General features: G+C 37.4%; 7 protein-coding genes, 1 long non-coding RNA gene, 2 other non-coding genes and 1 pseudogene across 12 annotated transcripts; 3 read left to right on the forward strand and 8 right to left on the reverse strand.

The window, feature by feature from the left end:
- Positions 1 to 17,630: 17,630 nt before the first annotated feature.
- Positions 17,631 to 19,510, reverse strand: LOC106430665. The gene is made up of 4 exons (XM_013871442.2): positions 18,731 to 19,510; positions 18,177 to 18,618; positions 17,809 to 18,035; positions 17,631 to 17,717 (listed from the first exon to the last, which is right to left on the reverse strand). The coding sequence occupies exons 1-4, from the start codon at positions 19,508 to 19,510 to the stop codon at positions 17,631 to 17,633; spliced, it is 1,536 nt and encodes a 511-aa protein (XP_013726896.2).
- Positions 19,511 to 34,934: 15,424 nt separating this feature from the next.
- Positions 34,935 to 38,884, forward strand: LOC106430680 (receptor-like kinase TMK2). Its single transcript, XM_013871451.3, has 2 exons — positions 34,935 to 37,174; positions 37,261 to 38,884. Exons 1-2 carry the CDS (start codon positions 34,990 to 34,992, stop codon positions 37,749 to 37,751), a joined length of 2,676 nt encoding a protein of 891 aa, XP_013726905.2. The 5' UTR covers positions 34,935 to 34,989; the 3' UTR covers positions 37,752 to 38,884.
- A 17,177-nt stretch (positions 38,885 to 56,061) lies between these two features.
- On the reverse strand, positions 56,062 to 56,140 carry LOC125590979 (annotated as a pseudogene).
- A 92-nt stretch (positions 56,141 to 56,232) lies between these two features.
- Positions 56,233 to 56,318, reverse strand: LOC125590978. Its single transcript, XR_007326973.1, has one exon. It is a non-coding gene; the product is annotated as a small nucleolar RNA Z159/U59 (small nucleolar RNA).
- Positions 56,319 to 62,706: 6,388 nt separating this feature from the next.
- Positions 62,707 to 66,379, reverse strand: LOC106430658 (microtubule-associated protein 70-2). 2 transcript variants are annotated; one of them, XM_048763673.1, is made up of 13 exons: positions 66,166 to 66,379; positions 65,827 to 66,080; positions 65,653 to 65,738; positions 65,422 to 65,487; positions 65,156 to 65,326; positions 64,918 to 65,094; positions 64,686 to 64,841; positions 64,454 to 64,600; positions 64,280 to 64,351; positions 63,476 to 64,006; positions 63,227 to 63,414; positions 63,050 to 63,110; positions 62,707 to 62,863 (listed from the first exon to the last, which is right to left on the reverse strand). In XM_048763673.1, the coding sequence occupies exons 2-12, from the start codon at positions 66,041 to 66,043 to the stop codon at positions 63,071 to 63,073; spliced, it is 1,851 nt and encodes a 616-aa protein (XP_048619630.1). In that variant the 5' UTR covers positions 66,044 to 66,080; positions 66,166 to 66,379; the 3' UTR covers positions 62,707 to 62,863; positions 63,050 to 63,070. The 2 variants fall into 2 exon arrangements, with proteins under 2 accessions (XP_048619630.1, XP_048619629.1); XM_048763672.1 differs by having other exon boundaries at positions 65,827 to 66,364.
- A 14,323-nt stretch (positions 66,380 to 80,702) lies between these two features.
- On the reverse strand, positions 80,703 to 87,338 carry LOC106430652 (anthranilate synthase beta subunit 2, chloroplastic-like). Its single transcript, XM_013871431.3, has 6 exons — positions 87,147 to 87,338; positions 81,773 to 81,961; positions 81,595 to 81,692; positions 81,374 to 81,473; positions 81,150 to 81,288; positions 80,703 to 81,055 (listed from the first exon to the last, which is right to left on the reverse strand). The coding sequence occupies exons 3-6, from the start codon at positions 81,635 to 81,637 to the stop codon at positions 80,951 to 80,953; spliced, it is 387 nt and encodes a 128-aa protein (XP_013726885.1). The 5' UTR covers positions 81,638 to 81,692; positions 81,773 to 81,961; positions 87,147 to 87,338; the 3' UTR covers positions 80,703 to 80,950.
- Positions 87,339 to 87,556: 218 nt separating this feature from the next.
- Positions 87,557 to 89,359, reverse strand: LOC106430651 (purple acid phosphatase 4). The gene is made up of 7 exons (XM_013871429.3): positions 89,093 to 89,359; positions 88,841 to 88,997; positions 88,641 to 88,748; positions 88,440 to 88,567; positions 88,227 to 88,355; positions 87,911 to 87,978; positions 87,557 to 87,820 (listed from the first exon to the last, which is right to left on the reverse strand). Exons 1-7 carry the CDS (start codon positions 89,342 to 89,344, stop codon positions 87,595 to 87,597), a joined length of 1,068 nt encoding a protein of 355 aa, XP_013726883.2. The 5' UTR covers positions 89,345 to 89,359; the 3' UTR covers positions 87,557 to 87,594.
- Positions 89,360 to 107,512: 18,153 nt separating this feature from the next.
- On the forward strand, positions 107,513 to 109,106 carry LOC106364753 (putative clathrin assembly protein At1g25240). Its single transcript, XM_013804271.3, has one exon. It carries the CDS (start codon positions 107,832 to 107,834, stop codon positions 108,975 to 108,977), a length of 1,146 nt encoding a protein of 381 aa, XP_013659725.2. The 5' UTR covers positions 107,513 to 107,831; the 3' UTR covers positions 108,978 to 109,106.
- Positions 109,107 to 109,409: 303 nt separating this feature from the next.
- On the reverse strand, positions 109,410 to 111,849 carry LOC106367482 (mRNA turnover protein 4 homolog). Of its 2 annotated transcripts, XM_013807267.3 has the most exons (9): positions 111,288 to 111,845; positions 111,011 to 111,096; positions 110,637 to 110,802; positions 110,454 to 110,544; positions 110,300 to 110,358; positions 110,152 to 110,212; positions 109,968 to 110,058; positions 109,820 to 109,896; positions 109,410 to 109,731 (listed from the first exon to the last, which is right to left on the reverse strand). In XM_013807267.3, the coding sequence occupies exons 2-9, from the start codon at positions 111,036 to 111,038 to the stop codon at positions 109,615 to 109,617; spliced, it is 690 nt and encodes a 229-aa protein (XP_013662721.1). In that variant the 5' UTR covers positions 111,039 to 111,096; positions 111,288 to 111,845; the 3' UTR covers positions 109,410 to 109,614. The 2 variants fall into 2 exon arrangements, with proteins under 2 accessions (XP_013662721.1, XP_022547513.1); XM_022691792.2 differs by having other exon boundaries at positions 109,820 to 109,866; positions 111,011 to 111,849.
- Positions 111,850 to 135,745: 23,896 nt separating this feature from the next.
- Positions 135,746 to 135,851, forward strand: LOC125590860. Its single transcript, XR_007326862.1, has one exon. It is a non-coding gene; the product is annotated as a small nucleolar RNA R71 (small nucleolar RNA).
- Positions 135,852 to 137,308: 1,457 nt separating this feature from the next.
- On the reverse strand, positions 137,309 to 143,239 carry LOC106424548. Its single transcript, XR_007326680.1, has 7 exons — positions 140,784 to 143,239; positions 140,489 to 140,701; positions 140,293 to 140,410; positions 140,050 to 140,204; positions 139,854 to 139,957; positions 139,617 to 139,787; positions 137,309 to 139,540 (listed from the first exon to the last, which is right to left on the reverse strand). It is a non-coding gene; the product is annotated as an uncharacterized LOC106424548 (long non-coding RNA).
- Between the last annotated feature and the right edge of the window lie 940 nt (positions 143,240 to 144,179).

Raw genomic sequence — 144,179 nt, forward strand, 5'->3', positions numbered from 1 at the left:
CCACGTGTCGGTTTTCTATCTCTAGCGATGCCGAAATGTTAGTTCTCCAGTGGTCGAAATTCAAACCCTGTTGGCTTTACCGTATTAGACTACTTCAGACTAAAATTTAATTTCAATACGAACTACTTTTGGGCATCTAAGAGCATAATTATCGTTGAAACCAGTGGCACGGTTTCTTACAAAACCTTTTTTGATTTTTTTTTGTCTGAAAAAAAAAGAAAAATTCAAAAATGAACCAATCGCGGACCGTCACGTGTCAGTGGATCCCGCGAACAGTGCAAGAAACACTCTAAAATCGGTTTTTATTTCATAACTTCTGTGACCGATTCTTATGATTTTTGTGGGGTCCACGCAATAATTTTTTTTTAGAACCCCACTAAAGTTCCTCGATAAGGGTGGCCTAACGCATCATTCATACGTACCCATCACATTTTGAAAGCTCCACTTTCTGAAGAATCTATTCTGCATTGACTGCCTGCTACCTTGCCTGACAACTAACCTATTGACGTAGCTCATGTGGAACGAAAGGTTGCGTGAGATAAACTATATATGCACTATATGATATAATCCACATCCACTAATCTTTAGCAAGATTATCTAACAGTCAAAGCTCATGCTTGGATATTTTTAATCCTACGAGGCTATCATATCACACAAGAAACTTACCCTAGAAAATCTTATAATGATCACATCAGGAGAAAAACATAATTTCAAGATCCATATAAACTAATTCGTAAGGATCATTTAAACCCGAACCCGTTCTAAATAACAAAAAGGTTTAAATAGCATGGCATTATAAAATTCTGAGAAATATTTCAAAATCTGAAATCAAAATGGTAGGGACGTGCCAATAAAAACGTATAGATTCAATTAATCTTGCTCAACACGTTAATAAATAAAACTAAATCAGCTGCTAATCGCTTATAGCTTTAGCTCTCATGAAGGCATGAACTAGTGAATATCATGAAAACGAAAATCAAAGCTTCGTTGGGGAAGCAATATAATTAGGAAGGATTCATATTAATCTATATTATAATAGTTGAGTTTTTGCTCACTTCTCAACGCGCCAGATCAATGTTTTGTGGACCCCACTTTTAAAAAATGTAAAAAAATGTCAAGTCCATAGCTCGAATTCGGTTTATTGAGATATAAACACCGACATTTATACCACTAAGCTAAATGATACTTTGTACATTGATGGCCGAACCTAATATATATTTGCGAAAGTCGGAAGCCCTTACTCCTTCGGCTTCCTCTGAGGGTCGGGCCTACAAGTGTGTTATGGGTTTCATTTTTAAATGAGATTCATCACGTTATATGAAAAAGAACTCAAGTTTGCAACAATTATAGTTTTTCCATATTGTAAACTGTTGTCGTTTAACATGAGTTTGAGTTCTTTTCATCATTGTCTCAAACAAGTCCGAGTTACAGAGTTGCGCCGTGTATCTGTTCATAATCTATTTTTTCACCAGTGAACTCTTCATGTCCCCATCTTAAATCGCTTGATCATAAATGTTCCTGATTTGTAGCCCCTCTGTAAACCCTATATATATGATTCTCATCTTTGATGAACCCAATCTGCATCTTCACAAAACTCATTGATTCCTCTTAGCTTTAACTATCTTCTAGAAAATGTTTCTCTCTGCCTCTCCAGTTCCTCAAACCGGCGTCCCGGCGTCCGTCACTCAACCTTCGAGTCTCTCCGTCTTGGTCATAGTAGTCAGAGCATAGCCTCTGCTTCCTCCGCTTCTGGGATTTCCTGAACTTTAAGAAATATATGGAGTTTGTGGGAATCACGGTTCTCTTCCTTGATGTAAAGGTAAGTTAATCTTCGATCTATCACACTTATTTGACATAATTGTTTTAATTTATTTCCTGATTCTTTGTTGAATAATATTATTTGCAGATTCCGTGATTCATGGGTTTACTCCCGTCGGACGTGCTAATCATTACATGCCATCTTTGAAAGTAGATTCTATATTGTGAAAGTTGATTGTTTTGAGGTTGCTAGGTGCTCAAGCATGTACAAAATAACTGATCATCCATTCCTCATTTGTTTCATCTCACTAACCATTATTGATGCAGTCATCACATGTGCTCCTGAGATCAATTTCCAGTCAAGATTAGACTGTTCGACAATCTCCAAGTGATTGCGAACACAAACCTAGAACTCCCATGTATATTATCATATTGCATCTGGGTTTATATTATGTTTTGATATCATAACTGATATTTAAACTCACAGATGTGGTTGGGCAAATCTGTTATGTCCAAGGCTCTGATCTCACCAAAGAAACAAATCGAGTCGTTATCTGTCTCCTCATTGATCCGTAAGAAACAATCAACACATAATTCCCTTTATATTATTGTCTATGTTGTGCTAACATCAATAATCAAAAATATTTCCTACCCAAGATTTGTGGTCGTATATTTATCACCCTTAATTATCAATCTAATTTTACACAAATATTTATTCTACAGCTTAAAAGAAACCACAATAACCCAAACAATCAAAACACCAAAAACTAGAATCCCAAAAAAGACGAATCATTAATGATCACCTCTCTTTTTGTCTAATCTTACAAATAAACTTCAAAACAAATATAGCAAACCAATCAATTCAACTAAAACTCAACGACACATACATTGAGCCAGTTAAACAAATACAAACTACACGACTAGCTATTTAACAATTTACAAACTTACTTTCGCAGATGCTTATGAAGAAGACGAAAACGACAACCAAGATCAGTGAAATTACCTTAACAAAGAAGCAGAGTAAGTTACAAACTCTGATAAATACAAATAACAATGATTTTTGTTTACATATTACCCATCAAATTAAAGAGAAACAAACACAGCCACACCAGAAAATACAAGAGACAATCCCAACAGACAAAAAGACGGCAACAACATCTCCACCTGCTCACTCCTCTTGTCTTATGAAAATAGCTTGCATGCTCAATGTCAACATGCCAATGATATTGTCTTCTTATGAGAAATACATATATTCGTTTAAAACCCATTAAGGCTCAAATACTAATTGTCACTCATTTTATAGTTATTTCTACAAGTCTTCATGTATTTGTTTTAAAGGTTCGATAAAAGCAACAAGTTTAAAAATTAAAAAAAACATATAACCAACATAATAAGAATAAAAAAAAATTATTACTTAATACACACAACTTACACAACTAGACTGGATAAAAAATATCCAGAAACAAAAGGTACTCTCAACAACCTTAATATGATTTATGTAATCTCAACAGTACAAGTAACAAATTAAAAAGACAAACAAACAATAAGTCTCAGTGACACAGCAAGCAACACTACAAACTATATCAATCACATTACTAACACAGTTTAGTCTTTCATGAGTGGAGAACAGTGCATACACAGTTCATCATCACAACTCTAACTCTATAACAATAAAAAACTTGAAAAACAATGATTAATCCAAAACGCAAAATTCACAGCTACAATAACCCTAACAAATATTGAGATGAAACAAGAACTCTGTCCACAACCCCGCGCTTGCGCGGAGGCAATGCCCCTAGTATTTTGAATAGGGTCCATTACAATGTTGAGCTAGGCCTGATTACAAGTTATATCGGAACCAAATCTAAACTAGTGTGGAATCATAAAAACTGACACTAACATGAGTGATAATCATGTCTCTATAACGGTTTTGTCTTTCTGGACTGGAATTAATGTGGGTATGTAATTGGTATAGTGGGCTTGCTTCTTATCGAATTTGTTATTTTCTTTTGGATCAAACAAAAGCAATACCTTAAGATGCATCCTCAGCACTATTCTTGTGACCAAGATGCAGTTAAGATTACATTAGGGAATCACACTCATGTGGTATATATTGTGATCGCAATACAGGTTTTGTGGAATTCTATTGATAAGTTCATCGAGAAGAATATACTTGAGAGACTGATTTTGTAGTAGACCAGCTGGATTTTGCACGTCCATTGACTCCACGATTCAGTTTTATTGATTGATGCATCTCTGAGATAATTAGTTTATTTCTTCCTTTGTAACCTCTCTCTCCAGCCTGTCACAATGTACTTCACTACCGTGGCAGTCCAGTCTTTCTTTATTAAAGGTTTTTTACCCAAAGGTCTAAATTCTACTATACTGGTTCTCATACCGAAGAAGGAAGAAGCTAAAATGATGAAAGACTATAGAAAAGTATCATGTTGCAATATTTTATACAAGGTAATATCAAAAATCCTTGCAAAGAGGCTAAAAACCATCTTGCCGAAGTGTATTACCTTGAATCAATATGCATTTGTTAAAGAACGTTTGTTAATGGAAAAGTTTATGTTAGCAACGAAGTAAGTGAAGGACTATCACAAAGAATATGTTTCTCTTACATGTGCTATGCAGATAGATATTTCGAAAGTATTCGACTCAGTACAATGGTCTTTTCTGTTGAACACTTTAAGGCAATCAATATCGCGGGATATTCATGGGTTCTTAACAACCTTTATGGTGCGGGCCCCACCAATTAATTAAGAAACATGTTATAAAAACCACCAAATAAGGATCGACTTTCAGTGGTTTCTTGAACTGTTTGCGGGCCCCACTGACACGTGGCGGCCCGCGATTGGTTCTCTTTTTTATTTTTATTTTTTATTTTTTTTAATTAGATAAAAAAAAAAAATTAAGAAACCCAAAGGGATTTTGAGGGTTAATCATGCTCTAAAAGGTCTTGGGTTCCTAGGGAAGTTCATCAACTGGATATCTCTCTGTATAACTTCAGCTTCTTTCTCAGTACAAGTGAACAGTGAATTGGCTGGGTATTTCCAGAGCAAAAGGGGATTAAGGCAGGACTACTTGTTATCTCCATACTTATTTGTCATATGTATGAATGTCTTATCCAAGATGTTCAATGAAGCAGCTATTAAAGGAAGGATATGATATCATCCAAGATGCAAAAATATTGATCTTACCCATATTTTATTTGCAAATGATTTGATGATTGCAGATGGAACCAAAAATTCCATAGAAGGGATCTTGAAGGTGTTTGAAGCTTTTGATAAGATGAGTCGGTTGAAGATTAGCATGGATAATTCGATATTGTTCACGGCTGGTATCACGATTCAAAGAAAAGAAAAAAATCTGAGATAGTTTCAGTTTGTGGCAGGATCTCTACCGGTACTTACTTAGGCCTTCCTTTGCCGACTAAGAATATGACTATCACATCACATATTATCTTCCTTTGATAGAAAAGATTAGGAAGTGGATAAGTTCTTTGACATGGAGATTCCTTTATTATGCGGGAAGATTACAGTTAATAAACTCGGTGATAATGAGTTTGACCAATTTTTGGATGGCTGCCTTTCGGCTCCCAAGTAGCTGCATCAAAAAGATTGAACGAATATGTTCTGCATTTCTTTGGTCTGGTACAGATCTTAATGGGAGGAAATAAGATAGCTTGAAAAGATATATGCAAAACGAAACAAGAAGGTGGTTCGAGAGTAAGGCCTTTGAAGGAAGTAAATTTAGTAAGCTACCTCAAGTTGATTTGGAGGATCATATCTTCTCACTCTCTATGGGTTAGTTGGATCAAAAAATGCCTTATCAGGAAAGGATTATCTGGACGGTGAAAGAGAATACACATAGCAATTCTTGGATGTGGAAGAAGGTATTGAAATGTTGAGAGTCTGCTAAAATTTTCTATAGAGTTGAGGTCAAAAATGGGAGAAAACATCCTTTTGGCTATGAAGTGTTGATGTAGCGGAAGCTTTATAAAATAGAACTAAACATCCGTTGATTCCGAGAATACCCGGAAAACTTGAATAATATAAAAATCTTATTTAGTCTAAGAATGTCTAAGATCAATGTCTTCTTAAATTCGTTGAGAACACCTATGTTCTAGCCGAAAACAAGGAATAAAGATAAATCTCTTAACTTTTATTAATTCATCAAAAACTGCATAAAACCATAGCCTCAAAGACTATATATAAGAAAACATAAAAACCCTAAAACATAAGAAATAATTATCTTAATAATAAACAAACTCTAAATAAAAAACTAATTAAATAAGATATTTATTCTAGATATACTCTCTGCATTATTCTCTCCGGGTTGGAAAGATTCGTCTTCGAATCTTAACGGTTGTTGGCTTCATCTTTTTTTCTTCTTCTTTTTCTATTGATAATATTTTCCAAATAAGAAAATAAGATTTTGTTCCACCTTAAACAAGATAATCAATATGGAAGTGAGTGATTCCATCTCCTCACTACGATGATGTGTGAAAGCTCGTATTGGATCATCTTTAACAAAAGCCCAGCTGGCTCCACAACTTCCAAAACGTGACTTGCCTTGCTTCAAATTGCTGCCGTCCATGAGAAAGAAAACATTCTGACGAATAACTTCATCGCTCAACTTGTCAACCTCTTGACAATAGAATTCACTGTCGTCGTATTGAATCCAACCGTCATCATCATAAAGATCGAAGATTGGATCACCAACAATATCTATGTAAACGATTTCTTCATTTTGAAGGAACAAATTTGCCATGATTCCAGCAGGGCCGGTCTCGAGCATAGGCGAGGGAAGCGACCGCTTAGAGCGTCATATTTTAAGCGAAACTTTTAGTTGTATATAGGGCATCAAAATATTTTTACATGAATAACAAAGGCATACAGTTTTAAGTGAGCTTAGGGCATCAAGAAAAAATTGAAAATATTGGACCGGCACTGGATTCCAGAATCGAGTTTTGATTAAGAAACCAAAAACACCAGCTCTGATACCACATGATGTTATCCATTGAGATCCATTGATTTTGAGAATACCCGGAAAACTAGAACAATACAAAGATCTTATTTAGTCTAAGAATGCCTATGATCAATGTCTTCTTACATTCGTTGAGAACATCTATCTTCTAGCCGAAAACACGGAATAAAGAGAAATCTCTTAATTTTTTTTTAATCAAATCATAATATACAATTCTAGGCATCAAAAGCCTATATATATAAAATCCAAATAACCTTAAAACTATTAAAAATCCTTAAGATAATTATAGCTAATTAAGATAAAAGCAGAATACATAATAATCTAGATAATTAATATATTTAGAGTATATCCAAATATTTCTCTACATCAAGTGTGGTCCTCTTTGGGTTGTTTGAAAGATATACTGAGGGATGGAGGTCATATTGATTTAGTAATTCCGGTTTAATGCAAATGTGGAGGCTAGTAAGAGTCACAGAAGAATGCATCATTGGGTTCTGATATTGAACAGAATGGAGATAGAAATTGAAAAAATAAAGCTAACTTGGTGCAGGAGGAGGATGTGTCAATGTGGAAGAATGAGAAGGGTCGGTATAAGAAAGTGTTTTCTACTCGAGGAACATGGCATACAATTAGAGAAAAGCATCAAATTTGTAATTTGCATCGAGCTGTTTGGTTTAAGTATGCTACACCGAAGTATTCCTTTATACTTTGGACAGAGATGCATGGGTGACTATCAACAGGCGACAGAATGAGAGGTTGGAATGTGAATGTTGATGCATCTTGTGTTCTATGCCAGGAACCTTTGGAGACTATGAGTCATCTGTTTTTTTAATGGTCTTACTCAGCACAAATCAGGGAAGCGCTAATGAAGGGAGTAATGAGAGACCAGTACACGGTTGAGTGGGAAAGCCTTATTAGGCTTGTTTCGGGAGATTCAAATTGGACGAATATTCGGCTATTCATTATGTGATATGTGTTTCAAGCTACAGTGCACACTATTTGGAGAGAACGAAACCTAAGAAGGCATGGCGAGTCTCCTTCTCTGAGTATGCTTTTAGTCAAGAGGATTGATAAAAAATGAGAAACAAGCTCACTATTATTCAGAAGAAAGGAGATAAGGAGTTCGAGGGAGGAATGGAAACTTGGTTTAGTACACGATCAAGTTGAATAAAGGTTTCATAGAAGTTGAAGGAAAATAGGAAAAGACAGATCTTTTTATTATACAAACTTTACATATGATGCACTTGTTGTGAAAATGTCATTTTTCTTTGAATTAAATTTAACATTCAATTATTAAAAAGAAAAATAATATGTTTATTTTATGAGTTTATCAACAATTAATTAATTTTTTCTACGGTTCGTGGATTCGTAATATACTATAAGTTGATTTTGTTAGTGAAACCATCATGGGCCAAACCATCAACATTCAAACATAAGTCCAAGACAAAGCCCAGCTCGTCTTCACTCGTCATTGGTTTTATTTTTAATATGTGTGAATACTCTAAACAAAATTTAATTCGCTAACATAAAGTATATGTTTTAGAATAAAGTTGTTTCAGAGATATATCTTTTTATGTTTCCGATGAAAAAATTATAAACTTCAAAAAGAAAAAAGAGTTTTAAATTACTATTGGTTAACAATTATGGAAAATGATAACTGTATAAAGTGATGCACTTACTATAGTAATTTAATGTGTTCTTAATATGATAACTGTATAAAATGATGCACTTGCTGTAGTAATTTAATATGTTCTTAATATATGTGAAACTTTAGAGAATATAGGTATTATTTATTAAAAAATACATGATGAAATAGTGTTATGTATAAAAATGAGCTTTCTTCAAATTGTTATTCATTTTCGAAGCGGATATTTAACCACCGGACTAAAGACACTTTATCGATAATTATATATTCTGTAAATTTTACTTGAATAATATAACAAAAAATTTTCTTTAAAAATTTTGCTGTAGAAAAAAATATGTAGACTTTTTGCTGTGGTTTTAAATTTTATTGCTGTAAAATTTTATGGAAAGCTTCAAAAAATTGCTCTGGATTTTTGGCTGTACAGAGCATTTGTACAGCTGTAGGTTATTTCAAGAGCTGTGATTTTGAATTTTTTATTAAAACTTGATTGCTGTGAATTTAGTGCCGTAAAAATAAATGGGGTTGTGGATAGCACCTACGGCCACTACCAATCACATACGTTGTCGTGGAAACAAAATTAGGATAAATTTCCACTATTTTTCTAATCACTGGGCGTAGTTGTTATTTTCCATACTTGTAGTAAACCATTTAAAAAAACTTAAAAGTATATGTGTCTTTCAATCTCTAACTGGCTCTCTCCATTTTTTCCATTGGCCAAAGGAAACAAATCTTATTATTTAGTAAAGATAGATAAGATATATAGAAATTAAATATAGGGTGGGAAACAAAACCGAACCGAATCGAGTCAAACCAAAACGAAACCGATCCAAACCAAACCAAAGTCTATTATCGAATAGTTTGGTTTAAGATTTTTCCAACCCGAACATACCAAACCAAAACCGATCCAAACCGAACAGACTCAAACCAAACCAAGAAACCAATGTGTTTTTGTTATTATTTGAATTAAACATACTAACAACATACAATATACTAAAATTCTAACACTAAAGTCACTATTAACTTTATTAACAATGTTCGGTTTTTAGTTTTCCATTTACTTTAGTTAGCTTTGGTTTGATTGTGTTCTTATAAAAAAACTGTGGGTTTTTAATATTTTATTTCAGTTCTATATTAGATTTAATTTACATAGTTTATTTTAAGAAGAATTATTAATGATTTTTTTTTTTAATTTTCTATTTACTTTAGTTAACTTTGATTTAATTATGTTTCTATAAAATTTTTAAGTTTTAAAATTTTCTTATTTCAATTTTATATTGGATTTAGTTTGCATAGTTTTTTTCATATTAACAAACATGACGATTTCATGACAATGTGTTTTAAAATATTTTTTATCTTTAAAAGAATTAAACTAAGAGAACCCGATTAAACCGAATCGAAGCACAAACCAAACTGAATACAAACCGAACCGAAACCGAACCGAAACCGATCCAAACCAAACTAATTATAGTTTACTTCAGTTGAAAAAATTCTAGAACAGAATTAACCAAACCAAACCGAACTGATAAAATAACCGAAGTGCTCACCGTACTAATCTCAGCACCTGTAGATGGTCAGTGATGATACGTACACAATTACTGGTTGTATTTTCGTTAATTTGATTTCCGTTTAGTGGGAAATTCCTTACTGATGTATGTTTTAAAGCTCTTTCCAATCTCCCAATAGTACCTTAGCGGTTATATTCCAGAAGAGCTTCCTAAATTCAGCAACTTGAAAACTTATATATTTTATAACCATCACTTGTACGGCGATATCTGCATTTTCGGCCAAATAAGTTACAATATCTCAATTTCCGATAAATGTTGGGATTTTTCTTCAAGAAACTGATTTGACTCTTCCAAATGCATTTATCTTTTCGGTCACTTAGTAAAAAGGTATTCCAAACTTTTGAAAATTAACGCACCAACTATCTTATAGAGCTGAACCAACGAACCGAGTGAATGAGCATAGAAAACATATTAGCCGTTAATGGCCAGAAGCATTCAAGCAGCACCGGTTCTGGCAGTGTGCCTAGAGTGCAAATGAACAAGATCCATAATTTCTTTTACACCTTTACTCTAGGTTTAAGGGTCCATTATTGTTAATCTGTACTCCATCTGATCCTAAATATATGATGTTTTAAAGAATTTTAATGTTTCAATATATAAGACTAGGGTCGACCTGTCCTACGGACGAGAAGTTATGACAAAACTATTTTATATGATTTTTTATTAATTTATGAAGCATTTAAAATCATTATAGAAAATGATATTATAGAAAACAAATAACAAAAAGAATTCTAAGATCGTATTATTATTTTCAATAAATATTTTTGGTTTGAATTAAGAGAATTTGTGTCCCATATACACCATCTTTCATCTATTTAGGAAAATAACTATATGTACTGTTCATCACAATTTATAAATCGTATTGCCATTTCGATCCCTAAGTCTATTTCCTACTTTGTATCTGACAACTTGATATATAAAGATTTGATGTCCCCTGCATGCGTAGACTAAAGAAAAACCGATACTACCAATACCTATGTTTTCGATGAAATATTCCATCCAAGCAAAGAAATTGCATGTATGAATTATTGTAACCGTTCTACAGACCAATCGACGGGATTAATTGCACCTTTTAAAAATTTCTTTTTAAGTTTCTGAATTCTCAATTTACCGGACAGAATTCAGTTTTCTTTACTCAAAGAATCATGGTTCGAGTTCGCCTGGTTGACTCACCCGTTTCTTCCGAGTCAGAAGATATGGTCGAGATGATCGAAGTTCCTGACCACATGTTCGCCGATGGTGAAGAACCAGTTGGCATACGAGTTCTTGCTTATCACCGCTCAAGTGGAATCCGGTCAATCCTAAGAGTTTTGTCCGACGACGAAATCCAGTTTATCAAAGATTCTACTTTTGGCAAATTTATCGATCTCGCAGATAAACCCGCATTATCCGGTAGGTTTGCTCGATATATTCTTTCAAGACAACTAAATGTAAACAAGAAACACCAAGTTTGGTTTCTTTTTGCTGGAAATCCGATTAGATTTTCTTTAAGGGAATTTGCTATTGTCACTGGCTTACCATGTGGAAAATTCCCAAAAAAATCACGGAAACACAAGAAAGAGCGAATGGCAGAAACTCAGTATTGGCCTACTCTGTTTGGTGGTACTGGCGTTGTTACCGTTTCGTCGGTGATTAGGATGTTACGAAAGAAAACAGTCGTCGACAAAGAAATTAGAATTAAGTATGCTCTTCTTGCTCTGGTCTCCTCTGTTTTGATGCCGACAAATTTGAAGTCTAAGATTCCAAAAGAGTATGTAGAGATGATTAAAGATTTGAACCAATTCTTTTTGTTTCCTTGGGGAAGACTTGCGTTTGATATGCTAATGACTAGCATCAAGGAAAGAGATGAAGTAGCGCTTTGTCAGAACACCTTCGCCCTTAAAGGTTTTGTACACGCTATGCAATTAGCAATGGTTGAGGCGGTGCCGGCTCTAACCGAGGTTGTGCAAGAAGCTGGTTCTTCTTCTTCCGAGTCAGAATCAGATAGGGAAGACGATGATCTTCATGAAAAGCATAATAAGCGACTGACATTGAGTCCAGGACATGCTAGGGATGTTGATCATAAATGCGAGGTACAATCAAATCTATCCGGATCATTCTTTATATATAGTAGTTTATAAAAGTTTACTAAATGTATATTTAAAAGTTGATGTTAATAATGGATTTAGGTACCTGTGAAATGTATCATCGAAGATGATTCTTCACATCCTGTGGATAATGAATATGAGGATTACTCCAACGAGGAAACCGATCCAAAGGTTGAAAACGTTTTGCGTTTACACTCTGAAAAACATGATTTCAACAATTCGATGTTCAAGAGAGGTTTAACCATGGCTGACGTTGAACGCATGGGTGGTAAGGGAAAGGGTAAGAAGAAAGAAACAAAGGATGGTAAGAAAGCAATGTCTCCTGAAACTGTCTCGGACTCGAAGGTTGTTACGCTTCTGTATGACAAAATGAAACCTGAAATTTCATGATTTCGTGAAACAACAAATAATCTAAATGCAACTGTTAAGGCTGCTACTCAGGAATTCGCCTCAATGGAGTCTCGGGTTGGAACGCTTGTAGAGAATAAGATCAAATCAATGATACAGTCCGTCATGGTTCCAATGTTAGAGCAAAAAACTGTTTCAGATGAAGGGAGATATCATCCAAAGTATTGAGACCATGATTAAGAATCAACATCAGGATCCCATTATCAATTCAAAATCCCAGCCATCATCGGTGTAAGACTTGAACAACTCTGACCCGACGTCCAACGATACCGAAAATGTAAGTTCTCTAAAACCATCTAAAAATAAATTTCATAGCCAATGTTTAATGTTCATTCATTGTGTTAGAGTGATATAAATTTCAGCAGTAATATTCGATGCTCCAACATTTGGTCGACAAATTAATACAAACATTAGTTCCGTTTCCGAATTTATGAGTTATATCCGACAAATGGTTGACGTATTGGTTAATATTGTAGTTATCCGGATACAGAATGCTTATTTTATTAATGCCGTTATTTCCGCGTTAAATATCTTGTAAAATATAGTTTCAACCAAGTGAGAACACATATGTTCGGGATGAACCACAACATTTTCCGGAGGGTGATATACACGTAAGCGTACCTTTTTGCATTACTAGTCCACTCTTTAAATTTGTTATATATTTCCTCGTATGAGTACTAAAATTTTCTAAATATTTGAAAATTTTCTATATTAATGCAACATGTTTGAGTAACAGGATTCTCCAACCAGAGGTTTGTCGTCAGATATATCTGGATTAACTCCATCTCCCATTGTCACATCTTTGGAAAATCAAATGGAACATTCTCCAGCATCAAAAACGGTAAAGTTTTGGGCCGCAGTTAATGATAGTAGACGTTTCAATTAGGTTATAATAATATAGCTTTGGATATTAACATAGTGCCTATTTTCCAGGTAGCTACCCAAAATGTCCGAACCGGAAGGTTAGAGGTAATTTTTTTTTGTTTCTTTGCTGTTAAACTTAATTTTATTCTAGACCGAATGGTTTTTCTTGACATTAAAACTTATATTATTTAGATGGCACTGAGGGATCCGTTCCCATTTATTGAAAATCCATCATTCTCGCTTGGTTTGTCTCAGGAAGAAAAACAGGATCACACTGACGGTAGATCCTCTCAAGAGCCAGAAACAGTCGAAGAAGACAATCAGGATAAGCTCCCACAACGTAGAAAGAGTTTGCGGCTACGAAACTCTCTGAATACAACTTTGCCTCCGTCAACTTCGGTAGACCAGGTACAAAATGTGAAATCCATAGTAGTTTTAAACTTTGTTAGTTTGGAGGTTAAATTATAACACTAGAACTAATCGTTTTAGATTTCTGAGATGGAATCGTTCCCTGTTATTGAGATTCCGTCGTTCTCCCTTGGTTTGTCCCAGGATGATAACAATGATGACCTGGTGAACGGGTTGGCTGCTGAACAAGTCGCAGTAGAAAAAGATAATCCTTTTGATTTACAAGAATGCAGGAGAGGCAAAAGACAAAAAAACAGTTACCCATGGCCTCGTTGATGTCTATGGCAAAGCTGATTCTTGGGAATATACTCAAAAGTATACCAAACTGGCCCAGAAGCTGAAATCCCATTTGTAAGTTGTTCGATTATCTTATTTCTATCCTGATATATTAAGATATATTTTGTGTCTATTAATCTATTAATATCTATACTAGTGTTATTCATCTTGGAGGGTGTCAAGTTTCAAACAAAGACATTATTGACATTGTCTAAAAGGCCAAGCCATACTCTTCAAAGGTAGTAGAATCTTCTTTGTTATCGTTAAAAATTGCTCCACCTATTAATTTAATTCTATGTAGGTGATGGATTACTCATGAAGCATCTTAGCTTGTCATATGCTAAGCAGTCTCTTACCGAAGAGGGCAAAAATCAGTATTTTTTTATTCCAAGTACGTTGCCTCTTTGTCTAGGAAGTACTCCAAATTCTCCAAAATACCGGCTAAGGAAACACATATGTTCACAAAGGGTCTGGTAGAAGTGTTTGGAGAGATGGTGGACCATCATCCTGATCACTATATTTTCTATTTTCCTTTTAATCTGGATAAGAAACACTGGGACGGCTTATGTGTGGATGCTTCCTCTTGGATCATTACAGTTTTTGATTGCAACACCTCGCTAAGGAGCGAAGCTTCGATGAATTTCGAACTTAAACCAATATCAGAGATGTTTCCTTACCTGATGAAACAAGTTGGGTTGCGAATTTCAAATTCTCAACTGATGCCAATGGTCGTTGAAAGAGAAAAAACCGTTCCGCAGAACATCATATCAGCTGATTCTTCGTTGACGCTTTTGCTAATGCAGACACATTCTCTCTCTGGAATCGAAACATGTCGTTGTATCGCACCCCATATCCTAGCTTCTGAGGCGCAAAGGGTCGCTGCTATGCTCTATGAGTACCACATGAAACTCTAGTATGTTGTTTATGCATTGAATTTGTAGAATTGTTAACATTAGACTTTGTTTTCCAAGTAAGGATTTTAGACGAATGCGATGTTTGAAAACTGACTATTTTGGTTTCCTAGAGTAAGGATTTAAGATAGTATGTCGTGTATGCATCAATCTAACATAATTAATTATTCGTATTCCGTATATGCAGATTATAGGTATGAATAAGTGAAACAGATTATGAAAGAAACACATTAAGTTTGTTTTTTCTTTCGGTTAAGCTGGATATTATCAAACGCTTCCGATATAGCGAATATTATCCGGATAATTAATCGATATCAACAAAGGATCATTGGAGCAAACTAAGGGATCGTCTATAATGATAACACACATCTTCGTTAATATGATTGATGTTTATTTGGATATAATTGGACTTTAATTTAACCAATTGTTAACTTAAAACTTCTTAGAAAAGTCAAATTTTGTGGCTTCATGTCTGATGATCATCAAACAACAAATTTCCCCTTTATTTTGACCGTTGTACTAACAGGTCTAATTGAAGAATTGATATCACCATAAGTGTCAACAATTCAAAATTAGTTGGCTTAAAGTTTGCTGATTGAAATTTACACAATTTAATACAATCTATGTTAACGAGATTAGGTATTCTGCACCTTATATAATCAACCGCCTCTCCAGCTTCAAAAATGATTATTAAATATTAGAGTGGTGAACATTATATTATCCTGAATCAATATAACTATTAATGGGAAATTTGTAAACATAAAGGTAATCGAGTATTGTATTTTGAATTCCAAGGTAAGATGTACTGGTATTACATCTTGGCAGAACCACATTCATCGACAATTGTAACTAGTTCGAAACGATTATATTACATATGAAAAAGATAAGTTTGGGACATACAGACACGACACAAAAGAGGAAGACAAACATAACAATCGAAAGAGAGGAAATCCTTAGATAAAGACATTATTCAGAAATTAAAACGGAACATTAGACCATACAACTTCAACTGATGTTATTTTTTATTGCTTCTGCCCACGAACATAGCCACCGATTGCTTTACTCTCCAGGAAGTGACGGAGATGATCCAGATGCATCTAAAATATTAAAAGTAAATTAACTATCTAGAATAATCATTTTAGAAAACTGTATGATTATTTATAACTAACCTTCTTTGGTTAACTTGCTTGATGACACACTTGATTCAGCAGCGTTTTCTTGTTGATTTTGCTTAGCGTTTGTAATTTCAAGATAGGCCCTGTAGATTGAAACCATCTCATGTTCGGTAAATATCTCTTTAAGAACATCCTTGCTGGCGACGAGTTCGCGATCATTGTAACCTACAAAAACATTGTACGCATTAAAACATTTTTTAAACTAAACCCTAGGAAAATTTTTCCCAAATTTGGTTACTAACCATTGAACACAAATGTTGCACCGCCGACGGTAAACATTGTCTTGTTGAGAAACTGGAAATGGCCAACATCTTCGTATCCAGATGAAATGCAAAGTTTGAGATCTGCAAACCATGAGCGGAGATGCATCATAGCTTCTACCTCGGAGGTTGTACTCACAGAAATAGGTGGCCTCCGAGTCTCATCTGGTTCAAGCATCCATTCTGGGGGGGTGGTAAGCCATCGCCAAGGGTGTTTCAGGCTTTAGTTTATAACGATATCGGATAATAGTTTCCAAATCTTCGAAAGTCTCATTCGGTTTGACCAACACCGTATACCCGAGATCGCTCGGCTTTCTCTGGAAAATCCAATAACCGTCGTCGTTAGGCTGCCATGCTCCGTGATATAAACTCACACGCAGAGGTGTCGACATCTTAAAAAGAGAGATTTTAGTTGTTGAGGTGTGTGAGGAAATAGTATTGAGTTTTCCTGGATATATAGGCAAAGAGATTAAACAAGTATGCAGATAAGATCAAAATTTTCCATATGTGCAAATATAATAAACATCTTAGTTGGCTACTCTAGTATAGATATCATGATAAGATTCGAATTCTAACGCATATGACAAAAATATTCCATCACATGCAAACGAAACAAAAGCATATGTTATTAGTCATACACGCGCATGACTTGGACAGACCTCCCTTGAGTAGTCTTATTATATGATTTACGTTTTTTCATATTGTCATATTAGGTTAGGCATTAAGGAACCTATAATCATGTTTACTTCCAAATACAAATTATTAATTCCTACACTATAGTTTATTTATTATTGACGGAGTCGTCACCAATTAAACTCGCTATAATTGTTTTATATATATTGGATTAGATAGATATCCTCGGATCATATACAAAATATTGCAATAATCTGATAATGTTGACAGCATACACAAACAAAATTTCATAACATCCAACGAGAGGTTTTAGTTGGGAATAGGAAATATGAATTACAAACGTATTAGACTTTAGGAGGCCCAAACAACCCCTCAACCATGTATAATATGTTACTATTCATAACCGGATATATATAACATTCCCTCGTTATGGATATATGAATTGCAAGACAAATAAAGAAAGGGATTTCATTAATTTATTTAACAACCGGTGTTCCATCACAACTTCAACTCTCACGCCATATAAGTAATCACATATTAGATATTAAACAGATAGTAGTTTTTGTCTTAACAAACTTAATTCTTTATCCTTCCTCTTTCCGTACAACTCCATCACCGGGAATATCCCTTTCTTATTAGTAAGACATCTTAAATGATAGGGGTTTTGCATGTTGCACAATTGTGACCACAACCTTTGCAATGACTACATACAGTTCGTCTTCTTGGTATCTTCATCTATTGAACAATACAAAATAAATAATTAATTCAATGAAAAACATATTAACCATCATATAATTAGACATTATAAACAATTTAAAGTACTTACACGAACTTGGCCACGAGATAGGAAAGGTTTCTTGAGTGGACGGCCAGGGGGACGCCTGCTAGACGGACGAAGCATATCTAACTCGGACAATTGACCAGTAAGTTCTATGATATCATCGGTATCAATCACTGGAGAGACACTACCCACATAGGCAGCAACCATTGCATTCTTGGTGTACTCTTCAGCTACCAATGAATCGACTTTTATCTTGGCTACGATGGCCGCTGCTATTGCATGTTGACAAGGAATTTCGAGGAGTTAAAACTCAAAACAACTACAAAATCGTTTGGAAATGTCGACGTGGAAAGAATACCCTTCCTTGTTCCGTACTTCATACTCCAAGTGTTTTATTTTCTTCACTTCAAAACCTGCCGAAGACTCGAAATTTGCGGCGAGAATTTCCATTACTTTCGGTGTGAATTTGTCTAAACTTGCTGAGATTGTTGAGCCCCTAGCAGAAAACCAAGACATTAGCTTTGCTCTAATAAATTCTACAAGGGCCAATATAGGGTATTCTCTGGCCTCACGAAGCACTGCATTCCATGATTCCGCAATGTTACTCGTCATAATATTGTAGCGACGTCCAGGGAAATGGGAACGCGCCCAATGCTCAAATCCTATTCCAATTATATAATCTGCACAAGAGGCATTGACATGTTTTATCTCATTGAAATTCTTGTAGAAGTCAGCCAACCTATATGCCTTTCCAGCCTTTGCAACCAAGAATCCTAGATTCTTATCCTTGTAATAAGTCCTGATATTTCTCTTTAAATGAAGGATGCATGCACAGTGTTTCGCTTCTGGATAAACCTGATGCATTATCCGGCTAAATTTTTGATTTCTGGATATAAAGATATTATCCTTAATACAACAATTTCCGGATATAAAAACAGTTATGTAATATTATAAAGCCTTTACTTACCTTGGCCAATCTGTAATAGATGAATGAATGTCTATCAGATACAAACACTATATTGTTTGTATTTGGAAAGAATGCTTGTAAATTTTTGAAGAACCACTCCCACGAGTTATCGTTTTCTTCGTCGACGATAGCAATGGCTAGTGGAAACATTTGGTAATTGCCGTCTTGGGCAGAAGCAGTTAGAAGACACCCAACATATTTTCCTCTCAAATGGGTTCCATCGACAACTACAACTTTTCTCATGTACTCAAATCCCATAATAGAGGCACCCATAGCTAGAAACATGTATTTAAACTTATTTCCTATGTTGTCCTTGTATTCAGATTCAATCTCGGCCAAGGTTCCAAGGTTTGCTTCTGCTAGTTTACGGAGGTAATCAGGAAGTAGACTGTAAGAGCCTCGTGAGTTTCCTTTGGCATATTCCAAATCAATTTCCCTTGAACGCCAAGCTTTCCAGTAGGATATACAGACATCATGGTCTCCTTGCATGACTTGACGTATCTCTCCAGGCTTTGGACCACCGCCACTACCATTGAAACGAGCTTTCATCATCTCTCCAACAACATGATGTGTAACTTGAGACTGATAACCGGATCTATCGTCCACAGAGCAGGTGTGAATGGGATCGAGTTTTCTTATCTCGTAGACGTCCGAGTCATTTAACTTTGTGGCGTATACCCTCCACTGACAGTTGGAGCTAAAACACCTTAAAACCATTCCATTTGGTGCTGATCTGATGTTACGAAACCGGAACTTCTTACTAATTGCATATAAGGCCATATGCAATTTAAATTCATTCCGGTTTGTAAATACCATTCCAACATAGAGTTCGTTGTGTTGGTTTGTTGTGACTTCTACATTAATTAGCACGTTCGGATATTAGGGAATTAATATTGCAAAAGCTCACAATATAGACTAATATATGTTACATTGAAGATTAGATTAAACATATCCGTTGATATAAAACATTAACAAAAAGTATTAAACATATCAGTTGACGTTTACACATTTGTGGGAACCGAAATTCGCACTGTCGATTTCCGTTTAAATTAGGAAACTAGGAAAACCCTAATTTTCCAGAGGTCCCGGATATCAGCTAATACCACACGCCAAGCAATCAGAACACGAGATAACAACGATAAAGTATAAGAAATCGTAAAAAGAGAGCAATGAGAAGTCTTATCCCGAATTTGCGTATGAGCGTTTACAACAAGGTATAAGCCAGGGCTCGAGAGCTGTCGGCGAGATTCCTAGTTCTAAAAACCCTAATACGGCTAAACCTAATTGAGTCACAGCTCGAAATAACAAAAACGGAAAGTTGCCTAATTGCTAAGTGCTAAGTTTGCTGTCCAAAAAGTCTCTCCCCATGCCTCTCGCCTAGGACTCCTTATATACTGGCTCCTAGGTTGGTTTACGCTTTTCCTCTTCTGCCCTTAAGCCGTCATAGCATAAAAATGGAGATATTCCATTTTTTTCCGATCTTCGTAATTATCTTCAAAATTTCGTATTTATCCGTGGAAACTTGACATTTATCTTTTCTTGCGAACCAAGCGTAAACCGTCATGCGGCTTACAGGCTGTTGGTCAAGAAATCGTAAATTGGGCCTCGAGTCATCTCTTAGGTCCCTTTGGGCCGTCTTCTGACTGGAAGCGTTTATTACGGCTTCTTTCGATAAAGAACGAACTTTCCGCGGTTTTTACCGTAAAGTTTGATCGATGACTTAGAATGGCGGGAAACATGAAATGGGTTCGCAATGGTCCTCGGGAGATAGCATCGAAGGGTAGACGAGAATGCATGGATTAATGTCGTATCGACGTTTCGGAAGATCTCGGTCGCTACGTAGCGACCGAGCGGAACGGACGCTTGGTCGCTACGTAGCGACCGAGCTTGGCTAGCGACCGAGCGGAACGGACACTTGGTCGCTACGTAGCGACCGAGCTTGGCTAGCAACCGAGCGGAACGGACGCTTGGTCGCTACGTAGCGACCGAGCTTGGCTCGAGCTCGGTCGCTACGTAGCAATCGGACAGCGTGCATGTGTGGTAGTTGCGTAATGACCGAGCTTGGTTCATCCGTGTTCTGATCGTCATACTCGGACCTATCCGTAGTCGGTCTGGGTATGTTTCCGATGGCTTATGTTTGATCTAAATAGAATTCAAACGAAGCTTTATCTCGGGAACATACGTTGCGGCGTTTTCTTAACCGAGCATGAGTTGCTGCGGGAAGAAATACTTTTATTCTGCGAGGATTTGGACGTTAACTTCGTCGTAACCGTTTTCGACCCCAACAGTTAAGCCCCCCCAGCTCGTTAGAATCGTGGATTTCTAGTGAGATTCTAACGCGCGGTATGGCGAGTTCGGACGAGATTGGTGTATTTGGGCGAAGTTCGTGTCCAAAAATCCGCAAGTAAATAGTAATTTCTCATGCTTATAAGAAGGGAGGTAACTTCTTCACAACCTTTACACTTACTCATTCCCATAGAGAGGTCTCTTGAAAAATCTTTTTTTTTTCTCTACCCTTTTCTTCCTTCATTCTTAAAAGGGAAATACGAAATGTCGAGTAAGAAAAGGAGTTCGAAGAAAGGGCCCTTGCCCGCGAACGTTCCTGAAGGGCTCCTTGTGCCAAAGATAGAACTCGTTCCTCATTCGGTAGACCCGGCCGAGAATGAGGCATGGTGGGTCGCGTGTTATGGTTCGATCACACCTCCAAAAGAGAAGTCGTTCCCGGTCATGATCCGTCGCCCGGTCGAGGAAGGTGCACCAAGTAGGAGTACTAGCGAATTCCTCGAGATCATGCAGTCGTTCTATCAGATTTCGGATGCGGTGGAGTTCCAGGTTCTTTGTCAAGGAGAGCGCGCTAGCAGTCCCCCAGAGGGTTACTTTACTTGTTACGAAGCATTCGTAGTGCGCTGTCGCCTGTGTTTCCCGATTCCCGAAATTATCGTCCGTGTGTTGGATCGTTTCGAGGGGGGGGATAAGCCAACTGAATCCCCTTGGCATTCAGCACCTCATTGGAGTCGATCCTGAGCTACGAGCATGGTCTCTCCCTTACCGTGGATCACTTTGAAGCGCTTCTTAGGTTACAGATCATCAAGGATACGGACAAGTATAGGCTGGTCCCTCGGAACTTCATGTCAGTGGTTAAAGGGTTTACTTCCAACTTCAACTCGTGGAAGAAATTTTTCTTCTTCGTTCGTACAGACGCTGCGTCTGTTGAAAAGAGTTGTATCCCATTGTTCCGGAGGTTGCCGAACGATCGTCCCTTCATCAATCCTCTTGCTCTGTTCCCTGAGGATATTATCGCGGTGAGGGATCTTCTCAGGAACGGTCCTTTTTTCTGGACTTCCTTTACGCTGAAGAGGGTTCGAAAGGCGTTAGAGGTTTGTGCATCCTAGTCCTGCTTTGGGCGGGGAAACAGGGAGTGACTCTGAGCCCGATGACCAAGGTCCCGATGCTGCTCCCACGGTTGCGACGGGGCTGAATTCTTCGAAGGGGAAAGATATCAACCTTGGTGATATAGAGTTTTCGGTGGACAATTTCATGCTTCCAGGATGGGATTCAGGCCTTGCTTTCGGCGATGGAAGCGGTACGAGCGAGGTCCCTATTCCGAACTTAGATGATTTCTTTGCTGGTCTTCCCTCGCGGTTCGATGCTCCTCCGGCTACGAACGAGTCGGGGAGGCCGAAAGTCATCGCGGAAGGATCTCGTATCATTAACGGGGTATAAGCTTTAAGGATTTTGACGATTGTTTCAAGTATATATATTTTTTTGCTTATAACGTGTTAATCGGTTTTGCAGGGCTTGAACTTGCTTGGATCGGCCATTGAGGCGAGCCATAGAGAAGCCATGATCTATCGCTTTAAAGCGGAGAAAGCGGAAAAGGATCTTGCTCGCAAGCGAGACGATATGTTGGCGCGAGATGCGCAACTCACTCGCGATCATACGAGGGCTGTTCGTAAGGCGGAACGGAAGGGAAGAGGGAGATTGTCGAGGTGATGAAGACTCGTGCCTCTCAATTCCAGGTCGAGTACAGGAACCTCAAGGATGCTTTCACCTCGCTAGGCGATTTCCGTGAGTGTCGCGGTTCAGTCAGGAGCCTTTGGAAGACGCGGGCGGACGATTACGTTTTCGAGAAGGAGATGGACTTAATGAGGGGTGGCATGAAGGATCATGCTCGCGCTAAGGCGCTCATTCCTCCGATCGACGGGAGGATTCAGGGATTTTGGGATCCCATCCCGGTTTCTCCTGATACCGTAGAGACCACGACCGAGTTTTCTGGTGATTGCGAGGAGCTGGATCATCCCGCGGATGCATTTGGAGCTTCGTTATCCGGGAACTTTTACTTTGAACCTTGAGAGGTAGAGTGAAAATATGGAGGGAGAAGGTTGTTTATTTATCCTGCGTTTGTTGCCGAGTATGGCTTTTATTTATCTTTTTCTGCCGAGTGTAGCTTTGATTTCCCACCGCTTTACGCGGTCTTTATATATGATGGGCGTTTTATTTCGAATTGTTTCGAGTAAATTTGAAGTAAATTTGAGTTGTCGTCTCATATTTAATTCCGTTGGGACGTTCAATCTGTCGGTTCGTTCGTGAATTTTCGTAAAAATTTCTTATTCTTAGAACTTTTGGGAACGTTGAGATATGAACGGAGATACATGGTTTAGGATCTCGTATCGTTTAGACATCATGTCTTGAGATGTCTGAGACCAATGCGATGGGTTTAGGGCAAGACCTAGGTTTACTCTCGGTTTTAAGGTTTGTGCGGTGACTAGCCGGATATCGATTTTCCTGTTGCGATTTCTACCTGATTTGTACCGATTTAAAGTCCGCGATAGGTTCTCGGCTTATATGACTTGTATGATATGAATCGAGCATCTTTCCAGAGACAATTTTTAAGCCAACTGGTGCTACACTAAAATTTCAGATTCTTTTGTAGCGCGCTTTCGTCTTTGTGTTGGACGTTCGAAGATCAAAAGAGTGATCAAGTTGTGTTTGTTTAAGACGGCTGATGCGTTCGTCGGGGCCAATCGACGAATGGGGTGTAAGGTTTTTATGGTCGTGGTCGGACAATTTGTTCGCATCGTCTTGAGTTTTAACTTGGCGATGCCTCGCGGTTGTTTCGAAGACTATACGAAATATTTTTGGTGCTGAAGAAAGATTATTTTCCGATTTTGGGGAGGATGCGGCCGCTGACAGAAGTCTTAACGTTCGTAGATTTTCTAGGCGTGTCCTGAGACTTTTGCGTTTAACTGAAGCGTAAGCGTTTTAATTAAAAATGAGCAATGCATATTGTAAAGAGAGATTTTTAAAAAAAAAATCTCTAAAAACTCGATTAAAATAACGCGTCTTTTCCTATGTGGGAGTATACGAGTATACGCACCCAATTCTCCCCCCCCCCTTTTAGAGAGGGTGATAGTTGAACTCGTCTTTTCGAGGATCAAGCCATCTCGTAGTTCTGTTTTATGCCGCGAGCATTTTTACTCGGCGGTTGTCGCCGTGCTAACCGCCCTGATCGTGATGACCGTGGCCGGGTCAGCGTTCTCTTCCGGATGTTCCGGTTGAGTTGTAGTGTCGGCTTCGGACTCGTGTTGAGTTTTGACGTCCGAAGCGTTTGCTTCAGCAGGCGATGTTAAATCGTCTTTCCTTGAAGTGTTTTTGGCCGAAGATTGATCTATCTTTGTGCGCTTGCAATTTACTGTTTCAGAAGTCGTCATTTGCCTTAACTTGTGCTCCGCGAGGAAGCACAGTCGCGACTGTTTCTGACATCCCCAGATAGCTGCGACTCCGTTTTGGGTCGCGAATTTGACACCTAAGTGGTATGTCGATGGAACGGCTTGCATGGCGTTGATCCATGGGGTTCCCATGATCACGTTGTAGATGGCAGGATGATTGACAACCGCGAATTCGATGATTTTCGTGATCTCCTTGGCCATGAGTGGCAGCTGGATTGACCCGAGGGTCATCGATACTTCTCCTGAAAAACCCGAGAGCGATTTTGGTGTTGGAGTTACTTCTCTGAGTTCAATGTTCATCCGATTGAGAGTGTCGCGGAGGATTACATTGACCGTGCTTCCCGTGTCAATGAGTACTCTTCTGACTTCCAGATCTCGTATGACGAGATCTATGACCAGCGGATCGCAGTGAGGTTGGTCGATCCCGCTGGCTTCCTCCTTTGTGAAGTTGATTGAGCAATTTTGATCATCTCGGGTAAAAGACCATGTAGGCCAGTTTGCGCTTGACTCCGCCTTCCGCTGGTAAGCCATGATGGCCGAAACCGTATCATTGCAGAATTGCGATCCTCCAATGATCATGTTGACTCTGCGACGATTGTTATCGTTCCCCTTGTCGTCCGGCCTTCTGCGGGCGATCGGTCTTTGGGGGGGCGATCGGTCTCAAGGATGAGATCTTTCACGTTGGTCACTTCCGAAAGCTTTCCAGCTAGTAGCTTCGCGGCCAGCCTTGCTCCCAAGACTTTGCAGTTAGTCGTGGAGTGTCCTCGGGACTGGTGGAACTCGCAGAAGGTTTTTTTGTCATATCCTTGATTGCGAGTCCACGTATTACCCGTGGTTCGGCCCTGGTCCGAACTGATCGCGTAATTGTGCGCTCCTTGGAGATCTTCCCCCTCGTGATGGACATACTTGTCGTTACGAGAGTTCTTCTTCTTAGTTTTTGGATCTACATATTTCGAGGATGGTCTTGCCGACTTATGTTTTTGCGATAAGACTTTCGTTTCTTCCTCGATTATGATGTAGTCCGTCGCCTTGTGGAGGGGGTCCTGGATCGTCCGCGGTTTGTCGAGGGTTATCCATTTTCTGAATTTCAACTTGTACTAGAGCGCCTTTTTGAGCGCATCAATGGCCACCTTGTCGCTTATCCCGCTGACCCTGGACATTACCAGCTTGAATCGGCTGATGAACTCGCGGAGGGGTTCGTCTTCCCTCTGGGACAGACTCCAGAGATCGACATCGAAAGTTTCTCTATCTATGAACATAGAGTATTGCTTGAGAAATTCCGATGCGAGCTGTCGGAAACTCCCGATAGAGTTTCGCTTAAGGCGTGCAAACCATTCGAGGGCTGCTCCTTCCAGATTCTCGACGAACAGGCGGCAGTAGCCGGCGTCTTTTTCGCCGTCCTTCAGTCTCGCTCTTCCCATCGTGATGTGGAAAGCCTGAAGGTGCGCTTTCGGATCGGTCGTACCATCATACTTCGGTACTTTGATTTTTCCCGGATCGGATACCCTCATATCTGAGATGCGAGTGGTGAAGGGGGTCTTCTGAGCCCCTTCCAGCAGCCTGTCGATCTCGGGTGCAGCGCTGGTAGCGTGATGGATTCGGGATTACACGGCTCTTACTTCTGCCGCAATCTTGGTGATATAGTCGCGAAGATCGCGGATATCCGACGTCTCGCCAGCAGACTTTCGAGCCTGTCGCCGTTTACTGCGAGTGAGCTCGGTTTGCTTTTCAGCCAGCTCTTCTTGTTCGTTCCAATAGAGGACTTCCTCCTCTTCCGTCATCGGTTTGTCGAACGGAGAGCTTTCCCGAGCAGATCAGCTTCTGGTCTTTCATGGATGTCTGTCGACGTCTTCATCAGTATCGCTGGAGACATCGCTAGGATCCAGGTCGACATGCTCGAATTCGTTATCCTCCGAATCTTTCGCGGGAGGCGGAGGACTTTCAGGGTTCCCCTTTTCGACGGGAGATTTTTCGCTAGGGTTTTGACCCAAAGGTTGTTCCCGCGCGGCTCCAGGCCTATCGAGTGGGATAGCGAAGTCGAGTCTCTTCCCGCAGATTTTAGTGGTTCCGCGGGGACGGATTGCTCTGGTCCTTGCCGTACAGGTTTCAACCTGTTTGGTCAAGGTGCTCACGAGCCTGTCCTGTTCTTCCGACCTTTTTTCGTAGGTGGCGAAAATCTTTTTAAACTCCTCGAGTGCCGCGGCGTTGGCTGGTGCGTTGGCCGTGGATACGTCCGCTGCGGGAGTGTAGGCTGGTGCGTTATCTGTGTCGTCAGTTGACATGTCTGGTTGACCGTGATGTGGTTGAGAGTTAGATTGATCCGTACCCCCCCCCTCCTTCTAGCGCCAAACTGTGGGAGCCGAAATTTGCACTGTCGATTTCCGTTTAAATTAGGAAACTAGGAAAACTCTTTTCCCAGAGGTCCCGGATATCTGCTAATACCACACGCCAAACAATCAGAACACGAGATAACAACGATAAAATATAAGAAATCGTAAAAAGAGAGCAAAGAGAAGTCTTATTCCGAATTTGTGTATGAGCGTTTACATCAAGGTATAAGCCTGGGCTCGAGAGCTGTCGGCGAGATTTCTAGTTCTAAAAACCCTAAGACGGCTAAACATAATTGAGTCGCAGCTCGAAATAACAAAAACGGAAAGTTGCCTAATTGCTCTAAGTGCTAAGTTTGTTGTCCAAAAAGTCTCTCCCCATGCCTCTCGCCTAGGACTCCTTATATACTGGCTCCTTGGTCGGTTTACGCTTTTCCTCTTCTGCCCTTAAGCCGTCATAGCGTAAAAATGGAGATGTTCTATTTTTTCCGATCTTCGTAATTATCTTCAAAATTTCGTATTTATCCGCGGAAACTTGACATTTATCTTTCCTTGCGAACCAAGCGTAAACCGTCATGCGGGTTACGGGCTATTGGTCAAGAAATCGTAAATTGGGCATCGAGTCATGTCTTAGGTCCCTTTGGGCCGTCTTCTGACTCGAAGCGTTTATTACGGCTTCTTTCGATAAAGAACGAACTTTCTGCGGGTTTTATCGTAAAGTTTGATCGATGACTTAGAATGGCGGGAAACAGGAAATGGGTTCGCTACGGTCTTCGGGAGATAGCATCGAAGGGTAGACGAGAATGCATGGATCAATATCGTATCGATGTTTCGGAAGAGCTCGGTCGCTACATAGCGACCGAGCTTGGCTCGAGCTCGGTCGCTACGTAGCGACCGAACAGCGTGCATGTGCGGTAGTTGCGTAATGACCGAGCTTGGTTCATCCGTGTTCTGATAGTCATACTCAGACCTATCCGTAGTCGGTCTGGGTATGTTTCCGATGGCTTATGTTTGATCTAAATAGAATTCGAACGAAGCTTTATCTCGGGAACATACGTTGCGACTTTTTTTGACCGAGCATGATTTGCTGCTGGAAGACATACTTGTATTCTGCGAGGATTTTGACGTTAACTTCGTCGTAACCGTTTTCAACCCCGACAACATTACCAAATATTGAAACTGATCACCCTTTTACAAACAAAAAAACAACCATCCCCGACACACGATAAACTTAGCCAAAACAACACTTCCTTCCCCGAAATCATTATAAAACTTAAACAATAGTAATATGTAACCTAGAACACACCACTGTCCATGGAGTCCTCTGATGAAGAATAATCAAGATTGATCACCAGATTATCATCTGCATTAGCCGGATTAGGAATAAGCCCCACGGTTGCTGAGATGGAAGGCTAATTATTAGTTGCGGGAATAAGATCGACGCTTGCGGAGTTCTGAAGCATAGTTTCGCCATTGTAGATCACGAGAGTATCGTCAAGAACACCTATATCATAAAATAGGTTTTATGAATAAATCGAAATATCATTTCTTTTTAGAATAAATACATATAACAATAATACATGCCTTCCGAGACAACGAGATTATCATACATTGGTTGGGTGTTGGAAAGATTGTCTGAAACATTTTCCCAACTAAGAACGACAATATTTACTTCATTGAGATCAGGAGTCGAGTCGATCGACGAGTTGGCATGATCAACATTGATGGTGCCATTTTGTTGGAGCTGCGAAATATTTTGAGACATGGGAATATCGAGATCCATCTCGTCGGAATGTTCTTCGTCCTTTACATCGTTGTCATTTTCTGATGCAATAACTCCTTCCCAAAAACTAATGCCATCATCGATTGGAGGGGAACTTGGCTGGACAATAACAAAACCTTCATCCACAGCAAATTGGACGGGAATCCCTTTATAGTATTCCATTGGTGAATCTAGAACAAAATTCAAAATATGTCATTTATAGCCGGTTAATTTAAAGATAATCCAGCAAAAGAAAATTTTAATTATATCTTACTGTTAGACACGTTAGGTTGAGGAATGTACTCGGAGTCTAATGCAACATCTGGTGATTTAAATCAATGAATCATTTGGTTAGACCATAGTTATTAAATGTAAGCTACATTTATTATAATAATATGTGAGATAAAAAAATTAACATTTCGACATGTTGCGGTAGTTTTCTATATTTATATATTGGAGTAATAAACTATATTTTGTATTAACCGTTGATCTCGTCGGAAATGATGAGTCCATTTGTTGGGAAAGGAGATTCTTGATTTGACGATAAACCTATATCAACAACTCCATAATTAGAATGTTTATAGTGATATATAAACATGTATTCTTCTTACCTGTGTTAAACACGGTTATAGAGAGTTTGTTTGATCCTAATGGTTCGGTTCCGTCGCCGTCAGAGTCAGTATCATCTATGACAATTATTTTGTTGCCATAAACAAGTTCGTAACTTCGTTGATTTTCCAATTCCAGTTTTTCTTTTTCCATTTCGAGGTGAACCCTATGAATGACCATCATCTCTTGGTCATTAAAGTACTCCTCTAGCACCGCTTGACTTGCAACCACTGCCTTTCCTAAAAAGCGTAAAACAATTGCAAATAATGTACATTATTTAACAAAATTATTGATGAGATTAAACGCAATGTATGTAAAAATTAGATTCTCTGTAACTATAAAAAAAACAACAGAAAACTTAAAATAGACAAAAAGACAAGTATCGAGAAACTAGGATTTACCTTCGAACGACGGATCTTCGTTTCCGTTTCCGAATTTATAAGAAGAGGACCCAATATTAAAGTCAGCTCGGCAAAAGAACTAATAACGTGCAACATCTTCGGCTCCAATAGTTACGAAAAGAGCGAGGTCGGCGAACCAAGCTCTCACAGCCATCATGACTTGAACGTCAAGTGTTTGAAGAATGGTTATCGGAGGAGTTTTACTACCATCCGGAATAAGCATCCACTCGGGAAGCCTATATGTCATCGAAATTGGTGTTTCGATTGCGAGGTTATATAGGCTTCGGACAATTCATTCAAGCTCATCAAAAGTTTCTGACGTTCGCACGATAGCTGGAAACCCAAGATCGTTTGTCTTCCTTTCAAAGCTCCACGCTCCATTTTGATGAAGATTCCAAGCTCCGTGAATGACCCTTAGAACTTGTCTAGAGTTCATCTGCAGACCAAATTAAAGAGAAAATTAGTAAACAATCGAACCCTAAAACAATAAACCGTATTAACGACAAACGATTCTGGATCCGTTAAATAAACAACTTCAAAAAGCATTTAAGGAATCATAGGCTTAGATATCAATAGAAAAGAATAAAACGATTCATAAATGTGGTCCTACCGACCGTTTGTTCCCATTTTTTAGCCCTAATAGATCAAAAAGTTAAAACAAACCTTTACCGTGATGTTCGGTACTAACCAGATAGATCCGAGATTGTTCTTGCCTCATATGTCTCACCGGATGCTTCTATATATAGCAAAATGTCTTATTGTGCAAAATTGATTTCGTAATTAAATGTATAAATCTGCAAAAACTATATGTCTCATCGCAATTAATGTTGAGCCGGCTATTTTCTATATTTGTAGATATCATGATGCCCGACGTAAGAAAACACGCCGAATCTGCATTACTCTTCCCCGTAAAATTCATGTACTTTCTGATACCTCACGCGCCTCAAAAATGCTGAATGTCCAAACGCGCAAGAGAGAATTGACAATTCACATGTTTAACGTAACCTTTACCTAATTTCCAAATGTTATAGTTATTTGCCTAATTACCCGATTCTTCATATATATTGATCATAATTTCTCTTGAATTAAAGTGATCTAATATACTTTAATATTAGTCTAGTAGATGCTTTATAATTATAGACCAAAGAACACAGAGCAAACTTTGTGTATTTTGGGAAAATGTAATTAATGAAAAACATATATAAATAATTTAAAATTGACTAATATCATCAAAGTGATGCTTTATAATCGCGAGAAAAAATGAAATATATCTTGTTTACACTATTTGGGCAGAACATGTTTTTACAAATGTTTATTTTAATCTTATATACATATACACTTATGTATTTCACATATGCACCCAGAAAATCCTACACAAATTCATTAATATTTAAATTTTGTCATATAAACACGAAATAAACTTTATTTTGGAAGGTTTTAGTAACAAAAATAATTTTTAATATTTATTTTTTGAATTGACTATACATTAATTAAAGAAAAAACAATTTATGTTATGTATATTTTATTATTATTTTGGCTTATGTATATTTTATTATGTTTAGAAATATATAGCTTTGATTCAAAACTACACAAAGCTACTTTGTAAGTATCATTTTACATGCTATTTACTATACATTTGAGGTCAATTTAAATATGTTTTTTACAGGAGTTACATTTTATTGGTTGTTCTATTCCGGTCTGGTTACCCAGACCACCTCAAATTTGACTAATAGAATGAACTTTTGACGTCAAAAAAAAAAATTATATATGTTTTTTACATTGTGAATCTTTTGTTGTTCCGTGAGAAATTGATGTTGCACTAATTTGTACAAACCCCAGAAGCACGCCAAACTAAATGAAAACAAACCAAATAAATCATAAACACTTGTCTTCCTTGTACAACAAAATCGTTGTCCTTTGGTGAAAGAGACATGTTTGACTTTTTTATCAGAGTTGAATCCATAATCCATAGCTACCTGTTTTTCTCCAGCAAAACATTATGTTGTTTCTGGACTATATTTGCCTTTTTCCGTTGTTGTTACAGGACGGTCCAACTGAAGCATCGTCCAAGACTAACACACCTTGGCTAAATTCACAGTAATCTTTGAGACTGTGTAGTTCCAGAAGTTACTTGAGAGACCATCCCCAATACTCAATCGTTTACAAAATCGTAAACTTTATGAATCAAGCTCCTCTCCTGTTTTTTTTTTAATATAAATTGTATCAGACCTAGTATTATTTGTAAGAGTCGTATAGTTTTAAGTCATTTTGTCCTCCGATCTCAGCACTTGCTTGCAACCTTTTTTTTTTGTTGACGGCTTTAGTATCCTCTTTGTTTAATAAATCCAACTGATCATTATGATGAACAAACTGTTCAGCAAGGCCAAAATCTGAGGATATGTCGAGTAAAACAAATCCAAATGGTGACTGCAGCTGATACATTTTACAGCGTTGAAACCTCCCTTTACTTAATTCTTCTTCTTTAATATTTTTTCAAGTGATTCAACTTTTTGTAACGCTTATGGTGAAGAGCATCACAAAGCTGCCAAAAATTTAATAATTATATCAAAAAATTAGTTAACTATAATGGGAGACGATTTCTTACGACAAACAAAGTTAACATAAAAAAATAAGAATCAACTACAAAAAGAATGATTTACCCATAATATAAAACCTAATTATTTAGAGAAAAACAAATGTTATACAATAAGTAGAACAAACAGAAAATTCTATCCTGTTGTATCAACATCCCACGGAAAAATCATATTTTGCTGAATAACCGATTTTAAAAACAAATCAGTTCAGAAAACATTCACACCTTGAAGCAACCTTTATCTTCGTCTCATCCACCTCACCAATGGGAGCCATTGATCTGTCTCCCTGACAGAATGTCATCGGTGTATGTTGCTGTTGCGTTCAATGAGCAACCACTATGATGAAACGATATCGAAGGAGACGAAGCTATAGGTGGAAGGTGTGTAAAGTTTCACAGATAAGGTGGAGACGTTCACTCAGTCATAATGACAGAAGCGGTGGCCATGGAAACTTTTGTTCAGATCCATGTGTTCTTCGTATCTGAGCTACTACCAATAATTAAAAAAAAAACAAATCAGAGATCTTGTAGTCTTAAGAATCATAAGTTTACAAAAAGAGGCCTTTGATTCATAAAGTACACAACTTTCTTATGTATAGAACCAAAAATAGTAGAGAGTTGAGCAACATTACCAACATCATCGAAAGTAGGAGGTAACACCAACTTCTCACAAGTTCTCCGGTGGAGAACAAATTTTTAAGTTGAGTATTTTGAAACATTGGGCTACAAACGTGAAACATCGCAGTCGGAACACAAATGAAAAAAAAAAAGCCAAGGAAAGGATTTGCATGTGGTTTCTTACGACTCGAGAGGAACTGTAACAGTCCGTGATAATTCCGATGACCTAGTTCCAGAAATTCTTGGATCAATTCAGATAAGACTTTTGAGCCAATCGAGATGCCATTCGCCAATCCGGCCTAATCGGATTTTAGAAGATTGATTGACAGGAACTCCAATCGTTACACTATGAGAGAGATGAAAAGAATGCGAATTTTGGAAGGGAAATACATACATATTTATACAGAAAGCACACCGCCTCGCCGATTCGACCCACATCGCCGTGGGAGTCTGAATTAATGAGAGTTAACACAAAGATATCATAATGCACACTGTTTTAGAAATCGCGAAGGAGCTCAACCATCACAGGCGCCGTACAACGCAGTGGAGAGTAGAACTTTCGTGCCTGATTAGGGTTAACACTCGATGGTTCGTGGACCGAACAACACACCGGACGAAAGCCCAATAACATTAACACACACATATCAATTACGAAGCCCAGCATATTTGACGAAGTGGTGCAAAATCCCAGCAGATCTCCATGTAATGAAATGATGTGTTTTAATGTTCGGGACACGTGTCACCACCATGGTGTACTAATTTGTGATCTGGAATCTGATGTGTCTCTCTAAGGAGAGAAAAAAACTATTTCTTTATATATAAAGATGTTTTCATTTTTCTATGTAACTTTTACTTTATTAAAAACTGTGCAACCAATCATATTTAATAATTTATTTTGTAATTAGTTGAATATCATTAATTTATAATTTTAATGTTGTTTTCTAGACAAAAATTAACTTTTCTTAATTTGAGAGAGACTGATTTTGTAGTAGACTAGCTGAATTTTGAATGTCCATATTAACTCCACGATTCAGTTTTATTGATTGATTCATCTTTGAAATAACTAGTTTATTTTATGATTTTATCGACAAGATTAATTTTTTGTACGATTCATAGTTTCATACGATACTATAATTGATTTTACTACGAATTCCATAAGCATATATCCCAAAAAAACATACTCTTTACACTCCGTTAAGATATACTTTCTCTGTTTTCAAAATAAGATTTTTAGACATTTTTCTTGTTCTGTAAAAGATAAACTTTTGTATACTTGTAAGAAACATTGATTTAGAAAATTTTAATTGATAACATATCATTGATAGTTATTAGAAGTTACATAAATAATAAACTTAATTGTAAACATTGATTTTATTTTTAATATGCGTGGATGAATACTCTAAAAACATTTCTTCGGGAACGGAAAGAATATTTTTTTTTAAGTTGTTTCATAGGGATATTTTTTTTATGTATCCTATGAAAAAGTTGTAAACTTCAAAAAGAAAAATTGAGTTTTTAAATTACTATTGGTTAACAATTATAAAAAATTGATAATTATAACGATTTAATGTATTTTTAATATGTGTGAAACTTTAAAGAACACAAGTATTATTTTATTATAAAATACATGATGAAATAATGTCATGTATAAAAATGAGCTTTCTTCAAATTGATATTCATTTTCAAGCGGATATTTAACCACTTGACTAAAGACACTTTATCGATAAATATATATTCTCTAAATTTTACTTGGATAATATAACAAAAAAAATAACTTTTTAGAAGATTATATTGTCAATGGAAACAAAATTAGGATAAATTTCCATTATTTTTCTAACCACGGGGGCGTAGGTGTTATTTTCCATACTTATAGTGCTAAACCACAAAAAACATAAAGTATACGCGCCTTTCAATCTCTAGCTGGCTCTTTCCATTTTTCTCATTGGCCAAAGGAAACAAATCTTACTATTTAGTAAAGAGAGATAAGAGATATAGCATTTCCCTCCCTTAAATAAGTCAAATTTGATTTTTTTTTTTTCTTGCTTGAATTTGGGAAAATTTGATATTTCCAAAGCAATAAATCTACCGTTTCGTTTCCACCTTGCTCACTAAACAAGAACAATATCTCCACAAAATAAACTCCTTCCTTAACTATCTCTCTCTGTGCACCCTTCAAAGTTTAAAACCCTCTACTCAACGCCTCCTTTGTTTGTAACGCTGATGAAGATGACCATCATCGTGAATGTTTTGTTTTGTTTCCTTTGTGCCATCGCCTTGGTGTCCGCGCAACCAAGTCCTGATCTAGCCACCATGAACGCTCTAAGAGACTCCCTCAAGTTTCCGAAAGACTCCTCCTGGACAGGACCGGATCCTTGTAAGTGGAGCGGTGTACAGTGCGACAGAAGCAACCGAATCACTCGGATACAGATCGGTAATAAAGGAATATCTGGAACGTTAACTTCTGATCTCAACACTCTCTCGTCTTTAACTGTTTTCGAAGTCATGGGCAACAAGTTAACCGGAGGGATACCTAGTCTCGCTGGTTTAAACGCGTTGCAAACGATCAACGCTCATGACAATAGCTTCACTTCGATCTCTGCTGATATCTTCACCGGTTTGACGTCTCTTCAACATGTGTACCTTGACGGTAACCCGTTTAGTCCTTGGGAGATTCCTATGAGTTTAAAGAGTGCAACTTCTCTAGTAGACTTCTCTGCCGCTAACTGTTTTCTTTCCGGGAAGATTCCGGATTTTCTCGGCGGACAAACGTTCCCTAGCTTGCAGAAGCTGCGCCTGTCTTCCAACTCGCTCTCCGGTGAACTTCCGTTGAGCTTTGCTAACTCACCTGTTCAAACTCTGTTGCTCAACGGGCAAACCCCGCAAAAGCTCAACGGGTCAATCTCAGTTCTACAGAACATGACTTCTTTAACCGAGGTGTCCCTGCAAGGAAACGCCTTCTCAGGTCCATTACCGGACATGTCTGGTCTTGTCTCTCTGACAAAGTTCAACGTCAGGGAGAATCAGCTCACCGGTTTGGTTCCATCTTCTTTCACCGAGTTGCAATCTCTTGCTGTGGTGAATATGACTAATAATCTTTTTCAAGGATCAACACCAACCTTCAAGGCTAAAAACATTGCGGTTGATATAACTCCAAGGCTCAACAGTTTCTGTTTAGATTCTCCCGGTGTGCCTTGTGATCCACGCGTCAACAGCTTGCTTGCTATCGTTGAAGCGTTTGGTTACCCTGTGAGATTTGCGCAGAGCTGGAAAGGAAACGATCCTTGTAGCAGTAAAAACGTGTGGGTGGGCATAACTTGCACCGGAGCTGACATCACGGTTATCAACTTCAAAGGGATGGGTCTCAAGGGAACTATCTCTCCACGCTTTGCGGATCTTACTTCTCTTAGGGTTATCAATCTCTCTCAGAACAATCTCACCGGTGTTATTCCACAGGAACTCACTAAGTTGAGTAGCTTGGCAACTCTAGATGTTTCCAACAATCAGTTGTATGGCAAGGTACCTGTGTTTGGTCCTAATGTCTTGATCACTACTGGGAACCCTGACCTAGGAAAAGATGATCCTGGACATGCTTCTGATTCTTCCGGAAGTAATGCTGGGACAGTTGTGGGTTCTGTTTTTGGAGTTGTGTTGGGTTTGCTTCTTATGGGTTTGATTATTTTCTTAGTGGTCAAGAAAAGGAAGCAAAATCGGAAGAAGTATCCACAACAACATTCTGGTGAAGAAGATGCACTCAAGATCACAATAGATAATCTTTGTGCTGGTGGAAGTGAAAGTGGTAGCAACGGTCTTTTAGTGGAACCTGAGAACCCTGTGATGCCAATACAAATACTGAGGGATGCTACCGATAATTTCAACGAGAAGAATATACTTGGGAGAGGTGGATTTGGAATAGTTTACAAGGGTGAATTGCCATCTGGGAAGACCGTTGCGGTGAAGAGAATGGAATCTTCGGTTATAAGTGGAAAGGGTTTGGATGAGTTTAAGTCAGAGATTGCTGTTCTAACCAAAGTTCGTCATCGGAATCTAGTGAAAGTTGAAGGTTATTGCTTAGAGTCCAACGAGAGACTTCTGGTTTATGAATACATGCCGCTAGGAACTTTGAGTAGTCATCTTTTTAACTGGCAGGAAGAAGGGTTACAACCTCTAGAGTGGTCTAGACGTTTGATTATTGCATCGGATGTGGCTAAAGGAGTAGAGTATTTGCATAGTCAAGCCCATCAAAGTTTCATACATAGAGATCTCAAGCCATCCAACATTCTTCTTGGGGATGATATGCGTGCCAGAGTTGCTGACTTTGGTTTAGTCCGGCTTGCGCCAGAAGGCACACAATCGATTGAGACTAAAATTGCTGGGACTTTTGGTTATCTTGCCCCAGAGTATGCAGGTATGGTTTTAATGCTTATGTCTTTTGTTACTTGTACTTTAACTCACCAAAATCAAAACAATGAGATCTTGATCATTTCGTTGCAGTGACCGGACGAGTTACAACAAAGGTCGATGTTTACAGTTTTGGAGTCATTCTCATGGAGCTACTAACCGGTAGAAAAGCTCTTGACGTGAAAAGATCTGAGGAAGATGTGCACCTTGTCACATGGTTTAGGAGAATGCTCATCAACAAAGACTCATTCCCAAAGGCCATTGACGCATCAATTGACGTCAACGAAGAGACACTCCCAAGCATCAATAAAGTAGCTGAGCTTGCCTGTCATTGCTCTGCCAGGGAACCACATCAGAGACCAGACATGAGTCATGTGGTTAGAGTGTTGGCCTCACTCCTTGACCAGTGGAAACCAGATGAAGATATCTCTGGAAATGACTATGATGCACCTCCTCCTCCTCTTTTGGAGATGATACAGGGAACTAGCAATGATTCATCTTTCTTTGGAGATAATTCTTTGACGAGTATACCTTCGCGACCTCGCCAGATTGACAACACATTCAACACAGGACAAGGGAGGTAAGTGTGTTAGAGAATTCGATGAAGGAAAAATTAATGTTTTGTTGCTGGATGAGATCTTGTTTTAAGGTTGCGGATTGTGAATATCTCTCTTTGGTACCTTGATTCTCAAGTTAGGTTTCCTTTTTGCGGGAATGAAACCTGTGTGCTTAAATGAACGTGTCATGGTCTACTACAATTATATCTTGCACATCCTATACATTTAGATCATTTTAGAGTGAGCATTGCCCCCATTGACTCCTGAATTCAGTTTTATTGATTGATGTATTATTTGACAAAACTGTTATTTCGATTTTATGATGTGATCTTTGTTTACTTGTACGATTCTTTAGACGTTATATACACTAGATAAAAAGCTGCGCTACGCCGCGGAGTATTACAACACGAAATTTCTTTTGTTAGGTATCAAAATCAGAAAAGCTTGAAATTTATACAATATAAAAATCTACGAAAAAGCAACAATCAGCAAACTATTAGCCATCGGAAAAGTTCTGAAGCCTTTGTGTTTTCCTCTTTTGTACTCATGAATTGATGCAGTTAGCGATCCAACCATTTTCCTTCAGATATTTCTCTGATTAAAATTTCTTGTTGTTTGTTCACTAATTTTTTTTTTATCTTTGGTCACATTTTGTGTTACCTTCTGTTAGGAACAAAGTTTGAAAAGCGTACCATACGGAATTATATATGTTTCTACGCTTATAAATTGTATTAGTGGTTATTTATAACTAATGTTAATACTTGATTGTTAGATTAACTTCTTATCTACAACTTTGACATAAAAAATTGAAGTGCTTCATGATGGTTTCTCTGAGATGAAACATAAAAGGGAAAATCATTGCTCTATTCATCTTGTATATTGTGCTATACATACACTGTGTAAATATTATAAATACTCTGAAGTTGTAAACATAAACCACCATGGAAAGTTTAGTAACAGTATAAAGTATGTAAACAAACTAGAGTATTCTTCCCTCAATATGTTGGCGCCAACAACAAAGTTGAAGGACTTGCAGTGTGGCTGCGATCTCCCTGACCAAATACAAATAAGCTCACTTATTTTGAAGTTGGTCATGCAAGCTTGGCTCTACTCTGTTTGGAAAGAGCGGAATCATCGATTTCACTCACACTACAAGAAAACACATGCTTAACGACGAAAATTAACGAGGAAAAACAATCCTCGTAAATTTGCGTCGAGTTTACGACGAATTTACGTGAAAAACTAAAGTCATCGTTATTTCCTCGTAACGTAACGACAAAACTGTTTCGTCGTAAAGTGGATGTAATTTTACAAGTATTTTACGAGGAAAAACTATTTCCTCGTAAATACGACGTAAATTTTGCGTGGTATTTACGAGGGAATAGTTTACGTGTATTTAGCGAGGAAATTTTTGAATCCACCAACTTCATAGGTGTTACACGTTTTTTTTGCCCACCTAATTAATTTTCGTCGTAAATTCATAGCAAAATTACAACTACCAGATTCGAATTTTCCTATAAATATGGATGTTTGAACATCATTTTAAACACACCAACAACAAAAAACGTGAAAGAAAAAAAATGGCTGGCTCCGGGACTATTTACGAGTTGCGGAAGTGGATGTATATGCATAGAGATGCTAACGGGAGAGTGACGAAAGAATACCTTGCGGGTCTGGAGACATTTATGCATCAAGCAGATTCAACACCGCTCGCCCAAGAAAGTGGTAAGATGTTCTGTCCTTGTCGGAAATGCAACAATTCGAAACTGGCAAACCGTGAAAATGTTTGGAAGCATTTAATAAATAGAGGTTTCACGGCAAATTACTATATCTGGTTTCAACATGGAGAAGGTTTTAATTATGATCAGAATGAAGCTAGTAGTAGTAATAGCAATTTTCAGGAAAAAGAACCGGTTGATCATCATTTGCATAATGAACATAGTTACCATCAGGAGGAGATGGTAGATTATGATAGGGTTCATGATATGGTAGCTGATGCATTCGTAGCTCATGATGAAGATGAAGAACCTAATATAGATGCAAAAAAGTTTTACGAAATGTTAAACGCGGCGAATCAACCACTTTACAGTGGTTGTAGAGAAGGTCTCTCTAAATTGTCGTTAGCTGCTAGAATGATGAATATTAAAACTGATCACAATCTACCTGAAAGTTGCATGAACGAATGGGCGGACTTGTTTAAAGAGTATTTGCCGGAAGACAATGTGTCTGCTGATTCTTATTATGAGATTCAGAAACTGGTTTATAGTCTTGGGTTGCCTTCGGAGATGATAGATGTTTGCATCGACAACTGCATGATCTATTGGGGAGATGATGAGAAGCTAGAAGAATGTCGATTCTGCAAGAAGCCACGATTCAAGCCGCAAGGACGGGGACGTAATAGGGTACCGTACCAAAGGATGTGGTACCTACCAATTACAGACAGATTGAAAAGATTGTATCAATCAGAGCAGACTGCTGGAAAGATGAGATGGCATGCCGAGCATACTCAGACGGATGGTGAGATGACTCATCCATCAGATGCAAGAGCCTGGAAACATTTCAACAAAGTACATCCAGATTTCGCTAGCAATATCCGGAATGTGTATCTCGGATTATGCACAGATGGATTTAGTCCGTTCGGAATGTCAGGGAGACAATATTCATTGTGGCCAGTCTTTCTTACTCCATACAACCTGCCACCGGAGATGTGCATGCAACGGGAGTTACTATTCTTGACCATATTAATACCTGGTCCGAACCATCCAAAAAGGTCCCTGGATGTTTTCCTACAACCACTGATAAAAGAGTTGAAGGATTTGTGGTCAACAGGGGTGAGGACGTATGACTGTTCAACGAAGACGAATTTTACGATGCGAGCGATGCTTTTGTGGACCATAAGTGATTTCCCTGCCTATGGGATGTTGTCTGGATGGACTACACATGGGAGATTAGCTTGTCCATATTGTAATGGAACGACAGATGCGTTTCAACTGAAGAATGGTAGGAAGACAAGTTGGTTTGATTGTCACCGTCGATTTCTTCCCATTGGCCATCCTTACCGAAGAAACAAGAATTTGTTTAGGCACAAAAGGGTTGTGAGAGACACTCCTCCTCCATATCTAACTGGAGAACAAATTGAAGCGCAAATCGACTACTACGGAGCTAACGAAACAGTTCGTTGGGGTGGTAATTGGCATGTCCCTCGTAATATGCCAGATTCTTACGGTGTTCATCACAACTGGCACAAGAAGAGTATATTTTGGGAGTTGCCATATTGGAAGGATCTTCTTCTGCGCCACAACCTCGATGTGATGCATATAGAGAAGAATTTCTTTGAGAACATCATGAATACAATATTGAATGTCCCAGGGAAGACAAAAGACAACATAAAATCGAGGTTGGACTTGCCGGATATTTGCTCAAGAAGCGAGTTACATATTAAAAGCAATGGACAAGTTCCCGTTCCGATATTCAGATTATCTTCAGAAAAAAAGTCGGTGTTGTTCAACTGGGTGGCATCAGAAGTGAAGTTCCCCGATGGGTATGTTTCGAATCTCTCTAGATGTGTTGAAAAGGGTCAAAAGTTCTCCGGGATGAAGAGTCATGATTGTCATGTATTTATGCAACGACTACTGCCCTTTGCATTTGCGGAGCTACTTCCAACAAACGTACATGAAGCACTTGCAGGTACGTAGTGTATTATATCACAATAATTTACAAAATAATATATGACTAACAATGTGTTTAATTTTTTTTTGAATATAAAAGGCATTGGAGCATTTTTCAGGGATCTGAGCACACGCACTCTTAAAGAAGAAGTTGTGGAACAGCTTCAGGAGAACATTCCCATCTTATTGTGCAACTTGGAGAAGATATTCCTCCCGGATTTTTTGACGTCATGGAGCATCTAGCTGTCCACCTCCCATATGAGGCATTGCTTCGTGGACCTGTACATTACAGATGGATGTATCAGTATGAGCGAACCATGAAATATTTGAAGGGAAAAGCAAAGAACCTCGCCAAAGTTGAAGGTTCTATAATTGCTGGAAGTTTGACGGAAGAAGTTTCTCACTTCACATCGTACTACTTTGCGTCAAAAGTACGTACACGGAGAAGAGCTCCAAGAAGATATGATGATGGTGGTGTTGCGCCAACATATGCAGTTGCTGGTGTTCCAGACATCTTTAGCCAGATTGGGCGACTCGGTGGGAAGTCTAAAGAGGTTTGGTGGTCGAGTGAACAAGACGCTCATAGTGCACACACCTATATTCTACTCAATTGCGAAGATCCATTGATGCGTTATTTTGAAAGGTAACATATATTGACACTTCGAAACACATATAAGTATAATTAATTGTATAATTGCGAGAGATTCATTCCTATAAAATGTGATTTTACAGCCTATTTGTTTCTCAAGTCGAAGAAACATTTCCTGGTATATCCACAAGTGACGTAGACAAAAGGAAAGATCAACACTTCATTAAGTGGTTGCGGAATCAGGTATTAACTAAAACTTTTTTTTCATACATTATCTGTATTTCATTAACATTCTCTTTATTTTTGCAGGTTGATTATGACGACGACGATGCAGATTATCCTAAGTGGTTACACGAAGTAATTCAATCTCCACTTGTAAAGGTCACCACATCACAGATGTATTTCACACGAGGCTATACTTTTCATACATATGACTATGGTAGACAGCGGGCGACCAGTAACTATGGAATATGTGTGAAAGGGGAAACAGATTTCTACGGGATCTTGACGGAGATTATTGAAGTCGAATTTCCAGGGATACTGAAGCTGAAATGCGTCCTCTTCAAATGTGAATGGTTCGACCCCGTCGTCAACAGAGGTGTTCGGTCTAACAAATTCGGTGTAGTTGATGTCAACGGTGGACGAAGGTACAACAAATTCGAGCCTTTCATCTTAGCTTCACAAGCAGACCAAGTTAGCTTCCTTCCATACCCTCGGATGAGAGATTCAGGTATAAATTGGTTAGCAGTAATCAAAGTTACACCTCGAGGACGAATCATCAGTGGAGAAGAACCACCATTGCAAGAAGAACAGATAAATGAAGTTGAGGAACCTGAACAAGAAATTGATGACATCCTTCTCATTGATCCGCATAATCACGAGTACGAAGATCTTACCGATGATGCCACAGACGAAGCTGTTGAAGACGAGTTTAATGAAAATGATGATGTTTCTAGTGATGACGAGAATGTCGATGTATCCGATTGATGTATTTGTTTTATGAATAAGATGAGAGAGTTTGTTTTATGAATAAGATAATGTGGGGTTTGTTTTATGAATAAGGTAATGTGGGAGTTTGTTTTATGAATAAGCAAATGTGGGAATTGTGGTTTGGAATGGAAATAAAGATGGGGTTTGGAATATATGAAGTAGAAAATAAGGAATATGGGGTTTGGGGTTTCGGGTTTCGGGTTTTGGATTCTAGGGATTTAAACATAACAGTCGTTAATTCCACGTAAGCTTAAATCGTCGTAAAGTCCTCGTATTCCAACGAGTAAATAACGACGAAGGACTCGTTAATTCCACGTAGGACTAAATCGTCGTAAATACCACGTAGGATGAATTCGTCGCAAAAACCACGTAGGATGAAATCGTCGTAAATATAATGTAACAAAACGAGGAAATAACGACGAAACCTAAAAATAAATATGGGGTTTGGAATATATGAAGTAGAAAATAAGGAATATGGAATTTGGGGTTTGGGGTTTCAGGTTTCGGGTTTCGGGTTTGGGGTTTGGGGTTTCGGGTTTTGGGGTGTCGGGTTTTGGATTTCGGGTTTCGGGTTTTGGGTTTTTGGTTTCGGGTTTGGGGTTTCGGGTTTAGGGGTTCGGGGTTTCGGGTTTCGGGTTTTGGATTTCGAGTTTCGAGTTTCGGGTTTCGGGTTTCGGGTTTAGGGTTCTAGGGATTTAACCATAACACTCGTTAAAAATAACGACGAAACTTAAAATTAAATATGGGGTTTGGAATATATGAAGTAGAAAATTAAAGATGGGGGTTTGGGTTTCGGGTTTCGGGTTTCGGGTTTGGGGGTTGGGGTTTGGGGTTTCGGGTATGGGGTTTCGGGTTTCGGGTTTGGGTTTCGGGTTTCGGGGTTTCGGGTTTCGGATTCTAGGGATTTAAACATAACACTCGTTAATTCCACGTAAGCACAAATCGTCGTAAAGTCCTCGTAGGATGAAATCGTCGTAACTACCACGTAAAATGATTTAAACAAAACACTCGTTAATTCCACGTAAGCACAAATCGTCGTAAAGACCACGTAAACGGATTTATACATAAACCCATTAATTCCACGTAAGTACAAATCGTCGTAAATATCTCGTAGTGTACAAACTTGAAAAAAAAAAGAAAAGGAGAGAAATACCAGATTAACATGTGGCAAGACTTCCAGCAATTATAATACGTAAGTCTCGCCCACATGAATTCTAATATCTTCTCCTTTTCCTATTTTTTTCAAATATTTATAATTTGAATAGGATTTTTTTGAGGATTGTGATTTGAGATAAGGTGTGATTTGGGAGTTTGTGTGTGGTTTGAGAGTGAGAGTTGTGGGTATATTTATAGGAAAGCAAGCCTCGTTAATTCCTCGTAAGGTAAATCGTCGTTAATACCTCGTATAAAAAAACACGGGCCTTTGTGATTCCTCGCAATTTCCTCGTAAAAAAAAAGACGGGCCTTTGTAACTGCTCGCTATTTCGTCGTAAACTTACGAGGAATTTGCGACGATATGTAATCTTATATATACACCCGAGCGCTCACTCTTTCTTTCCTCTCTACTTCCTCTCTACTTCCTCTCCATTTCGTAGCAATGGTAAGCCTCTCTGATTCCTCTCTAATTTGGTTAGTTTAGGATAGATTAGGTGGTTAGTATAGGGAATTTAGATAGGTTTGCGGATTTTATGTTATTTAGTGTTGATTAGGTGGATAATGTTGGGAAATATATTGTTGATGTTAATTTTAAAAATTTCATTTTTTCCCAGGTTCGAAAAGGAAGACTTACTGCCCATTACAGAGAGATCTTCGGTGAGCCGGGTAGTCGTTTAGACCCGGCCTCTTCTTCCGCTCCCAGTTCTTCGGGCCAGGAGACTGTCCCCGAGACTCAGTACACTCAGAGAGTCTCTGGGTCTACTTCTTCTAGTGCACCATCGGCTCCTCATGTGCCTCCTCCGATGCCTCCTCCTGTGCCTCCTCCGATGGCACCTCCGATGGTCGCCGATATTCATCCTGATCTGATGGTGCCTCCGAGTGCTCCTTACTCGCAGTACACTGTAGAGGACATTCTCAGTCTGCCAGGCAGAGAAGGTTTACCAGTCATCGACCCAGACCGACCGGACGGAACGTTGTGGTATGTTGCATTAATTTTTTTTTAATTCGTTTAAATTTCTTTTATAACATTAAAAATAATTTATATTTTAAATTTGTATTTTCCAGGTGGGGGGTTGACGGATGTCTTGCATCGGACGTAACCGACACGATCAAGGGTTACTTCTCCATGGCACATCCAAACTGGAGTAAGACGCCTCACTACGTCAGAAAGACGTGGTTCAAAATTTACGCTGTAAGTTTCTATTAATTAATTATATATATTTTAATTTTTTCATGATTTATATATATACTTTCTAAAAAACTAATTGTTAATTTATTTTTTCCAACAGCAAAAATATAATTGGGCCTTGGGGATCACTGAGAGGGTGAGGAAGAAGTTTAACGCGAAAGCGAAAGTTCGCTTGTTGGACACGGTCTCCAACTGGAAGGGTGACTGGATCGTGAAGGGGTATGAGCGTGGCAAACCCGCTGAGCTCACCACGGATGTGTGGGATGGCCTCATCCGTTATTGGCGCCTTCCTGATTCCATTAGAATCGCCCAGGCTTGCTCTAACTCCCGTAACACGGTCGATGAGCACGGGAACGGGCCGATGCTTCACACTACGGGCCAAAAACCCCACGCCGGTGTCCGTTTGGAAATGGTAATTAAATATTTTATTAAATAATTTTTTTAATACATATATTAATTTATTCTAACTTTCTTAACTGTTTTTTAGGCCAAAGAGACGGGACATCTCCCGTCTCTTATGGAACTTTACGAGAGGACCCACAAGAACAAGGCGGGCGTATTTGTAGATGGCAAGTCCGAGCAAATCTACAACGACGTAGTTGCTCGGGTTGAAGACCGCCAGACTCAGCTGACCCAGCAGTCTACCGACGGATTACCCGTCACCTTATCCACACTTGAAGTGGATAAGATTTACGAGGAGGTAATTTTTTAAAAAATTAATTTTTAATTATTCATTTAATTTAACTTTAAATTTTTACTTACAATATTTATTTTTTGTTTTTAAGGTTGTCCCTAAAAAAAGGGACGGACGTTGGGTATTGGTTCCGTCAACGATGTTCCGAGAGCGACATCGTCTTATGGTCAGCGACGGGATGATGAAGTCACGGAGCTGCGTAGAGAGTCCGCTCAGCTGCGTAACGAGTTGACCGCGACAAAATCTCGTATGGGTGGAGTCGAGGGCTTCTTGGACGTTATTGCGGCCACAAATCCGGAATGGGAGTCCATGTTGAGGAACATGCGACAACAACATCCCATTCAAGGCGAGCTATCCGACGTACATAACGAGGCGGATGTTACGAGGAGGAGTGATGAATTCTACCGGGCGATGAACGACCCTTAGTTTTTTTTTTTGGTTGTTGTATTATATAAATTCAAAACTTATTTATATATAAAAGATTTTCATATTGATTTATTTTTATTTTGAATTTTAATTTATTATTAAATTAAATAATTTTAATTATTTTTTTAATTATGTTTTTAAATTCTGTAAAATAATAAAAACGAAGTAAATTCGTAGCCAATGTACGACCTCTTTACGTGGGAACCTTACGAGGAAATGACGAGAAACATTTAACGAGTATTTTACGAGGAATCATTTACGAGGAAATAACGAGGAAAAGTTTACGACCATTTTACGAGGAAATCATTTCGTGGTTGTTACGTGTATTTTGCGAGGAAACTCTTTCAAGGTATTTACGTGTAGGTTACGAGGAACTATTTTCGAGGTATTATAGCGACGTCCTTACGTGGAATATTGACGTGGTCTTTACGACGAATCGTCCTACTTCGTCTTTACGACGAAATATATTCCTCGCTAAGTTACGACGAATTAGCGAGGAAATATGTGTTACGACAGACGTGTAACGAGCAAACGCGTTTTCTCGCCTCTTTTACGACGAATTAGCGAGGAAAACCGCCCTCGTTAAGATTATGTTTTCTTGTAGTGTCATCGCTATCTCAATCAACAACGTAAGGGACGGGCCTTCATTTGAAAATCTCCCAAACAGTGAGAGCTTAGCTATATCTTTTCTTTTCCCGAGTTATACCGGCCGTCTAGCGATTAAGAAAGTTTATTACTCTCTACATAGTTTGGTGATTCTCAAACTTACTTATTGATTTTTGTTTTCTTCTCACTATTGTCTATCGTTGCTCTTCTCTCTCTGTCATTCATCCTTGCTTGATGAATGGTCTCAGGTGACACACCCCTGTCAAGAATAACTAATATTTTGGTTGAGTAGACTAAGAACACAATATAAGAAACGTATCATGGCAGTTAATTTCAAATAAGTGATGTTCTTGTTAGTTACACCAAGGATATCTGAACTCAAAGACCATAAATGTTTTAATTGAAATACGTACAACATACTTTGTAAAACAAACAGAAGGTCAATCCACCAGCGGCTTAGATGAAGTTAATATATCCTACAAAAGTCGCACACACAAAAAGGAACTCCAAATAATCACTTCTAGAGTAATTCATAAAACATAAATCAAAATCACTTATCAGATCAAATAAAATCAGTAGAGAGCAGTAGATTCATAAACCTAACATGTATCTAGAGGTGAATAAAGTCCATGAATATCCAAACTGTACAGACTTCCATTTGCATGAAACAAAAGGTTCCTTAAACATAAGCATAACTGAGAAGTTCTCAGGGACAGAAGCACAAGCAAATGAGAAAGCAAAGTTCATAATGTAATTACTTATGGAGAAGAGAACTCTTTGATGTCATCATCATCATCATGAAAAGAATCACAGATTTCGTGAGGGAGAAGAAGAATATTTCAATTGCGCCTTTCAATGTGACTATGTGGGACAAAGCTTAAAGTTGTGGATTCTATAGGCATGAACACATCTTGCTAAATCGCTTCTACATTCATCAGCGACTCTTTGATTGGAGTTTGAAGGTGGCGAAGATGAATCCAAACGGAGGATCAACCGATCAGAGCAAAAATAAATCCTGAAAAAAACTCACTCAGAAAAGAAAAAGACGTCGACAAGAAAAAAGTCATTGAGAAAGGAAGATTGTTTATGTGTATAAATTAAATGTTTTCATTGGTTTTTAAGTTTTTTCATTTAACGACATCTCATGTCCTCAAAGCTTTAAAAATCGGAGGTGTCAATAGCTGGAAAGAACATTGCTCCATTATTGTGTTGATTAATTGCCAGAATTACAAACTAAGAACTCAAGATATGCAAAATCAAGCCCTTTTTCAAAAAAAGAAAAAAAATGCAAAATCATAAACTATAATTATGTAACTATAATACATACATAACTAGAGCTTGACCTGCACGCCCGTACGGCTGTTTGTCTTCATTTAAATAGATATTGATATATTTTCTTACATGTTTAGTAGTTTATATAATTCTATAATTATATTTTGACACGTACTTTCAAAGAACATGATAATTTATTGTTGACACAATTTTAATTAATAAAAAGTATAACAATATACATAAGTTATACTCCCTCTGTTTTGTTTGATGTTTAATTTAATAATAACCATAAAATAATAAATCATTTTATTATAGTATTATGATTGTTTTTTGCATATATTGTTTGAGATTTATTTTATAACTAAAACTTGTTTTCACACATAAGTTCAAGTTAATATTTGTATTTTATAATCATGGTGCATAGATGAGTTGTTATAAATTTTATGCTAAGGATTAGACAAAATATAATACATAAACATTTAAACTGAACACAATCCAAAATAAGAAATGAAAAGTAAAAAGAAATGAAAGTTAAATATACCAATCGAATCAATATACATGTTTTTATGTACTAATTTAATGTTTTATTAAATTTGTCTTTAAAATTTTGTTTTTCTACGATTTTTAAAAATGAAAACATTCTATTTTATAAATCTCGTTTTTATTTACACTTAAAAAATATTAAAAATAATATTAAATACTCTTTTACAATTTTGTTTAAGATTCTAGAAAAGGTAAATTATTGGCATATAACCTATTACAATTATCTTATGTTTAGAATTTCAAAAAAAAGAATATTACTATCAAATAATTATTTTAGTTATTAATAAATATTGCTATTTTTTGCAACTCGTATCAATACTAATTTTACACTTCTTTTGTTAATTAAAAATAATATCAAATAAATTTTTACAATTCTCTTTTGGTTAGAACTTAAAAATATTATACAAATTTCATTTGTTTATGATTTTTTTTATAAAAAAGGAAAACAACTATCAAATATTCTTTTACAGTTTTGTAGTATTTTTGAAAAGGAAATTAATATTACATAATCTTTTACTATTATATTGTGTCTAGGATTTAAAAAAAATAAAATTTCTATCGAATAACTATTTCCAGTTAATATTAACTATTTTAAGAGTTACAATTTTCAAAATTCATTTTTTCAGTATTATTAATATTTTTAAATTTTTTCTTGTTAATTGAATAATTGTTATTATCATGTTTATAATTAATTGTTTTTTTAAAAAAAATTACTATTAAATAAAAGTTTACAATTCTCTCTAGTCACGATTAAAAAAAAAAAGGGGGAAAAGTCTTAGTTGGTTAAGATTAACAAAGAATTTTCTTATGGAAATCTCTTTTATTTAAGATTTAGGAAAAGAAGAAATTATTTTCACATAATGGAAGTTTTTATTGACACATTCACAATCTAACTTTTTAATTGAAACACATATCACAATCATATCAAGTGAAATATTTGAACTTAATTTTGGTTTATATTTTTTAACAAAAAATTATTAAAAAGTAAAGTTAGTTAATTGTAAGAAAAATAAGATTACTTTTACGTTTTTATTTTATTTAGACTTTTAAAAAGGAAACTAATTATTTTATTTCTTTCAGATTTTTATACAGCTATTTTATTTTAATAGAAAAATTATGTTTAATTATTTATATATTTTGTCTTATACATACAAAGGCATATTTATCATATTCACACATACTCATGTACGACAACAACATCAAAATTAAAAGTTATGTTAGCATCATAAGATATAATAAGGATAATAAAAAGTTGAGTTGTATCAAAAATATTTTTAAAAAATACTCAGGTAATACTTTTCATGTAAATACTATTCTGTTTTGTAAAAATAATACGTAGAAGCTTAAACCAAAATATAGATGTGAAATATTTGTAGCTATTCTTTCATAATTTTTAACATACAATTATCTATTAAAAAGAAAAGTTATTTACTTATAATAAAATAATAAAAGTAATTTTGCAATTTTCTTTTAATTATGCTTTTAAAAAGTAATATTATTTATTTTAAAGTTAGTTTTTCTTCATGTTTTCATTAAATAATTTATTGTACTTGTAGGATTTTACAATTTATTTTTGTTTAACGTTTTTTTTTCTTAAAAGTTAATGTTTATCTTTTATATTTTTTTGAAAATAATAATAACAATGATAATAATAATAATAATAATAATAATAGTAATAATAAGACTATTAAATAATATTTATAATTAATTTTTAAGAAAAGTCATTTTTATTATTTTAGTAAATATATTTTTGATTATGATATAGTTTAGCACATATCACATTTTTAAATATATAACTACCATGTGTCACAATCATGTTAATTAGCAATTTTGAAAAACCAAGCTCAATATAATCTTTTGTAATTATATTTTCATTAAAAGTTTAGAAAAAAAAAATTATATTAAATAAATTGTTTTCAAATCTATTTTTTAGGATTTTGAAAAAGGATTTTTTAAAAAAAAAGTTACTACTAAATTTTTTAAAATCTTTTTTACTATTAAATAATTTTTAGAAGTAGCTTTTTTCATAATTCGTTTTTATTATCTTTTTATATATATTTTTAATCATTATATATTTAAACACATGTCACAATATTAAAAGGTGTTGTTTGGAGAAATTTGTGTAGAGTTTATAAATTTTAAAAGTTGTTAGATTTTAAAAGTTACGTGGATTAAGAAAATATATATAAGTTGACTTACAAAATTTGATCATAGCTTTTCTAGATTTCTACTTCATGAATTTATATTATTTATTTCTATCATTCATTTTGTAAATTAAATATATTGTTAAGAAATTTAAAATACATTGTTTAGGATTTTAAAAATAAATAAAGGAATAATTAAAATTTAAATATTTTTTAAAAAACTTTTAAAGAGAATTTCGAAAAAAGTTTGAAAAACTTAAAAATTAAAATTTTGAAAAATGTTTCAAAAACAAAATTGTGAATAATGTATAATTCGAAAACTATATACTCCTTCTGTTCCTAAATGTAGGATGTTTAAAAAAAAAATGTTTCAATATATAAGATGTTTTTATTTTTCTATGTAACTTTTACTTTATTAAAAACTGTGCAACCAATCATATTTAATAATCCATTTTGTAATTGGTTGAATATCATTGATTTATAGTTTTAATGTTGTTTTCTAGACAATAATTAACTTTTCTTAATATGTGTGTTTTTAACTAAACATCCTATATTTAGGAACATAGGGAGTATATTTTATTTTTATTTAATGATAAACAATAAAATATAATAATACATTCAAAAAGGTAATTATATAAAACGTAATGAATTATAATTTTGGACATATAATTTGGGTTGAATGTGCAAAAAATATTTGGTAAGAATGATTATTTTATTTTCTAGACTTTTCGATCACACATGCTTCGATTGGTGACAACTAGATAAATGAAAAAAATCGAAAATAAAATTTCATTTGAAGAATTGAAAAATAAAAAATTGAAATTTATGTTCATGTTGTTCTTCATCAAAATTGCAAAGGAATATTTTTCTTTATAAATTCATTCATCTTTGAGGAATTTAGAGAAAACGTGTGGTATCTACTTATTAATAATTTGAAAAACAAATCAACATAACTGGTATAAATTTTGAAGAACAAAAAATTCACCATAAATTTGTTCCTTCAACATGGTCACCAATTGGAGCCATAGATTTTATAAATTTCATGGATAAAGTTATGTCTTATGAGTAAAATGGAGAGAGTTCATCTCCTAATAAGTAATAACATTAGATTTAGAATTAATAATAATTAAATTTTTTGAATAAAAAGAGATTTTAATGGATATTAAAAATTCTCAAACTAATAACAAAAGATTTTACTAAAATTGTTAAAATCAATAAACCAATAATAATGAAATCTTAAAATATTCAAAGTTCACGAAAATTCATTTGCTAATAACAAAAGATTTTACTGCTTCTGTTTTGGTAATTCATTTTTTTCTAATTTTTAGAAGTAGTTTTTTTGTTTGATATACGTTTCTATGGAATGTTGTCTAGATTCCTGTTTGAGCATAGGAACAAAAATAGAAAGGGAAAGACAAATAAATATCCCTTTGAAAGATTTTGTGTATCCAAGAGAAGGAAGATTAACAGCCTGACTAGTTTCACCGCTACCATCCGCAAACACAGTTTTTGTGGTTGGTAGCGGTTGAGAGCGTTTCGAAACAATCATACAAACCGTTACAAATCGTTTTAGACCGCTCCGAACCTCTTAAAATCAAAAACTGGTTCTAGCTAGCGTTTGCGGTTGCGGTTGAAAAAGAAAAAAAAATTATTTTCAAAATTATTTTAAAATAGAAATATTATAAATAAAAATATAAAAATATTTTATATATTAATTAAAATTCACAAATAGTATCATAATTTATATTTTATTAAAACTTTAAACTAACTATTTATTATAATTTTTAAACATTAATATACACACATATATAAATATATACACATATATAAAAAGAAATAAAATATATTTTTCAAAATTTTAAATATAAATCTTCAAAACAAATTTTATTAAAATTATAACTTTCAACTAATTTAAAATTTTTATAAATAAACATAATATTTTTATTCATCATATTATATTGATAATTATTATATTTTATTATAATAATATGTTTTTATATTTTTATAATGTTATAATATTTTAATATGAGTAATTTATTATTAAACCGCTGCAATATCTTATAATCAACCGGTCACAAATATCCAGCAAACGCAACAATTTTCAAACGTTGTGCCAGTTATACAAAACGCTTAATAACGCTTGCAACCGCAACCACCCGCATCCACAAACTCTTGCACCCGCAACCGTGACTGCTGCGTTTGAACCAGTCGGGAGGGATCACTTGCGGACCCATTCAGAGAAATGTGAGTTCATATGACACCACATAAATTCCATGACCCTAGAGCTGGGAATTTGGGTCATTACCCGCGGATCCGGCCCCGTTTGACCCGCCGCGGAGCGGGTGTGGATCGATCGATTTACAAATTTCAGCATGCGGGTGCGGGTGCGGGTTGAGTCGATTTTTAGCAGGGCGGGTGTGGATCAACCAAATTTGAGTCGCGGATACCCGCCGACCCGCAAAATAAAAAAAAAATATTATTTTTTCTAATTTTTTTTTAAATAAATAAAAATAAAAATAAAAATATGTAAAAATATATATATATTAATGAAAATTATATAATTTAAATTATAAATGTATAATTTTTATTATAAACAGTAATTAATTGATAATAAAAATAATTATTTATTAAATTTAATATTATCTGCGGGTCCCGCGGGTTACCCGCAATCTTAGCGGGGCGGGTGCGGGTTTACGATTTTTCTTTCGCGGGTTATGCGGGTCAGAATTTTGAGTTTAAAAATTAGAGTCAATCCGCGGGTTGGCGGATCATGCGGGGCGGGTTGACCCGCGAACCCAGCCCTACATGAACCCCTAAGTGTATGTAAAATCTTTAAGGGATCAACATCATTTTTGATTAAATTTATCTGTTGAACCCTCTAAAATCAGTAGTCAAATCTAGTATTGACCCTATAATATATTTATTATGATATTTTGACCCCAGTTAAAATTGAAGTCTTAGTCCCTGGAATAGCATTTTCCTTGACATTTGGTACAAAACATACGATAGTGAGTAGCAGATCCTTGGGTTTGTTACCATGTACGATAGTTTCAATACCTTCCCCATTTTCAACATTCTCATTTTCTATTTTTAACATTCAACATCATCTTTTTTCTCTGCCACCTAATTTATTCAACACTCATTTCATTCTAAACTTTTACAATAGTTTGTTTTAAAAAATTCAACACCCTACTCCACAACTCTTTAATCATATTTTTTGTTTTTTACAACATAATAATTACATATTAATAACTTAAAAACTAAAATAACATAACTTTTAATAATATTTATTTTAAATTATTATAATTAGCGTACTTTTTAAAATGATTATTATTAGGATTCATTTAACAAAAAGAGAAGGAATAAAACACTTAATTAGTTGATTATAAAGAAAAAACGATGTTTTTTTCTGTATCTAAATGAAATGAGAGTAGTCTCTATTTATAGATATAAAAAATATTGAATTTTGAAATAATTTTTATATTTTTTAAAAGAAATTATTATACAATAAATGCATTTAAATTATTGGGTGATGATAAAAAGAAACAAAAAAAATCTGCACAGCCAACCAAAAAACGACACTTGACAATGCCATGCAAAAAAACATAAGTTTCAACAGGTAAAACTTTGCGATAAGTTTCAACAGGTGAAACTTTGCGACAAGTGTTAATGCCACCTAGATTAACTCAAATACCATGTTGCAAAGGTTTCAATGGTGGAAACTAGGCCTGGGCGTTTGGGTCTTCGGGCCGGTTTCTTTCGGGTCCGGTTTTTTCGGGTCCTAAATATTTAGACCCAATAGATACTTAGAAATTTTCGGTTCGGGTTCGGATCGGTTCTTTTCGGATCCGGGTCGGTTCGGGTCTATAATTAAAATACACATAATTTTTCGGGTCCGGATCGGATTCGGGTATTTAGGATCTGAAAAAGACATAACATATCTAATTCCATCAAATTTAGTTGATATTTGTCATATATATCTAAAATTTTAAAATAATTTAAATGAAATTATTAATAATTAAAATAAAACATTTTTAAACTCTAAATTTTACATTTTAAAGCTTCATATTGTAAAAATATTATAAAATAATAATAAATGTTGTTAACAAAAGATATTTCAACTAAATCATAAAATAATATATATAAAATATAACACAAAAACATCATAGTTTTATATACATGTTTTTAAGTCGGGTACAAATCGGTTCTTATCGGATCAGATCTATTCGGGTCAGGTTTTTTCGGATCCGAATCTATTCGGATCGGTTCCTTTCGGTTCCGGATCTATTCGGGTAAAAAAAATTACACCCAAAAGATACTTATAAATTTTCGGTCCGGATCCAGGTCGGATATTTTTGGGTCGATTCCGGCTCGGGTTTTCGGGTCCAGGTTAAATTGCCCACGCCTCGTTGAAACTGATTTTCAAGTCTGATTGCGGAAAATCACAATTTTGGTTTTAACGTAAATCACAATTTTGGTTAACGTAAATCACAATTTTGTTCGAGTTATAGTTTAAACAAACTGTATCTTCAATATGTGTTTGACATGTTTCCTTCTCCATAGTACATTCGGTTCCAACAACAATCCCGGTTTTCGCATATCCTTGCTCGTTTGTAAATTGTAGCTGAATCTTTCCTTTTTTTCATTATGAATTTTTGTGGAACGATGCTAGTTTGCGTATAAACATTCAAATGACTAACTGCACCGTTATTACAGTTTGTGCTGTTAAGGGATTACAGTTATTTTGTGTTATGGAACAAAATAATCAATAGCTTTTAGGTTACAGACTTAAAGTTACTAGCTTACTCATTGTTCTGTCCAAAAGATATGTTACTCAGTTTACGGGATTAAAAGAGAAACAAACTCTTTGTATTCTCTTATAAAAGAGATAAAGAGACTAATATATATGACACATTTGGACAGAAAACCAATGACCTGCAGAAAACGAGTTCCAAATACCAAAAGATGGGTCAGAAACTTGTTTGGCACCGCAAATTGTTTACATTGATTACTTTATATACTTCGAAATTGAATAAAGAAAACACAAGAAGTCTTTTTCGAAACTCTTCAGTTCAGGTCTCCAATTTTTTTCAGCACATTGAAATCTCAGGAGAACGAAAGTTTTGACATCATCAGAGGATGAACCCAGAAAACACCTTTTAAATTAACACCAAAAACAATTATTTTCAGAAAATATCAGTAAAACATAACAAAAAAAAAGTTTAAAAGATTGCCTCCACTCAGTTCAGGTCTCCATAAATTTTCCGCAAGATGAATCTCGGAAGAACGAAAGTTATGTTTTGATCATCATCGGAGGCAATTGAAAAAAAAAAACAAATTTAACATGGCAGAGACAGGCTGGGCAGAGAAGATGGATTCGAGATAAAACTAATCAAAACAAACAAACTGATGAAAGAAAGACATTAATACGAATCTCAATAGAAGATGAAGGTTAAGATTGTGTTGGATTTACGACCTAAACCATCATCACTTCGGTATTTATATGCCACTGGAATGTGGGAGGCAGAGTTGTGAGTAAACCCTAGCTTAATCTTTGGGTCATCTCGGCCTATAATGGGCTTTTATTACTTGGGTTATCGAGTGTACCTATATTAGCCCATGATATTTTTCCTTTGAATTATTTATTTATTTTTCGTAACTTTTTGAGTTTTGAAATCAAAATAAGCTAATCAGTTTCTAAATAATAATAATAATAACTAGACCTGAGACGGATCGGATATCCGGATAATTTTAAGGTATCCGGATCTTTATCCGACGGATCCATAATTTTACTATCCTTATCCGGATCCGGAGTTCTTGGATATCCGGGTGTCGGATATCCTTCTAAAAATTGTAATATCCGGCGGATATCCGGATCCGGATTTGGATCTTTAAAAAAATAAAAAAAATAATATTAATAAACATAAAATATTAAAAAAATAAAAAATAAAAAATATATAATGTTTTTAATTATTTCTATGTATAATATTACAAAATTTACATATACTATTATAAAAATAAAAATATATTAAATAAAGTTAGTTTTTATATATAGATATTACTAATTTTGAAATAGTTATTAATAAAACTTACGGATCCGGATATCCGATATTACTAATTTTGAAATAGTTATTAATAAAACTTACGGATCCGGATATCCGGACTGAAAAATCAAGATATCCGGATCCGGATCCGGATTTGACGGATCCAATATTTTAGTATCCGGATCCGGATTCGGCTCCTCCAGATATCCGAATTTTCGGATCGAATCTCAGATCGAATCCGGATCTCGGATAAAAGTCTCAGGCCTAATAATAACAACCTGTTGGCGAGTGAGGCTTGGGTATCCAAAGCATCGTCCTGAAAATTCACTTCTTCATCGTTCTATATAATGTTTGGCTTTGTACTGAGGATATATATTGGGGTCTGTTTATTATTGATGTATGGTTGTATCAAACTCCTGTATTTGATTTGAATCAATAATTACACTGGAGAAAAACAATCATAATCATACTTACAATAAGAATGACGTAGTTTATTTAAGAAAAATTCAAAGCTCTTTTTAGTTTATCTTCACAAAAATAACACTTAATAAAAAAATAACTAAAATAAATTTTATTAAATGGTAAAAATATATTTTTATCCTATGGTTAACTAATCTAGACTTATGGTTTAGAGTTTAAAGGTTGAGTTTTGATGATAGGGTTTTTAAAAAATAAAAAATTAAAATTAAAATTTTTGAAATAAAAAGAGGTTATTTTGGTCATTTTCTTCTTTGAGAGCTATTTTGTGACAAAAATTTAAAAATGGTTATTTGAGAAAATTGCATTTTATTTAAATATACTTTTATGGATGCGATCAATAATATTTATTGAAATACTTATTTGAGAAACAAATATAATTATAGTTTGCAACAGATTGTTCTCGATTAGTGAAAGATGGTTTCGGAACCACAAGAATGATCCGCCCATAAGACTTCAATATTTTTAGCGGAAAACTCAAATATTTTTAGCGGGAGTTAGAAGACTTTCAAAGAAGTCTTATCTAGACCCTAACTAAACATTTCATAAAATCAAATTAAACTTAAAAAGTGTTTACTTTACAAATAAATAAACACATATAGGTAAAATTTTAATTTTTCAAAAAAACATTTAAGCTTTCCAAAATCTAACCCTAAGAATACATACAACACAATAACATATGTTGCCAACCTTTTTTTTTTCTTTCTTTGAAACGAATGTTGTCAACCCCTAAGCCAAAGAATATCATGATTAACTATTTTCACTCGTCTATGTTGAAAACTATTCAATTTTTTACATCTTAATTTATATCACTTAAAATTGTTTATAATTATATTATTTTAATTTTTCACTTGCCAAAATTTTTTTTTAAAAAAATTATAAATTATTTTTTAAGATCAGCTATACCAGAAGACTTTCATGGACGTCGTACAATATCCCAGAAGACTCAGAAGAGTTTTCGGGGCTATATTCGTAAAAATGAGTTTTGTTTTTTTGTTTGGTCGGGACTGTCTGTAAATTCACAAGGCTTTTGGGTTACTTTTGCATTTGATTCAAGTTTGAGTATACTTTTGCAATCAAAGTAAAGTTTTGAGTCATATTTGGTAAATTCCCCTAAATACAATTACGTAAGTAGATTTTTTTTTTTAGTTGTATTATATATTTTTTTACTAAAATGATTTACTGACCGATAAATGATGTCAAATTTTGGATGGACTGAAAATAAATAAATACTAGGAAAAATGGGTTGCCAAAATATTTTCAGTAGATTTGAATGAAATAAATATAAAGAAGAAAATTTAGGAACAACTTATTGATTTAAAGAAAACTAGATCTCGACCCACGCAACCGCGCGAGTTTTTGTTTTCATTTATTTTTATATAAATATTTTATTTTCAATTCTAAATTGATATATATTATAATATATATGTGTCTATCAATTTTTAAAACATAATAAGTTTACGGTATATTTTTTTCATTGAATAGATTGTTTCAAACTTTAACATGTATTTGTATCTCTTCTATATATATATTTCTGGATTATTATTTCATTATAAAAATAGTAACTATATATATAAAGATTAATAAAATATTGTTTTATTGTCATATTCAAGGATATTGTAACATTTCACAAATTTAGAAAGTTTTTAAAAAATTAAACTTTTCGCTTCATAGATTTATATTATCGAGTAAATAATTAAACATTTAGTTTTTATTTAATTTTTAAAATAAACTATATAGTTTAAAATTTGCTTTCATTGGTTTAAGGTAGTAAAGATTAATCATTGTTAGATAATATAGTTTTTTTTTATTTAAAAAAAAATATTTATAATTTTAAAAGTTAACATCGATAAATATTTAAATATTTAACATATGGAGATATAGTATTACAACATTAAATTATATCTATTTAATTTATACTATCTATAAATCCAATAAATCATCTATTGTTTAAATTCAATTATTGATAACCCAATAAAAAATTTTGGTATGCTCCAAATTTAAATGATAAGATTAGAGATTAAATGTAACATGACTTTCTAGGAATATATCCATTAGGTCCATTTTTTAAAAAAATCACACATGAATCAAGGTTGTGACTTCTATTTTAATATATAAGATAATGGACTTGTGTCAAATTTGAAAAAAAAAAAGAAAGAAGAAAATATATAGGGATAATAAACCAATTTATTAATTATTAATTTTGAATTAAAAATTATGTAATTTAATAACCTCAAATCCATCAACGTGGGTATTTTAATATCTCTTTGAATATCAAATCCATCATATACTAATCACAGGGTGGGGCCAATTATTGATATAATAATTATGCCACTAACCCAACGTACTTTTGTCATAAAGTATTATTTATGACTTTTATTGTAAAGAGATTGTAAAAAAGATGAAAAGGGAAGTACCTAGAGTTATATATTCATGGCACCGCAAAGCTTTTGAAGTTCAAGGCATCACGAGATACAACGAGCTATGGAAATTTTGATTCCGACCAAAGGAATTCTCAAGACCGAGGCTCTCAAAAAGGTTTCGTATTTTCGTTAACCCCTTTAGTTTTTGCATACCTACTGTTGTTCGAATTGAAATTCTTGCTTGATATGCATTATGCATAACTAAACCCTTTTTTTTCCGGACGAGAAAAAGCTTTTGTTATGTAATGATTTAGGTTGATGTTGTGTAATACGGATGTAGTTGTGAATTATAACTTGTGATCTGTGAGACAGTACATCTTTGAAACGACGGCATACCCAAGAGAGCATGAAGAGCTCAAGAAACTACGTGAAGCTACGGTCCACAAGTATGGAAAATTGTAAGTCTGACTACAAACTCCCTTGAGTCCATGTTTGAATGAACCGTCATTGACTTTGAGCTAATATCTTGTGAGGGTGTACATGATCACACCCTTGTTCTTTCTATCAATTGCAAGTTTTATAACGTCAAGATGCTTATCCTAGACATGTTCGCACCTTGTATCTTCAAACTTTGAAACATAAGTCATTTTCAATTTTTTTTTTTTTTTTGTAAAATCTTATTTCAAGTGTAAACACAACTAGCTATTTTTAACATTTGCGTTCACACTAACTAAAAGACTTACGTTTCCAAGTGTAAACAACTAGCTATCCTTGGGTTACAAAAAATAACCAATATAAAGTTTCAAAGTTTTAATTGGGAAGATTTAGGTATCGCACTTTTTTCGGAAAATTTAGCGTGGGATCTTAGTTTGGGTTGTATTTGATGTCATACGATACTTCAGATGGTCAACCCTTTGAAATTAGGCCTGCGTGTTCGGATCTTCGGATTGGGTTCGGACCGGTTCTTTTTGGATCCGGGTCTTTCGGATCCTAAATATTTAGATCCAATAGGTACTTAAAAAATTTCGGGCGAGGTTCGGTTCGGTTCGGATCTGTAACTAAAATACCCATAAAATACATGTAATTTTCGGGTCCATATCGGGTCCGAATCGGATTCGGGTATTTAGGATCTAAAAGAACATGACATACTCAACTCTATCAAATTTAATCGATATTTGTTATATATATCTAAAATTTTACAAAATAACTTAAATGAAACTATTAATAATTTAAATAAAACATTTTTAAACTCTAAATTTTACATTTTAACGCTTCATGTTACTTAAAAATGTTACAAAATAATAACAAATATTGTTAACAAAAGATATTTCAACTAAATCATAAAATAAGATATATAAAATAGAACACAAAAATCATAGTTTTAGATATACATGTTTTTAAGTTGGGTAGAAATCGGTTCTTATCGGGTCGGATCTATTCGGGTCGGTTCTTTTCGGGTCCGGGTCTATTCGGGTCGGTTCCGTTCGGTTCCAGTTCTTTCGGGTAAAATAAATTTAGATCCAAAAGGTACTTGTAAATTTTCGGTTCGGTTCCGGGTCGGGTTTTTTTTGGTCGGTTCCGGTTCGGGTTTTCGGGTCCAGGTTAAAATGCCCATGCCTATTTGAAATATTAATAAAGGTGTAGTTTCAGATGAATACAAAAGTGAACGCAAACAAAAAATAAAGACCTAATTCAACCATATATATTGCTTAGATCGAAGTATATTAACTGAATATACTCAAGGATTATACTAACTAACAAAAAGTATTTGCGTTCATATGTGTAGAAGCGAGATGGAGGTACCAGTTGATGAGGGCCAATTTTTATCGATGCTTATAAAAATGATGAATGCGAAGAACACGCTGGAACTCGGTGTTTTCACGGGCTATTCGTTGCTCACGACGGCTCTCGCATTGCCTGAAGATGGCCGTGTATATATATGCATGCAACACTAATCCTTAATTTCCAAAAAATAAATGATAACAACTGCTAACATCTTTGAACTCTTTGGATATATTACAGATTACTGCAATAGACATTGATAAAGAAGCTTACGAGTTGGGTCTAGAGTTCATCAAGAACGCAGGTGTTGATCACAAAATCAATTTCATCCAATGAGATGGTCTCCAGGCCTTAGACAAGATGTTGAGTGTACGTAATGTTGAAACAAGTTTTTTTTTTTTGAATATTATCGCTTTATATTATTGTTTTCAACTATTTTTGTTTCGTGTTTTTCAATCAGAATTTTCTATTTTTCAATTATCATTCAACTATTTTGCTTTGTTATATTAGTATTAGTATTAGGCATTAGCAATTATCTTTTGTTATATTTTCTTATAATGAAGATGTCAAAATAGACGTTTTATGATGATGAAATTGGTTTATGCATGATGGTGGACAACAGGAGAATCCAAAACCGGAGTTTGATTTCGCATTTGTTGATGCTAATAAGACAAAGTATGCCGACGCATATGAGAGACTAATGAAGCTGGTGAAGGTTGGGGGGATAATAGCTTTTGATAACACATTGTGGCTTGGGTATGTGGCTGAGGAAGAGGAGTGTGTGCCAGAGCATTTGAGGGTGTGCAGAAAAACCCTCATGGAGCTGAACAAGCAGCTCGCTTCTGATCCTCGCATAGAGCTCTCTCAAGTCTCCATTGGTGATGGTGTCACTCTCTGCAGACGCCTTGTGTGATTAAAGAGATTCACCAAAGTACCAAAGTGTTCTTAATTTTTGTTTAATTAAGTTGTAATAAGCTTTAATTCTCTCTTGTCCTGTGTTCTTGCCCGCCTAAGATGGGTTCCGGTTTGCATGTGTTGGATTATGCTAAATCATTTATATTAATCATATCTCATATATTATCAAACTCAACATATAAACGAATAATCACACAAAGATTGAAAGTAGAGTAAAACCAAAAAAGGAATCAGAGGTACACAAACTCTCTCCAGAGAAACCAATCCACAGCTCTTTAAAACCTATACACCCAAACAAACTTAAAATGTTAGCCAAACTCTTCTCTCTTAACTCGGTATATATAGGTGTGAGGATGATATTATCAGCATGTTATCTATATGGTGATAAAATAAGTATAAGCAAGTGAATTAAATAAAATGTACAAGGTTAACCAACTTAATAACCAGAGCCTATAAAATTCTTTTTACTTGTTATTTCGGAATCTCATCTCACTGGGTACTCTTCGTTAAGCTGCTTCGTCCAGCAGCTCTGCACAAATCCAAACGCCAAACTAAATCTCACTACCAGACTATCACTCTTAACCATAAACTGATCATGATTGACCATGAAGGGGGGATATATAGTGAAACTAGATAGATATATACCTTGCAGCAAGAATCTGAGCGGTGTTGGATGAGCTATTGCTATTTGGAAACCTTTTGGCTCTATTATCCTGATCTTTCTCCACACGCATTGCAGCAACTTCTTTCTCCATCGCGGCTACCTCCCTTCTCATCTTCTTTGCTTCAACATCCATTGCCTTTGTTAATGTTTCCACCTTCCTCGCTAGCATCTACAAACATCAATGTTATCATACATCATTACGTTTAAAAGAAATAAATGTGGAAACTCACCTCAATGGCATCATCCTTGTCTTTGAGGCTTTGATCCTTTTCATGAGAGGTTTTCCTCACAGAAACTACTTCTTTCTGCAGCACATCATACAAAACACGCGGGACACTATCCTCACTTGCTGCTGCTGCTGCAGGGTTTTCACTTTGTGGCTTCTCCTCCGAATCCTTAGACTCATCAGAAGAAGCCTTGTTGAAAGAATAATTCCCAGGTCCGTTTAAGAGTGCTTTGCCCCTGTCCAAGGATCTTGTGCCTCCATCAAACGACTTAGATGTTCCTTTAGCGTTCTTCAACACAGAAGTTGAGTTAATCGACAAGGAATGTCGCATCTGAAAACTTGGAGCTTTCTTTGGAAAAGAACCGTTTGATGGAAGTCTTTGTAAGTTGTCAGATCCACCAAGTGACTGTCTGCGAGAGGGTCCGTTACTCATGCTTCTTGTCTCGGATAAGTTTCTGGTAGTGGTGGTGCTGCTGCTGCTTGAAGTTCCTTTAAGTGTCTCCTCAAGCACTTTAAGCCTCTGTTCAAACTTTTCCTGGTAATTGCATTAAACAAATATTTTTACTTGATGTGTTATGTAACAAGATTAAATTGGATTTTGACCTGAACTTTACAAAATTATTTTTGGTTAATAAAATTTAAGCTTGTATAATAAAATATAATTATTTAATCTAATTTTATATTTTAAGTATTATACATAATTAATATATTTTGTTTTGAACATAATTTATGTATTTTTTGTTAAAATTTTATATAGAGTAATAAATGATCCAAAATATATTAAATGAGAATGCATAAAATCCATTACTTTTAACTGTGCTTCTGATTTAGCAGCTCGATCTGTTATGGCAAGCTTGTCACGAAGTTGCTGCATTTCTCCCTGCAAAGAGTAGAGAATCAAGATGTGAGAATGTTGACATGGCTGTGTCTTGCTCACTGCAAAGATGTTTGCATCCTAAGAGTCTAGGAGAGGGGATTAAACCTGTAGAAACCTTCTTTCTTCAAGCCATTGCTTCACAGGCATCACTTTATCGTTACCATCTTTCCACTCATTTGCTACCACCGTGGCAACTCTGTTTGCTGTAACCTTCGCACGTGCAAGCTCCCTGTGAAGTGTTTTCCGCTCTTCCTAAAAGATACAGCAAGAACAAATCCTTCATTAATAGGCAAGAAACTAAAGACTTTATGGCTCTTTGTGAAGTGTAATTACTAACATTCATCTCTTGGACTTTCCTTTGGTAATCCCTCACTGCATTTGCGGTAGCACCACCTGCGAGAACAGCCTCTTCCAGCTCTCGAACTGTCTGAGTCAGCTTCTCCACTTCAGCAACCTTCTGTCTATGCATTTTGTCTATTATTTTGTTTTCTTCCTAAAACCAAAAAAATAATGATATAATTAATCAGATTGTTGCCACATGACATGTAATAAGATGAATACTAGAGAACCTGACAGATCTCTATTTGTTTCATCAACTCCTGGTTCTTGTTTTGAAGATCATCAACCATTGCTGCTTTTGCCAGGGAGCCTTCAACGGTCCTCTCAGCATCAAGTAAGGCAGCTTCTTTTGATTTAGTCAGACGGTCCAAAGCCCTGTTGCTGTTATCTTCTTGAAGCTTCCCAATCTATCCAAGGCAGATAATGAGTCACTAGCAAATTAGAGATTTATAAGGTAAATGGAAATACCTCTGATCGTGCAAGCTTAAGTTCAGCTTCAAATGGAGCCAGAATAGCTTCAATGGGAGGCATGTCATCATCCTTTTGAGCAGCATGGACCCTTCTTAAGGTGGCTTCAGCAGCAAACTGAGCAGCCATTGATGCTTTCTTCTCTTCATTGATTTTCTTGATTTCTTGATTCTGCACCATGGATAATATATCATACGTCTAAAGTCATATAAACAAAATGGAAGGGGTAACATAATCGAGCTTAAGGAAAGATTATTGAGCAATACTTTGCTTTGGAGAATGGACTCGGTCAACTTGAGCTTCTCTCCTAACTTGGCAAGCTCCTCTGTAAGCTAATATTCCCAAAAAAAAAAAATCAACTTAGACCAAGAAAGAGAATGTATACTAAGTCTCTGACATTTTTAAGACAAAAAGTCAAAGAGCAAACACATGATGTCATAACTGATCAAACAAGAAGTGGCAGTAAAAAAACACATGATGTAATAATAATTTCAAACCTCTTCAACAGCTTTCTCTCTCTGTCTCTCAGACAACCTTAACGCTTTGATTTCTGCGTGTGCTTCCCCTAACTCTCGACCTTTATCTGCATCAGAAAAAAACAAATCAGGAAGAAGCAAAAAAAACAAAAAGCAGAATCGGACAAGTAAAGATCGAGCAAGTATCTGTTTAACCTCTAACTTCGTTCTCAAGTCGATTAAGCTCAACCTTCACTGGATCCGAGCCATGAAGCAGAGTGATGAGCTCATTGTCGGCCGCTGCTTCGAAGCTCGGCCTAATTGGCCTTCGCGTCGACGAGCTTTTTCCTCCCCCGCTCTCCTTGTAAGACGCCGACACCGTCAGTGATGGATACGTCGCCGTTGCATCTCCGTCACCGGAAACATCCGACATCTCCGATCAGATCACTTATAATCCAAAATGCTACAGACTGATATATGCCAACCAAAAGAGTATCAGCACTGCACTAAGCTGAATAATGCTGAGCTCAAGAGAGAGAGAGAGTAATGACATACAAATGCTCTTTTGTTTTCAGATTAGGAGACACACGAGGAGAGAATGATGCTATAATCTAGAGAGAGAGAGAGAGAGAGAGAGAGTTGAGAACTCTTTCGTTTTCTTCCTCTTCTTTATTTTTCTAGTGCGAGATGAAAATGAAATTAGGGAGAAGAGAAATTTAAATGATGATGTTACAGTTGTCTCTCTCTCTTTCGGTTAGATTTGACAAGACACGAGAGGATGACGGAGGTTTATATAATTAATCCATTATCTCTTAGCTTAATCAATGAGTTTGAACATGCTACTTTTCAGATTAGTCAATAAACTAAGTTTCAAAATCGGGATTAGCACTACGTTTTCTACTGTTTTTATTTAGTACTAGCTTACAGTAATTTATGTCGCCAGATCTTTTATAGCTCACTATTTTTGTTTGTTTTTATAATATAAAAGTGATATTAGATGGAATAAATCTGAGTTTTGTAGAATAAAATTCTAGTTTTTATATATAAAAGAAGAAAATTATTGACAACGGTATCCAACTTTCCCTTTAAAAAATATTATATCATAAGAGTTTGTTTGGAGATTTTATGAAAAAGTTGTTTTTCGTTTAATTTAATAAATATTTTAAGTTTTTCTGTAAGATAGAAAAAAATTCTCTTCAAAAAACAAATATAATTATAGAAGAGAGAACACCATTCAGTTTTTATTTTATGTAACTATTTAATATTATAAGCGGTTTATATTATATAGGGCTTTTTGCAAAAGTGACTCAAAACTTGGAGTCAAACAGAAAACTAACCTTTTATTTTGACTCCTTTTTTTTTTGAGATTTTAACCCCACACCTGCATTTTATCTACGAAAATGCCATAAACATTTTTTTTTTTTTTTTCGAAAATGGCTTCTTTACTGTCTCAACCTCATCTTCTTCAAGTATTTACAATATTGCCATTGCAATGAATAGTGGCAACAACCTTGTACGAACTGTTTGGAGCTTTTAATGCCCTTTAATGCACGTAAATCTCTTTACACTCTCTCTGTTTCAATTGTTATGAACTAAAAACAACATTTCTTTCACTTTCTCTCTATATTCATCCAAAAAACTCAAGTTTTTGATTCAAAATATGGGCTATGGTTGACAGAGCCATATTTCTTTCGTTTGGACTTACGGTTGCTTTCGTTTGAGGTTCTGGGTGGTTGGAGAAGACCCTGTGTGCAAACGAAGTCATCTCACCTAGTTTAAGGTACGAATTTGAATTTTTTTTCAAGATCTGTTCGCGTAGAAGACTTACTAGTAAGTCATCTGTATGTAGAAGACTTACTGATGAGTCTTCTGGTCAAACGGACGACTTAAATTAAGTCGTCCAGCTTTGTTTGTTAAAAAAAAAACACTCCAGACGACTTATATATACGTCGTCTACGAGAAACGGGCTAGTTTTGCATTTGACCGAATCGTGTCAGATCTTTGACTATTTCTGGACGACTTATAATTCAGTCGTCTCTGGGAAAGTTAAAATTTCAATATTTTATGAAAACTTGACGACTTACGTGTAAGTTGTCCTAGGTTAGTTTTGTAATTGAAAAATAAAACTTCATAATTTAACTTTAACCAGACGACTTAATATAAAGTCGTCCCTCCAGAAGACTTAATTTAAAGTCGTCCGGGGAAAGCAAAGTCGTCCAGAATTTTTTCCAATTTTCTGGTCAAACCTTGCTTATCCCGGACGACCTTAAATTAAGTCGTTTAGCTGGACGACTTTCATCTAAGTCGGCTGGAGAAAGTTAAATTTCAAGTTTTATTTTCCAATTACAAAACTAACCTAGGACGACTTACACGTAAGTCGTCAAGTTTTCATAAAATATTGAAATTTTAACTTTCCCAGAGACGACTGAATTATAAGTCGTCCAGAAATAGTCAAAGATCTGACACGATTCGGTCAAATGCAAAACTAGCCCGTTTCTCGTAGAAGACTTATATATAAGTCGTCTGAAGTTTTTTTTTTATGCTATAGCTGCTGGAATACATGCTGGTTTGCATATCTCCACACTTGTATGTCCACTGTACTCAAAGAATTATCTGTATGCAGGATACTCAGAGAATATATATCCTATCGTGTCACAACATATTGAGGAACGAGAATGCTTTCCTCCAGAACTAAAGCGTGGTCGGGGGAGACCGAAGAAATCAAGATGGCAATCTTGGTTGGAGCTATCTAGGATGAGAGGACACAAACCCAGGAAGAAACACAGGGCACGGAGATGCTCAAACTGCAAGGAAACTGGCCATACGAAACCACAATGTACACAACCAGTTGACTAGTTGTCCAGACGACCTAAATTTAAGTCGTCCAGTCTTGATTACCCGTCCAGACGACTAAATTTTTAGTCGTCCAGTGTATTTTATTTTTAGACGACCTTCTACTATCCCTTCAAGTGTATTTTATTTTTAGACTACCTTCTACTATCCCTTCAAGTCGTCCAAACCTTCTAGACGACTTATTTGTAAGTCGTCCAGTTGGAAAACCTTCCAGACGACTTATAATAAGTCGTCCAAACCTTCTAGACGACTTATTTGTAAGTCGTCCAGTTGGAAAACCTTCCAGACGACTTATTTCTTCCAGACAACTTATATATTTACAAATCTATACAAAGACAAGCTGAAATACAAATACTTCGCTTGTTAAAAAATCATGTTCAAATACAAAGACAAGTTCAAATACAAACACAAATCTAATCATACATGCCCACGAACTTATCACCATCCACATTTTCTTTCAGATGCTGATCAACAAGCTCCTTCCATATATCCACCGCCATATTATCCCTCATTTTCTTTGCGTTGCACCTAGCAAAGTCTTTAGGGTCAAAGGAGACCCCAAGAGCATGACATTCAATGTACTTTACAGCGTACACGCCACAATCACCATTGTTGGCCGTGGGTACACCTTTCAGCGGTCTCTCATATGTGTATGGCTCCAACCCGTATTTGACCCGTATTTCGTCGGTGGCTGCGCACTCAACAAGCAGATAAGGGACCATCTGGAGAAAAGAATCCATTATCGCATCCCATGCGTCTGGTACACTAGATGAAGGTATGCTGTCCCAGACGACTATGTGCCTCTTAGGGATCGATATCCAAATAGCAACCCAATGCTTGTCGTCCAAGTTCACTGGCGCATAGATAACATCAATGTCCCCCCCCCCCCCCCCCCACTTCTTGTTTGATTGGCAAAATGAAGGTATTGATCCGTCATAAAAATTCGACGCCCCACCAGGTAGAACTCTTCCTAAACCTTTGTGATCAGGTTCCGATGTTTTGAAGAGCTGATACTGCTCTCTCCAAGACTGGGAAAAGTTGTGATCCAGGAAGCACATTCGCTCGCTCCTGAAAGCTTGTGGGTTCTCCTGATACCTCTGCCTTAGCACATTAATCCAAGCATCTATATGCTGCATATTAAATATAACAAGTTAGAAGTTACCAGACGACTTAAATATAAGTCGTCTACGTGGTCGTCCAAGTAGACGACTTTCCAGACGATTTATCTTTAAGTCGTCTGGAAAGTAGTCTACTTGGACGACTTTGTAGACGACTTAAATCGTGTGCAGAAGACTGACGCAGTCTTCCAGCCATCCTCTGGCTGTCCGGAGGAAGTGGTACCACCTTGTTGGTGATGTACGTGGTTTGTCCTTGGTCTTAGTTAAATAATGACTGCAAACAAAAAAGCAATCAGTTTTGGACGACTAAATCAAGCTATTATGGGGAAAGCAATCACTTACGGATCAGTTTTCAACCAATCAGCGAGTTCCTTCAACTTATCTTTGTTTACTGGCGGAAATGGATTATAGGCTGCCACTTTATCTTTTTTTTTCTCTGCCGTATAAGGAGATCTCACAGTGGGAGCAGGTTTCTTCGGTCGTTTACTCTTTGCACGCTTGTCCAATACAACCAGGCTCGGTTCTGAAACTTGATCGCTTGGCTCGGTGGAAGCGAGGCTCGGTTGTTGATCGGTGGAAGCGAGGCTCGGTTGGTGATCGGTGGAAGTGACAGCAACAATCTCTTTGGAGGTGACACCATCTGCTTTATCCTCCGGCAAGATCTTATTTACCGAGTTCGCCTCGGTTGCTGTATCATCCGGCAACCATCTCTGCAATAAAAGAGCTTTCTTTTGAGGAGGAGGAGGCTGCTGCTGTTTCTTTTGAGGAGGAGGAGGCTGCTGTTTGGTTTGATGAGGAGGAGGCTGGTTACTAACCACGGTTTCATTGGCATGAGGGGTAGCCTGTTTGTTTCTACCCCCGGTTTCTTTGGCAAGAGGGGTAGGCTGTTTATCTTGAGGGGTAGCCTGATTGTTTCTACCCCCGGTTTCTTTGGCAAGAGGGGTAGGCTGTTTATCTTGAGGGGTAGCCTGATTGGTTAGAGGTGGAGGGGTAGCCTGATTGGTGACACCAACCTTCTTCTCCACAGCTTCCAATCTATCGGACAACTTCCTAAACTCCCTCATGCACTTATTAAACCCTTTTTTCATGCAGTCAGCTACGCCCTTGAACATAATTTCCAACTCCTCTCTGGTCACCCCTCTAGCCTCTTCTCTAGCCTCTTCACTAGCCACTTTAGGAGCCTCTTTACGAGCTTTCTTCCGAGGTCTTGGATTGTCTTCCTCCTCCTCCTCCTCCTCCTCCAACACAACCATCTCTTTGGCCTTCTTCGATGGAGTCACAACCTTAGGTTTTGTATTGACCTTAGTACCAGTGACTTCCCAGCAATCCATGGTCCACTTCCACGGTCTCCGCTCATACATGACTTTAATGATGTTCTCCGCGGGCAGGTCCTCAACCTCAGAGTCCCATTTTGGCCACATTTCACTAATGTCCTTCTCAACAAAGTTGATCACGCGGGTCTGCAGTAAATAGAAGAATCGAGTTAGATATTTGAAAAAAAATACTAAATAGACGACTTAATTATAAGTCGTCTACTAAGTCGTCCAGCTGGAAGACCTTCCAGACGACTTATAATAAGTCGTCTAATAAGTCGTCCAGATGGAAGACTTTCCAGACAACTTAATTAAGTCGTCCGATAAGTCGTCCAGCTGGGAAGACTTTCCAGACGACTTATTATAAGTCGTTCGATAAGTCGTCCAGCTGGGAAGACTTTCCAGACGACTTATTATAAGTCGTCCGATAAGTCGTCCAGCTGGACGACCTTCCAGACGACTTATAATAAGTCGTCTGCGCAGTCTTTTGGATTGAAGTAAATACCTGACTCAAGATAGTAGCTTTCATTGATCTGCGGCCTCTGCTGCCCTCGTAAGCCAGTATCGGTGGAGACGGACTGTCTGCTCTGGGACCACCAATACTAGTACCCAATTCCGGCATAGCTGTGTACGTCCAGACCTGAAGAACTTGTATAAACCCATCCACGGTGTAACAGCCAGCAATTTCTTTGTTCCACAAAGAGTCCATCAGCACCTTAAACGCGACTCTCCCCCATGGATAATTCTCAAACCGTTCTAAATCCATCACTAGCCTTGCCAGAGTAGATCGTGTAGCGGTTGAAAACTTTCTCCCTTCAATGAATCCAGTGAAGATGGAGAGGTACGCGAGCCGCTTGCGATCTTCCCTGGACCAATCCCCGCATCTCTTCAGTGCTGCTATTATCTGATCAGTAGTTGGCCCAGCTTCCAGATGAACTCCCAGCATCCCCCAGAAAGAAACCATCTCTGGGGTAACGTCACATTTTGGTGTCTCAAGGTCCTCGATGTACTCGCAGTTTAGACCAGTGAGGTTTTCAAACTCTAACAGTGAAAACCTCAAAGGTTCTGGACCAACGAGAGACCACATCTCATACTTCTTCTTAATGTCCAGCTTGAAACTGAGCATGTAGTGAACCAGCCTTGAAGCCCAACCAAATCCCTGCTCCTTGAACTTGATGAAAACTCCCAAACTCGACTCCTTGAGCTCTTCAAATTCGTCATCAGTAAGAGCTTTCCTAAGAGCAGTATGCAACTTGCTGTTATTCGTATGATACGAAATGCTATTGTGGGCTTCTGGCTCTTCCCCTGATGTGTATAACCTACGGGGGAGTTCTGGAATATCCATCCTTTTTGTCTGCAAAATAATCAAAGACAACAATATAAGTCCAGACGACTTAGTAGACGACTTATAATTAAGTCGTCTGGAAAGTCATCCAAATGGACGACTTATATTTAAGTCATCTACTAAGTCGTCCAGTTGGAAGACTTTCCAGACGACTTAAATTACTTACAAGTCTTCCAGTCGCAGAAGGAGTTGGAGTACTCGTCATTGCGGTTATAGATCTGAAAAAATAAACGTGAAACGGTGAGAATGAGTAAATTGATAGAGACAACGTTTTATGTTCATCTTTTCCTCGAGATTGATGACTTAGCGGCGTTAGGGTTTACAGAGAAACGGCGCTAAGATTTACAGAGAAGAAGCGGCGGCGCTAGGGTTTAGAAGAAGCGGCGGTGCTAGTGTTTAGAGGAAGCGGCGGTGAGAACGTTGGTGACCACGGTGGCGAGGGCGACGGTTTGTTCGGAAATAGTGGAAGCGGCGGCGCTAGGGTTTAGAGGAATCGGCGGCGCTAGGGTTTAGAGGAATCAGCGGCGCTAGGGTTAGAAGAAGCTGCGGCGACAACGGTGAGAATGAAGTGAGATAGATAGCCGACGTTGAGAACGATGGTTTGTTCGGAAATCGTGGGAATTCGAAATCGCCTTTGAGAGAGAACTGTTAGGGTTTCTGAATTTCGCGAAAAATGAAACAAAAAAAATAAAAATCACCTTATATATTGGGTAAATAATCCGGTTAGCTTTATAAGTACATTGGTAAACTTTAAGGTTTGGTCCGGTTTAGACGACTTATTCTGGCTGATAATGTACAACAGACGACTTAATATTTAGTCGTCTGTTTTCAGACGACAAAATATTAAGTCGTCCTAGACCCTAAAATGAACCCCTAAACTAAAATGACTAGATTAACTAACTAACCACGTTATAAAATCAAATTATACTTAAATAGTGTTTACTATACACAGAAATGAACACGCATAAGTAATTTTAAAAATTTTCAAAAACGGTTTTAATGCTTTCCAAAATCTAACCCTAAGAACACATACAATACTACAACATATGTTGATGAAACACAAACTTAAGAATATCATGACTCACTACTTTGACTCATCTATACTGAAAACAATTGAAATTTGTTATATCTTAATTTATACCTCCTAAGACATATGTTAATTACATAATTCCCATTTTTCACTTATCAAAACATTTTTTACAAAATTTTTAAATTATGTTTAAGACTAACTGTCCAAACGACTTATTTTCAAGTCGTCTAAACAGACGACTTGCGAGGGGTAGAAACGTAAAAAAAATTCTGTTTTCTTGTTTGGTCACAAGGGGATAGTTGTAATTTCAATAGCCTTTTAGATTACTTTTGTCTTTGACCCAAGTTGGGGTATTGTTTTGGGTTTGACTCCAAGTTTTGAGTCACACTTGGCAATTCTCCCTATTATATATGATGATATTTTTTTTTTTTTTTTTTTGGTAAAATGTTAATCTTTTATGATGAGATCTTTGATCTTACTTTTGCTGATATTGTCAAACAAAAAAAAAAATTGCAGATAAAATATGGTGAAAATATGATGATGTCAATATGTTTTAATTATCTGATTAGTTATTATTAGAAAGAAAAATGTGTAATTAGTAATTAGTGAATATGCTTTGCGCGTAAAAAGAGAGAAAATGTTCGATGTCCCAAATATTTGTTTTCACTGTTTCCTTTTTTCGAGGGATAATGCTTCTTCTTTTTTTCTCCAAGTAAGGTAGTTGGGTTCCATCGTAAAAACCAATAAAAGACGTTAAGAAAAGTATATGAATTGGGTAACAGCTATTTTACTACAATGTAGAATCCAGATTCTTAGAGATCACTCGAGAATATCGGTATTAAGTTAGGAATAAAGAAACGTGATATGAAGTCTGAATGATTGTATTAGACTTGTAGAGTTACAATATATACTGAGATTATACAAGAGATTAGGGTAAGACTTGTCTAATATATTATATCCTTTCCTAATATATCTCCTATAAACCCCATCAAAATGAAGGTACTTGAGTAATCTTGGACATGATCTCATCAAACCGTGGTCTCGGGAGTGCTTTGGGGAGAGCATCAGCGAGTTGGTCCCGTGTAGAGACATGTGAAACGCGGAGAGCTCCAGCTTGTACATTATCTCGAATGAAGTGGTAGTCAAGGGCAATGTGTTTCATGCGAGAGTGGAAAACAAGGTTAGCCGAGAGATACGTCGCACCTATGTTGTCGCAGAAGATGATCGGTACAGTGGATAAGGAGATGCCAAGTTTAGAGAGCAGACCCAGCGTATCTCAGAAGTTGTGTTTGCGACCGAGCGGTACTCAGCTTCCGTTGAAGAATGCGCAACACCACGTTGCTTCTTAGAGCTCCAGGAGACTGGATTTGCACCGAGATACAAAACATATGCGTTTGTGGATGTTTAGTCATCGACGTTTCCTGCCCAATCAGCATTGGAGTAAGCATGGAGTGTCAATGGTGTGTTCGCCCTGATGTATACTCCATGAGCCGACGTGCCTGTGAGGTAACGAAGAACCCGTTTCACAGCTTGCCAATGAAAATCAGTGGGCTTGTGCATGAACTGAGAGAGCTTATTAACTGCATAGGCTATATCGGGTCTCGTGAACGCCAGGTACTGGAGGCTGCCAAGGACTGTGCGGTATTCTGTAGACGATTCCAGTGGTGTGCCTGAGTGGAGCGACAGTTTAGGAGTCGGAGACATCGGAGTAGAAACAGGTCGAGCCTGAAGCATGTTGGTCCGAGTAAGGAGATCAATCACATACTTTTTCTGCATTAGATGTACGAGTAGCCTCGATGCCCATAAAGTAACTCAGTTCCCCAAGGTCCTTCAAAGAAAACCGTTGCGCAAGATTTGCAATGATAGAGGAGATGAGTCCATAGTTGCTACCCGTAATGATCATGTCATCGACATAGACCAAGATATATGTGATGTCGCGGCCCGTATTCCGGATGAAGAGCGAAGCATCTGATGTGGAGTTGATGAAGCCTTGTATGAGAAGATATTGTCCCAGCTCCTGATACCAAGCCCGAGGGGCTTGTTTAAGTCCGTACAAGGCTTTGCGAAGACAGCACACATGATGTGGATGATCACGGTCTATGAATCCCGGGGGCTGAGTAACATATACCTCTTCTTCGAGTGTACCCTGAAGGAACGCATTGTTGACATCTATCTGGCGAGCACTCCAGCCTTTGTTAATAGCTAGATGCAGAACAGTTCTGATCGTTGTGGACTTGACGACATGACTGAAGGTCTCTGTAAAATCATGGCCGTAGCGTTGATGAAAGCCTTTCGCCAAGAGCCGCGCCTTGTACCTATCAAGTTGTCCGTTAGGTAAATATTTCAAAGTAAAAACCCACTTACAGCCCACAATATTCATGTCATCAGTAGGGACAGCAAGCTCAGAAGTTCCATTCCGGATTTGAGCATTTATCTCATCGTACATTACTTGTCTCCAATTGGGATCCTGCATTGCCTCAGCTACAGTTTTTGGGATTATGGGTTTGAGTGGTGTAGTGGAGACGGTAAATGACTGCTTTGTTTTTGGTTTGGTGATATTGTTTTTGGATCTAGTTTTCATGGGATGGTTATTGGCTTGTGGTGGTGGTGGTATAGGGTTGTTTTGTGGTAATGTGGAAGGTGGTGCTGTCGGGTTAGGAGGTGGTGTTGGGGATGTTGTTCTGTTTTGGGTTGGAGAAACAGAGGAAGGTTGTGTAGTTGGGTTTACGGTTTGGTTGGAAGTCTGGCCTTGGTCTGTAGGAGGTGTTAAAGTTGCTGGAGGCGCAGCAGGATCCGAAGACGACGTCGAGATGTCATGTTGGTGTTGTTGGTTCCGAGGCAGGTGAGGATCGTTGCACAGGGGAGCTGGCAAGGGAGCTGTAGCGAGTGGCGTAATCGGTACTGGAGTCACTGGAGAACTCAAAATCCCAGCTGAAGTTTCAGTAATCGGTTCCAGAGTAACCGTTGAAGCAGGTTTGGCAAACGGAAAGATTGTCTCCACGAACTGGACATGCCTCGAGACATATATTCGTCCAGACTCTTTTTCCAAGCATAAGTATGCGCTTTGACTTAAGGAATAGCCAAGGAAGGTACATGGCTTTGACCGATCGTCTAGCTTCTGGCTCGTGTAGGGACAAAGCCACAGGAAGCATAGACATCCAAACACTCTAAGCTTGAGATAGTTGGGAGCCTGACCAAAGTGCTTCGCATATGGAGACTCATTACCAAGAACTGGTGTGATCATCCTGTTAGTAAGATAAACAGCAGCAGAGAACGCATAACTCCAATATGCTTTAGGCATTGACGATTTGTTGAGCAAGGTGAGACCTGTCTCGACAATGTGACGATGCTTCCTTTCTGAGACACCATTGTGCTCAGGAGTGTGAGGCGGTGTGGTCAGATGTGTGATACCATGAGTCGTTAGAAACGATCACAAAGCAACAAATTCTCCACCAATATCCGAGTATAGAGTCTCAATCTTTGTTTTGAACTTGTTCTCCACAAGTGTCTTGAAAGTCACAAACGTCTCATGGACCTGCGATTTTTGTTTCAGCGGATACAACCATGTGTATCTCGTATAGAGGTCCACGATAACTAAGTAGTATTTGTAGTTATCAACAGAGACAATTGGCGAGGTCCAAACGTTGGTATAGAGATATTGGAGTTGGTGTTTTGAGACAATTGTGTTTGAGTAGAAAGGTAGATTGTGGCTTTTATTAATAGAACAATCCGAACAAAATAAGTGTTTCGGTGAAGACAACGAAACAAGTAAGGAGAACTTGGAAACAAGAGTTTTTAAAAGCGGTAAAGCTGGGTGGCCAAGCCAGGAATGCCAAGAGGAGAGGTCTGTTTTCGGAGATGGGGAAGCAAAGAGTGAGGTCGGGTTCTTGGGATTCATTGGCCACTCATACAGCTCCCGATTAGCTCGACCTTGGAGCAATTGGACCCCGTGCTGAGATCCTTCACCTGAAAATGTGCAGGAAAGAATTCAACGGAAACCTTGTTAGTGTTACACAGTCGGTGAACAGAAATCAAGTTGCGTTGAACATCCGACACAAACAGAACATCTTTGAGAGACAATGAACGATTAGGTGTAGGGAGTAAGGCAGAACCAGTATATGAAATATGTAACCCAGTACCATCAGCAGTTGTAACCTCTTCTCCACCAGTGTAAGGCTGGTGAAGGGTGAGATTGTTCAGGTCAGACGTCAAGTGGTGCGTCGCACCGCTGTCCAGGAGCCAGTTGGCTGCGTTGTAGGGATGAGAGGATGCAAGGTGAGCTCTTGGTTGCCATGGGGCATAGGAGGAAACAGAAGACTGATTTGAGCCACCATAACCACCAGGGAGTTGGAGCTGAGAGCAGCGGCGTGCGTTGTGTCCATGAACGCAACAGATTTGACATTTCCCATTGTAAGGGCGTGGAGTATACTGGTTATGTGGAGTGTTATGTTGTTGATTGCCCCAGTTGTTGTTGATGTGATTGCCTCTGTTGTTGTGCGGCCCTGATTGCGAGAGGCGTTGTTATTGCCTCGAACATTGGCCACGTTAGCAGTGATCAGAAGAGATGAGATCACCTCTATTTTCATCGCAAGCTTCAATTCATGGTTGATGAGTTTTCATGAATCTCAGTTAGAGACGGTGAGACATCACGACGGTTTTGTAGTCGTCAGAGAGGCCTTGAAGAACATACTCATTCTTGTCCTCATGATCCTCTGGTTTGCCAAGCAGCGCGAGCTGATCGAATCGGGAAGTAAGCCCTTGAAAGTACTCATGAATTGTCTTGGCTCCCTTGGTCCACTGGCGGAGCTGTTGCTTGAGTTGGCGGATGTGACCGCGGCTGGGCTTCACATACGTGGAGGAGAGAGTCTCCCAGATCTCAGACGAGGTGGTGGTCGTCGAGGGTAGATACTGGACCGATGGGGAGATCACACCAAGTAGGGTGTTGTAGATCAGCTTGTCCTTACGTTTCCAGAGAACGTACGTCGGGTTGGCTTTGACAACTCCATATTCAGTAACAGTAGGCGGCAGGACAATGGTAGATCCATCAACATAGCCAGCAAGATCGTACCCATCCAACAAAGAATGAACTTGTCGGTTCCACATGTAGAAGTTGAGGCTGGTTAGTTTTGTAACTTTATTCATGTTAACGTTAAGGATGGTGGAGTTGTTGGAGACGACGATGGTCTCGTGAGCAGTGGTCGGAGTTGAGTTTTCAGACATGGTGATGAGGTAGCGTGGTGAAGAAGGTAAGAGAGAAGAGATGATAGAAGAAGAGAATAAGAGAAAGAGGAGGCGACAGACAAAAAGAAGGAGGGTTAAGGTATCAAATTGTGCTGAATTTTATCCGTCCTGCGTTTTTTTTACCTGAACTTTGTAGTAATGCGTATTTCATATTGAACTACACAAATTTTTATTTTTAAATACTATATGAACTTTATGTATCATGTCTTTTCCTTCTCAAACTTTATAATAGTGCATATTCCATATTAAACTAAACAAAATTTCAAAAATACTATATGAAATCTTAAAACGTGTTTATATATACTGACGTCAAAGGTGTTATCAACCAACCATTAATTATCAAAACGATGTTGTTTTTGACAAGTACTACAAAAATGAAAATCATGATTATATATATATATATATTGACCGTCACATTTTAAATTAATAAAACAATGTTATTAATTTAAATTATTACGTTATTAATATTATTAAAATTAATGTTTTTGAAAATTTAGTTATATTTTTAAATGTAACTTTATATACATAAACAACACAAAATTCTAAATTTTACAATATATTTTATTTTTATTTATACTATAAAGTAAATATTTAAATTAATAATTATTAATTTAAATTTATAAAATAACTATTTTAAAGTTAAATTTAAAAACATAAATAATTATAGATGTATTTGATAAAACTAAAACAATAAAAATTTGATAACATTTATTTGATTAAACTAAAACTTATATATAAGTTAATGTTTACACAATTTATACAAGAAAGTTACTTTGATCTAGAAGTTAGTATGCTCTTACTTGTCCACCTGTGTAAGAGTTCGAACCTCTCAAAATTGTTTTTATTTTATTTTACAAAATTTATTCAAAATGACGTTTTTTGGATAAATTAACAGATGATTAACACCTTTGACAATCAATATATATAAGCTCAATTTTGAGAGTTTATATAGTATTTTAAAAAATTTAATTTTATAGAATTTATCCAAAATTACATCAGTTTGATGAATTAATAGATGACTAAAACCTTTGACAGTCAATATATCTATAAGCACGGTTTTGAGAGTTCATGTAGTATTTTTAAATTTTTGTTTATTTTAATATGAAATAAACATAAATTCGGAAAGGTAAAAACATGATGCGTAAAGTTCATGTATTATATTTTGAAATTATATTCAACTCAGTAGAGAATTCAAACTACTACAAAGTTTGAAAAGAAAAAAAAACACGACTGGGAAAATTTAGATTGAAATAGACCATTTTCCGGCATTTGACCAACTGCAGTATGGGTTTCAGAGAAGCATATTCAGTACTTCAACTGCATAAAGCCATTAAAATCGATTTCTAGAGTCTTTGCGACTGCCGTTCCAAAAAAAAAAAAAGTTTTATGACTACAAAAGTATAAGTTCGTATATACTTCTTAATAAACATCTTACAACATGTTTTGTGATATATGCGGCGCAGAGCAATAACGTTACTAGTTTTACCGCTAGCTCGTTATAATATTGTCTAACAAACTGGATTGCGATCCGGCTATCCTCTGATATTAGTCTAGTTATTCTCTGGTATTAGTCGGAAAACACTTTAAATTCGGATAAGATAGTGCGATAACCAATCTATTTTGTAGCAGTAGACTAACGGGATCAGCTGATAAGATATATAAAAAAAAAACTAAACGGTATTTTCACGTTAGATCATATCCACCATATTTGAAAACCGATCTTAACGTCACCAGTTAATTTGAAAACACCATAACTTTTGTACCGCCGATTCTTTTTTTGTTTTTATCTAACAAACGGTATTGCCACCAAACTGTTTTGACGTCGCCACTTAATATGGAAAGAAAGGGAGGATAAAGGGAAGCACGCACCCATGTGCCACTTCTTTGCTATACCTTAAAGTATCAAACAACTGTGGTGGAGTGTAGAGACTTGGTCCTAACACCACTCCTTAATATATGCTCATCCTGTCATTATTTCAGAACGCTTATGTTAAATTTTATAAATCTTGTTTTAAAGATTCATAACATATATATTATACATATGGGTTCTACAAGACACTGACTTCACATTACAATGGCTTAAATCTTCAGTTTTTATTCATAAATCTTGTTTTCCCAGTGTACTAAGTCTTAAACTGCTTGAACCTTTTAATAGGGGGGCTCATCTAGAAGTAGAGGACAGAAGTCCAATGTGGTGAAACTAGGAAGTAATGCTAACCCCAAAGCCTCTGGAGGACTCAGCACATCCTCTGAAGAACATTGCTAAAGAGGTTGCATCAGTGATCTCATTACATGAAGCTCAACATGACTTTGTTATACAACCGAATCAACCAATCAAAACCAAACAATAGGAATATAGACGATGAACATCTTGCATTGGCAAGCTTTATTACAGGGAGACACTAAACCTACACATCTGGTTTTCTGATTGAAAAAAGCCTTAAGGCAACATCTCAGCCTCCTTTTTCTCAACAAGTTTAATGAAATTGCGGACAATTGTCTTGCCTTCAGTTGCTATAATACTCTCCGGATGAAACTGAACTCCCTGTGAACCAAATTTTTACAAGACTTTAGAAACTTCTGTTTTTAATGGAAGAGGTAAGAAGAAACATGAAACACTTAAGTGAGTTTTTGTTTACCTGTATATGCTTGTGCTTCCTGTGTCTAGCCGCCATAACCAAACCATCCTCTGTCCATGCTGCAGTAACCTCGAGCTCATCACTGGGAAACGAATCCTTTTCGATCACGAGGCTGTGATATCTACCTACAAGGAAAGGGCTGGAAGACAGTCCAACAAGATTTCTTTTTAGTATGCATTTATAAACATGATTATGATTTTAGCAGAAAACATATAGATTCATACTTTGATAAGCCAGAGAACAAGCCTTCTTCTCCTTTGTCATCATAGTAAACCATGGAGCTTTTCCCATGCATAACACCAAATGGTGACCGCACAATCTTTCCTACAACCAAAGTTCATACAAAAGTGCATTACACTTGAGGGATCCATTACACAAACTATACAACAATGTCAGAACAACAAAAGGGCAATATAGATGTATTTTGTTTCTTATGCAAACTAACCTCCAAAAGCTTCTCCTATACATACTCCAAAATAAAGGGGCATGTGGTCCGAGTTCCAAAACAGTTTGTAAGGAAATCCCAGAGTCTTGTGGGGGTACCTATCAATATTAAGAGAGCTGTTATCTACCTTTCCTTCACTATAAGAGTCTTAAAAGATATCGGAGACTAAAATATTTACCAGGGCCAGGAAAATCAGCACCCCTCTTGGCTTTCAAAAAAAAATGAGAGCGTAATAAAGGAATCAACACCACTTGATTAGCCAGATAACGTTTTGAATGCACATTGGTTTCTTCTCGCCTTTTCAGCTCCTCTACTGTAAGTTCATCATTGCGGTAACTTCAAAATTACACCCTAGCTCTCCCATATCCTATGAAAAAAAATAGGTATACTATTTATCACAACCATATACTAAAAACGGTAAATACAAATGGAATGCACTAGGAATGCGACAAGATCAAATTGTACATTATGGATCTATGCGTTATGTGAGATAATCAGAGCACTAAAAAAAACTATGAAAAGAAGTGTGTGTTAGCTTTTGCTGGATCAAGAACGAATTCTTACAACACAGGAGCTTTCGACAATAAAGACTCAGCTGGCGACAATAAAGCATGTCAAACGAAGATTGGATGGTGAAATAATGAGACTCTAACAATTAATCACAAGGCACACCTTAACCTAATGAATATTGTTGATTGAGCGAACATCAGAACTTTAAAATTCTTCAATTAATTGTTGGATAACCTTCAAAGATAACTTGGTAATTATGTTATTCATTAAAGATAAGTAGAATAACTTATAGGTTTAGGATAAAGATAAGGATTCCTAGATAAACATGTAATAGGAGAAGTTAAGACCTATATAAAGAGATCTAAGCTAAGAGGATCAATTGTAATGAAGAAAGCTAAGAAAGAGTTAATAAAACAAAGAAACCGTTTTGTTAAGTTTGTGTTCTTGGCTACTTTATTTGGTATCAGAACAACCAGGTTGATTGTTCTTTTGATAGTCAAGATAATACGATGGATGATTCTAAAGCATTGGTGAAGTTGAAGGAAGCTGTTCCGAGTGCGGTCGTATGTCCGATGCTCACGTTGACAAATTATACGGTGTGGGTGATGCGTATGAAAGTTCTTCTTCAGGTCTACAAGGTATGGGAAGTAATAGATCCGGGAACAGAAGAAGCAGAGAAGAATGATATAGCTACTGCTCTTTTATTCCAATCCATACCAGAGAATTTGTTGATGCAAGTTGGTGATCAAGGAACTCCGAAGAATATATGGGAAGCTATTAAATCGAGGAATCTTGGTGCAGAGCACGTAAGAGAGGCTCGTCTCTAGACCCTAATGAAAGATTTTGATCGCCTGAGGATGAGTGATTCGGAGACGATAGACACTTTCTCAGGAAGGTTGTCGGAACTTGCGTCTCAAGCAACTTCGTTAGGTAAAAGCATTGAAGAACCTAAGATTGTGAAGAAGTTGCTTAATAGCCTACCGAGAAGCAAGTTTATTCACATAGCCACATCTTTGGAGCAGCTGTTAGACCTAAACACAATAAAGTATGAAGACATTGTGGGGAGGCTCAAAGCTTACGAAGAACGAATAAAGGAAGAAGAAGCACATGAGCAACAAGGCAATCTTCTTTACTCCAACTCTGGAAATTCGTATGGCAACAGAGGAAGAGGAAGAGGATTGAATCGCGGACGTTGTAGAGGCAACAGAGGAAGAGGACGAGGACGAGACAATTCACAAGAGAGAAGCAAGGAGAAGAAAGACTACTCTCAAATCGAATGTTTCAACTGTCACAAGAAGGGTCACTTTGCCTCTTTCTGTCCCGACAAACATAATGAAGAAGAAGTAAATAAGACAGAGACGGAAACTGCGGATGCAGCTCTGTGCATGCACGAAGTCGTGTTTTTAAACGAAGAGAAGGTGATGCAAAAAACGTATGAAGCAAGCAAGAAGGAAGAAGGAATTTGGTACCTAGACAACGGCGCAAGTAACCATATGACTGGTGAAAGGTCATACTTCTCGGAGCTGAATGAAAAGATAAAGGGAAAAGTAAAGTTTGGAGATGGATCTTGTGTCAGCATCAACGGCAAAGGATCAATATTATTTGAGGCTAAGACAGGGGAGCAGAAGCTTCTAAGAGATATTTACTTCATACCTGAACTAAGGAGTAATATTCTTAGTCTCAGACAAGCTACGGAACAGGGTTGTGAAGTAAGGATGAAGGATGATTACTTGACTTTACAAGACCCTAATGGAAGATTGCTTGTGAAGGTACCAAGATCTCCTAACCGGCTGTACAAGATCAGTTAGCCTGTTTTCTTGCGAAACTCGATGACAAGCAATGGAAGTGGCACGCAAGACTCGGACACATTAGCTTTAAAACCATAAAGACTATGGCGTCAATGGTTTTAGGACTACCAAGCATCGAAGGAGAGAAATAGATGTGCAATTCGTGTCTAGTTGGGAAACAAACTCGACAGGCTTTCCCAAAAGCAACGAGTTACAGGGCTTGTCGTGCGTTAGAGTTGATTCATGCAGATCTTTGTGGACCAATCTCCCCAGCGACACAGTCACACAACAGATACATTTTCGTCATCATAGATGATCACACAAGGTACATGTGGTCAATACTATTGAAGGAAAAGAATGTAGCGTTTGAGAAGTTTAAGTCTTTCAAGTCACTTGTTGAGAAGGATATCAATAAGGAGATTGCAACTTTAAGAACAGACCGAGGTGGAGAGTTCACCTCAAATGAGTTTCAAGATTTTTGCAACAAGAAAGGGAACAAACGCCACTTAACAGCGCCATATACGCCATAGCAAAAAGGTGTGGTTGAACGGAGGAGCCGTACATTGATGGAGATGACAAGAAGCCTTTTAAAAGCAATGAAAGTTCCTAATTATATGTGGGGAGAAGCAGTTCGTCATGCCACATATATAATTAATCGTGTTCCCACGAGAGCTTTGAAGAACCAGACTCCTTACGAGTGTCTAAAGAACAGGAAGCCAAGCATAGCTCATCTCAAGATTTTTGGATGCATAGCACACACAAAGATCGACTCAGGGCAACTAAGAAAGCTTGATGATCGATCAATGAAGCTGGTGCATCTCGGAATAGAACCAGGAACGAAGGCTTACCGTCTTTACAATCCAACCACCAGAAGAATAATTGTAAGTCGTGATGTGGTCTTTAATGAGAAAGAAAGCTGGAACTGGAAGGGAGCTGAAACAGAGGAGATAAAAGAATCAGGAATGTTCAGAATGACATGGGGAGACGCCATGGATAACGGTTATGGTCCTTACTTGATCAGTACGCACCAAGAAGACGACGTGGCTGCAGGGGTTGAAGCGCACACATCTCAAGATTATGCCACTGTCAACACAAACACAGACCAAACCGAACCTCAACTCCCTAGAAGATCGACTAGGCAAGTAAGCTGTCCAAGTCATCTCGAAGACTACATATTGTTAGCTGACCTAGGGTGCGAGATTCTCCTTCTCTCACTCGACGACGAGCCACGGAACTACCAAGAAGCAAAGAAGTTGGTTCAGTGGACAAACGCCGACAGGGATGAAATTGACTCCATCAACAAGAACAGAACATGGGACTTAGTTGATAAACCATCAGGAGTCAAGATCATAGGTCTTAAGTGGGTGTTTAAAATTAAAAGAAACGCAGATGGAACAATCAATAAGTTCAAGGCAAGCTTGGTAGCAAAAGGATATGTGCAAGAACATGGAGTGGATTATGATGAAGTTTTCGCTCCTGTTGCTCGGCTAGAAACTATAAGACTCCTGATTGGAATGGCTGCAATAAAGGGATGCGAGATTCATCATCTTGACGTCAAGACGGCGTTCTTACATGGTGAATTAACTAAGGATGTGTATGTATCGCAGCCTGAGGGTTTTGAAAAGAAGGGAGAAGAGCACAAGGTTTTCAAACTCTCTAAGGCTTTGTACTGCTTAAAGCAGGCTTCAAGAGCTTGGAATACAAAGCTCAACAAGATTTTGATCGACATGAAGTTTATGAAGTTCTCAAAGGAGTCATCAGTCTCGAAAGAAGGAAGGAGACAAGCTTCTCATTGTTGCTATCTATGTCGACGACCTGTTTGTAATAGGAAACTCGATGAAAACCATCATGGAGTTCAAGAAAGGAATGGCAAGTAAGTTCGACATGTCTGATCTAGGGAAGCTGACTTACTACTTGGGTATTGAGGTGAGACAAAGCACTGACGGTATAATGATTAAGCAAGAAGCATATGCTAGTTGGATCCTAAAAGAAGCTGGGATGGACGACTGCAACTCAACTCAAGTGCCCATGGAGTTTGGTTTAAAGTTATCAATGGCCGATGATGATGAAGAAGTCGATGCAACGTTGTACCGAAGAAGGATAGGGTGTCTCAGGTATCTAATGCATACGAGACCCGATCTTGCGTTTGCAGTGGGGATCTTAAGCAGGTATATGCAGTCTCTAAGAGAGCAACACGCAAACGCCCTGAAGCAAGTTCTAAGGTATTTAAAGGGAACTCTTGGCAATGGCTTGGTGTTCAAGAAAAGAGGAACGCAGAAGCTCGTTGGCTTTAGTGACAGCAGTCACAATACTGATCCAGATGACGGGAAGAGTACTACAGGACACATGTTCTTCTTTGGAGGCACACCTATAACGTGGTGTTCTCAAAAACAGCAAACGGTGGCCTTATCTTCCTGCGAAGCTGAGTTCATGGCAGCTACGGAAGCTGCAAAGCAAGCCATCTGGCTTCAAGATCTCCTAAGTGAAGTTACAGGAAAAGAGCAAGGAAGAACGAAGATCTATGTTGACAATAAGTCAGCTATATCACTTGCCAAGAATCCAGTCTTTCACCGTAGAAGTAAGCACATACAAAAGAGGTTCCATTTCATCCGTGAGTGTGTTGAAAAGGAGCAAATCGAAGTGGAGTTTGTACGAAGTGAAGACCAATGTGCAGACATCCTAACTAAGGCGTTGGCAAGGACAAAGTTCAACGACATGAAGAAGAAGATTGGAGTACAAGAGACATTCAACAAGAGCTTGAAGCTTAAGGTCGAATGTTGGATAAGCTTCAAAAATAACTAGGTAATTAAGTTATTCATTAAAGATAAGTAGAATAAATTATAGGTTAGGATAAAGATAAGGATTCCTAGATAAACATATAATAGGAGAAGTTAGGACCTATATAAAGAGATCTAAGCTAAGAGGATCAATTGTAATGAAGAAAGCTAAGAAAGAAAGAGTTAATAAAACAAAGAAACCGTTTTGTTAAGTTTGTGTTCTTGGCTATTTTATTAATCAAATCATTTCAGCTGATAAAGAGGCGTAAAAGGAGGATTCGTGGCAGAGATTGTAGGTGAGGCTGTCGTAATTATCAATCACGATGATAGGACCCTTCTGCTTCTTAGAGGAATTGAAGCTTTCGTAGCGACATGTCTACTAACCCAAACTCCTATCCCATCACACAGAGGAAACAGAACAAAGATTGAGCCTTTGATTCGGCTAACGCCTAAGAAACCGAGATTCAGCGAAACTTACTGGTCGAATTAGGAGAGAGTTTGACAGGAGAAGAAGGGTTTAGGCGAGTGGTGGAGCGGGACTTGGGTTGAAGAAGACAAGGGACAAAGACTACTTGTACAATGTCCTAGCCGCCATTGTCGGAAATCAAAAGATCCTTCTCTGCTTCCAAAAGAGAGATGAACTTTTTTTTTATATATAAAGAAGAAGACTCTGAGAGAGCTGACAGGTAAAACGATGCGTTTTATGGAAAACATGGACCACGTGCTTAATCAGTAGGCAAGTCATATGATCTTTTTGGGTTAATAATTAGTTGAAAGGTAAAGATTGTGACGTGAGGGAGGGGCTCACATTGCAACTTCTCCAACATTTTGTATAAATTTCTCCAATGTTATCCCTTCATATTCTTTTTCAATTTTCGGAGTCACTCATTATGGAACACCAGGTGTGTGAGTAATTTGTACTGTAATTACAATGAGAAATCTAAATCCGTGTACAACACTTTGGATGTGTCCCACTTGTGTAAAATATTGCCGAAGACATCGTAAAAAACGATACCCATTTCAGTTCTAGTGATTTTAATCGACATGAAACCTTGCCCATCATAGAAAAATTTCATATCCTCTGGGGTTTTCCAGTTGTAATAGCCTCTCCATGCTTTTGACCCACCACCACTCGTTAGAAACTGGATAGGACTGCAAAAAATATATTTATAGTCAATTATAGTTCACACCCGTATACTATAATACTATCCACTTTATCCAAAAGAAGACAATAGGTGTTACCTCTGAGATGTGCTAATATGTTGCAAGCAATGATCATGACCGTTCACATAGAGATCAACGTTATTCGCCTGGATAATCCAAATAAAAATAAAAAAAATACATGTTACATTAGCTTGTTTATTCTCCGAAGCAAATCACAATTTTTGGTATATAAAACAAAAATTCTGTCAACTCGTCTTCATTTGCGTTTGTTACCAAAATTTTCGCAATTATATATTTATTTATTTGTTTTATAAATATAAAGACCAAAGGCATAAGTTGGCTTTGTTTTGAATAGCGTTGGAGACACTCTAATAAGAGTAGGAAGAAAATTAACCTCAAGGATGGGTAAGAGTAAAGATTCAAGCTCTTTAGTATTCCCATGAATGGAAGCACTCTTGATGGCATGATGACCCACCACAATTTTCCACTTTGCTGTTGATTCTCTCAGACTCGTCTCCAAGTCCTACACATTACAATTGGCACTTGTGATCTCAAGGATAATCCTATAAACTGATGGTTAAGATATATATATAGTGTTCCAGGATACCTTTAGAGTGGTTTGAAGATAGGATTCTCTCGGTGATACGCCTCTCCAGTCGTAATTTTGTCCCTCGGGATTGAGGAAATAAGCATCTACAAAAGGAGTTGTGTCGACAAAGAAGAGCTCTGCAATCTCTGCCAGGATTTTCAAGCCATAAATATGGTTAGGTATAAACATTACTCTATATCTAAATAATGTGACTAGTACCAGCGTCTACGATGAAGGATCTCATGCAAATCCAACGGCTGTCTATTGATCTGAGGGCTGGACTCAACTGTGCTTCAACATCTCCTCTGTAGTCGTGATTCCCCAATACTGAATAGAACATGGACATTGACATAATAATTGTTATTCTCTTTTTGGTTCTAGCAGTAATTACTTTAGAATGAACTTAATATATTACGTACCAAGGTACCAAGGTTTTTGCAAGCTAGGAGAAATGTAGATATTAGCGAAGGAGAGTTGAAAGGCAGGATCGTCAATACTTTTCATCCCGTTATCATAGATGTTATCACCCGTGGAAACCACAAAATCGATGTCCATCTTCTCCCCGATTTTCCCCATCTACGTTTTTGTCAAATAATTTATAATATACAGCAGAGATGGGTATATTGTATATTGTATATGTATGTATATATTCTGTAAAAAAAAAGAGAGACCTGAAGGGCAACTTGGGATTGATTATAGAGTCCACGTCTTCCCCAATCTCCAATCACCAGGAAACTGATCGAGCCATCAGATTTTATTGCTTGTTCGACCGTTGTGAACTCTGCCTCAAGTTTTGGAACCAAAGAAAGAAGCAGAGTCATTACAATGCTCAAAGAGCCGATTCCAAACTTAGAACCCATTCTATCTTTTGTGTAAGGAGCTTTATGTGATATAAAGAAACACCTATATAGTCGACTGTGCATGTGAGTCCTAGTGGTTTCTCGCTTGTAAGTCACATTTAGATAGTGGTTTCCACATGGTTCCACATGGTGGACCAAACAAAATTATTTATGCTCTATAGATAGATGTTTTTAATCCATATATATTCTTCAATAACTTATCTATAAATTTCTCTCTAGCTTCAAAATAAAACGGATCAGAACATGCAACATTTGATAGTTTTTTTTACACATAAAACAGCTCAAAACTCCAAGTAAATAATAGCATTGTCTTTTTTTTTTGTCACTGAAAATAAATAGCATTGTCATGTTATCAAAATCATGACTACAAGGCAATATATTATCTTCTTTATTTAGATTTTCTATTCAAACTCACCGTCAAACAAATTTTCTCGTTTTGCTTTTCAACACTTTCACTGTCACATACTCACATGTATTATTATTGTGAATCATACAATACAAAAATCATACGATACTCACTGCCACGTGAATCATACAATACTCACTGCCACGTGAATCATACAATACAAAAATCTTTGAATTATTACTATCGCGATTCATTTTAAAATGCGAAGAATGCTTAATTGATGTTTTAAATGGGAAGAATGCGTTTAGCATTTGAGTGGTATGTTTTTTTATAATTTTGGATAGAAAAAGAAAAGATATTATTTTCTGCCCATTCTCAGTGTCCAGATTGATTGGGCTGTCATGTCTTCAAAGCAGCTCCGCGGAAACGCCAACTACTCATATCGGAACTTCTTACCAAAAGCAAAACAACAAAAATATTAATTTGCATAAAACTGCCGCAGTTAATTTTATTTAAATGCATCACCACATCATTTATATAAAACTGCGGCAGTTAATTTTATTCAAATGATTTGCTTTTCCAAATACAATAATACTGCCAAAAAGTATCGTAAGATACATTTAAATAAAATTAACTGCCGCAGTTTTATATATAAAGACACTATATACTCTTTAGCATTTGTTTTACTGAAACTGATTTATAACACAATATCATACAAAAGTAAAACAAAAAATAATGAAACAAACTTTATAAATTAATATTCGATATAAATTAATAATATTTTCCGTTCCCAAGTTAGCCGGTGTAAAATAAAACATAGTTCGATAAGATAATATGATAATAAGATTAAAAAATCTTAGCTTAATATATGGTCATAAATTAATTATTAGTATATATAAAAATTTTATATAAGAATAAACAAAATATTTTATTGTTTATTTGTCTTCAAATTAATTTCCTCCCTATTTGAACTTTTCATTTTTTGGTATTATTTTACCAAATTACATATAAAGCATATTTGTATTTTACCATATATATTCAACATACATAAATATATCAAATAATCTAATTAAAATAGACAATATTAAACTGTATATTTTAAAATAATATATAATATTGTGAAATAAAATAAAATATATAAGGTTAAAATAGCATTGGTTTAAACAAAATGTATGCTTAAATACATACTACTATCCATAAAAGCTTACAACAGATTAAAAGAATTCTAGATAAGATTAAACTACAAATGTCGAGACAAAGGTTCCTAAAACACCATCCTTATATATAAAGAACAGCTTGAATCCTTTCCAGAGTGTCCACGTCTGATGCCATGTCATCAAATAAGACGCTGCTGATGCGACACCTGTCCCTATTTTCAAAACTCATCGTTTCATTTATAATCTTTTGATGCATGCGGGCTTTGCTATTTGTTTGGGCCTTATATCTGGTCCATTCTAAGAAACTTCGCCGTCTCCAGAGAAAAATTCATTGAAACCCAAATCCATGATTCTCTTCATCTTCCTGATCGCGAGAAATTAGAAACGTTTTGCGGTTTGGCTCAAGCTAAGGGTGGTCTTCAACGCAGTCGTCAACCATTGTCGATCTATCCTTCAATGCTTTCTCATTTACTGCCTTCACCATAAATTTCAACTATAAAAAGCTATGTTTGACCCCATGAAATGCATCAGTTCTTTCCTCCTTCCGGACGCAAAGGTAATTCCGGTTTCTTTTTTTTTAATTTTTATTTTTATCCCGTCTCGCGTTGAACATGTTTTGATTGTCAAACTTTCAACCCTAATAGTTCGTAATTAATGTCTTCATTATCAAAATTATTCCCCAGAATTTTTTTTGTTATCTTAAATCATGTCAGCTTGCAGGGAGAAGCAAGCTTGAAGTTCCTACTGTGTTTATGGCTATGGAGGTCCGTCTCGCCATCCTACGCAAGGTCCGACATATCTAAGCAGAAGTTTGAAATGAAGAAACATTTGAACTGGCTGAACAAATCTGCTGTCAAGAGCATTTAGGTAAGATAAATCCATTATCTTTTTTTTTGAGTATTTTCTGCTTGGGCTGATTTTGGTAAGTATCATAATCCAATTTCTATTTCTTTTACCTTTTGGCTTTTTTAAAAAAAAAAATTTCTAATTGAATTGTGTCGAGATTTTTTTTAAAGGTTTATCTAAAGAAAGTTTATAACTTTTGGCTGTGATAAACAAAACCAGAAGGAGATGTAATTGCATGTGTTCCTATCACAAAGCAACCAGCTTTTGACCATTCTTTACTCAAAGGCATTCAGGTACACAGATACAACGTATACTTAGATTTTCTTTGAGCTTTGTGTTTTATTTTTTAAGTGCTGATGGTTAGTTTAGTTTACATGCGGTTCCTTCTTTAGATGAAGCATAATTACCATCCTGAGGGACTCTTTGATAACAATAAACTGTCTTTACGAAGTCAGAAATAGAAAGACATACATATCCTTCAGTTATGGCATCGATATGGTAAATGTGCCAAAGGAATCATTCCCATGAGGATGACAAAGGAAGATGTTGTCTTGAGAGAAAGTTCATACAAAAGATATGGCATGAAAAAGCATAGAACTTTCCCGTTTCCTAAATCTGAGGAACATGACCTCATGCATGAACCAGTGGTCATCAGATGAGTCAAAGTTTTTTATTTTTTTTGTTGGTTTCTTGATCTGAGATGTGTTATTTGTTTTGGTTTGTTGAACTGTAGAATGCCATAGTTTATGTGGAAGTGGATAATTACTATGGAGCTAAAGCAACTATAAATGTGTGGAAGCCAAAGATACAACAGCAGCACGAGTTCACCTTCTTGCAGATATGACTTCTCAGTGATTTATTCAGAAAATATCTTAACAACATAGAAGCTGGTTGGAAGGTACGCTCAGTTAACTTCTAGGGAATGTGAATTTGATTTTGATCCTCTGTTCTGTATAATGATTTGTGTGTGCTTATTACAGGTTAGCCGGATTTATATGGTGACAATAATACAAGGCTCTTCACTTACTTGACTGTAGGTTCCTGAGACTATTGTATAATCAAATTCTTATGCTCATGTGCTTTCACTACAAGAAAACAACAAGGATTCTGAGGGAAAAAAGCGTCGGAATTTCGTCGGAATATCGTTACTCCGACGACATACCAACAAAACAAGTCGTCGGAAATAATTCCTCGGAATTTCTTCTTTCCTCGGAAATCCCTCGGAATTTCCCGACGGAATTCCGAGGAAACAAACTTCCGAGGAAATTCCGAGGATCACTAGTTTGTCAGAAATGTCCTCGGAATATACCGAGGGAGAACTTCGTCGGGATATTTCCTTGGACGTTCATCGATCGATGCGTTTTTGGACATAAATACATCGATCGATAGGAATATACCGACGGACATATTCCTCGGAATATTCCAAGGAAAATGTCCCTCGGTATATTCCGAGGAAAATGTCCCTCGGTATATTCCGAGGAACCGGTTCCTCGGAATATTCCGAGGGAAATGTCCCTCGGTATATACCGAGGGAACAGTTCCTCGGTATATTCCGAGGAACAGTTCCCTCGGTATATTCCGAACGTCTTTTTGTAAACAGATCGATCGATGGATTTATGTCCAAAAACGCATCGATCGATCGAGTAAAAAAAATAATTAATTTCCTCGGAATGTAAAAAATATTAATTTTTTTAAAAAAATAAAATTTCTGAAATTTAAATTCGAAAATATGAAATTAAAATTAAAATCATATTAATTAATATTCAAAGTTTCATAAATAAAAATAAAACATTCCGAGTTTTTGGAAAAAAAAAAAACTACGGGTCTGGCACGTCCGGGAACACCTCGTTCGGGTACATCCTCTGCATCATCTCCATCATTTGCTGGTTCAGCCTCCTCTGTGCCTCATAGCCCGCCTGTTGAGCCGCCATCTGGGTCTCCAACAAAGATATACGATCATCTTTGTCCTTCAACTGAGCCGTAAGTACTTCTGGATCAACAAAGGGCGGTGGTGCAGAAGAAGGAGGAACCGACCGGGTGCGACGACCCAAACCGACCAAACGTCCCTTCTTCTTTGGAACCGACTGAATAGAAAATAGCCAAATTTACAAATTTAAACCAAGAAATAAATGAATTGAACTTTAAAAAAAAAGAACTTACGGATTCAACGATTTCGTTGATTCGAAACCGGGACAAGTTGGTCGAAGCCGTCGAAGCGTCATCCTCGGTTTGAAGCTGAGACACTTCGTCTACCACCTGAGTTTGGACCAGGTCGACCACGTCCCTCATAAGACCGTCATCAATCTGGCCGGTCTTCTTGTTGGTATACGCCCTCCTCATTAGGGCGAGATCATCAACCGGCTCGCCATCATTTTCTTCCGCCTTGAAAAAAAAACATAAATTAAAGAAACATTAGAAATTAGAAGAAATGCACAATAAATTAAAATTCTGAAACTCAAATAATTGAAGAAAAAGCGGTTGAACTTACCATGCGATCTCCCAGATTGAGCACCCAAGTTATGCTTGTAGATGCCCTTCCCTTTACGGTCGCTCCTGCGGTTGGTGGAGTTGGTGGAAGAAGTTTCTTTCGTCTCTTCCTTATCCCAATGCGCACACAACTCCTTCCAGACCGTGTCGTTCATCGACTTTGGGACCTTTTAATAAAAAAAAAAAATAGTTTAATAAATTAAAAAATAGTTTAATAAATTAAAAAATTGTTTAATAAATTAAATCGAACCTTGTTGATTTCTCACTTCTTCTTCCACTCGTGGATCTGCTTCCCATAGTTGTCCATAACTTTATGGACGAAGTGGTGATAGATAAAGAGCGTCTCATCGGAATTCCAGTTGAACTCTTGCTGAAAAAAAAACACAATTAGTAGAAAATTTATATTAAAGATTAAAAATATAAGTAAAAAATTAGAATACTTACCGCAAACTGACGAAACCACAGAACCTGCTTGTCGGTAGGGAAGTGAGTGAAAGTCGGATGTCCACTGTCGAGGGCCGAGTACATCATACGGTTGATCCATGCGCTGATCCCGTTCCCGGATCGGTTGAACCTAATAAAAAGAATAAACGGTTAATAATGAATCCAAATTTAAAGAAAAAAAAATGTTTAATTACCATGTTTGACCCCGTCCATGTGGATACGGAGTGAGATACGGAAGATGGTCACGACCGGGCTGTTGAACCAACTCCGCAACACGCATCACTCCCGGAGGACCCGGAGGAACAGGAGCGGATGCAGCAGCGGGAGCGAGAGGAGCAGGAGCGGGTGCAGCAGAGGGAGATGTATGGTTGGAGCTGTGGGGCGAAGGGGAATCCTGAAAATGGCTGGAATCCCGAGACTGGCTCCCCGTACCACCACGACCACGACGCTGTCGAGGCCGGGTCTGATCATCATGAGACCTGTAAATTAAAAAAATATATTTAATAAATAGAGAAATATATAAATTAATTTTTTTTTAAAAAAAAATCCCAAATAATTTAATCACAAAAAAAATTTATATATATTAAAAATATTTAATAAATATATAAAAATAGTTCTAATAAACAAAAAATAGTTTTAATAAATAAAAATAGTTTAATAATTACAAAAAATAGTTTTAATAATATATATATATATATTAAAAATATTTTTAAATCCCAAATAATAGTTTTTAATCACAAAAAAAGTTTTATAGATATTTAAAATGTTTTGTAAAATCCAAAAAATCGAATTTATATACAAAATGTTTTTTGTAAAATCCAAAAAAACGAATTTATATAGAAAAATCGATTTGTAAAATACAAAAATCGATTTTATATACAAAAATCGATTTTATAAATACAAAAAAATAAAAAAATTCTTAAAAAATTCTAAATCAATTCAACAAAACAAATTATTCAACCAAATCATAATTCTAAACCTATTATACAACCAAATCACAATCCTAACCAATCACCCTAACAAAAATCTATCAAAACTACACAAAAACCTAACAAATAGAACCTAAGAGAGTGGGATAGGGTCCTTACATGATTTGTGTAAGAGAAGGGGGAGATCGCCGGAGATATCGTCGGATTTCAGGGGGAAATCGCCGGAGAGAAGAGAGGAGTCGCGCAGAGGAAGAAGAGAGAAATGGGGAAGAAGAAGGGGCTCGTGGTTATAAAACCTAGGGTCCGACGGACATTATCCGTCGGAATTCCGTCGGAATTCTAATTTCAATTTTCGCGAAATATTTGCCCGGTAAAATGAAAATATTCCGAGGAAATTCCGACGGATAGTAAAATATCCGTCGGAATTTCCTCGGAATATTCCGAGGAAATACCGAGGAACTAGTGTTTGGGGTTTCAAAACATCAATTTTTTTTGCCGTATTTCATTTCTTATACAATTGTAATGCATACCATTGAGGATTCTTTGTATAGATGAGCATAAACCATGAAATAACAAATTTCAAAACTAATTGAAAGTATTCCCTTTACCGTTCATTAAAAGGTATAAGTGTTTCTCTTATGTTGTGGGATTTCGTTCATACAATCGGAAAAGTGTTAATTATACGGTAAGGAACAAATATTTGACTTCATAATGAACGTAAGACACTTAATAAGGGTTATATAGGTGTTATTCAAACCGCAAAACGTTGTTTTCGGTTTAAAAACCCTATTTCCTCGGAATTTCCTCGGATTATTCCGAGGGAACTCCGAGGAAACCCTCTTCTTCCTCGGAATTTCCTCGGAATATTCCGAGGAAATTCCGAGGAACTAGTGTTTGGGGTTTCAATACGTCAATTTTTTTTTTATAAACGGATCGATCGATGTATATATATCCAAAAACGCATCGATCGATCACTAAGATGGACCGGACCGTAAGAATGTGATCGATCGATGAGATTATCCCATCGATCGATCGAGAATCTCAAGTGTTCCTCGGAATGTCCTCGGAAAATCTTGTAAGTTTTTTTATAAACGGATCGATCGATGGATATATGTCCAAAAACGCATCGATCGATCACTAAGATGGACCAACGCGTAAGAATGTGATCGATCGATGAGATTATCCCATCGATCGATCGAGAATCTCAAATGTTCCTCGGAATGTCCTCGGAAAATCTTGTAAGTTTTTTTTATAAACGGATCGATCGATGGATATATGTCCAAAAACGCATCGATCGATCACTAAGATGGACCAAAGCGTAAGAATGTGATCGATCGATGAGATTATCCCATCGATCGATCGAGAATCTCAAATGTTCCTGGTAATGTCCTCGGAAAATCTTGTAAGTTTTTTTATAAACGGATCGATCGATGGATATATGTCCAAAAACGGATCGATCGATCACTAAGATGGACCAAAGCGTAAGAATGTGATCGATCGATCCGTATTTGTTCAAAAACGCATCGATCGATGCGTGTGCGGGAAACAGAATTATAAGGCAAAACCCGACCTTTTTTGGATCTAAACCTCAGAACTCTCATCCCCTCCGATTTCCCCTATAATTCGCCCCCCCCTTTCTCTCTCTATAATCATCCGATTTGAACAATTTTGGGCTCTATTCCCCTTGATTTTTCGAGCTCTACCTGATTCCTACACTCGTTTTCACCCTAAGACAGGTATACTCCGCGAATCTCCACATTCTGAAATCGTGTTCTTGAGCAATTTTTTGGGTTTTGTGAATTTCTTATTTCCGTGTTGATTCCTTGATCAAATATGCATGAAACAGATGTTTAAACATGGAATAGAACACAATTGTCTGTGATCAACGAGTTTGGAACAGGATTTGAGATGATTTAGGGATTGAGAATTTTTTTCAATTTGGTTTTTTTTTATCACAACTCGATTTCGCCTTTCATTTTCATGTTGCTTTGAGTTCTTAATTGATTATAACCATGTTGAGAGCAATGATTCTATTTTGTAGAGAATGAAGCGCACGAAAACATCAGCAAAGAAGAACACACAAGAAGAGGGTTCGTCTCAGCGAGAGAAGCAAAGGCCAAAGAAGTGGGATAAGTCTGATACCACCCACTACAACAACATGAAGAAGGTAGCCGTTCCGGCTACACAACTAGCATGTCCTGAGACGATGACAATATTGGGAATCAAAGCAGACATTGAAGGGCTGTTCCAGAACATGGGTCTAGGCCAACTATGCAACCTCAACGAACCCACTTATCCGGAGTTGGTACGCCAGTTCATAGCATCCGCATACGTCAGCCGTCCCGATGATAGCCATCAGGAAGGTTTTCTGGCATTCGTAGTGCAGAAAGTATACTATGAGGTATCTTTCACAGACCTCTGCGGACTATTTGGATTGAGTGCAGGGGAGAGGACATCTGGTCTTTATTGGACTTCAGAGCTGTTGAACTTCTGGGAAACGATTGGCACAGGGGTTTATAGATCTTCTCAGGCAAAGGAGTCACTTATCCGGAGCCCAGTACTGAGATATGCCACACGCCTCATTGGCTCATTGCTATACGGGACAACCACAGCCGCATCAGTCACGCAATGGGAGTTGTGCCTCCTGTACCAAGGTGTGAGGCATTTGCTACCGGCATTTGGAAACTCTACATTCCCACCTGCTACTGCCTTCAACATGGGAGCGGTGCTGGCCGCAAACTTAGCAGGATACAAGGGGAAAGTAACCAAATCCAAGAGCAATGCATGTGGATTTGGTGCAGTGATTACTCGGATCCTTAGACATGTGGGTGTAGACTGCGAGAACCAGCAGGTAGCACTGGACAGATCGAACAACATTGCTTGGAACTACCTGGATGTCATTTCTCTTGTAAGTAAGGAGTTCATAGCTGGTCCCCACTCGAGGATCGATCGGGATGGTCCTTACGTCTACGTATTCCAGGACCGAGCGAAGAAAACACTCTACTGCCACCTGCCTCAGATCGGCCTGACTGCTCTACTTTCAGAGGCTGCAGTTGAGTTCCTACCCCCTGCTACCGCACTAGTAGACAAGCCATCCTTCTTCACGCCAAAATATCAGACCAAAGGCAAGGCCGTGGTTGATGAAGAAGGAGAAGATGAGGCTGCACAAGCCATTCCAGATGATTCACAACCCCATCAGCTACTCCCATCAGACTCCAGCCAGTACAAGCTGCAAGAGCTTCCACCGAACGCCACTTCGCGCCAGCAACAACATTGGAGAGATCAGAGCATAAAGACAAACAACGACATGCTACACAAGATCTGGGCTGCCATTTCACGTATCAGGCCGTGTCGTTGCCAAAAGGATGATGTAGTTCATCGGGACAACTCTCCATCCAGCTCTGGTTCGGGTTCGAGTGGTACACACAGGGTAAGAAAGAGGTCCAAGAGACCCAACGATGCAGGAACATCTGGAGCAGGAGACGAGGAGTAGGAGCTATCACCGGCCAGTATTGCCATTTGATTTCCGACCGCGCTATTTTATTTTCTTTTCTATTCTAACGTTTTATGGTCTTATTTTCTGTTAATTTTGAACTTAGTTTTTTTTTCTTAATTATGAGTTCGTATTTCTTTTACATGGTTTCTTCGTTTTATTTGGTTGTGTTTTGAGTAGTTTTTAATTCGTATTCAGCTTTGCCTTGCTAGATAAACCAAATAACTAATATCCGAGGAAAGAGGTTATATCAAGTGTTCCTCGGAATTTCCTCGGTATTTCTTAAAAAAAAAAAAAAAAAAATCAATGGTAGTCTGTTTCCGAGTCATCATCACCAGATGAATCTGAATCTGGATCTTGGTGAAACTCTCCAATCACTGGTTCATCCTCTACGTGAACGACGGCTTCCTCTCCAAAGTCGGTTAAATCGACAACAAGGCCAACTCCAGCTAAATCTTCTGCTGCACTTAAGTTGCCGGATGTGCTTGGTTGTAGTGGGTCTTCCAGCTCAGAACTTCCCTGAACTCGGCCTCTCGGGTTGAGTCTTGTAACAGTAACCCATGGATCATCTCTGTTCCTTACCCGGGGGTACTTGATATAACAAACCTGTAACATTTAGAAAAATTATAAATTAATACACATGATGATGAATCATTCTGAATAATTAACATTTAATTACCTGATCGGCCTGAGAAGCAAGAATGAAAGGATCATAATATTGCAGCTTTCGCCTCGAATTTACTGATGTAACACCAAATGCATCTGTTCTCACACCTCGATCTGGAGTGTTGTCGTGCCAATCACAATAGAAAACAGTACAGCGCAATCCAACCATGCCCAAATACTTGATTTCCAAAATCTCATGTATGTGTCCGTAGTATACATCATCTCCTGATGCAGAACAAACGCCAGCATCATAAGTCGTACTCGAACGTCTCCTCTTCTGAGTTGTGAATGCATATCCTCGAGTACAAAATCTCGGATATGACTTCACAACAAAGTTTGGTCCAACGACCATCTCACGTATCCAATCGTCAAATGTTTCACCTCTGGCCAAACCAGCAGACACCTATTAATAGCACATATATATATGTTATATCAATAAATGTGAATTAGTATAAATATGTGATAAAATATATTTTAATTTGTTTAAAGCACTCACATAAGTAAACATCCATCCAGTAAATTCTCTCTGCTTCATTTCTTCTAGTTCGTCCTCTGTGGCGTATCTATACTCGAACCGCTTTTCTGCCATGAAAATCCTGTATATGATGACAATAATGTAATTAATTAAGATTTAAATTTCAACTTGTTAAAATAAAAATTTGTAAGCTCATTTATTTACCTCTCATATTGAAGAACGTCTTCGCAGTTGGTGAGCAAATATGTTTGCAAATGACTGCGCTCCTGCTCAGTAAGTCGACGGTCCTTTGGTTTTCCGCTAAGTCGTCCAACGTCTGTGAAAATGTCTGGAACCGTAACATGATATGTTGCCCGTTCGCCTCTATCATCATGCCGAGCAGGTCTTCTGTTTTTGGTCTGAACTTCTGCTGGAAAGTAGTACTCGGCAAAGTTTGAAGTTTCTTCATTGATCATCTGTGCGACTATAGAACCTTCCACCCTACTTAAATTTTTCACCATCTTCTTCAAATGGAACATATACCGCTCATACAGATACATCCATCTATACTGCACAGGACCACCAAGTTCCAATTCTCTTGCCAGGTGAATAACAAGATGCTCCATAACATCAAAAAATGAGGGAGGAAATATCTTCTCAAGGTTGCACTGAATCACGGCTATGTTAGTCTTCAAATTTTCAATACCTTCAAGAGTCACTGATCTCGTGCATAAATCGCGGAAAAAACCACTTATCCCTGCAATTGCTTCATGAACATTTCGTGGTAATAGTTCCTTGAAGGCGAACGGAAGGAGGCGCTGCATCATTACATGGCAATCGTGGCTTTTCAAGCCAGTAAACTTTCCTTCCTTTCTGTCGATACAGTTACGCAAATTTGATGCGTAACCGTCTGGAAATTCCACATCGTTTGAAATCCAATCAAAGAACGCATCTTTTCCCGCTGCATCAAGTCGGTATATGGGAAAAGGAGCCCTACCATTCTCATCAACATGAAGTTCTGAACGAGCACATATATCGACTAAATCCAGTCTTGACTTCAAATTATCCTTTGTTTTACCTTGAACATTAAGGATCGTGTTCATGAGATTGTCAAAAAAGTTCTTCTCAATATGCATGACATCTAAATTATGCCTTAGCAGATGATCCTCCCAGTATGGCAGATCCCAGAAAATACTTTTTTTTGTGCCAGTTATGTAGTTCTCCAACAGCATCTACCGGAAAACGCTCATGTCCACCGACGTCTGGCGTCCTTTCTGCACCAAAATCTCTTAGTTGTATCTTCAAATCTTTCCCACAAATTTCCGGAGGTGGACTGTCAAACACCCTCTTGTTCTTCGTAAACAAATTCCTACTCCTACGATATGGATGATCAGGTGGTAGGAATCTCCTGTGACAGTCAAACCAACACGTTTTCCTTCCGTGTTTTAGTTGGAAAGCATCAGTGTTATCTTGACAATATGGACATGATAGCCTTCCATGCGTTGTCCATCCAGACAACATACCATATGCTGGAAAATCACTTATTGTCCACATTAGTACTGCCCGCATTTGAAAGTTTTCTTTACACGAAACATCGTATGTTTCAGCACCTTGAGCCCATAGTTGTTGCAACTCATATATTAGTGGCTGAAGAAACACATCAAGTGATCTCTTAGGATGCTCTGGTCCGGGAACGAGAATCGAGAGAAACAAAAACTCTCGTCGCAAGCACAAGTTTGGGGGTAGGTTGTATGGTGTAAGAATGACGGGCCATAGAGAATACTGTCTTCCACTCTTGCCAAACGGACTGAAACCATCAGTACATAATCCAAGGTAGACATTTCTTCTCTCATACGCAAAGTCGGGATACTTTGATTGGAAATGCTTCCACGCTTTTGCATCTGAAGGATGTCTGATCTCACCATCTGTTGAGTGCTCCGCATGCCATCTCATTGGTTGCGCTGTGCGTTCAGACAGATACAACCTCTGCAACCTTTCCGTCAAAGGTAAATACCACATCCTTTTATATGGCACTGGAACTCTTCCACTCGTATCTTTATAACGAGGCTTTCCACAAAATTTGCATGTAACCCGCTGTTCATCCGCCCTCCAATAAATCATGCAGTTGTCGCTGCATACATCTATTACCTGATACGATAAACCAAGACCAGCTACGAGTTTCTGAACCTCGTAGTATGAACCAGGAGCTACATTATCCTCGGGTAGAATACCTTTTACAAAATCAGCAATCGCATCCACACAGTCTTCAGCCAAATTATAATCTGTTTTAATGCCCATCAATCTTGTAGCAGATGATAAAGCTGAATGACCATCTCTGCAACCTTCGTACAATGGTTGCTTTCCAGCATCCAACATATCATAAAATCTCCTAGCTTCTGCATTGGGTAAATCTTCCCCTCTAAAATGATCATTTACCATCTGCTCAGTACCTACACCATAATCTACATCCGTTCTAATTGGTTCTTCTAATCTAACCGCTGGCTGAGGTTCGCTAGTACTACCATGTTCATAATCAGTTTCCCCATGATGATACCAAATTTTGTAACTTCGTGTAAACCCACTCAAATATAGATGAGTCCAAACATCCCACTCTTTAATAACCTTTCTATTTTTACAATTAGAGCAAGGACATCTTAACATACCTGTTTTTTCTTCCGGTTGTCGGTGAACTAACCCCATGAATTCGGTTATACCTCGTTGGTATTCTTCCGTAAGCAATCTCGTGTTCGGATCCAAATGAGGTCGATCGATCCAAGAACGAAAATAATTTGAAGAAGACATATTTTTTATGAATCAAATTCGTGTGTAAATAGAGTAAGAGGGAGGATGAAGATATGGAGTGAATGAAGAGGAAGAGGAGTGCTTGTATTTATAGTTTAAATCCTGCCGACAGACCGAGGAAATTCCGACGGAATTCCGACGGAAAAGGCTAGTTCGTCGGAATTTCCTCGGAATTTTGTAAAATCCCCCAACGGTTCTCCAACGGCTATAATATTTCCTCGGAACTCATCGGTTTTTTCCGAGGAACCCATTTTTCCTCGGAATTTCCTCGGATTATATCGACGGATTAATATTTCCTCGGAATTCCGTCGGTATATTCCGAGGAAATTCCGAGGAAACCCAATTTTGTGTTTCCTCGGAATTTCCTCGGAAATTCCTCGGGATATTCCGAGGATTTCATTTTCTGTCGGAATATCCGTCAGAATACCGCTGTTTTCTTGTAGTGTTTTGTTCCTTATAAGCTTACCGAGTGTACCTGCCAATCACCGTCTAAACATCTCTATTACTAGACTGTTCATAGGGGTTCTTTCAAGTCTTATTTCTCTACACAAACACATATCTATTATCGGATATTGTTCGCTCTCTGTTTCTCACATGTGCAATTACAAAGTGCGTATTAACCTCCTCATTCAAGTGTCTTTACATGTTATATACGGGCTCATCTCTTATAATTTGCTTATGGATCCTCACAACAGAGGTCAGAGTCTTCATGTCTGTACCTAAAATTGTTAAGTCATCCCAACGTTATTATACTCTTATCTGCCATTTCTGAATCCTAAGTTAGGATTTCTAACCATAGTTTAAATTGGTTAGGAGTTAATTTAATTATAAATCGTCAATATAAGTCCATAACCATACTTATATATACAGATATATAACCAATGTAAAAAACTCATATTACAAAAAGAAATCGAAAATAATATAATCACTAATTATACCTTGAAAACTAAACAATAATATTTTTCAAAAAAGGTTTAATTATTTTGGATAATATGGTTTATTTGATAATTTTTAAAAATAAATAGGTAAATCTTCAAATAGTAATGTGGTGATTTCTCAAGTTGAATAAAAAATGATAGTTAAAGTTTACTTTTTGTATAATTTAAAACAATAGATTTCAAATAAAATGTATTCAAAAACAAATTTATATTAGAGGAAAAAAATTATGTGTTGAAAGAATCTCAATTGTAATTCTGAATAATTTTATTTTATTATTATAATAGAGGCAAAACCAGTATTGAAAAATGTAAAATGATTACATGATTAAAAATAAATAAATTCTTATTAGTTAGATACCTATAATTTTAAATAAGAATTTCTTATTAGTTAAACTAAATATTATTTTAGTTCTTCATTGTTTAGTTATGTTTATCTTCGCTCTAACTTCTTCAGTGTAACATCCAATAAGCTATTTGATATGAAGTGGTATGTAAATAAAGTAAAAATCTGCTGTAAAATAGCATGAAAAAAATTCTTAACGAATCATTTTGTTATTAAGCAAAGTTCAACGAAATCTTATTAAACAGAGTTCAACAAAAACTATAATAAGTTACAAAACATAACCAGTAAAACACTAAAATTTAATTAATATATCATTCCAAATATAATTATGATCTGAAACAAATATATTCTAAAACATCATCTTCCTGTTAAATGAGAAAATAATAATAACTATTGATGATATTATTAAAGTATCTATATATATTATTTTAAAATTGAGATTTTTTTTTCTTAAAATTGTATTATATTTTTTGCTGATTTAGCTTGGAGGTAGCCTAATTTATTATCTTAAAAGAAATAATTTATGTTAATGTTTTTAAAATTTGAAGCTTCTTGAAATAAATATAGTATTATTTATATAAACTTTAGATTTTTTATTGTGTCAAATTGAAATAGAAATGATAAGAATATTTATATTATTACATTTTCTGAATTATTTTTTCTAATATTATATTATCTAAAAATAGAGAATAATGAAAGTTACTTTCATTTTAATTCAAACCAAAAATATTTATTAAAAATAATAATATGATCTCATAATTATTTTCATAATTTTTTGTTTATAATATCTTTTCTTCATAAAATTAATATAAATTCATATAAAATAGTTTTTATTATAAATTTCCGCCCGTAGGGGGAGCCGACCCTAGTAGATAATATATAACAAAGCACCAACCATCAACACATATCTTCTTATCAAAAAATTACATGACAACCAAGTAGAAAAGTAACTTGATAATCACCTTGAGAAGCAACTTCCCAAGCAACTTGAGAAGTACCTTGAGGAGCCTATTTTTCGTGTGAAACCTTGATTGTGATCAGGTTCGCCATATATTACACGGTGCATAGTCCTACTCTCATGCTTTCGTTAACACCTTTCTCCCTTTGTTTGTCAGTCTTAGTTATCTTCTTCCTCCCCGGTTAGTCTGGCTCAGGCGGCATATGAACATTAGGAAAATCTGGTGTAGGCCAAAATAGAGTACCTCTAACCGAGAGAAGTCCTTCTTCATAGTTCTTTCTCCATATAGATGTCCGGAACCAATGACAGGCGAACTCTTCAGGGGCAACCTTCTTATGCAACACGAGATTCCGCAAATCTCAAATTTTATACACATACAAATTCTTTTCTCCAAACTCATACAGTATGTTCATCCACTCATACCATTTCTGCTTCTTGTCACTTTACACTCAGAAGCTTTCTTTTTCTCGGTTTCAAAAGGTTCTATCACATAGGGTGGCGTACAATCATGTAAAAAACGTAACCACAAGCTTGAAAATAGAACAAAACTTAAAGAAATAGAACAAAACACTTAATCTTAGCCTTAGCATTGTGACTATGAGAGATTGCAGATCTCTTTGCAATACGTGCCATAGCAAGTCTCTTTATCTAGCATACGTACAAATGGCTTCTCCTTCACCTTAATTAGTAAAGCTATAATATTTCTTGTTTTACAAATGCTTTCATATAATTGGAAAGACGATGTTCTATGCTTCTACTATATCTACCAATATTATTAAATCTCTTTGAAGCCCAATACTAATGCATGTAACTACGCAAACTCGATATAGCATAGTTTTGCCTGAACCTAATGAGATCAGGCTTCACCGTAAAAGAAACCCACCGTACTCTTAACAGTTACGTACGACTACTTTCCGTGATTCTATCACTGAGATTCCAAGATTTGTAGAGTTCTTCTACATATATTGTTCCTAAATTCTGTTCTTCATTATAGTATAATCTTTTTTTTTTTTGAAACACCACTTTCATTCATACTTAAACATCCAAATCGAAATTACAATTAAAAGGAAAGTTGTGTAGAACTCTCCAAACAAAAAACAATACAACATAAAAGATATCAAACACTCTAAGATAGTAGGACAGCGAATCCAGAGCAACACTCGGATGCGTCAATACAAAGTTTACGACATTGCCGAAACCTTGAGAAATAGTTACCGTATATCGTGACGTTGATATCCAATCCGCACCTCGGAATATCGTCGAGACGAAATCCGTTGTATTTTCAGGCCCCGAACGAACCGCTACACAAGATAACAAAACGGTTATAGATATGGAAAGACACCTCCATTCAAAGATTGGAGGGAAAGCACTCCTTAAAGAGGAGGCAAATGGTGATGGTGATGAGCCCGATGAATCCACCGGTAAATGAACAAAAGATAGACTCTTCGACAAAGAGAGATAATCATGTAAAAGCAATTCAGTTTCTGTAAAAATCTTGATGAATCCATCAAATATTTTCAGGAAAATAGCCAAAAAGACCAAGATCCCCCATTGATTATTGGGCTGTGAAACTGGGCTGAAGTTAAAGGCAGATGGGCTTATCAAGCCCACTAGCAAATTGTTTTGGCCCAACCCCGCGAGCGTGACAACAGTAGAGTGGCATCGCCGGTGAAGAAGATACGCAGCAGAATGAGCACGACGGCCGGCGGAAAGACGGGTTGAGTCCAGTGAGGGGAGCAAAGCTGATACCATCCTCCAGTTCGATGGATACGAGCTAAAGCGATGTGGAGGAGGTCGTCTGACGCTAAGGCTTTCTCGGTGAGAAAAGCGGAGCTGCAACGAGAGACCATAGGTTTCAAGCGGCGAGTACGGCGGCGGATCTGACTTGAGAAGCCCATATCCGTAGGAACAAACGCTGCTCACCCCAGCTAGAGGTAGAAACTCGCAGATCTGAGAGTCAGCGATGGTGAGGAGCGGCAATGATGAAGCACGGCGTTTGCAGTTGGTGAAAAACACGGCGGATGAAGTGGAATGGAGAGCCCCCCAAGAAGATTCGGATGCGGTGAAGCCCGGTCCGTAAATGAAAGGCCAACCGCTTTGACTCTCGACGGAAAGCCTTCTCCGGAAAGATCTGTCAACGAAAGCTTTGGCGGTGACTGAAACGACGAAAAAATCTGAGGAAATGAAAGAGAGACAAGGACGGGAGCAAGAGAGAGAGAGGAGCTCGACGCCGGCGTCAAGAAATGGTGGTTTCAAGGACACCTCGATTCTCGTGTCTGAGAGGATTTTAGGGCGAATTTTTTTTGGAATAGGCACTTACTTATACAGCCGTATTTGATGCGTATTGGCGTTAAAAATATCTTCTACTTATTTTCTAATTCTTGCACGTTGACTGCCTCACTCAAGATTGTGGTTCTTCATTATAGTATAATCATATGATCAAATATAGTAAGGTGATTAAAACCGTGTCCTAAGGCCGACGTGCAAGAAACTAAGCAAAAACGTGTAGCGGATTACACGTGCCAGCTTATATTTCTATACTTGTTTTCAATTAAAAATAGACGAAAAACCCGTTACAACGGTCAAACGCAAGGGTGGCAAAAAAAATAAAATCTAAAATAGAGACAAAGCTAACGTTTGATGGTGTAAGAGAAAGAGAAGAAAAGAGGAGGAGGAGGAGGAGGGTGATGATGAAGCTATGGAAACGAGCTTCCGGTGCTCTCAAAGACCGGAAAAGCTTGTTCTCCATCAGCTTCTCCCGGAGAGCCTCCGTCCGTAACCCTGACCTTGACTCAGCCATCATCCACGCAACCTCTCACGACGACTCATCCGTCGACTACCACCATGCTCACCGTGTCTACAAATGGATCCGCTCCTCTCCAGCAAACCTCAAGCCTCTTGTCCACTCGCTTTCCTCACGTGTTAACCGGACAAGAAGCTGGATCGTTGCCTTGAAAGCCCTAATGCTCGTCCACGGTGTCCTTTGCTGCAAAGTCCCGTCCCTACAAGAGATGCGTCGCCTCCCTTTCGACCTCTCTGACTTCTCGGACGGTCATTCACGTCCCAGCAAGACTTGGGGCTTCAACGCATTAATACGAGCCTACTTCTCGTTTCTTGACCAGTACTCTTTCTTTTTATCCGACCAAATCCGTTCCCGGACTAGAAAACCTCAGGTAGATTCTGTTAACCAAGAGCTCGAAAGCATCGAGAAGCTTCAGTCTCTTCTCCATACGCTTCTCCAAATACGTCCAATGGCTGACAACATGAATAAGACGCTTATTCTTGAAGCTATGGACTGCGTAGTGATTGAGATCTTCGACATATATGGTAAAATCTGTAGCGGTATAGCCAAACTACTAATTAAAATCAGTCCAGCTGCTGGAAAAGCAGAAGCTGTGATGGCTCTTAAGATTGTAAAGAAGGCTACATCTCAAGGAGAAGACCTAGCTCTCTACTTTGAGTTTTGCAAAAAGTTTGGGGTCTCAAACGCGCATGAAGTCCCAAAGTTTGTCAGAATTCCACAAGAAAACATTGAAGCAATGGAGAAAGCCATTAAAGGAGTTGAACAGAAAGAGGAGACAAGAGAGGATCACGAGGAGGAAGTAGTGGAAGAAAAGAGTACCATATTAGTAGCTGAGAGGCCTCAGTTGAAGACAATCATAACCGATAAATGGGAGGTTTTTGAAGACGACTATAGTTTCACATGTAAGGATAATATTAAAGAAACTGATCAACCTAGAAACTACAACGTGGATCCCAGTTTGTTGCCTCTTATAGTTATCGATGAGCCAATTTACTTGACTCACACGTTACCTGATTTGATTACCTTCTAATTGCAACTTGATCAGTTTTTTTTTTTTTTTAAATTACTTTGTTTTTCTTCTGTATTTTCTTCCTTTTTGTTGAATATGCGGATGATAATTAATAAACGTTAGATATTATCTCAAAATTTCCAAATTTATTCAGCAATAAAAAGGTTTTTAAGATTTAGCTTATGCAGACTTAATCGTTTGTGACCGTCTTAAACCCGATCAATTGTTTTTGTAACAGACCTTTAATGTACAGTGTACCAAAAAGTAATAATAGATTTACTAACATCTGTGTTTGAAAAAAAAAGATTCGCTAACATCTATAATATGTTGTTAGAACGTCAAAGCGATAGCAGACTTGAGCAAAGTTTGCTCCAAGTCTACACTAGTCATATTAGACCTTTAACTTCTAAATAATGTCTTTAAATTTATAGTAGACTTGCTTTAAATACGGTAGAATGGATCAAGAAGAAAAACTTGTAAGGACCAAGCAGTAGACGAGATTGACATTGTTGTAATGCCAGGATTAAGATGTGTTTCAGTAAAAGATTGGGCGATAATTTGATATTCTACAAACACTAAAAGCAACAAAACTTTGACCCAAAGTGAAAACCCAAAACCACAGAGAACAAGCAGAGTTGATCAAAATCTTGGTTTTTTTTTAGGAAGTTTCAACGTCTGAGAGATCCAAACGTTCTCGGTAAAGCTCAAAGTCACAAGGGCTCCACCTGCAGACTAAGTTGAGTTTGAACGTAGCCAACTTGATTCCCAGCAGACGCTGCAATTATTATATAAACAAAGTATATGAGCAAATTTTATGAAAACAAACAAAAGGAAATGATTTTAAAATACAAATTTTTATTTACCAAAATGCGGGAAGATTCTGGCGAAAGAGGCTTTCCTTCTTCACAAACTACAAAGTCGGATAGTAACTCAACCGTACCTAGATAATGTATCTTTCAAACTATTATGTATAGAAGAGAGAGGGAGACTAAAAGTGGCAAGATTACAAACCTTTGTTGAGACGAACAGGCATACCCTGCTTCCTTAGAAACGGTTCCATCTCATGTGTGAACTGTTCTAGAGGACCTTCCTTCAGTTCAACCTGACCAATCAATTGTACTAAAACACCAGTCAAGCTTGTTTGTTTATCTAGAGACAACAATAAATAAAATTGGCACTAGTTGTAATCACAAACCGTTTCTACTGCAGTGCTACCAGTCCTTGAAAAGTCAGAATCCTTGTAAGCGTTAAATAAGCTACAAAGATAACCAGAAGAGATGGATACAGTGTAAGCCCTTCAACTTGTTTCTCTCGTATAAGGGCTTCAGAGAGAAAGATGATACCTTTCGACCTCTTCCTTTGGCATATCCGTAACAAGAAGTCCAGCATCACCATGAAGCAGCTGAAAAAAACATTCCACAACATATGTAAAAATAACAAAAAATAAAATACCAAGTAATATAAAACAACTACTGTCAAAAAGAAGGGTACACAAACCTTGGAGGCTTTAAAGATGCCAGGACGGATTTCATCAGAAGCCGAACGACCGAGAGCAACCTGCATGACTTTGTTCGAACCAAGGAAGAACCTGAACCAATAAGAAGAACCAAATGATATATAATCCCAGTTACGTGTAAGCAACACCCATCTATTCATGACTACAGAAACAAAGAGACTGACCTTCCATTGTGCCTAAACTGTTGTCTGAACTCCTTGAATTTGATGTTTCTCATGTTTTCAAAGGAGAAAACATAGACAGACGAATATTTCTCGACAGCCTCTCTGATTCCATTTACAATAGACTCCTTGTGCTCCCTTCCTTTCTTCTTTGTCTTAGACAAAGTAACTGCACCAACAACAAAAACAAAACTTTTGAACCATTCATCACTTGATTCCACCATATAAGCAAAGATTTAGGTTTTCCAGAAAAGGGTTCCTCTAAGAACCTTAGAAAACCTAAACCCTTGACGGCGGCTACAACTCACAACTCCCCAGCTCAGTATCGTTTTCAGACAACAGAACCATGAAAGAATCAAGGAAGAAAGAGTTCTGACCTGGCCTGTCTCGCTTTGATTTAGGCATATCTTCTAGGGTTTCAGATGGGAGTTGCTTTGACGCATCTCAGATCCCACAACAAATTCTAAATACAAACACGAACGAGATCACCATACATACAATACACGCAGAGAATGGAGACAAAAGGACAACGAAATCAACGGCAATTGTGGCCCCTATCATATAGATGAATATATAACCACGACCATGAAACTTAAACAGTGGAGAATTGAGGGAGCGAAGGAATGTTAGGGTTACGATTCCGGCGATAAGCACCTTTGACGGCCTCTCTCCTGACTTACGTGTAGTGGAAGATAGAGCATCTCACCGCCACGCGCCTATCCTTTTAATGCTTTAAGGCCCGTTAAGGGTATGGGCCAAGGATTTATGTTAATGCAATCGAGGATTAGCATAATTAGACATCTCAAGTAGGGGTCGACATTGTTTGGTACACACTCTTCCTAACTTGTATTTTTTTTTTTTTTTGGTAACTCTGATATCTGGACAGCCACATTCTCAACTATCCCCTCGTAAAGGGTCCAGCGCCCCAACGGAAGGGATGTTAAATCCGTTGTGGCCAAGGCTCGAACCCGGGTGGCGGACAGTACAGCTGTACTTCCTTTACCACCAAGCTTCGAGCGCTTGGTTTCCTAACTTGTATTTGGTAATAATACATGAGAAATCATCACAAAAACTACGAGAATCAAATGTGTATATAAAACATATAAAATAAACATAAAAAACAAAAGTAATTAACCAATAGTATATAAAACACTACGTACACAAACAAGATATCGAAACGGTTTGAACATCTATATATAAAATAATCACTGAGCAACACTCATAGTATTAAATTTACTTATATCTAAACATAATGTTTTCTTTCTTGACAACATATTTGAAAATTAAGTTTGAATTGTAGTAAGGCAATTTGAAAGACTAGTCAAGTTTTAGTCAATGTTACGGAAGAACGCAAAATTGGAACTTCAAAGATAATGCTAATTTTTCTTGTAGTCTTTTTAAATAAAGATATGTTGGTGTCACAGAATCAAAATTAAAAATCTCTATAATTGTCGTGTGTATATACGTGCTGACGTATGACGTTGACCGACTGTCCTATTAACAGCTCAAGTATTCTAGAAAAAATTACTCCTAGAGACACTTTATGAGTTTCCAATTACACTTAGAGACACATTGAACTTACCACACACATTTCGTGTGTCTAAAGACATTAACACTCTTTAACTAGACCAAACTTCACTTCTCATTCTTTTTCTCTCGTAACTCATTATCAAACCTGACAAGTTCATCTTTTTTTCCTAACTCAATTATACTTTCTTAAATATTCAAACCCTAATACTGAGAGTTTAAAAAAAAATCAAGAGAGGATCGATGGGTGTGATGATGAGACCAGAGCTTGTAATGAAATCAATCGTGGATGAGCTCATGAATCGCTGTGGATGAGCTCTGGATTCATCGTGGGCGAGCTCGGGATCCGCCGTGGGTGAGCTCGGAATTCAGCGACCGTTTCACCGCGCCAATCTCTATTCCTAGAAAAACTCCAGATTTGCTAATCGTCTCACACGATGTTTGCTTTTATGGTGTGTTGTAGTAGAATCAATCGTTACGGTTTCGATTCAAAAAGTCAGATTTAGAACTCAAGTACCAAATTCATTTCCGTCTTCATCATGGGTAACATCTAAAGATTCAAAATTTTGGTTTGGTGTGAATCAGAAGAAGACTCTCTTGGTCAATGTGTGTGTGGATATTGTTGATGTGGTCGGAAAAGTTGTGGATGAGGATCAGTGGCTCTCTTGGTCAATGTGTGTGTGGATATTATTGATGTGGTTGGAAGAGTTCTGGATGAAGATCTCGTTGTCAGTGGTTGTGTTGATGTTGTTGATGTGACCGGAAGAGTTGCGGATGGGGCTCTCGGTGGTGGATACGAAAGTGGTAATAGAGGGAGAAGAGATACTGGAGGTGGTGATTAATGTAAGTGATGGTAGCTCGCTTGGTCAATGTGTGTGTGGATGTTGTTGATGTGGTCGGAAGAGTTGTGGACGGGGATCTCATGGTTGTGTGTGTGGATGTTGTTGATGTGGTCGGAAGAGTTGTGGACGAGGATTTCATGGTCAGTGGTTCTGTTGATGTTGTTGATGTGACCGAAAGAGTTGCAGATGGAGCTCTCGGTGATGGATACGAAAGTGGTAAGAGAGATGGAGGAGATAGTGGAAGTAGTGATTCAAACGGAGGTGGTAATTAAAACGAAAATGGTAACGTAGGTGGAGAAGATAGTGGAGGAAGTGACGATAGCAGATATGAAGATGATGATGGAGGTGGTGATTGAAGGGGGGATAGTGATAATGAAGGTGGAGGAAAGAGACATTGGTTCAGTCCAGAGAAGAAACTAAAAAAAATTAAAAAAACAACTCTTGGATCAAAAAAAAAAACTTTTCTAATTGTGTGGTCCATAAACAATTCACTTTATCACATATATATAGTTACAACATACTTCTCTTTAGACAAAAGCAGGGTTAACTCTCTCAGTATTCTACATAGAACTGAAAATAAGAAACTGCATAAGGAATGCATGGTTTTCAGAGCACCCTTATCGGGGTATGTTAATGCTGTCTCTTATGTTTAATAGGGTTTAAAAAAAAAATAAGAAAATTGGGAGAAGACGTATCTTAAATAAGGGAAACAAGAGACGCGTATTCTGAGACACATGTTGTGTTTTGCGGGGTTTGTGTGTTTCTCTCTCTCGACGAAGCGTCTCCGTGTCTCTCTCCCCCGCTCCATTTCGATGAAATCACCGCGCCTCTCTGTCTCTCCTCGACGATTCCGCCTGCGATTTCTTCATCTTCGATCGATCGGATGAAGGATGTGGCGTCTCTCTCTCTCTCGTCAGGAACCTAACTGGATCTTCATCGGTAGGTTGGGGAGGTGGTGTTGATCATGCTAGTGAATCGACAGCTAGTGGTAATAAGCATGGTTGGCAATGGTACGAGGATCCTAGGCTGGATTGTCTCGGTTACAGAAGCATCTTTCCTTCAGATGCAACTCGTAAGGTTCTTGATCGAATCAAAGCTTTAGCTCTTTGGCTTTTTATGCTGATTTGACTTTGTTTTATGTTTTGAAGCGCCATTGTTTGAGGCTGATAAAGAAACTGATGAAAGCAATTACCTTTTGTGGAGGTTAGAGCACGGGCCTGTGATTGATGCTGGTGGTATCTTTGCGTATGCAAGGAAAGCTGGGATGATTCCTTCTGCAGCTGCTTGATTGATTTCTTCGTGTCAGGTATGAGAGATGAAGATTGTTAATTTGTGGAATGTGATTGAATAGTATAGTACTCTTAGGAGCTTGATGATGATGCAAAAATCATAGTTTTTTACCCCTTTTCTTGTTGCGATAATAGAGTGGTAAAGATTCTGGTGTAGTTAGGCTCTGTTAGATGAACAGTGTCATCGTCATCTTTCATCATGTTCTTTGTTATGTAGTTAAAAGTGGTGTACGAGAGATGAGCTTGAGTAGATTGATGCAAAAGGATAGGTTTAGATGATGTTGTGTGAGGATGATAGTGACTGGTTATATACCTGATGCTCAAGGGTAACTCCGACGTCGAAGGAGTTGTTACGTTGACTCAAGAAGACACAAGTCCCTTCTCAATTTGCTCATATTGATTCTAATGTGTGTTAGGTCACTGCTTAGTGTTTGCATCATATCTAATTCTCAATTTCACCATCCTGTTCTTGCAATCCGTGGTCATAGGAGAGTTTTGAGTACTGGAATTCTTTCCACCCGATGACCGTTTATGGTGATGGGAAACAAACTTGAAGCTTTCAGTATGTTTCTGACTTGGTAAATAGAACAACTCTGTTTCAGTTCATTCTGATGTATGATTGGTTTCTCCAACAGTGTAAAAGAATATAATGCATATATATAACAAGTTATCTCTTATCTAGGTGGAGGGACTTTTGCGTTAATGGAAAACGATCACGTAGGACCTTTCAATCTTGGCAACCCAGGGGAATTCACAATGCTTGAGCTTGCCGAGGTTTGCTTTACTTTTACAGTCCGTTTTTTTTGTTTGGTTTGTGCTTCGGTTTTGGATTGGTTTAAGAACTTCTTTTGATTTTGTTTTGTGTCCATCTTTAGAAACTTGCATCAAGATTTGAAATGTTCTTTTGAACTCAGTTTTAGGAAACGATGGTTTTCACAAGAAGAATGTAATGAAAGTGTGATGAAAGCTCTTTTAACCAAATATTTTCTTAAGAACCCTAAAATAGAAGACTTGGAATGGAGGACATAAAAATTGAAAGTTCTTAACAAAGTCTCTTAACCAAATTTACTCCTTAAATACTATTAAAAATTAATTAAGAGACCCTTAATGAGTCTCTAGGATAATGATGCTCTCAAGTGTTAGTGTTGTATAGAATGAATAAGAAAATACGTAACGAATGCATAGTTTTCATTTTAATAAGTGGTCGACGCTCTTTACTGAAAACGCTCCGAGTTGGGAGTTGGGACGCTAATATGTATTTTAAAAACTTTTTGGTTAGAATCCCTCGTCGGAAGTGTTTTTATTGGTTTAGAAAACTTTTAAAATTATTTTAGAATTATGAAACAATATTTTCTAAATAACTAGATTTTATAATTAAATTTAAACAACAGATAATTTCTACCAATCATAAATGCACATTTGGAGGAAGGGTCAGGCAGCTCAACACTGTTGGGGATTCTAGGGCAATTTTTTTTTTTTACTCTGTAAAATTTATATGCCGATAATGTTTAAAATATTTTTAAAATGTAATCAATAATATTTTATATATTTTGTAATGAAAATAAAATTATATACATATCAAATTATTTTGGGTCCTTTTCAGTTTTATTTATTATATTTATAATTTTTATATATAAAAATATAAATTTATAAAAAAAATTGGACCCCTTAATTATTATTATAGGAGGGGACACAGACTTGGGTCCATGGCGGTTGCACCGCTTGTCCCCCTGATAAGTCGGCCCTGAAAAAGGTTTATAGTGGAGTTCTTAAAACATCTCAAACAAGATACATCACTTCTTCTCTTTCCTCCTCTGTAAACTTCTCTTAATTTTTTTTTGTTATTAGATATTCTTGTAGTCTTGTTAGATATGCTCGTTGGCAATGCTGTTTGTTTGTAGAGATCGACCAGACAACCACTAAGAATACGTAAAAGGAAGAAAATAATGTTGTTTTGTGATTTTTGTAAGCTCGGTTAATTCTTCATCTCCAAACCATATCGACACGACTATCATCAGCAAGGGAATTACCTTTAGGGCAACCTTCGTTTATGGGGAACCTGATCACTCCAAGAGACAAGCTATTTGGCAGATGCTTACAAATCTACAACCTGCAAATGGAGAACCCTGGTTCCTATCAGGTGACTTGAACGAGATTATAGATAACATTGAGAAGAAAGGTGGTGTAGTGAGAGCTGAAGGAACTTTCTGTGCCTTCAGAGCATTCCTGGCACAAAATGATCTATTTGATATAAAACACGACGGAAATTTCTTGTCTTGGAGAGGGAAGAGAAACTCACATGTAGTACAGTGTAGACTGGATAGAGCACTCTGCAACAGTGAATGGTCAGATCTATTTCCTTCATGCCGAAGCCAGTACCTCAAGTACGAGGGCTCAGACCATAGACCATTGCTCTCCTTCATGGATACTACAAGAAGAAAATGCACAAAAATATTCAGACAGACGCTTGAGAGATAATATGGAAGTAAGAGCACTAATAAAGAAGTTTTGGGACAGTGTATCGCACCTACATGTTTAAGAAAAGCTCTCCCTCTGCAGAAGAGCTATCTGCAAATGGAGCAAAAAGCACTATGAAGATAGTAGAGAGATAATTGAAAAGTTGCGTGTCCAACTGGATAAGGAAATGTCTAAAACTTCTCAAAACGAGGATATCATCTACCAAATCAACAAATCTCTACTACAAGCATATGACAACTCTGGCTGACACTTGGGGATTCTAACACGAGTTACTTCCATGCAATGGCAAAGGGCAGAAAAGCAAGGAACCGTCTATCTGTTATTGAAGACGATCGAGGCATACCTTTCTTTGAAGAAGAACAAATAGCAGCTGTAATCTGTAGATACTATGAGGATATATTCAAATCTACCAACCAGAACAGCTCCACCACCGTCCATGATGCCCTGCGACCGTGTATATCTCATGAAACCAATGAACTACTCATCAAAGAACCCACAACTGAAGAAATCAGAGAAGCTACCTTTGCTATTCACCCAGATAAGGCTCCAGGTCCGGATGGCTTCTCAGCAAGCTTCTTCCAAGCAAACTGGGAAACGGTGGGCACAATAGTTGTCGCCGAGATCAAGAACTTCTTCGCAACAGGTACAATTAGAGCCTCGCAAAACGAAACGCATGTCAGATTAATCCCAAAGAGTACAGGAGCTAAGAGAGTGTCTGATTATAGACCAATAGCTTTATGCAATGTCTACTTTAAGATCATATCTAAGATGCTATCTCTTCGACTCAAACAAGTACTACATGCAATAATATCTGAGAATCAATCAGCATTCACATCCGGAAGAGCAATCTCAGATAACGTTCTGATAACCCACGAGACTCTACACTTCCTCAAGAATTCTAAGGCGGAAAAACGATGTACTATGGCAGTCAAAACAGATATGTCGAAGACCTATGACAGAGTGGAGTGGGAATTTCTATAGCAAGTGTTTAAAAGACTGGGATTCCATGACAAGTGGACAAACTGGATCATGCAATGTGTTTCTACAGTTTCCTACTCTTACTTAATAAATGACACATCCCTAGGATCAGTCAGACCTCAGAGAGGCATCAGACAAGGTGACCCCCTATCACCCTACTTATTCATTCTTTGCGGAGAAGTATTATCCGGTCTTTGCAAGAAGGCAGAGAGAGACGGAACATTATAGGGGATAAGAGTGGCAAGAGGGAGCCCACGAGTGAACCATCTACTCTTCGCAGATGATACGATGATCTTCTGCCAAGCTTCAGAGGAATGCTGTAAATCCCTAAACAATATCCTCCTGCAGTACGGAGAAGCATCAGGGCAACAGATCAATAAAGGAAAATCCGCTATCTTTTTCTCTTGAAAAACTCCGAAAGAGAGGAAAGGCAAGATCAAGGAACTACTAGGAATCTCTACAGAGGGAGGTACTGGTAAATATATAGGATTACCTGAACACTTTGATAGAAGAAAACGGGATCTTTTCAACTCGCTGGTAGACATAATTAGGCAGAGAGCAGCTTCTCGATCATCACGGTTCCTATCTAAGGCGGGTAAGCTGACTCTCCTCAAAGCTGTTCTCACGGCCATACCAACGTACTCGATGTCATGCTTCCAGCCTCCAGTCAGTATCTGCAAACGAATACAATCAGTGTTGACTAGATACTGGTGGCACACATCAGAAGAAAAAAGGAAAATGTGTTGGGTATCATGGCAGAAATTGACAAAACCAAAAGCGAGTGGAGGACTGGGAATCCGAGACATACAACTTTTCAACCAAGCTCTCTTTGCTAAACAAGCCTGGAGGATCCTAACAACACCTAACTGTCTCCTAGCTAGAGTATTAATGGGCAAGTACTATCATAAGGAATCATTCCTAAAGGTGCAAGTGACCACATCATGCTCACACGGTTGGAGGAGTATCCTACACGGAAGGAGTCTACTAAGCGAAGGTATTGGCAAAGTCATTGGCAACGGAGAGAATACAAAAGTTTGGTCAGACTCTTGGATCTCCCTCAATGAAAATATAAAGCTGTGTGGACCAGTTTTAGAACAAGATCTGGACCTTACTGTAGCCGATCTCCTAACCTCTGATATGGAATGGAACACAAAGAGGATTGAAGAAGTCTTAACCCATCTGCTGTCGCAAATCAAGAAACTCCAACCTAGCAGGGCAAAAGCTGAAGACAAGTATATCTGGCAACCATTAGCGACGGGCATCTACTCGACGAAGTCGGGCTACCACGCTGCGGCTTCTCAGACCCCGTGTGATACACCTCAAAGCTCGGACTTCAGCTGGATCAAGGACGTTTGGAATGGCAAGTTTTCTCCAAAAATGCGAGTCTTCATCTGGTCTATTATCCAGAAAGCTCTCCCCTTTGGCCAAAACCTGCAGATCAGAGGAATCAACTCAGAAGCAATGTGTGTTAGATGCAAAGAATAAGAGACTGCGTGCCATACCTTCTTTCACTGTCCCTTCGCTAAAGAGGTGTGGAGTAAAATACCCATCCAGAGAGTGGTTCACCTAGCCACAGAGGAGGACTTCAAAGAAGTTCTCGTTGCCTTCAGAAGCGTTATCTGTCTCCCTCCCTCCGGAATCACCAACAGCATACTGTCGTGGATCTGCTGGTCCATATGGAAGACGCGAAACATCCTTATCTTTGAGAATAGAACTCTATCTCCTGAGGAAACGACAACGAATGGAATCCGACTAGCAAGGGAGTGGAATCTAGCTCAACCATCGAAGGAGGGGAAGAATCCATCGAGAACTCCATTACAGACGGTAGATCACCGATCTGATTTTGATCTCCATGCATCTCCAATCTGTAAATCTGACGCAGCTTGGAACAAACAAACAAAGAAAGCGGGATTAGCATGGATCATCACTGGAACAGCTAACAAGCGCATCACACAAGGAATCGAATCGAAAGAAGACATCATCTCACCTCTGTTCGCAGAAGCAATGGCGCTTCGATCCGCGATCTCTACTGCAGTGAACCTTGATCTACCCAGATTAAGGTTACTCTCTGACAATCTAACGCTCATTCGAACAATCAACAATGACTTGCAGGCTAAGGAAATCTATGGAATCGTCCATGACATCCAAAGGATCGCCTCTGCGTTTATCGCTATCTCTTTCTCGCATCTCAATCGTAAAACAATGTTGAACCCGACTGTTTGGCTAAACAAGCTCTAGCGGCCTTTTATTCCGTAAGCCTAGTTATGGGTTAAACTTGGGACCAAGGCCTTTTCAATTTATTGAATATGTTTGTGCCAAAAAAAAAAAAAAAAGTAAGCCACGTCATTGTAACTCAACTACATTTAACAATTGATTGACGACTTTTAGATCAATGTAAAGTTTAGTAAAAAAAACTAAAATTGGGGTATAAGAAACGGGAATAACATAAGCACCTATTGTCAAGAACTAACCTGAAATTTAGATATAAACTGAACTTTTACCAATACTAGGGGCATAGCCCCCGCGCAAGCGCGGGGCCGGATACATTGTTTGATGAGTTGTGTAGTGTTGTGTATGGGTTGTTGTCGTTTTTTTTTTAACTTTTGATTTTCCGTGTTGTTTATTATGGTGATGAATGGAACATCGGATATTAAACAGTTTGCTTAAGGTGATATAAGAATGACCGGCGAATTCATATTTGTTGATATTTTATTATCTTATCTTCGTAATGATTTGATGGACATTAACACTATTAGCGCTTCCATGTTCAAAAGCTGAAATTTAAGGGATTGGTTAGTGTTTACTTAGGTAGTTGTTAGTATATAAATCAAATAGCGTAAAAAAAATGTATAATATTCGGATTTAAAAGTTTAACAATTTATACGAACAATAATTTTTTTTTTTATCCAAAATTAACTTCAAAAATATAGAATTGTAGTATACTGTTTTTTTATTAAATTAATAACTCTAGAAATTTATAAAATTATATAATTACATAATTATTTATTTTTATAGTTTTTACTGGACTTTGTTGAAAATGATTTGTGGTAGACAAAATAAAGTCAGGCTGAAATGAAGCCATAGATTACAATATGATGTGGACAATGAGTGAAGACGTTATTAGTCACATATTTTTAAACAGAAGGTTACATATTTTTAAGTATATATACTGAAATAACTTTTCATGATCAAGAATCAAAGTAGAAAGCCCATGAATTCGCCATGTCTAAGATAAAAAACGATTTGTTTCAAAGCTAAGAATATGGTAATGAATTAATGAGTTGGTGAGAGGTTCATGATGTTCATACCTTCTCATCTTAAAGTAAGAGGATGATACCCATGATCTTACGTGAATCTCAGAAACGGAGATGACGACCACTAATCTCCTTTGAAATTTGGCAAGGGCGAATATCGTCAAATCGCATCGGTCAGAAATAGCATCACCGCATATGTAATCATTTTAGAACAGAGAGATAATAACTTCAACGTGGAGATGGACAGAATGAGACAATCAGATGTTGGTATCTCTTTTGGGGGCTCGTTTTTTATAGTGGTTCATCTGATTTTGGTTATGATCGCTTGAGATTTTGACGTAATAAGTATATAAGAAATCAAGAGAGATGGGAGACGATGAGTTGAGTGAAAAAAAAGGCATATTGAGAAGACAACAAACAACTATAAAGACTAAGTGGTAAACCAAAATAGAAAAGGGTATTATTTCAAACGTTAACAAAAAAAAGACAGGCCATGCATAAGTTTGCAGAAACTCTAAAAACTGACGACAACTAACAATTTACACCTGACAACAACAGACCGGCAAACACTCAGCATGAAACACTTCAGTCTTGATGAGGAAAACTGAAGGAGACAGCACAAGTTTCCAAGGATGGATCCTACTTGCCCCAAGAGATGGGAACTGAGCAGTATCTCCAATGGCAGGCGCAGCTTCCTTACGGTAACCATCAAATCCACCACCAGAAGTACCTTCCCCGTCACGACCACCACGTCCCCTTCCACGACCACCACGTCCCCTTCCACGACCACCACGACCTCCTCCTCGGTAGTAGTTCTCACCCTCACCTGGTTTCAAAAACTCGTTGATGTTCACAGCCTGTAAACCACAGAACACATCCATAAGCAAACTTATTGACTTTTACAAACTCCTTCATTCAGACAACAATGTAAACCTTCTTAGCCTTCTCTTCTTTGTCTTCTTTGTCCTTATCCGAACCCTGGGAGATAGATCAAATGCAAGGTTCAGAACCGGTTAAGAGTGTTTCTAGTCGACAAGACAGGGAGATAATAAGTCTTACCAACTTGATGAAGATTTCATCCAGACTTCTTCTTGTTTGAGAGTTTTTGCATTGATTCAAACACTTTAGTATCAACTTTCCATTCAGAGGTGTTCTGAGACTGAAGGGCTTTTCTCTTCTCCTCAAGTATTTTTCTCATACTCATCCAGAGTCATTTCCTATCAAACCATAAGCCAATAAGCATTGAAGGATAATAAAGAAAAAAGCTGAGACAAGAGTAAGTTCAGTTCCATGTCCTAATCTAGCAACCTAACATCTCTCTTAACTCATCTGCTTACCTTTTCTTCAGACTCTTTCTGCTCCTCCACTTCAGCAGTGTTCTCCTTGTTAGCATCAGCAGCAACCTCATCACCAGCAGGCTTCTCAGTCTCAACACCAGCAACTTCTTCAGTCTCCCTAAAATAGACACCAGAGCTTCTTTTTTAATCCAATTTCACAATCACTACTATGAGATAAAACATCAGAAAATGCTTACACAACAACAACTTCTTCTCCTGGTGTTCCCCAATATCCACAACCAGCTTCTTCGCTTTTGATGTCACCCCTTCACCAAAACTTAAAGCTTAACCTTAAAAGATTAATGCAACAACAACAACAAAAATTGAATGAGGTTAGGATAGACTCTCTGCCAGTTCCACTATGACGCTCGAATGTCCTTCGAGGACGTTCACCGTCACCAGCTTCACCACGTCGACCACCACCACGACGAGCACCGCCATATACACTACGTTTCTCATAGAGAGGCTTTGAAACGCCTGCTTCCTCAGAGGGCTTACTGTTACCATCACCGCCTCTAAAATCACGGTTGTAACCACCACGACCACGGCTAAATCCACCGTCTCCACCACCACGTCCACCGCCACGTGGAGCATCACTCCTAGCCTCTCTCACTAATCAACATCATTAAAAAACAATCAGATACCACGAATGGAATCAAATAGACACGAAAGTTTAATAACTTGCTAATCGTGTTAAGAGAATCTCACCAGGTTGAGCAAGCTGCCTCGACGGAGCAGATGACTTAGCAGAGACGGCGGAAACAGGTGCATGTTTCTTAGGCTTATCTGCAGCGATGGAAACGGCGATCTGGCTCGGATCCTCAGCGCCGTCATCCAACAGATCAAAAGGGTTCAAAGTTGCCATATCTTCAAATCAATCTAATTGATTACAACCCTTGTTTTTTTTCCTAACCAAAATTATCACACAGACAGAACACAACTGATTACATCAGTTGGTGAGAGAACTCTATAATTTCAGCGAAGGTGTAACGTTTCATATTTGGAGGGTTTTTGCGAGGAGACGTACATGAACCTTATCAACATCTAAATTTACTACTGAAATAAATCTATTGAGATTCAATAAACAATTAGATTTAGTTTTGTGTATCGGCTTCAGGATAGATCTCCATCACAGCTACATCAGTTTTGTGTATCGGCTTCAGGATAGATCTCCATCACGGGCTCGCCGAGGAAGACCCCGCCGGTTCGCCCAAGCTATAAAAAATCAAAAATTAGATTCGAAACCAAAAAAAAACTCAGATTTGGACAAGAAATAACGTACAGATTCAATAGCGGCATCGATCTTAGCCTTAGATCGCTTGGTAGAGCGTAGAGACGATGAAGACACAGTTCAGGAGATGAAGAAGAAGAACATAAACGCTTGGAAGCGAAGAGCTACGTCTCGTCTCAACCATATCTCAGGAAATCGAAAATATCGGAGAAACTTTATGTAAATGTGGGACCCACAAACATAAAGAAGTTGCTGACGTGTCACAAAGATTCAAGATCCTCAGAGGAAGTCGAGGGGCAAGAGCTTCCGACTTTCATAAATATATATTAGGTTCGGTCATCAATGTACAAAGGTATCAGTTAGCTTAATGGTATAAATGTTGGTGTTTATATCTCAATAACCCGGGTTCGAGCTATGGGTATGACACTTTTTCACACTTTTTAAAAGTGGAATCCACAAAACTATGACGTGGCGCGCTGAGGAGTGAGCGAAAACTGATCTATTATAATATAGATTTAGGTACAAAAAAAACTATTTTTCTTCCCACTATCTAACTTTTGCCACAAAATTAAAATCATAAATTATGCAGAGACAATTGGCTCTCTTAGTACTTTTAGGATATCTCTAGTGGTTACATTATATTTTTATTTAAAATTTTAAAATAAACTTAAAATGAAATATATGTTTGTTTTAATAGTTCTCCTCAATCTTTATTTTTCTTTCAAAAATATTATTAAATATATTCAATTATTAGCATTTATTACTAAATTTTAATAATATTTTTAAATAAAAAATACAAATTTTATCTAAAATTTTGGACTAGGCCTTTATTAAATAAATTTAACTTTTTATAAAATATAATTATATTTATGAACATATAATTGTGTTATAGATGTACTAATATTTTTTAAAAATATATCAAATACAGATATTTAATTTGTAGGAAGAAGAAAACTATGCAAAAGTTTAAGGATCAATTTGTAAATAAAAACTTGAAACATCAAAACAAGTTTGTGAATGTATTTTTCTAATTTGATACACTATCTTGTATACTCAAAATTTCTTTTAAAATGATAACTATTGGAGAAGGGTTTTTCGTTTTTAAATGTTTTCCCTCAAAATAAAAGACCATTAGAGATGATTTTAGAAATGCATTTTAATATCAGCCATAATTCATTATTATCTTATTATATTTGTTAAAGATAAAAGTTAATTTAAAGACAATAGTAAAACCAGACAAATGGAAAATATAGCTATTGAAGTTCTAGACAATAAAAAAAAGGGTTCTAGACAATATCTCAAAAAAGTCAAAAATGTCTTTTGAGATACTCTTTCTATTTTTCTTTTCTCATTTGTTTTTTATTTATATTATATTATTGGTGAGATGATTAAGATGACTGAGTTGGTCTTATATACACCAACATGTATATATATAGATGATGGATCCGCTCAGCCACATGCACTTAGATATTCATTTCCCAAAAGCAAACAAGTAATTCTCTGTTGAAATGGCTCTGGCAAATGGGATGAAGCCGATGCTAATGATGTTGGTGGTACAGGTGGCTCAAGCCGGAGTCCACATCTTCTTCAAGTTGGCCATAAGCAATCGCGTGAGCGTACGTGTTCTCCTAGCTTACCGCTTCCTCCTCTCCACCGCGGTTATGGTTCCTCTTGCTTTCTTCTTCAACCGGCAAGCTCTCTCCTAAATTCCATATAGAATGCCCGAGATATATATACGAATTCACAAATATAAATAACCATTTTATAATAAAGAACTATAAGTAAAATTAGTTGTACATATATATGATTTCAGTCTCTTTAGTAACCTGCTAGCCGATTTCCCCCTTTCTTGTCTACTTGAGTTTCCTTAAGTACAGAACGCTTTTACTGTTCATCAAAGTTATGTTACATGAATCGGATGCTAATTTTGCACTTCGGGAAAAAACCCAAAAAAATCTGTTTTTTTTTTTACAGGGGAAAAGGACTAAAAGTGACATGGAAAATTATCTTCCAAGGCCTCATGTGTGGCTTATTCGGGTAAATAATTTTGAGATGTTCCATCTTTCAATTATCTTTAAACTGAGGTAAATTGTTTTTTTGCTAAAAGGTAAGTGATTGTTGAAATAGAGAAATATACAAAAAGACTAACGAGAAGTTAATCTAGTGGCTAAAACTCTTGAGTTTTCTAGTAGAGGTGTAAAAAAATATAGGTTTGATTTCCTAAATATATTTATGTTGAACACTTGAACTGCAGTGCTTATTTTTTGTGGACTGGAAGATATAGTCTTTAATTTGTGTATTCTTACCAATTTTTGTCCAAGTCATAATAACTATGTTTATATAAGTGCTGCGTACTTTCGTATGTTTTTTGTTGAAATATTAGTATTTTAATTTGTATTGTTGAAATCCCCTATACTATATTTGAAAAGTGATTTTTAAAATTTTGCTTACATGTCATTTTTACAAAAATTCTCACAAAAAAAAAAAAAATGACATAGCACACTTAAATAGATGACATTGCTTATGAATAAGATGACATAGCTTGTAAATATTTAAAACCCTAACATTATTTCTGGAAGAAAATCAATATGAAAAATATATGAGGACCTGAATGATATTACCTTGCAATTATCATTTAACAAAACTTTACGCCATGTTTACACACTGATAATAGGTTTTTCTGCCTATTGCAAATGTTGTAGTGTAGGGGGGTGAATGTCGAACCAGTCCTAGTGATGTGAATCAGTGAGAATACAAGTCATTTCTTAAGCTAAGCAGATTCAATAGTTGTGAGTGTGTGACAAGTAACAATAGCAAACAGAGCAATACAACAAGGTTTTAATCAATTTAGACAAGTGAATCCATGGGTATTGGGAATTGACTTCAAGTAACTAAGATCCAATCTAGGTGACAAGCTTTCAATCAAAATAATCTCTTAAGTCTAAACACAATCTTAGACAAGTCCTATGTCTAGGTAAATGCCCATTTGCTTAGAAATCATTAAACATCAAATGTCTTTGGCTTAATTCAATCAAGCAATCTTTAAGTTCAAGTTCAATAACTATCTAGCAATTTTAACATCAAGTGTCCTTGGCTAATCTCACTAGAGCTTAGTTGAGTTGATTCAAACACTTCATCTAATCATGTCTGATGAGAAGTGTTTAGAAATCAGGTTTAGAGTGATCAAGACTAAACAAGCATTAAAAATACTCAACAAGCAAGTTCATACAAGGATCTAATACAATAACACCATAGATCTTCACTAAGTTACTCTAATCTCCCTAACCCATGAATTCTTAAGGAAACTACTCACTAATCTTCATGAAAACACTTAATCTCATAATAGATTGAAGCATATTCAAGTAAATACAACAGAGAATAAAGATAAACAAGGATTAAACAAGCAAAACGAAATTAGAACTCAAGAACAGATGATGAACAATTGAAGAACAGCTCAAGAACACTAAGAACAATGATATTTCAAAGAGAGAGAGTTTTGACAAGTTTTTTTTTATTACCCAGTACAATACTCATGTTTCTTGCCCACTCTTTGGATAAAAAGAAAGCAAATATTATACAGAAAAGTAGGAAAAATCGTGCAAAGGAAAAGTGGGTGGAAGAAAGTGGGAAGTTGGTTAATCCCATCAACTTTCCAGTGGTCCCCGGTAAGGGTTGATACACCTGTAGTAAATCGATTATAACTTATCCAATACATCTCCAAATGACTTGAAACCACTTCCATTGGAAAGCTAACTCAATTTCCGGTGTCTCCACAAATTTTGAGCTTCAGAAAAGATCTTTAAGGCTTTCATCCGTGTTCATCTTTCACTCTCTGAAATTCCATGATTCGGGAGCGACCTCGCTGTGTCGCTGCGAGAGGTCGCTCCGGATCCGTTGTCTCCAGGTGATCAATACGCGAGCGACTCTTTCCTGTCGCTCTAGTGAGGTCGCTCCAGACTGGTGATCAGAGCGACTTGGTGGTGTCGCTCCGGACTGGTCGCTCCCATGCCTTGCTCGCCCAATGACCACTCTAAACACTCCTTTTTGAGCTCCAAATGCCTCCAAGTGTTTCCAAGAACTCCATGTGGTACTCCAATACCTGATAAGGACTCATGTATGCAAAATGCAACCTAAACATGGCTAAATCCTAATCTATATGATCAAAATGCACATGGATGAATGGATAAAACAATAGAAATATGCAAGATATCAACTCCCCCAAACTTGTTCTTTACTTGTCCACAAGTGAACTTTCTAGAACTCATAGGGAGAGAGGTTGAAGGTGGGAACTCATAACCAAAAGAAACACCACTAGCAAACACAATTAGCACACTCTCTTATTACACTCTAGCTTCTCTAGGCCTATCTCAACTCCTTTTGTCCCTACACTCACCATCAAGCATCCACACATTCAGATCTGCCAACTCTCACATTCATTAAGCATAAGATATCAAGTGAATTCTTGCAAATGGTCAGTTTGTCCAAGTCATTTGGTTGGGTAAGGGAAGGCTTTTATTCAAGTGATTCAAGAGGTTCAAAACATATGATCTTTAAGGTGGTTTACTCTCAAAACAAGTAGCCTTGACATTGCACATAATATATCTAAGAAAGGGACCAACTCATGCATACAATGCTCAATCTCCATTGTTCTACCCTTTTCCCAAACATATAAGTTACACATTCACTCTCAAATGTCAAACCCAACTAACACCTCTCACCAAAAGATTCTAAAAACATCAGAGCTCTTTTTCCTTGAAATCTATAAGGGATTTTTCACAACCTCAAAATGTCTCTCAGCTCCTAACAACTTTGCTAGCCCCCTTTTTCTCTCTTTTTTATTTTTTTTTTTATTTTTATTTTTTTTTAGGTTGGGGGCCAAGACTTTTCAAAACTAGAGCCGGAGGTTCTCTACTTATCCCAATAAATCAATTCACTTGAGCACAAGAATCTATCCTTTTTATTTCTCCCAAATCATGATTACAACGCTCACCCTCCCACCTATAGCTAGACAATAGAGTGTCCAATCCAGCAAAAATGAAGATCAAGCATTGTCGTTCCCAATACTCTCAACATTATGCACATGTAAAACTTTCCGAAGAAGGCCTCACTCATCAAACAATGAAAGCTTAAAAGGAAGGAAAGGTTTTGGGAGTGGTCTACCACTAGAGTTTGTCAAAAAGAATGGCATAAAAGATGTGACAACTCAAGTGTGTATAGCCATGACTCAGTACACAAGAGACCCTAAGCAAGAAGCATTAAGTTCATTCAGTTCAAATAAGGTTGTAGCTGGCTTCAAAGACTGAGTTTCTACAATCAACAAGTTTCAAGAAGAGTTTTCAAGGCTCGAAACATACAAGTCTTTTCGAGAGGTGCATGGATACTCAGGTGCAACGTAGTGTTCTTTACAAGGTATTTAAAATCATTGCTCCCAATGCAAGTGAATGCAACCTATATGCTCTAGACTCTCCTAATGGTGCAAATGATGCAATCTAAATGAAAAATCTTTTTTTTTTTTTTTTTTTTTTTTTTTTTTTTTTTTTTTAAATAGGTGTTCAATGCATGACTCAAATGAAACACAATGAAAGCAAACATGATCAAATGCTTGGTACCTCCCCCAAACTTTAGATACACAGTCTCTGTGTTCAAGGAAAGAGAGAGATACCGAGAAGAAAACTAATTTGCAAAAATGAAATGGTATATACAAGGGAGAGAAAGAAGTACCTCCTATGGATAGTATGTGGGGGCAGATGCCCCAGCATCGTCGTCGTCAGGAGGGAAGGTGGTGTAGTAACCACCGGATGCTGAACCGGAGCCTCCATACCATGGTTGGCTCTCAACCTCGTCAATCTCGTCGTCACTGTCTGAAGAAGCGAGGGATGGGGATTTGTTGCCTGAAGTGTGGGTGGGTTCCTCCACTTACGCTAAAGCTGCGCAGCAGTGAGGGGGAAGCCAAGAGCATCAGGCGGTGGTGGAGGCTGGGGGTTTGAGGTGTTCGCAAAAGCGAAATTGGCTGAGCTACATCCAGTTATTCCTCCCCTAGTTAAGACATCAGCTACTTTCTTCATGAACTTTGCTGAAGTCTTTGCCTGCTTCTTCACAGTCTTGCTGAGCGCCTTGCACTTATCCTTCAGCTTTTCTATCGTTCTGTCCTGAGCTTTGTTCCACCTCTGGAGACGACCAATGTGGTCATGAGCATCACGGAGAGCTCCAGGTGGAAGGACTCCGTGATGGGGCTTGAAGTAGTAGCGCGGAGGTCCATAGATATGCTCAGATGTGTCTGCAACAGGCGAGTCAGGTTGCGTAGGGACACTCCTTTTCCTTGATGGATCTGGTTGAATTGGATCGAGAGGCCCGTGTTCTCCGAGAAAGTACTCCTGGGGAATGTTGAAGCTGACAGCTCCAGGTATCTCTAAACTCGTCAGGTTCCGGTTTGGAAGAACCACCTCGACTGGCTTGCCCTGCAAGTAGTAGTGGTAGACGTAGTCCTTCCCATACATCCCACTGAAATAGGTGGCAATCCTCAAGTAGGTGCCATCAATGAACCTAGGCCCCGCTGCGTCCTTTCCCAAGGGAACATTCAGAAATTGGAGCAGTGGTGTGATCATTCCGCCTATCCCCATCTTTGGGCGCGAATCAGTGGTGTACCACGCCCAGTCTCTGTAGTGCTCGAGACGGCCCACAAAGAAACTGACAATCCCAAAGGTAGCATAGATATCAGTGCTGGGAAGGGGTAACAGTCCAGGTTGAGCGTATGGACGGATAGCCGGACAGAGCAGTCGCATGTCTTCCTCAGTAACCGTACCCGCTTGCTTCCGTGGGTAAAAAGCATGGACTAGCAATCTGTGGAGGTAGCGTACAGACGGGTGTCGGATGTGTGAGTTCTTGTCCGCCCCGGTAGAGTGCTTGTTTCCAGTGATCAAATTCCAGAGCTGTGTGGGGAGGTTCTCACACTTGGGAAGTGAGTGGTCTTCTAGGTCTTGGAACCCCATGACCCTCCCAATGTCCTTGAAGTTCATGTTGAATTCTCTTCCATTGACCTTGAACCTGATTTTTCCCCATCCTTGTCTCACATGCGCCGTGTCATGGTAAGTGACCACAAGAGAGGATAGGAACTGACAAGTGACATCCTTGTAGAAAGGATAAGCCATGGTGAGGAGTTTTGGCATCTTCAAATGTCCCAGCATCGTCTCAATATCAGACTCTAGACCCAACTCCTTCAGCAAATCGAGGTCGGCAAACCTGGTTGGAGCCCAAGTGACTCCATTCTTCAAATGATCATATAGCTCCTCCACAGATGGAGTTTTCGTTCTGTCTCGATCAACAGCAACCCCTTTGCCCTTTGACATTTTGGCTTTCTTCGTAGGTGCCGGCTCATCTTCACTCTCAGTTTCACCTTCCTCATGGGTGTTAACTGGTACGCTTTTTCCTGCCTTCTTCTCGTGTTCTTTCGATTTCTTTGCAGCCAACGTCTGCTGTCGCACAGTCCTATGCGTCCCTGAGCCAGTTGGCTCGCTGGTTAAAGCTTTTCCTCTTAGTGCAAACTCTTGACTTTCGGCTTCTTGCCTCTCAGCTTCCAACCTTCCCTTTGTCTTCTTAACCATTTTCACCTGAAAAATTACCAACTTGGAAAGGGATAAGTAGATGGAAGTAAAGAAAAGCAAGACTTTGCAAGTGAAAATTTTTGCAAAAGTGAACTTAACAGGTGAATTTTTCAGTTTAAACTCAAGTTCAACACAATGCAACAATGTAACATCTTAACTCATCTAGTCCACCCACAAACACACCCAATTAAGATCAAATTCGAAAAACCCCCAAATCCATGAATCCTAATTTTGCCTAAGTGCGATTTAAACTCAATTTCACCATTAATTCAACAACCCAACTTGATAGATAAACTTTCCCTAGTCTATTTCACCACAATCTAGCAAGAAAAGAACCAAATTTCGACTTTCAATTTCTAGGGTTCATGGACCTACGAATTTGAATTTAAAAACTCAATACCTTGCTCTGGATGAAAGGAAATGGTGAATGGTTAGGGAAGAATAGACTACAGGGGCGAAAGCTTGGATTTAGAAACAAGAACTAGTTGATTTAGGTGAGAATTGAGAAGGTTTTGGGAATTTTGGTGTGGGTGAGTTTGAGAGAGTTTGTGAGTTTTTGAGAGGAAGGGAGAGTGATAGAGATGAGTCGCGGGGGTTGGGGTAGGTTTAGGGTCGTCCGGTTCAGTCTAGGGTGGTTAGGGTCGGTTTACTTGAGTTAAACCGGGGTTTAGAGTTAGGAAACTTACCTGGACCGGTTCGGGAGCGACGTGAGGGTGTCGCTGGGAGAGGTCGCTCCTGGGAACTTTAGTTCCACTGTCTGATCCTACACCGGCCTAATCTAAAAGGAGGCAAAGTCAAGCTCGGGACTTAAAACAAGCTCACTTGGGAGGAAGTCCCATGCGTATAGGTACCAAGCATTTGATCATGTTTGCTTTCATTGTGTTTCATTTGAGTCATGCATTGAACACCTATTTGCATAAAAAAAAAACAAAAAAAAAAAAAAGATTTTTCATTTAGATTGCATCATTTGCACCATTAGGAGAGTCTACAGCATATAGGTTGCATTCACTTGCATTGGGAGCAATGATTTTAAATACCTTGTAAAGAACACTACGTTGCACCTGAGTATCCATGCACCTCTCGAAAAGACTTGTATGTTTCGAGCCTTGAAAACTCTTCTTGAAACTTGTTGATTGTAGAAACTCAGTCTTTGAAGCCAGCTACAACCTTATTTGAACTGAATGAACTTAATGCTTCTTGCTTAGGGTCTCTTGTGTACTGAGTCATGGCTATACACACTTGAGTTGTCACATCTTTTATGCCATTCTTTTTGACAAACTCTAGTGGTAGACCACTCCCAAAACCTTTCCTTCCTTTTAAGCTTTCATTGTTTGATGAGTGAGGCCTTCTTCGGAAGGTTTTACATGTGCATAATGTTGAGAGTATTGGGAACGACAATGCTTGATCTTCATTTTTGCTGGATTGGACACTCTATTGTCTAGCTATAGGTGGGAGGGTGAGCGTTGTAATCATGATTTGGGAGAAATAAAAAGGATAGATTCTTGTGCTCAAGTGAATTGATTTATTGGGATAAGTAGAGAACCTCCGGCTCTAGTTTTGAAAAGTCTTGGCCCCCAACCTAAAAAAAAAAAAATAAATAAAAAAAAATAAAAAAGAGAGAAAAAGGGGGCTAGCAAAGTTGTTAGGAGCTGAGAGACATTTTGAGGTTGTGAAAAATCCCTTATAGATTTCAAGGAAAAAGAGCTCTGATGTTTTTAGAATCTTTTGGTGAGAGGTGTGAGTTGGGTTTGACATTTGAGAGTGAATGTGTAACTTATATGTTTGGGAAAAGGGTAGAACAATGGAGATTGAGCATTGTATGCATGAGTTGGTCCCTTTCTTAGATATATTATGTGCAATGTCAAGGCTACTTGTTTTGAGAGTAAACCACCTTAAAGATCATATGTTTTGAACCTCTTGAATCACTTGAATAAAAGCCTTCCCTTACCCAACCAAATGACTTGGACCAACTGACCATTTGCAAGAATTCACTTGATATCTTATGCTTAATGAATGTGAGAGTTGGCAGATCTGAATGTGTGGATGCTTGATGGTGAGTGTAGGGACAAAAGGAGTTGAGATAGGCCTAGAGAAGCTAGAGTGTAATAAGAGAGTGTGCTAATTGTGTTTGCTAGTGGTGTTTCTTTTGGTTATGAGTTCCCACCTTCAACCTCTCTCCCTATGAGTTCTAGAAAGTTCACTTGTGGACAAGTAAAGAACAAGTTTGGGAGAGTTGATATCTTGCATATTTCTATTGTTTTATCCATTCATCCATGTGCATTTTGATCATATAGATTAGGATTTAATCTTCTTTGGTGTTCAATTGAAGTTTTAGATTCATCCTCTAGATGTATCCTATGCATGCACAAAGATGGTGAGATTCCTTTAATGTCATCAAGTGAGTATCCTAGTGCTTTTCTATACTTTTTAAGTTCATCTAAAAGCATAGACAATTCATTCTCAGTCAGCTCACTACTCACAATGACAGGATATGTCTCATTAGGTCCAAGGAAAGCGTACCTTACACCATGGGGAAGAGGTTTAAGCTCCACTTTTGGTGCCTTGAGCTCACTCCAATCAGCTTGATGGAGGTTCTCTTGAATGTCTGCTGAGGCAGCATGTTGAGTCATTTGTGGCAACTCCATGAACTCATCTTCTCCATCCTCCTCAAGGTGAACATCTAGCCTTCTTACTAGCTCATCACTCTCTTTGTTTTCAATCAATTGGGTCTCTCTTTCAATGGTCAGGGCCTGTTGAAGAGAGTCCTCAATCGCTAACTCTTCAAGGAAATCATCAGCCAAGGCATCCATCTCATCAATGTAGAATATTTCTCCTTGAGTTGTGGGCTTCTTCATCATCTCCTTGATATCAAAATGGAGAATGTGATCTTTTCCAAGGTGGAGATCAATTGTGCCATCTCTCACATTCACCATTGCTCCAGCAGTCGCCAAGAAAGGTCTCCCAAAGATCAAAGGATCTCTAGGCTCTTCATCCATCTCAAGCACTACAAAGTCAGTAGGCACTTCACAATTTCCTATCTTTACAGGAAGATCTTCTAGAATGCCAATGGGGAGCTTGACAGATCGATCAGCTAGCACCAAAGAGATCTTGCACTTTTTATATTGTGTAAACCCAAGCTTCTTGGCAATGGATAGTGGCATGAGGCTGACACTTGCTCCCAAGTCACATAGACATTTCTCAAATGTCAAAGGTCCAATGGCGCATGGCAGGGTGAAACTACCAGGGTCTTCTAGCTTCCTTGGGACAGTCATTCTCTGAATAATGGCACTGCACTCGTGAGTAAGAATCACCATCCCTTCCATCTCTTTCTTCTTTTGTTCTACAGCATCTTTCAAGAACTTGCTGTATTGTGGAACCAGCATAAATGCATCAATTATGGGCATGGTGAGCTGAACTTCACTCATTTGCTTGTCAAACAAGGCTTTGTATTTCTCTAGGAGTTGCTTTTTGAATCTTCCAGGAAAGGGAAGTTTTGGCTCATAGGGAGGAGGAGTGAACAATTTCTCCTTTGTTGATGTAACCTCCTCATTTTTGTTCTCAAATTTCTCCTCTCCAATCTTTCTCTTGCTCTTAGCTTCAACTATCTTCTCCAATATTTCCTCATTAGTTTTCTCATCCACAATCACCACATCATCATCTACATTGATGACCACCTCCCCACCTTGTTTCTCATTATCCTTAATGAGAACTTTAGGAGGCAACTCTCTTCCACTCCTTAGGGTGATTGCCTTCATTGTCTCCTTTGGGTTTTGTTCAGGCTTTCCAGGTAGTGTACCTTGTTGGCGACTTGAGCTGGCTGTCATAGAGACAAACTGGTTCTCCAAGTTTTTGAACTTGTTGTTTAGATCATGGTAATTCCCATCAATCTTGTTGTGTAGATTTTTCAGCTCATACCCTAATTGTTTCTCACTTCTTGCTTGTCCCTCCAATAATTTTTTTAGCATCGCTTCAGTACTACTCTCTTGTGGAGGTTGTGTTGATGATCCAGCTTGTTCTTGTGCAGGTTGATTTGGTTTTGGTGAGAATCCAGGAGGGAAGTTCTGTTTTGGTTGGTAACCACCTTGGTTGTTGTTGTAGAAAGGCTTAGGCTGATTGTTGTAGAATGGTTTTGGCTGGTAGTTGTTGAATGGCTTCTGTTGGTTGTTGTAGAAGGGTTTCTGTTGGTAGTTGTTCTGGTTTTGATAGTCATGTTCCTTCTTGTACCATGTACCCTGAGCATTGACATAGTACATATCTTCTTGGCATTCTACTCCATCAGCTTCAGAAACCATATGTAACTCCTCCTTCTTGTTCTTTTCTGATAGTAGCATGTCAATCTTTTCTTGTATTGCTTTCAGTTCTCTTTTTGTGGTCATATCTTCTCCTCCCCCACTTCTGTCTCTTCTGTCATATTCATCATTGTAGACAGAATCACTCTGTGCCATGTTCTCCAAGAGTTCTAATGCATCTTCGACAGTCCTCCCCAAGTAGTTTCCATTGCTTGCAGTGTCAAGCTGGCTTTTGAATTTAGGCAAGACTCCTCTGTAGAAAGTGCTTAGCAAGCTCTCATTGTTGAAGCCATGGTGGGGACATTGAGACAAGTAGGTTCTGAATCTCTCCCATGCCTCTGAAAATCCTTCAAGTCCTTTTGTTGAAAACCAGAGATCTGATTTCTAAGGTTTGCAGTCCTTGTAGCAGAGAAGAACTTGTTGAGGAAGGCCTTCTTGCATTCATCCCAAGTTGTGATAGTATCACTTGAGATGTTTTTCTCCCAAGTGTGAGCCTTGTCTCCCAAAGAGAAGGGAAACAATCTGAGCTTGAAAGCATCCTCTGAAACTCCATTTGTTTTTGACAAGCCACAGTATTTATCAAATCTGTCAAGGTGATCTAGTGGGTCTTCCAAGGCAAGTCCATGGTACTTGTTGTTTTCAATCATGTTGATGAGGCTGGACTTGATCTCGAAATTGTTGTTGGCAACTGGCGGTCCCCTAATGCCCAACCTATTCCCATTTATGTTAGGTTGATCATATGTACCGATGGCCCTAGCTTGGCGTTGTGGTTGTCTAGGTCGAAGGTTGGCAGCTCCTTGACCATTGCCCTCTTGGGCAGCTCCAGGAGGAACTTCTTGGACATTTTGTCTATGATCATCAACTTCATAGACACCTTCCGGTTGATTCGGGTTTCTCTCCATCTCAAGCCCCAATCTATGTAAGTGGGCTTGCTTTTCTCTTTCTCTTCTCTGTCTTCCCAACTCTCTTTCTAAGGCTTTGATGTTGTCCACTCTTGGTGCAAGATTTGTTGATCCTTTGCTTCTCAAGTTCATGCACCTGTCATCCAAATATATATGAAGATAAATAATTAGTAACTTAAAAACAAAGTAAAACTCAGTCTCAAGCAAAGACTCAAACGCAATGTCACAATCAGACTAGGATTGGCAACGGCGCCAATTTGATAATAGGTTTTTCTGCCTATTGCAAATGTTGTAGTGTAGGGGGGTGAATGTCGAACCAGTCCTAGTGATGTGAATCAGTGAGAATACAAGTCATTTCTTAAGCTAAGCAGATTCAGTAGTTGTGAGTGTGTGACAAGTAACAATAGCAAACAGAGCAATACAACAAGGTTTTAATCAATTTAGACAAGTGAATCCATGGGTATTGGGAATTGACTTCAAGTAACTAAGATCCAATCTAGGTGACAAGCTTTCAATCAAAATAATCTCTTAAGTCTAAACACAATCTTAGACAAGTCCTATGTCTAGGTAAATGCCCATTTGCTTAGAAATCATTAAACATCAAATGTCTTTGGCTTAATTCAATCAAGCAATCTTTAAGTTCAAGTTCAATAACTATCTAGCAATTTTAACATCAAGTGTCCTTGGCTAATCTCACTAGAGCTTAGTTGAGTTGATTCAAACACTTCATCTAATCATGTCTGATGAGAAGTGTTTAGAAATCAGGTTTAGAGTGATCAAGACTAAACAAGCATTAAAAATACTCAACAAGCAAGTTCATACAAGGATCTAATACAATAACACCATAGATCTTCACTAAGTTACTCTAATCTCCCTAACCCATGAATTCTTAAGGAAACTACTCACTAATCTTCATGAAAACACCTAATCTCATAATAGATTGAAGCATATTCAAGTAAATACAACAGAGAATAAAGATAAACAAGGATTAAACAAGCAAAACGAAATTAGAACTCAAGAACAGATGATGAACAATTGAAGAACAGCTCAAGAACACTAAGAACAATGATATTTCAAAGAGAGAGAGTTTTGACAAGTTTTTTTTTTATTACCCAGTACAATACTCATGTTTCTTGCCCACTCTTTGGATAAAAAGAAAGCAAATATTATACAGAAAAGTAGGAAAAATCGTGCAAAGGAAAAGTGGGTGGAAGAAAGTGGGAAGTTGGTTAATCCCATCAACTTTCCAGTGGTCCCCGGTAAGGGTTGATACACCTGTAGTAAATCGATTATAACTTATCCAATACATCTCCAAATGACTTGAAACCACTTCCATTGGAAAGCTAACTCAATTTCCAGTGTCTCCACAAATTTTGAGCTTCAGAAAAGATCTTTAAAGCTTTCATCCGTGTTCATCTTTCACTCTCTGAAATTCCATGATTCGGGAGCGACCTCGCTGTGACGCTGCGAGAGGTCGCTCCGGATCCGTTGTCTCCGGGTGATCAATACGCGAGCGACTCTTTCCTGTCGCTCTAGTGAGGTCGCTCCAGACTGGTGATCAGAGCGACTTGGTGGTGTCGCTCCGGACTAGTCGCTCCCATGCCTTGCTCGCCCAATGACCACTCTAAACACTCTTTTTTGAGCTCCAAATGCCTCCAAGTGTTTCCAAGAACTCCATGTGGTACTCCAATACCTGATAAGGACTCATGTATGCAAAATGCAACCTAAACATGGCTAAATCCTAATCTATATGATCAAAATGCACATGGATGAATGGATAAAACAATAGAAATATGCAAGATATCACACACCTAAAAAAATTCTTCTTCTCTTTTGACCAATACTTATTCAGTTGAGGAAAAACTCAAACCCCTGCAGGTTCCGATCGACGATGATAAAGAATATATCGAAGCTATTAAAGAAGCAAGTTTTTGGTGTTCAGCAAAGTGAAGCAAGTTTTTGGTGTTCAGCAAAGTGTCTTCGTCAACTGTTTTGTACAATGTTGCTTTCAAATAATACCATAACTCCAGAAAACATATGGAATACTACTTGGAAAATACTATCAACAGATATATTATGCAACGAAAGGAAAAAAATGGATAATACAAGTAAGATCCTTTTTTATCCAAAAAAAGTTGGATAAGTAATACTAATTAAATTTCATTATAATGCTAATGCTTATAATTTAAATTTGATTCTTTTCTTTCAGATTTAAATTTCTCAGAAGATCAAATTAAGAGTTTAGCTTTGGCGGAGATCGAATCACTCATGTGTATCAATGGAAGCTCCTTGACAATATTTAAGATTTGAAATGCCTTATCAATAATATAATCTCCCTCTATTGTTAAACGGTGGCTTTGATTGCAATTCTATTTATCTTTTATGTTGTATTTTATTGATATTAATTTAAAATATGTTTTTTTAAATATGTTATAATTAAATAACAAAGGCATTTTTGTACAATACTTAATGATCTTTTGATACCCTTCATATATTCGATTGTTTCATTAGGCGTTTTCCTTGGTCTTCTAAACTACAAATTCAAGAACCTTGAAATACATTACGGGCGGAGCCCCGCGCTCGCGCGGGGATGTTGTGAACACTTGAGCAGTTGTAGTTCGGAAATGTTGACGGAGGTGGAGTGTTGTAGAAGAAGAAGAGTGAAGAGAAGTATAAGAAGAAGGAGAGTGAAGTGATTTTTTGTAATGCTAAGTAGTTAGACATGTATAACGTGTGATATCTGCTATTATAGGAATGTAATATTGTAATGTGAGAACTATGTGGACTTTACGTTAAAACTGCATGGGTTGTGGCATTTTTTTATAAAAATTGAAACAACTATTATAAATATGACGTCAACCCGTGTCAAACTATTAAACTTGAGAATTGTGATCCTCATATGCGATACAATGAAGGAAATGTTTTTTTTTTTTGGAAAAAAAACTGAGAAAAGAGCAAATTTAGAAAGTCTGAAAGAGTAAATGCATAGTAATATTGAAATAGCTAAGAAGTGGTAAGCAGAGTTGGGTTGATGTTTTGGTTCCTTCAAAGACTCACTCACGTGCGTCTTTGCGTCCACCTTGTTCAACTTCAACAGTTGACGTGTTTATGGGAGAAGCGGAAGTGGATGCTTCGCTGAATTCCCTTACAGCATATGGGGTTTCATTGTTGTTGAAATCCTAGGGATAGGAACAGATGTGCCTTTTAAAACTTAGAATGGGAATAAAACATCAAGGTGAGTATATAGTGTAATACCTCTGTAGTAATCTTCCCACTGATTGCAGAGACTGTGAACGGGCAGTGGGAAGAAGCAGAATTGCTGGGCAAGACAGAATTGCTGGGCGAGACATGTATATGAAAAATAAATGTCTGCCCTTCAAGTTCCTCAATGCATTGAGGGAGTTTCCCGTCGCCACCACTATTGACCTGTAGTTTTTTTGAGATCTGAGTGATTGCAACAGTTTTGATAAGTGTTTGTGGCTTTGAAATAACCTCATTAAGAAACAGAGTAGCTGCGTCTTGCTTAGTGAGTTTGAGCATCTCCTTGTTTAACACCACAACAATGGCATAATTATTCCCATCATCAACCAATATTTCTACACGGTACATGTTATCAGCGATAGCTTGGTTGATCTGAATGTAGACAATAGTAATTTTTTTTTTAAAAATGAGATCGTTGAATTTTCACCTCACAACACCGGTGATATTGGAATTAAAGCATCGGTTGCAGTGGAGAGTTGCGCCAGATTGCTCAATTTCTTTGCTGCAATGAATGCAAGAGAGATAGTTCCATCCATTTTGGGTCAATACCTCAACAATCCGGGCTTTGTAGATAAAACCTTCCTGTGTATTTACCCAGTTAAAGATGGTCCATTTGAGATTATAGTTTTAAGGGGAAGAGATAAAAATCTGTTGGAAGTCTATTAGATACCTGGGTGGTAGAGCTGGAGAGGAACATGTTGAGATCTCCAACCGAGCAAAGTTGTTTGTTACTGATTGCCGCGTTGTCGTCCAACCAGTTGAAGTGCTCACCTCCTGGACCACTTAAGCTGTACAAAAATGTTGTGTTTGTTTATTTGAGCACACATCAAAATATTGTGTAGACGAATTTTAAAAACAAAATTTACCTCAATTTGAATTGTTTGGTGTCTGGAAGGTCGGGGCTGAAAAAAAACTCTAGTCGCCGGGGTTGAGCTGAGGCAGAGGTGATCCGTAATCTTGTACATATTTATACATCTTGCAACTTCAAAGCGGGAGACTCTGACAACTGAACCCACTCGCAAGGACGGACGGTAATAAGGAGCGCGACCGGCAGGAATGAATCCATGTATGACGGAATTCTGCAGTGAGTGATCAAAGATTAAGATTATCGGTTTGTCACAAAATTAAGATCTAAGGAAAAAAATGTTATGGTTACAATACCTTCTCGTCAAGGAAGAGGAGAGTGATGCCCATGAATTCACCTTGCTTCTTGATATTTTTCGAGTCCCCGAAACGGAGGAGACGACCAACAATGATCTGGGCAGATCTACCCAGTCGGAGAGCATCGAAGGTGGAGTGAGCGAGAACAACATCAGAGGAAGCCACATCTGACAAACTTTCTAGAGTTTAGAAAATGATAAACTGACAAAGATTTCGAGGGGCAATCATCCTCTCGAGAAGCTGATATATATAGATTGAACGCGAAGTAAACGGAAGCGGCGAGATCTGGGATTGATGTGAGTAACAATAACTCGTGAATTAAAGCAAGACATCGAACCTAAAGGGAGGTCAAGAGATACGGGAAGGTGAAGTGTAGATATGAGAAGAGGAACGGTTTTTTTAAGATCAGAAAACAGAATATGGCGGTTTGATTATGTGAGGAAGGTAACAACGACGAAGCCCTAATTCTGGAATATTCACGGAACATAACGTTTAGCGCATGAGTGAATGTAAGCAAGGTTGGCCTAAGTCAGCCCAGACGACAATCACAATTAGATCTAACATAACTGGCCCAATCAACAAACCGTGCGAACAAATCAAAACGAAAACTGAACAATAAATGGGGACCCACAAAATTAATGTTTTGCATACGTGGATGCCCTGAGAAGAGAGGAAAGAGCCTCATTATATATAATATAATAGGTCCGTGTCCGCGCTACGCGCGGATAATGTGGTTTTATAATTTTCCTTTTAAGTTTATATAATATATGATATCATTTGATAAATTTGTTATAAAGAATTTACAAATTTTTGAGCCTCAGAAGTAGGTAGAGATCATGTTGTCCCTTTATTAATGTTTTGTTGATGGTCTCCTTTGCCCCCAAAGCTATATTTACAACACATCAATCTGAAGAGTTTGTGATTTTATTTAGAAAAGCAAAAAAATATCATAAGAAAGCATGTAGACAGTTTAACTTTAGAAATACCATTTAATATAAGACTAACTTGAAGAAATCTAAAAATCTTTTAGCTTCATTCTAAACCTAACTTCATTCTAAACCTAACGATCAAGCATTTTGTTATTTTTTTTTTAAAAAAAAAAGTTAAAAGTAATATACGTGAAGTTTGTAGAGTGTAGAGGAGTGTACCATGAAATATCCTATAGACATAAATAGAAAATTGTGGGATGATGGTTCGAGTTGGGCTTGAGATGCCATCTTCTAGTTGGTTAATTTCACCACTGATGTGATGTGTTGGAGATGGCTCTAATCTGTTAATAAAATATGAGTTTAGTTAAATTTGCAACATAGTGGTTGTATGCTGGTTAGCATGTTCACTTTTATTTTTAGTAGTGAATATGTGATTGTCTGTTTTATAGATTCATAACCTTATTTATTTTCTTTTGTCTTTTTAACAACATTTACTTTGTTTTGTTATGGTCTATATAGATGTGTTTTACCTTTCGTGTGGAACCACTGCCTGTACTACTTAATGCATGCGGAGGTGAGTTTTGGCTTTCCTCACTCATGATGGATCTCCAATGCATTCTCCATTCACTGCTTGTTTGTCCCAAAAAAATAATAATTCGGTAGTTGTAGATGGTGGAGCTGTTGTCGAATTTTTCTGCCTCAGCATATCTTATGGTTACTGTCTAGGTTTAGGTGTTAATGCTCTTGTCTTTTGGTGGGCTATGACATAAATTAATTCCATAATTGAAATGATTCTAAATATAGTCTAATCATATTGTAAAAATGATGGTAATTAAGCATGTTATTGATTTGTCAAAATTTTAATATATTAAAAATTTTATTTACCTTATTTTTAACAAAAAAAAAGTAATATGTCAACACAAAATTAAGATAGCTTGAAATTTTTGGTTTCCATTTCTTGGATACCATTACATTGATTGATTTCCTATTCATGGGTTGCATATTTGTTTTTGTTTTTCAGTTCATAGTAATGTATGGTGTTTATATTTGGTAAGTGTGTATATGTTAGAAGATCATATCCTTCCAACTCATTTGCACACACTTTTTCTTCATAAAAAATATTTAAAACTTCTACAACAGTAAATGAGCATTATGAACTTAAGAACAGTCTATTTCCTTCTTCATTTTCCCCTTTGGTAAATACAAAAAAAAACATCTTGTTGTTCATATATAAATGCAACACCAAATTTTATGAACAGCTTACAAATATGTTTTTTTTCTTGCGTGTATTTGTGTGTATATGTTGGGAGTATTAATTCAATATTTCCAGATTTTCCAGATTGCTTTCTACCCAAGGAATCGTTTAAAAAGTTTTATCATGATTCCAAGGGTTTAAGCAAGAGAATAATGAACGTTCAGCAATACTATTTCTTAGCCTACAATAAGAGAGAACACAACACAAGATAAAACTTTCAGGAAGAGAGACACAAAGACAGCCCAGAGAGATAAGAGAAACTTAGAGATATCCTTTCTCAGATATTTCTTGTGAATCTTTATTGCTCCAGAACATGTTTTCTTGGCATCCAAGTTTCCACTCATGTCGTTAAGTATCTAATAGCATCATCACAAGGAAATGGTATGAGGAATGTGATTCAAACATTATTTCAATGATCAATTTTCGATCAAACATTTGATCAATATTTTGATCAAACTTTCGATGAAACATTTGACAATTTGTGCAATGTTTATGGTGATCAAGAAGATGAAAGGAGGAGAAGAAAAAAATGAGTTTTTATCGAACGCAACCGGGAAGAATGCCATCTCCAGTTATGGAATGATTATTTCAATGACACTCCCACATATCCCGAAAATCTATTCAGACGACGATTTCGAATGAACAAGTCATTGTTCATGCGTATTGTTGATCGCCTCTCCAATGAAGTTCGATTCTTTTTTCAAAAGCAAGACGTTACCGGAAGACTTGGTCTATCTGCACTTCAAAAGTGTACAGCAGCTATTCGTGTGTTGGCATATGGTTCGGCGCTTGATGCGGTCGACGAATACCTCCGGCTCAGTGCAACCACTGCTCGCTTATGTGTGGAAAACATTGTGGACGCAATAATAAATTTGTTTGGCGATGAGTACCTAAGAAGACCAACACCGGCTGATCTTCAGCGTCTGCTTCATATTGGAGAGGTTCGTGGATTTCCCGGTATGATAGGAAGCATCGATTGTATGCATTAGGAGTGGAAGAATTGTCCCATCGCATGGAAAGGCCAATATTCTCGTGGTGCGGGAAAACCCACAATTGTTTTAGAGGCGGTTGCTTCATATGACCTCTGGATATGACATGTGTTTTTTGGACCTTCAGGTACTTTAAATGATATTAATGTTCTTGATCGCTCCCCGGTTTTTGATGACATAATAAATGGTCGTGCCCCGTAAGTGAATTTCTCGGTCAAAGGAA

The sequence above is a fragment of the Brassica napus genome, chromosome C7 (genome assembly GCF_020379485.1).
Source record: "Brassica napus cultivar Da-Ae chromosome C7, Da-Ae, whole genome shotgun sequence".
NCBI lineage: Eukaryota > Viridiplantae > Streptophyta > Magnoliopsida > Brassicales > Brassicaceae > Brassica > Brassica napus.

What these genes read in the sequence shown, in the direction of transcription:
- LOC106430665 (XM_013871442.2), bottom strand. Translation starts at nt 19,510, where the DNA reads ATGGCCTTATATGCAATTAGTAAGAAGTTCCGGTTTCGTAACATCAGA. An exon ending in TCTATTACAGATTGGCCAAG is followed by an intron (nt 18,619 to 18,730) that starts GTAAGTAAAGGC and finishes ATAATGCATCAG; the next exon opens with GTTTATCCAGAAGCGAAACA. An exon ending in AAATTTCGAGTCTTCGGCAG is followed by an intron (nt 18,036 to 18,176) that starts GTTTTGAAGTGA and finishes AACATGCAATAG; the next exon opens with CAGCGGCCATCGTAGCCAAG.
- LOC106430680 (XM_013871451.3), top strand. Translation starts at nt 34,990, where the DNA reads ATGAAGATGACCATCATCGTGAATGTTTTGTTTTGTTTCCTTTGTGCC. An exon ending in TCTTGCCCCAGAGTATGCAG is followed by an intron (nt 37,175 to 37,260) that starts GTATGGTTTTAA and finishes ATTTCGTTGCAG; the next exon opens with TGACCGGACGAGTTACAACA.
- LOC106430658 (XM_048763673.1), bottom strand. Translation starts at nt 66,043, where the DNA reads ATGTCGGATGTTTCCGGTGACGGAGATGCAACGGCGACGTATCCATCA. An exon ending in TTAAGCTTGCACGATCAGAG is followed by an intron (nt 65,095 to 65,155) that starts GTATTTCCATTT and finishes TGCCTTGGATAG; the next exon opens with ATTGGGAAGCTTCAAGAAGA. An exon ending in GCTCAGATTCTTGCTGCAAG is followed by an intron (nt 63,111 to 63,226) that starts GTATATATCTAT and finishes GGATTTGTGCAG; the next exon opens with AGCTGCTGGACGAAGCAGCT.
- LOC106430652 (XM_013871431.3), bottom strand. Translation starts at nt 81,637, where the DNA reads ATGCCCCTTTATTTTGGAGTATGTATAGGAGAAGCTTTTGGAG. An exon ending in TATAGGAGAAGCTTTTGGAG is followed by an intron (nt 81,474 to 81,594) that starts GTTAGTTTGCAT and finishes CTTTGGTTGTAG; the next exon opens with GAAAGATTGTGCGGTCACCA. An exon ending in TTGTTCTCTGGCTTATCAAA is followed by an intron (nt 81,289 to 81,373) that starts GTATGAATCTAT and finishes ACTGTCTTCCAG; the next exon opens with CCCTTTCCTTGTAGGTAGAT.
- LOC106430651 (XM_013871429.3), bottom strand. Translation starts at nt 89,344, where the DNA reads ATGCACAGTCGACTATATAGGTGTTTCTTTATATCACATAAAGCTCCT. An exon ending in ATCCTTCATCGTAGACGCTG is followed by an intron (nt 88,568 to 88,640) that starts GTACTAGTCACA and finishes AAATCCTGGCAG; the next exon opens with AGATTGCAGAGCTCTTCTTT. An exon ending in TACTCTTACCCATCCTTGAG is followed by an intron (nt 87,979 to 88,226) that starts GTTAATTTTCTT and finishes TGGATTATCCAG; the next exon opens with GCGAATAACGTTGATCTCTA.
- LOC106364753 (XM_013804271.3), top strand. Translation starts at nt 107,832, where the DNA reads ATGATGAAGCTATGGAAACGAGCTTCCGGTGCTCTCAAAGACCGGAAA.
- LOC106367482 (XM_013807267.3), bottom strand. Translation starts at nt 111,038, where the DNA reads ATGCCTAAATCAAAGCGAGACAGGCCAG. An exon ending in CAGTTTAGGCACAATGGAAG is followed by an intron (nt 110,545 to 110,636) that starts GTCAGTCTCTTT and finishes TTATTGGTTCAG; the next exon opens with GTTCTTCCTTGGTTCGAACA. An exon ending in CAGAATCTTCCCGCATTTTG is followed by an intron (nt 109,732 to 109,819) that starts GTAAATAAAAAT and finishes TAATAATTGCAG; the next exon opens with CGTCTGCTGGGAATCAAGTT.